Source organism: Ziziphus jujuba, chromosome 3 (genome assembly GCF_031755915.1).
Source record: "Ziziphus jujuba cultivar Dongzao chromosome 3, ASM3175591v1".
Taxonomy (NCBI): Eukaryota; Viridiplantae; Streptophyta; class Magnoliopsida; order Rosales; family Rhamnaceae; genus Ziziphus; species Ziziphus jujuba.
Window position 1 is genome coordinate 30,204,597 of NC_083381.1, and position 122,904 is coordinate 30,327,500.

At 32.0% G+C, this 122,904-nt stretch overlaps 1 protein-coding gene, 1 long non-coding RNA gene and 2 pseudogenes across 6 annotated transcripts; 1 reads left to right on the plus strand and 3 right to left on the minus strand.

Moving 5' to 3' along the window:
- Window positions 1-30,409: 30,409 nt before the first annotated feature.
- LOC132799166 (protein ZINC INDUCED FACILITATOR 1-like) lies at window positions 30,410-95,586 on the minus strand (annotated as a pseudogene).
- LOC132803295 (alpha-L-arabinofuranosidase 1-like) lies at window positions 51,146-57,898 on the minus strand (annotated as a pseudogene).
- Window positions 95,587-100,648: 5,062 nt separating the features above from the next.
- LOC107423479 (uncharacterized) lies at window positions 100,649-105,106 on the minus strand. Of its 5 annotated transcripts, XR_009638216.1 has the most exons (8): window positions 104,439-105,106; window positions 104,153-104,210; window positions 103,499-103,823; window positions 103,347-103,404; window positions 103,084-103,265; window positions 102,467-102,546; window positions 102,257-102,318; window positions 101,201-101,322 (listed from the first exon to the last, which is right to left on the minus strand). It is a non-coding gene; the product is annotated as an uncharacterized LOC107423479 (long non-coding RNA). The 5 variants fall into 5 exon arrangements; XR_009638217.1 differs by lacking the exon at window positions 101,201-101,322 and adding an exon at window positions 100,649-101,162 and having other exon boundaries at window positions 103,084-103,404; XR_009638215.1 differs by having other exon boundaries at window positions 101,193-101,322; window positions 103,084-103,404.
- A 10,507-nt stretch (window positions 105,107-115,613) lies between these two features.
- On the plus strand, window positions 115,614-118,446 carry LOC112492406 (putative 1-phosphatidylinositol-3-phosphate 5-kinase FAB1D). The gene is made up of 5 exons (XM_060815997.1): window positions 115,614-115,933; window positions 116,028-116,154; window positions 116,260-117,442; window positions 117,556-117,840; window positions 117,989-118,446. Exons 3-4 carry the CDS (start codon window positions 116,702-116,704, stop codon window positions 117,664-117,666), a joined length of 852 nt encoding a protein of 283 aa, XP_060671980.1. The 5' UTR covers window positions 115,614-115,933; window positions 116,028-116,154; window positions 116,260-116,701; the 3' UTR covers window positions 117,667-117,840; window positions 117,989-118,446.
- The last annotated feature ends 4,458 nt before the right edge of the window (window positions 118,447-122,904 follow it).

The following is a 122,904-nucleotide window of genomic DNA, read 5'->3' on the forward strand; positions in this document are numbered from 1 at the left end:
TGTAGCAAGAATGTAAGGTATTAAAAAGAATCACAGGAGTAAAAACCTATATACTAATCTTCAAAATGCATTGGATCTCAACGATAGAGAATAGAATGAAAAGTTATTTGATGATGAATCAATGTTGACCACAAGTAAGGGCTTTAGGAGAGGTTCAAACTCATCATGCCACACACTAGCTGCACCACAAAGTGCAGCAAAGTCAACTTGATGTAGAAAATGATGCAAACCCGCCTGAGCTCGCACCATCGACAACTCACTGGGGTACTGATCCGATACGGATGAAGACTGGACCGATCACTAGGGCTCAAGCTAAGAGGTTTAAGGACAACCTTGCTGCCTTTATCCAGAAAATAATTCATTCTCAAAAGGGCTTGTCCATACCTGAAGATACAAGACCTGTTTTAAGTATCCAAGTGGTGGAGGCTGATACATCGGATACCCATACATCGGACATTTTATATCGGACACCCTTGCCTCAGACATCGGAGCCTTGCCTCGGACATCTAATCTCGGACTTCGGACATCGGATGTAACTTAGCTCGGACAGACATCAGTTAGCTTAGCCAGACACAAGTTAGCTCAGACAGACATAAGCTAGCTTGGACATCAGGCAGACATAAATTAGCTTGGACATCAGATATAAGTCAGCTTAGTGGTCAAACTAGTCAACTCGTTTCCTAATTTGCATTTGACTTTTCTTTTTGGGTTTTTATTTATTTATTTTCTGGACAAATAACTTTAGGAAAGTTTTTATTTTATTCTTTCCATTGTAAATTAATTAATTCCTAATTTAATCTAAAGGAATTAATTAATCAAACTTAGATTAGGAAAGGAAGTATAGTTTCGGCCAACTAGGTTTCTTTATGTGTGGTGGCCGGTTTTCTTTATGTTCTAGGGTTTTATTTCATGGCTTTGTAGCCTATTTAAAGGCTTATTTTTCAATACGAAAACAACTTTGATTTGATTGAGAAAATACTTGTGAGATTAATTATCTCTTTGTTCTTTAAGAACACTTAAAACACCAGTAGAGAATTGGTTGTTTTAGCTTGACTTATCAATAGGTTTTCTATCCCCTATTGTGGCGTCTACATTATACCAAGGTTTCTAACCACAGGTTGGTTAGGGGTTGAGGTCAATTCCATTAGAACTTGAACTTTATTAAGATCCAGACTAATATAATATGGGTTTAGGAGCAAGTCATCCTAGGTTCATATCATTTGGTATCAGAGCTAAATTTTGTTCAGGTTTGGTCTATCTTTATTTGTTTTATTTGTTTTTGTGTTATTCTACAATTTTAGCATTAGCCTAAGGTTGCATCCATCCCATACACGTCCTACATCTTAAAAAAAAAAAAAAAAAATTTCATTCCTAGTTGAATTAGGATTTCCTAGTTTTATCGTATTTTTGTTTCCTAGTTTGTTGGTTGTTTTTTTCATCATTGTTCTTGTTAATTTTGGTTTTTGTTGATTTTCTTTGCTGTTTTAGTCTTAAATATTTGCATTCATCTATTAAAAAAAAAAGAGTTTGCAGCAACATTTAAAAAAAAAAAAAAAACTGCACATTTGTGTTTATTTGGAGGTCACGGGTTTGGTGTTTGTTTTGGAGTTGGAATTACAATTTTGGTAATTATTCTTGCTACTGCAGTTGCTTATGTTCTGTGAGTGAAAAAAAGAAAAAAAAAGAGGTAAAGCCGAATAAAAAAATAAAATAAAAAGAAAAATATTTCGGTTTGTTGGAGTTTGATTTGTTTGCTGGAAATTTGTTGGAGCTGCTGGTTTTTTGATTACTTATTCAATATTTGAGTTGCTGGAAAATTATTTTTGCTGCTGGATATTTGAATTTTGGGTGCTTAAATTATTTGGATTAAAATTAGTTAAAGGAATTGATACAAAACTTGAATTACAAGAACAACAACCAACACTTTTCTATATTTTTGTTGTCTTTGATTCTTGTTTATATTTGAATTTCTTTTTCTAGAATTTTATTCTTGAACTCATAATATATTACCGTCTGGTCCAGTTCTTCAAAATTCCAAAGTTTCTCATTAATTTATTTTATTTTGTCTAGAAAAAAACCGAAAATAGGTATTTTCATTCCGTTCGGTATTTGTTTATTTTTGCTTTCTGTTTTGTTGATAAGTTTAATTAAAACATACTAGTGATCTAATTGCTGTTTTTTGGGTTTTTTAATTAGAACTTTGGGATAATTCATTGAGTGGAAAAAGGCAAGAGTGTGTGAGCTTAAAAGAGGGTAAAAGCCGAAACTAGTGTGCAAACACGAGTGTCGAGTCCTCATTTGAGTGAAACATGTAAGGGAGTGAAATTGTAAGGTCCTATTTTATTTCTATTGCATTATTATACTAACATGACAGAACCAAGAATGAGGAGAGGAGATCCACCCTTGAGGATCAATGAGGAGGATTCCGTAGCATTCCATGGCGATGCCCAAGCTACCGGGAGTGGAGACCACGTGGACATGAGAGCTGTTTTGGAGTCAATACAGTGGGTTAGTGCTCAAGTTGAGCATATGAATCAAAGAATGGGAAGGCTAGAAGCCTCACAAGGAATGCCGAATACAAGAAATAGGCAAGAATTCCATGGAGGGCGAGGCCGAGGACGAGGAGGGCGTGAGAGACCGAGAGAGGAATTTGATGAGGAGCCGTTCGATGGAGACTTTGAGGAAGGTATGGATGAAACTTTTGCATTCCAAGATAGAGCTGGCCGTGGAAGATATAGGAGGGAAGATACAGATGATGATTTGGGAAATATCACGATCAACATCCCACCATTCATGGGAAAAAGTGATCCCGAGGCGTATTCGGAGTGGGAAGAAAAGACGGAAATGATATTCGACTGCCATAATTATTCGGAGGGTAAGAAGGTGAAGTTGGCAGCAATGGAGTTTGGACATTATGCTTTCCAATGGTGGACCAATGAGCAAAATGCCCGAAGGAGAGTTGATGATGATTTAATCTTGACATGGCGACAAGTGAAAGGAACCATGAGAAAGCGGTTTGTGCCATCCCATTACCATAGATTGCTGCATCAAAGGCTTCAATCTTTATCTCAAGGAACTAGGTCCGTGGAGGATTATTACAAAGAGATGGAGATGTTAATGATGAGGCTGAATATGAATGAAGATATGGAGGCAACCATGGCAAGATTTCTTGGAGGGTTAAACCGTGACATTGCCAACCAACTTAAGTTACAACAATACTTGGAATTGGAGGAGATGTTGCATGTAGCAATTAAGCTTGAGAACCAATTCAAGAGGAGGGGTGTTAGTACATGGTTTGGAGGAGTTTCTAGCAGTGGAAGGACAAGTTCAAGTGGCTGGAAAAACAATTCTACTTATGAAAGCAAGCTGAAGCCGAAGCTTGGTGAAGAAGCTACTAACCAGCCAAGAAGGGAACTTAAAGCCGAATCTGTCCAAGCCATTAAAGGTGAGGTAAAATCTGAACCTAAACCTCAAAAGTCAAGAGAAATTATTTGTTTCAAGTGCCAAGGAAGAGGACATATAGCCAGCCAATGCCTAAATAGAAAGATAATGGTAATTAGGGGTAATGGAGAGGTGGAATCTGAAAGTGAGGCTAGTGAGGCTGAAATCGAACAAGAAGATGAAGGACTTGATGATGAGGATGAACCATTAAACACATCAAATGTTGAGCTAAATTTGGACTCAAGGAGAGTACTTGCTGTTTACAAGGATGAAGAACAAATTCAACGAGAGAACATCTTCCACACTCGCTGTGAAATACAAGGTAAAATTTGTAGCATGATTATAGATAGTAGGAGTTGTACTAATGTAATAAGTAACCTTGTCGTTGATAAATTGGGCTTAAAAACAATAAAACATCCTGAACCATATAGATTACAATGGCTTAATGATAGTGGTGAGATGAAAGTAAACAAACAAGCCAAAGTAAAATTTAATATAGGTAGATATGAGTATGTAGTTTTATGTGATATTGTACCCATGATTGCTGGTAGACCATGGCAATTTGATAAAGATGCTACTCATTTTGGTCGAGAAAATAGTATTGTTTTTAGGTTCAAAGGGAAGAAGGTCAAGCTGGAACCATTATCTCCTAAAGAGGTTTACGAAGACCAATTACGAATGCAACAAAGGAGAGAAGCCGAAAAGCTCAAGGAAAAAGCAAGTATGGCACCAACGGCTTCACCATCCTTTCAAGAAGGTAAGAATGAGGTTGCTGGTCAAGGTAAGGTTTCTAAGGCTCATATTGAGTGGAAAGATCAAGGAAAAGCCGAAAGAGAGGGGAAAGAAAGTGGCAAACCCAAGAGCTTGGAGAAGGAAGAGAAATCTAAAGGTTTGCACCAATCCAAGGGAAAAAAAGAAAAAGAAAGAAAAGAAAGGTTAAGTAGCAACTTTTATTTGAGTTTAGGGGATATTAATAAGGTTATTGAGTGTAAGAAACCTTTGCTGGTCATGATTTATAAAGAAAATTATTTTAATGATCAAACTAACTTTGAAGAACTTGAATTGCCAAGTTCAATGATTTCTCTTTTGAAGGAATTTGGAGATGTCTTCCCAAATGAAATTCCAAGTGGACTACCACCTATTCGAGGGATAGAACATCAAATTGACATTGTTCCAGGGGCTTCCATACCAAATAGACCAGCTTATCGGAGCAATCCCAAAGAAACAAAGGAGCTGCAAAAACAGATAAGTGATTTGCTTGATAAAGGATACATTCGTGAGAGTTTAAGTCCATGTGCTGTTCCTGTTTTGTTGGTACCTAAAAAGGATGGTTCTTGGAGAATGTGTGTTGATTGTAGGGCTATAAATAACATTACCATCAAATATAGGCATCCCATTCCTAGATTAGATGATATGCTTGATGAGTTGCATGGTGCTTGCATGTTTACAAAAATTGATCTTAGGAGTGGTTATCATCAAATTAGGATGAAAGAAGGTGATGAATGGAAAACCGCATTCAAAACTAAATATGGGCTGTATGAATGGTTGGTTATGCCTTTTGGATTATCCAATGCACCTAGTACTTTTACGAGGCTTATGAATCATGTAATGCGTCCGTTTAGTGGTAAATTTATGGTTGTTCATTTTGATGACATTCTAATATATAGCCGAAATTTGGATGACCGTGTGGATCAACTTAGGCAAGTTTTGCAAGTTCTTAGAAAGGAAAGATTGTTTGCTAACATTAAAAAATGTGAATTTTGCAAAGATGAGCTTGTGTTTCTAGGATTTGTAGTAAATGCTGCAGGAATCAAAGTTGACCAAGCTAAGGTGAAGGCAATTCAAGAGTGGCCGATTCCTACTTCTATCACCTAAGTGAGGAGCTTTCATGGCTTGGCAAGCTTTTATAGAAGATTTGTCAAGGATTTTAGTACCATAGCAGCACCATTGAATGAAGTTGTCAAGAAGAATGTCGGCTTCAAATGGGGGGAAGTACAAGAAAAGTCTTTTAATTTGTTGAAAGAAAAATTGTGTAATGCACCTTTGTTAGTTTTGCCAAATTTTTCTCAGACTTTTGAAATTGAGTGTGATGCTTTGGGTGTAGGTATTGGAGCTGTCTTAATGCAAGAAGGAAGACCCATAGCCTACTTTAGTGAAAAATTAAATGGAGCTGCCCTAAACTACCCGACTTATGACAAGGAGATGTATGCTTTGGTGAGGGCTTTGGAGACGTGGCAGCATTATCTCATGCCAAAGGAATTTGTGATTCATATGGATCATGAGTCTTTGAAGCATATCAAGGGTCAAGGAAAGCTCAACCGAAGGCATGCCAAGTGGATTGAATTTATTGAAACCTTTCCATATGTGATCCGCTACAAAAAGGGTAAGGAAAATATGATTGCCGATGCATTATCCCCAAGGTATGTACTCTTTTCTACCTTAGATGCTAGATTGCTTGGATTTGAACAATTGAAAGAACTTTATGAGCATGATAGTGACTTTGGAGAAATTTTTAGAACCTGTTTGAAACATGAATTTAATAAATTTTACATATTTGAGGGATATTTGTTTAAGGAGAACAAACTTTGTGTGCCTAATTGTAGTATTATGAAATTATTGGTTCGGGAAGGACATGGAGGTGGTTTAATGGGTCATTTTGGTGTTTTAAAAACTTTATCCTTGCTGCAAAAACATTTTTATTGGCCTAACATGAGGAAAGATGTTGAGAGAATTTGTGAAAGATGTTTGAAGTGCCGAAAAACAAAATCAACATTGAAGCCGCATGGATTGTACAAGCCTTTGCCGATTCCTACCTATCCTTGGGTAGATTTGTCAATGGATTTTATTCTTGGGTTGCCTAGGTCAAGGACAGGTAAGGATTCAATATTTGTTGTAGTAGATAGGTTTTCTAAGATGACACATTTTATTGCATGTAACAAAACTGATGATGCATCCAATATTGCTAATTTATTTTTCAAGGAAATTGTGAGATTGCATGGAATGCCAAGAACTATTGTTTCGGATAGGGATGCTAAGTTCTTAAGCTATTTTTGGTAAACTTTGTGGGCTAAATTAGGTACTAAGCTTTTATTTTCAACTACTTGTCATCCACAAACTGATGGACAAACCGAAGTAGTAAATAGAACCTTGTCTGCATTGTTGAGAGCATTAATTAGTAGAAATTTAAGAACTTGGGAAGAATGTTTGCCACATGTTGAATTTGCATATAATAGGTCTTTACATTCAGTAACTAAATTTACTCCATTTGAAATTGTTTATGGTTTTAATCTTTTGACTCCATTAGATTTAACACCTTTACCTTTAAGTGAGTGTGCTAATCTAGATGGAAAACAAAAAGCTGAATTTGTAAAGCAGATTCATGAGAAGACACAAGCAAATATTGAGAGGAGGACCGAGCAATATGCAAAGGTGTCTAATCAAGGCCGAAAATCAATGGTGTTTGAACCTGGAGATTGGGTGTGGCTACATTTAAGGAAAGAAAGGTTTCCTGAACAAAGGAAATCCAAACTCATGTCAAGGGGCGATGGACCTTTTCAAGTTTTGGAGAGGATAAACGACAATGCCTACAAATTTGATTTACCGAGTGAGTATAGTGTTAGTGCCACCTTTAATGTTGCTAATTTATCTCCTTTTGCTGCAGGTGATGACTTCGATTTGAGGACAAATCCTTTTCAAGAGGAGGGGAATGACGCAAACCCGCCTGAGCTCGCACCATCGACAACTCACTGGGGTACTAATCCGATACGGATGAAGACTGGACCGATCACTAGGGCTCAAGCTAAGAGGTTTAAGGACAACCTTGCTGCCTTTATCCAGAAAATAATTCATTCTCAAAAGGGCTTGTCCATACCTGAAGATACAAGACATGTTTTAAGTATCCAAGTGGTGGAGGCTGATACATCGGATACCCATACATCGGACATTTTATATCGGACACCCTTGCCTCAGACATCGGAGCCTTGCCTCGGACTTCGGACATCGGATGTAACTTAGCTCGGATAGACATCAGTTAGTTCGGCTAGACACAAGTTAGATCGGACAGATATAACCTAGCTCGGACATCAGGCAGACATAAGTTAGCTCAGACATCAGATATAAGTCAGCTTAGTTATCAAACTAGTCAACTCGTTTCCTAATTTACATTTGCCTTTTCTGTTTGGGTTTTTATTTATTTATTTTTTGGACAAATAACTTTAGGAAGGTTTTTATTTTATTCTTCCCATTGTAAATTAATTAATTCCTAATTTAATATAAAGGAATTAATTAATCAAACTTAGATTAGGAAAGGAAGTATAGTTTCGGCCAACTAGGTTTCTTTATGTGTGGTGGTCGGTTTTCTTTATGTTCTAAGGTTTTATTTGGCTTTGTAGCCTATTTAAAGGCTTATTTTTCAATAAGAAAACAACTTTGATTTGATTGAGAAAATACTTGTGAGATTAATTATCTCTTTGTTCTTTAAGAACACTTAAAACACCATTAGAGATTTGGTTGTTTTAGCTTGACTTATCAATAGGTTTTCCATCTCCTATTGTGGCGCTTACATTATACCAAGGTTTCTAACCACAGGTTGGTTAGGGGTTGAGGTCAATTTCATTAGAACTTGAACTTAATTAAGATCCGGGCTAATATAATATGGGTTTAGGAGCAGATCGTCTTAGGTTCGTATCAGAAAACCTAATATGACGACCTTAATCTACAAGTTATGGTCTGCAGTCTTCAAGAACAAATAGTAGAATAGTGAGTCTAGGTTTAATTTTGAAGACACATTTCGAAATTCTTGACTTGTGTATATAGGAAGCACCAAAAAGAAGGATCTTTTTCTCCCATCACTTTCAATGCACTAGTATAGCTCTATTTAATAGTGAACATATGTTTCACACATGAAAATTATTAAAAAAAAAAAAAAAAAAAAAGGGCACCCATTAAGTAAGCATGTAACTAAGAAAGAGAAAATGTTTGCCAAGAAATATTCAAAAGATCAAAACAATTCACATAATAACTTCTAGATTAATTCTGTAGCAGAAAAATACTTGAAATGGTAATAACTTACATTAACAAAAAGAGTTACCAAATACTTTTTTCCTGTCTATCAAAAAGAAACATATACATATATGTTAGCGAAGCATAGCCAACACTAACAAAAATTATGGAAACTTACCATAAAAGGACTAACATGTAATGGTTTTGCTACTAAATCTTGGTGGGGATTAAAAACAAATGTCACTCATTCCACCCATAAGTGTTAGGTAATTTAGTAAGAAAAAAGCACCTTATTGCCAAAGATATATGAAATTTCAAATGTCTGCAACAAAAACTGACACCCCCCATTGAAGCAAAACCAAAGATGGCATACTCAATTAGAATGCATTTGAGATAGGTAGAGAAGTGTGGCAACTCATCTTTTCACCCTTCTTTCTCTTTCTGATCATGAGGCCTCCAGCAAACTATTCCAAACTAAGAGAAATATAAATAGTTGCAGTCTCAAAGTTGTGGACATTTTTTAATTTTCAGTTTGTCTCCATTTACAAATTTTGTAGTCCTGAGTAAGTGAAGCAAATGGCAATTATAGTGTTTTAAAGTAAAGCAATAAAGACTATAAACCATTCTAACAACTTTAAAAAGAAACAGGAGATAGTGATACTTATTATGGTGTCTTTACAGATATGAGATATTAAATTTAATAGAATACTAGTTACAACTCTACTTGACTTGTCAAAAATCAAAATTCTTAATATTTCTCTTTCTACATCATCCAAGCTTTGTACATTTGTGTCTTTGTAACACTTAGAATTCCATATTTTGAACAAAGTATGCAACAAATGCTTTGCCCTTTGTTAGTTGACACCCTTCATCATGGCTTAGCAAGTTAGCATACTTTAAAATAAATTCCAAGTCCTCCTGATTTTTCTCTTTCCTTTGACCATAGACTTTCTATATACAATGCTTTATTAAGGATCGTCCAATACCTCCTTCTTGAACTGAAAAAAAAAATTAGGGACTAAAGGATCATGTTCGCTTGCTTTCTCAAAGCATTCTCTGGCTTCTATCAAACATAAAAATGCTACCTTACTGAACTTGTATTGAAAATTTTGTTATTTGTATGATTATAAAAAAATTAAAAGGAAAAAAAACATAAAAATAACACATAATAAAATAAAATCTTACTTTGTAAAACGAAAAGCACAATTCAAAATAATTACATCAATATAAAAAAATATACCTCCATTGCTGGTGTTTCCAAGTATCTTTGCTTGGAAACAAAAACTGTGTCAGTGTGAAAAACATATTGAAATATTACAATTTCTATTGAGATTATCAATATCTAGAAAATAATACATGAAACCTTATCCAACTGGATGTTAGTAAGCGGTACATTTATAACTGCTAACCTTATTCCACCTTGGGTTTTATAATATCTAGGACCCAATTAATAGACAATTTTTTCTATCTTAATAACCAATTAAATGGACATTGTCATATAATAAGCTAGTTCGGGGATACTAGGATCCATTGCTAATTAAAGCTCTTGCTCAACGAATTAGTTTGCTCCAAGAGCATAAATCCATCAATATCTCCGTTCTCCCAAAGTAATAAATCTGATTTATCCACTATCTTTTACATTTTTTTCCTGTGGATTATCATTAAACATTTAAGTCAAAAACTTTGATTTAATTTAGTTTAAGGATCCTATGATCCATTGCTAATTAAGGCTCTTGCCTAATTAATTAGCTTGCTTAAAGAGCATAAATCCACCAATATCTCCGTTCTCATAAAGTAAGAAATTTGATTTATCCATTATCTTTTGCTTTTTTTTTTTTTTTTACTTTGGATTATCATAAAACATTTAAGTCAAAAACTTTTATTTAATGAGCTAGTTTAGGGATCCTACGATCCATTGCTAATTAAGACTCTTACTCAATGGATTAGTTGGCTCCAAGAGCATAAATCTATCGATATCTCCCTTCTCCAAAGTCAAAAATCTGATTTATCCATTATCTTTGGCTTTCTTTTTTTTTTTTTTTCCTTGGATTATCATAAAGCATTTAAGTCAAAAACTTTGATTTAATGAGCTAGTTTGGGGATCCCATCATCCATTGCTAATTAAGGCTCTTACTCAATGAATTAGCTTGCTCCAAGAGTATAAATCCATCAATATCTCCGTTCTCCCAAAGTTGGAAATTTATCCATTATCTTTTGCTTCTTCTTTTTTTCCTTGGATTATCATAAAGCATTTAAGTCAAAATCCTTTTCCACCGTAAACTAATTTTCTTCCTTCAAAATCTGGGTTGAAGCAAGTTAAAACCTGGGTCTTCAAAAGTTGAAGCAAATCAGCAGCTGTCTTTGAATTTCTTCTTTGGATTTCTCCTTGAATTTCTCTTCGAATTTCTCATTGTTTTTTTTTAATTTTTTTTGTGGCTGGTACTGGTGACTAATCTGCTGGATGTTTGTTGACAATGTTGTTGCCGTTCTGCAGGTTGGTGTTGTTTTTTTTTTTTTTTCTTTTTTTGCCTTTATACATCTTTCTGTTATTCTCTTTCTATCTGTTCTTCACTTTTTTCTCTCTATATCACTCTATCTTTCTTTCATATTTGTTTTCTTAGGGTTTGTTCCTTAATTTTACCTATTTTTATTTATTTTTATTTCATAAAGAGTGATTTGATTTGGTTTTGTCTGAGACATCTAGTGGTTGTTTGGATGTTAGATACTAGAAGCAGGAAAATTTACAAACCAAAGCTCACCCAAAACGGACACCAAATAGGTAATAATTATAAAGATTGATAAAGATGCAATTCATTCCTTAGTATATTAGTCATGATGTCTTCATAGAATAATTTAAAATATTCTTCAACTTTAGAGATTTATGGAAGTCTGCAAGTTCCCATCTACAACGCTGAGCTCCTATAACACACACAGGCTTCCTGGTAAAGATAAATCAAATTTTTGTTAGAAGGAAAAAAAAAATTAAAACAAGAAAGGGGGGAAAATCATCTTAAGAGAAGTCCAGAATACAATAGTTAAACACTTCAGTACTAGCCAACCACTAGTTTTGTGCTAGCAAAAAACTTCAAAGAAAAATTATATAACACAAATGTTGCAAGAATATATGCTATTAAAAAGAGCCACAAGAGTAAACACCTATATACTAATCTTCAAAATGCATTGAATCTCAAAGACAGAGAATAGAATGAAAAGTTACTTGATGGTGAATCAATTTTGACCACAAGTAAGGGCTTTGGGAGAGGTGCAAACTCATCATGCCACACACTAGCTGCACCACAAAGTGCAGCAAAGTCAACTTGATGCAGAAAACCTAATATGAGGACCTTAATTTACAAGTTGTTAGAACGGTCTACAGTCTTCAAGAACAGATAGTAGAATAATGAGTCTAGGTTAAAGTTTGAAGACACATTTCAAAATTCTTGACTTGTGTATATAGGAAGCACAAAAAAGAAGGATCCTTTTCTCCCATCACTTTCAGTGCACTAGTATAGCTCTATTTAATAGTGAACATATGTTTCATACGTGAAAATTATTATTTAAAAAAAAAAAAAAAAGGCACCCATTATATCAGCATGTATCTAAGAAAAAGAAAATCTTTGCCAATAAATATTCAAAAGATCAAAACAATGCTCATAATAACTTTTAGATTAATTATGTAGTAGAAAAATACTTGAAATGGTAATAGCCTACATTAATAATAAGAATTATCAAATAGTTTTTTTTTCGATCTATAAAAAAGAAACATGTACAAATATGTTAACATAAATTATGAAAACTTACCATAAAAGGACTAACATGTAATGGTTTTGCCACTAAATCTTTGTGGGGATTAAAAACAGATTACACTCGTTCCACCCATAAGTTTTAGGTAATTTAGTAAGCAAAAGACACCTCATTGCCAAAGATATATGAAATTTCAAATGTCTGCAACAAAAACTGACGCCCCACATTAAAGTAAAATGAAAGATGATGTACTTAATTAGAAGGCATTTGAGACAGGTAGAGAAGTTTGGCAAGTCATGTTTTCACCCTACTTTATCTTTCTAATCATGAGGCCTCCAGTAAACTATTCCAAACTAAGAGAAATCTAAATAGTTGCAGTCTTAAAGTTGTGGGCATTTTTTAATTTTCAGTTTTTTTCCATTTACAAATTCTGTAGTCTTGAGTTAGTGAAGCAAACGGTGTTTACAATAAAGCTATAAAGACTGTAGACCATCCTAACAACTTTAACACGAAACAAAAGATATTGATAGTTGTTATGGTGTCTTTATCGATAGCTAATATTAAATTTAATAGAATACTTGTTACTACTCAACTTGACTTATCATAAATAAAAATTCTTAATATTTCTCTTTCTGATCATCCGAACTTTGTACATTTGTGTCATTGTAGCACTTAGAATTCCATATTTTGAACAATGCGTGCAACAAATGCTTAGCTCTTTGTTAGTTGGCACCCTTCATCATGGCTTAGCAAGCTAGCATACTTTAAAATAAATACCAAGTCCTTCCGATTTTTCTCCTTCCTTTGACCATAGACTTTCTGTATACAGTGCTTTATTAAAGATCATCAAATACCTCCTTCATGAACTGACACAAAAAAGGAGATGTTCGAGGACTAAAGGATCATGTTTGCTTTCTTTCTTAGAGAAGTCTCTAGCTTCTATCAAGCATAAAAATGCTACCATACTGAACTTGTATTGAAAATTTTGTTATTTGTATGATTATTAAAAAATTAGAAGGAAAAAAAAATATAGATAATAACACATAACAAAATAAAATATTTCTTTGTAATACGAAAAGAACAATTAAAAATAATTATATCAATGTAAAAAAGTACACCTCCATTAGTGGTGTTGCCAAGCAAAGATGCTTGGTAACAACAACTGTGTTAGTATGAAAAACACATAGAAATATTTCAGTTTCTATTTTTCACTTGAGGTGTTTGATTTTCTGTTGAGATTATAAATATCTAAAAAATAATACGTAAAACTTTATCCAATTTGAGGTTAGTAAGCAGAACATTTATAAACTGCTAGCCTTATTCCACCTTCGGTTTTATAATACCATGGACCCAATTAATAGACTATTTCTTGTATCTTAATAACCAAATAAATGGACATTGTTATTTAATAAGTTAGTTTAGGGATACTATGATCCATTGCTAATTAAGTCTCTTGATAAATATATTAGCTTGCTCCATGAGCATAAATCCATCAATATCTATGTTCTCCCAGAGTAAGAAATTTGATTTATTCATTATCTTTTGCTTTTTCTTTTTTTCCCCTGATTATCATAAAAAATTTAAGCCAAAAACTTTGATTTAATGAGCTAGTTTTGGGATCCTACGATCGCTTGCTAATTAAGGCTCTTTCTCAATGAATTAGCTTGCTCAAAAAGCATAAATCCATCAATATATCCGTTCTCCCAAAGTAAGAAATATGATTTATCCATTATTTTTCACTTCTTTTTTTTTCCCTGGACTATCATAAAACATTTAAGTCAAAAACATAGATTTAATGAGCTAGTTTAGGGATCCTACGATCCATTCCTAATTCAGGCTCGTGCTTAATGAATCAGCTTGCTCCAAGATCATAAATCCATCAATATCTCCGTTCTCCCAAAGTAAGAAATCCGATTTATCCATTATCTTTTGTTTTGTTTTTTCCTTGGATCATCATAAAATATTTAAGTCAAAAACTTTAATTTAATGAGCTAGTTTGAGGATCCAACAATCCATTGCTAATTGCGGCTCTTGCTAAATGAATTAGTTTGCTCCAAGAGCATAAATCCATCGATAAATCCGTTCTCCCAGAGTAAGAAATACGATTTATTCATTATCTTTTGTTCCTTTTTTCCGCCCTAGATTATCATAAAACATTTAAGTCAAAAACTTTGATTAATGAGCTAGTTTGGGATCCTACAATTGCTTGCTAATTAAGGCTCTTGCTCAATGAATTAGCTTGCTCCAAAGCATAAATCCATCAATATATCTGTTCTCCAAAAGTAAGAAATCTGATTTATGCCTTATCTTTTGCTTTCTTTTTTTTTTTTTTTTTTTTACCTAGATTATCATAAAACATTTAAGTCAAAAATTTTAGTTTAATGAGTTAGTTTGGGGATCTTACAATCCATTACCAATTAAAGCTCTTGCTTAATGTATTAGCTTGCTTTAAGAGCATAAATCTACCAATATCTCCGTTCTCCCAAAGTAAGATATATGATTTATCCTTTATTTTTTGTTTTGTTTTTTCCTTCGATCATCATAAAACATTTAAGTCAAAAACTTTGATTTAATGAGCTAGTTTGGGGATCCTACAATCCATTACTAATTAAGGCTCTTGCTCAATGAATTAGCTTGCTCCAAGAGCATAAATCCATTGATATATCTGCTCTCCCAAAGTAAGAAATCTGATTTATCCATTATCTTTTGCTCTTTTTTTTTTTCCTTTGTTTATCATAAAATATTTAAGTGAAAAACTTTGATTTAATGAGCTAGTTTGGAGATCCTACGATCCATTGCTAATTAAGGCTCTTGCTAAATGAATTAGCTTGCTCCAAGAGCATAAATCCATCAATATCTCCGTTCTCCCAGAGTAAGAAATACGATTTATTCATTATCTTTTGTTCCTTTTTTCCCCCCTAGATTATCATAAAACATTTAAGTCAAAAACTTTGATTAATGAGCTAGTTTGGGATCCTACAATTGCTTGCTAATTAAGGCTCTTGCTCAATGAATTAGCTTGCTCCAAAGCATAAATCCATCAATATATCTGTTCTCCAAAAGTAAGAAATCTGATTTATGCCTTATCTTTTGCTTTCTTTTTTTTTTTTTTTTTTTTTTACCTAGATTATCATAAAACATTTAAGTCAAAAATTTTAGTTTAATGAGTTAGTTTGGGGATCTTACAATCCATTACTAATTAAAGCTCTTGCTTAATGTATTAGCTTGCTTTAAGAGCATAAATCTACCAATATCTCCGTTCTCCCAAAGTAAGATATATGATTTATCCTTTATTTTTTGTTTTGTTTTTTCCTTCGATCATCATAAAACATTTAAGTCAAAAACTTTGATTTAATGAGCTAGTTTGGGGATCCTACAATCCATTACTAATTAAGGCTCTTGCTCAATGAATTAGCTTGCTCCAAGAGCATAAATCCATTGATATATCTGCTCTCCCAAAGTAAGAAATCTGATTTATCCATTATCTTTTGCTCTTTTTTTTTTTCCCTTTGTTTATCATAAAATATTTAAGTGAAAAACTTTGATTTAATGAGCTAGTTTGGAGATCCTACGATCCATTGCTAATTAAGGCTCTTGCTAAATGAATTAGCTTGCTCCAAGAGCATAAATCCATCAATATCTCCGTTCTCCCAGAGTAAGAAATACGATTTATTCATTATCTTTTGTTCCTTTTTTCCCCCCTAGATTATCATAAAACATTTAAGTCAAAAACTTTGATTAATGAGCTAGTTTGGGATCCTACAATTGCTTGCTAATTAAGGCTCTTGCTCAATGAATTAGCTTGCTCCAAAGCATAAATCCATCAATATATCTGTTCTCCAAAAGTAAGAAATCTGATTTATGCCTTATCTTTTGCTTTCTTTTTTTTTTTTTTTTTTTACCTAGATTATCATAAAACATTTAAGTCAAAAATTTTAGTTTAATGAGTTAGTTTGGGGATCTTACAATCCATTACTAATTAAAGCTCTTGCTTAATGTATTAGCTTGCTTTAAGAGCATAAATCTACCAATATCTCCGTTCTCCCAAAGTAAGATATATGATTTATCCTTTATTTTTTGTTTTGTTTTTTCCTTCGATCATCATAAAACATTTAAGTCAAAAACTTTGATTTAATGAGCTAGTTTGGGGATCCTACAATCCATTACTAATTAAGGCTCTTGCTCAATGAATTAGCTTGCTCCAAGAGCATAAATCCATTCATATATCTGCTCTCCCAAAGTAAGAAATCTGATTTATCCATTATCTTTTGCTCTTTTTTTTTTTTCCTTTGTTTATCATAAAATATTTAAGTGAAAAACTTTGATTTAATGAGCTAGTTTGGAGATCCTACGATCCATTGCTAATTAAGGCTCTTGCTAAATGAATTAGCTTGCTCCAAGAGCATAAATCCATCAATATCTCCGTTCTCCCAGAGTAAGAAATACGATTTATTCATTATCTTTTGTTCCTTTTTTCCCCCCTAGATTATCATAAAACATTTAAGTCAAAAACTTTGATTAATGAGCTAGTTTGGGATCCTACAATTGCTTGCTAATTAAGGCTCTTGCTCAATGAATTAGCTTGCTCCAAAGCATAAATCCATCAATATATCTGTTCTCCAAAAGTAAGAAATCTGATTTATGCCTTATCTTTTGCTTTCTTTTTTTTTTTTTTTTTTTTTTACCTAGATTATCATAAAACATTTAAGTCAAAAATTTTAGTTTAATGAGTTAGTTTGGGGATCTTACAATCCATTACTAATTAAAGCTCTTGCTTAATGTATTAGCTTGCTTTAAGAGCATAAATCTACCAATATCTCCGTTCTCCCAAAGTAAGATATATGATTTATCCTTTATTTTTTGTTTTGTTTTTTCCTTCGATCATCATAAAACATTTAAGTCAAAAACTTTGATTTAATGAGCTAGTTTGGGGATCCTACAATCCATTACTAATTAAGGCTCTTGCTCAATGAATTAGCTTGCTCCAAGAGCATAAATCCATTGATATATCTGCTCTCCCAAAGTAAGAAATCTGATTTATCCATTATCTTTTGCTCTTTTTTTTTTTTCCTTTGTTTATCATAAAATATTTAAGTGAAAAACTTTGATTTAATGAGCTAGTTTGGAGATCCTACGATCCATTGCTAATTAAGGCTCTTGCTAAATGAATTAGCTTGCTCCAAGAGCATAAATCCATCAATATCTCCGTTCTTCCAAAATAAAAAAATCTGATCTATCCATTATCTTTTGTTTTTTCTTTTTTTCCCCATGGATTGTCATAAAACATTTAAGTCAAAAACTTTGATTAATGAGCTAGTTTGGGTATCCTTCGATCGCTTACTAATTAAGGCTCTTACTCTATGAATTAGCTTGCTCCAAGAGAATAAATCCATCAATATCTCTGTTCTCCCAAAGTAAGAAATCTAATTTGTCCATTCTCTTTTGCTTTTTTTTTTCCATGGATTATCATAAAACATTTAAGTCAAAAACTTTGATTTAATCAGCTAGTTTGGGGATCTTAAGATCCATTGGTAATTAAGGCTCTTGCTCACTGAATTAGTTTGCTCCAACAGTATAAATCCATCAATATGTCCGTTCTCCCAAAATTAGGAATCTGATTTATCCATTTTTTTTTCTTCTTTTAAAGTCCTTTTCCACCGCAAACCCATTTTCTTCTTTCAAAAATTGGGATGAAGCAAGTCAAAACCTGAGTCTTCATAGGTTGAAGCAAATAGGCAATTTTTCTTTGAATTTCTTCTTAATCTTCTTTTTGAATTTCTAGTTATTTTTTGTTTTTTTTTTTTTCATAGGTGCTAGTTGCCAATCTTTCGGACGTTTGTCACCATTCTAAAGACTGTAGACCATTCTAACAATTTTAACAAGAAATAGAAGATATTGATATCTATTGTGGTGTCTTTACAGATAGGAAATATTAAATTTAATGGAATACTAGTTACTACTCTACTTGACTTGTCATAAATCAAAATTTTTAATATTTCTTTTTATACATCATACGAACTTTGTACATTTGTGTCATTGTAGCACTTAGAATTCCATATTTTGAACAAAGCGGGCAACAAATGCTTTCCTTTCTATTAGTTGGCACCCTTCATCATGGCTTAGCAAGTTAGTATACTTTAAAATAAATTCCAACTCCTTCCAATTTTTCTCCTTCCTTTGACCATAGACTTTCTGTGTACAATGCTTTATTAAGGATCGTCCAGTACCTCCTTCTTGAACTGACACAAAAAAGGAGATCTTCGGGGACTAAAAGATAATGTTCACTTGTGATGTGAACCCGCCCGAGTTTACACCACCGACAACTCGCTGGGGTACTGATCCAATACGGATGAAGACTGGACCGATCACTAGGGCTCAAGCTAAAAGGTTTAAGGACAACCTTGCTGCCTTTATTCAGAAAGTAATTCATTCTCAGAAGGGCTTGTCCATACCTGAAGATAAAAGATCTGTTTTAAGTATTCAAGTGGTGGAGGTTGATACATTGGACACCCATACATCGGATATTTTATATCGGACACCCATGTCTCGGACATCTGATCTCGGACTTCGGATATCGGAGCCTTACCTCGGACATCTGATCTCGGATGACTCTTGCCTCGGACATCTGATCTCGGACTTCAGACATCGAATGTAACTTAGCTCAGCCAGACACAACTTAGCTCGGACAGACATCCGTTAGCTCGGCCAGAAACAACTTAGTTCGGATAGGCCATAAGTTAGCTCGGACATCAGGCAGACATAAGTTAGCTCAGTTGAAGACATAATTCAGCCTAGATGTCAAAGTCAACTCGTTACCTAATTTGCGATTGACTTTAATTCTTTTTGGGTTTTTATTTATTTATTTTCTTGACAAATAACTTTAGGAAGGTTTTTATTTTATTGTAAATTAATTAATTCCTAATTTAATATAAAGGAATTAATTAATCAAACTTAGATTAGGAAAGGAAGTATAGTTTCGGCCAACTAGGTTTCTTTATGTGTGTGGCCGGTTTTTCCTAGGATTTTTAGGGCTTATTTTGTTTCTTTCAAAGCCTATTTAAAGGCTTATTTTTCAATAAGAATACAACCTTGATTTGAATAAGAAAATACTTATGAGATTAATTATTTCTTTGTTCTTTGAGAACACCTAAAACACCATTTAGCTTGACTTATCAATAGGTTTTCCATCCCCTATTGTGGCGTCTACATTATACCAAGGTTTCTAACCACAGGTTGGTTAGGGGTTGAGGTCAATTCCATTAGAACTTGAACTTAATTAAGATCCGGGCTAATATAATACGGGTTTAGGAGCAGGTCGTCCTAGGTTCGTATCAACTTGCTTCTTAGAGAATTCTCCGGCTTCTATCAAACATGAAAATGCTACCTTACTGAACTTGTATTGAAAATTTTGTTATTTGTATGATTATTAAAAAATTAAAGGGTAAAAAAACATAGATAATAACACATCATAAAATAAAATCTTTCTCTACAAAACGAAAAGTACAATTAAAAATAATTACATAAATATACAAAAATATGCCTCCATTGGTGGTGTTGCCAAGCAAAGATGCCTGGTAACAACAACTGTGTTAGTGTGCAAAACACATTGAAATATTTCAGTTTCTATTTTTCTCTTGAGGTGTTTGATTTTCTATTGAGATTATCAATATCTAGAAAATAATATGTAAAACGTTATCCGATTGTAGGTTAGTAAGCAGTATATTTATAAACTGCTAACCTTATTCCACCTTGGGTTTTATAATATCTTGGACCCAGTTAATAGACTATTTCTTATATCTTAATAACCAATTAAATGGACATTGTCATTTAATAAGCTATTTTGGGGATCCTATGATGCATTGCTAATTAAGGCTCTTGTTCAATGAATTAGCTTGCTGCAAGAGTATAAATCCATCAATATCTCCAGTATCCCAAAGTAAGAAATCTTATTTATCCACTATCTTTTGTTTTTTTTTTTTCCTTGAATTATCATAAGATATTTAAGTAACAAACTTTGATTTCATGAGTAGGTTTGGGGATCTTGCTATCCATTGCTAATTAAGGTTCTTGCTCAATGAATTAGCTTGCTCCAAATGCATAAATCCATTAATATCTCCCTTCTTCAAAAGTTAAGAATCTGATTTATCCATTTTTTTTTTCCTTCTATCAAAATCCTTTTCCACCGCAAACCTATTTTCTTCTATCATAACCTGGGTCGAAGCAAGTCAAAACTTGGGCCTTCAAAGGTTGAAACAAATCAGTAGCTGTCTTTGAGTTTCTTCTTTGAATTTCTCCTTGAATTTCTAATTGTTTTTTTTTTTTTGGGAAGTGCTGGTCACCAATTTGCTAGACGTTTCTTACCATTTTTGTTGCCTTTCTGCCGCTTGGTGTTATTCTGTTTTTTGTCATTCTTTTTTTTTTTTTTTTTTTGCCTTTATAAATCTTTCTATTATTCTCTCCCTGTATGTCTTTCTCTTGTTTCCTTCTCTTTTTTCTCTCTAGATCACTCTATCTTTCTTTCATATTTGTTTTCTTAGGGTTTGTTCCTTAATTTTTTTTTACCTATTTTTAATTTTTTTTATTTTATAAAGAGTTATTTGGTTCAGTTTTCCCTGAGACATCTAATGGTTATTTGGATGTTAGATATTAGAAGAAAGAAAATTTACAAACCAAAAACTCATCTTAAAGAGACACCAAACATGTAATAAATATAAAGATTGATGAAGATGAAGTTCATTTATTAGTATATTAGTCATGATGAAGAAACTCATACTGAAGTAAACTAGTTATCTTGTAATAAGATAGAGAAATGGAAGTATTTTCATAGAATAATTTAAAATGTAAGTATCTTAATAACCAATTAAATGGACATTGTCATTTAATGAGCTAATTTTGGAATCCTTGATTCATTGCTAATTAAGGCTCTTGCTCAATAAATTGGCTTGCTCCAAAATCATAAACCCATCAATATCTCCGTTCTTCCAAAGTAAGAAATCTAATTTATCCATTATCTTTTGTTGTTTCTTTTTTTTTCCCCTCGATTATCATAAAGTATTTAAGTCAAAAACTTTGATTAATGAGATAGTTTGGGGATCCTACGATCACTTGCTAATTAAGGCTCTGGCTCAATGAACTAGCTTGCTCCAAGAACATAAATCCATCAATATATTCGTTCTTCCAAAGTAAGAAATTTGATTTATCCATTATCTTTTGCTTTTTTTTTTTTTTAACCTTGGATTATCCTAAAATATTTCAGTCAAGAACTTAGATTTAATGATTTAGTTTGGGGATCCTAAGATCCATTACTAATTAAGGCTCATGCTCAATGAATTAGCTTGCTCTAAGAGCATAAATCCATCAATAGTTTATTTATGTTCTTCTGAAGTAAGAAATCTGATTTATACATTATCTTTTGTTTTTTTCTTCTTTGGTTTATCATAAGACATTTAAGTCAAAAACTTTAATTTAATGAACTGGTTTAAGGATGCTACGATCCATTGCTAATTAAGGTTATTACTCAATGAATTAGCTTCCTCCAAGAGCATAAATCCATCAATATCTTCGTTCGTCCAAAGTAAGAAATATTATTTATCCATTATCTTTTGTTTTGTTTTTTTCCTTGGATCATCATAAAACATTTAAGTCAAAAACTTTGATTTAATGAGCTGGTTTAGGGATCCTTTGATCTATTGCTAATTAAGGCTCTTACTCAATAAATTAGCTTGCTCTAAGAACATAAATCCATCAATAGTTTATTTATGTTCTTCCAAAGTAAAAAATCTTATTTATCCATTATCTTTTGTTTTTTTTTTTTTTGTTGGTTTATCATAAGACATTTAAGTTAAAAACTTTGATTTAATGAACTGGTTTAGGGATGCTACGATCCATTGCTAATTAAGGCTCTTGTTCAATGAATTAGCTTGCTCCAAGAACACAAATCCATCAATATCTCCGTCCTCCCAAAGTAAGAAATCAGAGTTATCCATTCGCTTTTGCTTTTTTTTTTTCCATGGATTGTCATAAGACATTTAAGCTAAAAACTTTGATTTAATGAGCTAGTTTGAGGATCCTACGATCCATTGCTAATGAAGGCTCTTGCTCAATGAATTAGCTTGTTCCACGAGCATAAATCCATCAATTTCTTCGTTCTCCCAAAGTAAGAAATCAGAGTTATCCATTCGCTTTTGCTTTTTTTTTTTTCTATGGATTATCAAAAAACATTTAAGTCAAAAACTTTAATGTAATGAGCTAGTTTGGGGATCTTATGATCCATTGCTAATTAAGGCTCTTACTTAGTGAATTAGCTTGCTCCAAGAGCATAAATCCATAAATCCATCAATATCTCTGTTCTCCCAAAGTTAGGAATATGATTTATCCATTTTCTTTTTTCTTCTGTCAAAATCTTTTTCCACCGCAAACCCATTTTCTTCTTTCAAAATCTGGGTCGAAGCAAGTCAAAACCTAGTTCTTCAAAGGTTGAAGCAAATCAACAATTGTCTTTGAATTTCTTCTTTGAATTTCTCCTTGAATTTCTCTTTGAATTTCTCATTGTTTTTTGTTTTCTTTTTTTTTTTTTTTTTCTGCAAGTGTTGGTCGCCGATCTGGTAGACATTGGTTTCCATTATTGGTGTTGTTCTGTTGGTTTGTGTTGTTCTATTTTTTCGCCTTTCTTTTTTTTTTTTTTTTTTTTGCCCTTATACATCTTTTTATTATTCTCTCTCTGTCTATCTTTCTCTTGTGTCCTTCTCGTTTTTCTATCCATATCACTCTATCTGTCTTTTATATCAGTTTTCTTAGGGTTTGTTCCGTAATTTTAACTATTTTTATTTATTTTTATTTTATAAAGAGTGATTTGATTTGGTTTTCCCTAAGACATCTAATGGTTGTTTGGATTAGATATTAGAAGTAGGAAAACTTACAAACTAAAAACTCATGCAAAAGAGACACCAAATAGGTAATAAATATAAAGATTCATAAAGATGAAGCTCATGTATTAGTATATTAGTCATAACAAAGAAACTCATGCTGAAGTAAACTAGTTATCTTGTAATAACACAGAGAAATGGAAATATATCATAGAATAATTTTAAATATTATTATCTTAATAACCAATTAAATGGACATTGTCATTTAATGAGCAAGTTTTGTGACCCTACGATCTATTGCTAATTAAGGTTCTTGTTCAATGAATTAGCTTGCTCCAAGAGCATAAATCCATTCATATATCCGTTCTCCCAAAGTAAGAAATCTGATTTATCCATTATCTTTTGCTTTTTGTTTTTTTTTTTTTACCTTGGATTATCATAAAATATTTAAGTCAAAAACTTTAATTTAACGAGCTAGTTTGGGGATCTTATGATCCATTACTAATTAAAGCTCTTGCTCAATGAATTAGCTTGCTTAAAAAATATAAAGCCATCAATTGTTTATTTATGTTCTTCCAAAGTAAGAAATCTGATTTATCTATTATCTTTTGTTTTTTTTTTCCTTGGTTTATCATATGACATTTAAGTCAAAAACGTTGATTTAATGAGTTGGTTTAGAGATCCTACGATTCATTGCTAATTAAGGCTCTTGCTCAATGAATTTGCTTGCTCCAAAAGCATATATCCATCAATATCTCCATTTTCCTAAAGTAAGAAGTCTGATTTATCCATTCTCTTTTGCTTTTTTTTTTTTTTTCCATGGATTATCATAAAACATTTAAGTCAAAAATTTTGATTTAATGATCTAGTTTGGGGATCCTACAATCCATTGCTAATTAAGGCTCTTGCTTAATGATTAGCTTGCTCTAAAAGTATAAATCCATCAATATCTCCATTCTCCGAAAGTTAGGAATCTGATTTATCCATTTTTTTTTCTTCTATCAAAATCCTTTTCCATTGCAAACCCATTTTCTTCTTTCAAAATCTGGGTCGAACCAAAGTCAAAACCTAGGTCTTTAAAGGTTGAAGCAATTCTGCAGTTGTCTTTGAATTTCATTTTTGAATTTCTCCTTGAATTTCCCTTTGAATTTCTCAATTTTTTTTTTTTTTTTGCAAGTGCTGGTTGCCTATCTACTGGATGTTTGTTGCCATTGTTGTTGCCATTTTGCGGTTTCGTGTTGTTCTATTTTTTAGTCTTTTTTTTTTTTTCCCTTTACACATCTCTCTATTATTCTCTCTCTTTCTGTCTTTCTCTTGTGTGCTTCTCTTTTTTTCTATCTGTACCACTCTATCTTTCTTTCATATCTATTTTACCTTATTTTTAGGGATATTGGCAGCTAAGCACCCTGAACTTTATCGGGGTTGACACAGTACATCCTAAATTTTTTTTTTCTGATATTGTGCACTCTAAACTTCCTTTTCGCTTGCACCATTGGTACTTCTATTGAAAATGCTTAACGGAATGATCATGTGCTGTGCACATACTAATTAAGCTAGGATAGATCAAGTAAGTTCGCATATTCTTTTTCTTCTTCTTCTTCTCCTTCATCTTTTTCTTTTTCTTCTTTCTTGCAAAACTTATTCCCCATTGCACACAAACTCCAAATTCAAACTCTAGATCTCTTTTTCTTCTTTTACACTTACACAAACACAAACAAAAAAAGAGAAAAATGCCACTTTCCCAGTATTTTTTTCACTTTCTCTTTCCTTTCCTTAATGCTACCAAAACGTCCGTATCGAGTCAAATTTTTTTTTTTCTTTATAATTTATATTTTGTGATTATTAAAAGAATTTTGTTCTTTTATTTTTTGGTTGTATTCTATGCCTCCCCAAGTGGGAAACTCCTATGGGTACGAGAAACTATAGAGAGAGAGAGAGAGAGAGAGAGATAGCATCGAGGTTTACTTTGAAAGTGGAAATCCCTATGTGATTGAGTGTTTTCATGGGCAGAAAGCAAAATAATAAAGGATGAAAAATATGATTAATTGCAGTGATGAACAAAAAGATCAATTTTATGATACCCGTGAGGACCTCTCTTCTATATCATATTGCGGTTTAGATTTGGTGGTGCTTGTGAAGAAGAAGAAGAAGAAAAAGAGAATGTGAAATTACCTTATCTACCCTCGTCTGACCATTTCGTTAAGCATTTTTAACAGAAGGACCAATGGTGTATGCGAAAAAGAAGTTTGGGGTGCATAATGTCAGGAAAAAAAAAAGTATGGTGTACTGTGTCAACCCCAATAAAGTTTAGAATGCTTAGTTGTCAATATCCTTTATTTTTATTTATTTTTATGTTATAAAGAGTGATTTGATTTGGTTTTCTCTGAGACATCTAGTGGTCGTTTGGATGTTAGAGATTAAAAGTAGGAAAATTTACAAACCAAAAACTCATCCAAAAGGGACACCAAATAGGAAATAACTATAAAGATTGATAAAGATGAAGTTCATTTATTAGTATATTAGTCATAATGAAGAAACTCATACTGAAGTAAACTAGTAATCTTATAATAAGATAGAGAAATAGAAATGTCTTCATAGAATAATTTAAAATATTATTATCTTGATAACCAATTAAAAGGGCATTGTCATTTAATGAGCTAGTTTTGGGATCCTATGATCTATTGCTAATTAAAGCTCTTACTCAATGAATTAGCTTGCTCCAAGAGCATAAATCCATCAATATCTTCGTTCGTAAGAAATCTGATTTATCCATTATCTTTTGTTTTTTTTTTTTTTAACCCCTTGATTATCATAAACATTTAAGTCAAAAAGTTTGATTAATAAGCTAGTTTGGGGATCCTACGATCGCTTGCTAATTAAGGCTCTTACTCAATGAATTACCTTGCTCCAAAAGCATAAATTCATCGATATATCTGTTCTCCCAAAGTAAGAAATCTAATTTATCCATTATCTTTTGCTTTTTTATTTTATTTTAGCTTGGATTATCATAAAACATTTAAGTAAAAAATTTTGATTTAATGAGCTAGTTTGGGGTTAAGGCTCTTGCTTAATAAATTAGTTTGCTCCAACACTATAAATCCATCAATATCTCCGTTCTCCCAAAGTAAGAAATCTAATTTATCCCTTATCTTTTGCTCTTTATTTTTTTTCCCCCTGGATTATCATAAAACATTTAAGTCAAAAAGTTTGATTAATGAGCTAGTTTGGGGATCCTATGATCGCTTGCTAATTAAGGCTCTTGCTCACTGAATTACCTTGCTCCAGGAGCATAAATCCATCAATATATTCGTTCTCCCAAAGTAAGAAATCTGATTTATCCATTATCTTTTACTTTTTTATTTTATTTTACCTTGGATTATCATAAAACATTTAGGTAAAAAATTTTGATTTAATGAGCTAGTTTGCGGTTAAGGCTCTTGCTTAATGAATTAGTTTGCTCCAAGACTATAAATCCATCAATATTTCCATTCTCCTAAAGTAATAAATCTAATTTATCCCTTATCTTTTGCTTCTTCTTCTTTTTTTTTTTTTTGGATTATCATATATTATTTAAGTCAAAAACTTTTATTAATGAGCTAGTTTGAGGATCCTATGATCGCTTGCTAATTATGACTCTTATTTAATGAATTAACTTGCTCCAAGAGCGTAAATCCATCAATATATCCGTTCTCCCAAAGTAAGAAATCTAATTTATCCATTATCTTTTGCTTTTTTTTTTTTTTTTACCTTGGATTATCAAAAAATATTTAGGTCAAAAACTTTGATTTAATAAACTAGTTTGGAGATCCTACGATCCATTGCTAATTAAGGCTCTTACTCAATAAATTAGTTTACTCTAATAGTATAAATCCATCAATAGTTATTTATGTTCTTCCAAAGTAAAAAATCTGATTTATCCATTATCTTTTTTTTTTTTCTCTTAGATTATCATAAAACATTAAAGTCAAAAACTTTTATTTATGTTCCTCAATTGTTGGTTTAATTTAGGTCAAATATTGACCTTATGTAGTTTTAACTTCCCCCGCTCTTTGATATCTCTTGTGATTCACTTTTTTAATAGTTTTGAGACCTACAATGTATTTAATATAACATAATAGCATAAGGACCATTGTATAATTTTGTAGTTGTGAATTATTTAAATTTGCTAAAAATTAAACTCAAAGATAGCTTAAAAATTTAATTGCATTTGAAAATGAAGTTTAGGATGAAAGTGTCAAAATATATACATATAGGGCAATTCGAGGGTGCGGACCGTCCGCATGTGGACCGCATCCAAAATCGACGCTTTTTGGATAAAAGCGTCACCTTTGCTATGTATATGCAAAGCAAAATCGACGTTTTTGTTCAAAAAATATCGGCTTTGGGTGCAATCCGCATGCAGAGATCCGCACCGTAGGACGACTCTATATATATATATATATTTAAACACCAAAATACAACTGTAAGCATAATTTGGAATCTTATTTCTTTAACAAGAACTTGTACTTATACACGCTTTGTCATTAACCACATTCTACACACTCATAGCGAAACAATCTTATTTTTGTTTTATACTCCAATATAATTTATTTATTTTAGTCTAAAAGGAAAATTGATAAGAAGATGAATTCGGTATACGTTCGAAACCTGAAATACAATCTTTCAATCAAGATTTTATCCGCTGGATTCGTTATAAGCATCATATTTTTGTATACCTAAACCCAAAATAAAATAAAATAAAATAAAATAAAAAATCCAAATTTAATTCACCAAATTCATAATAAATATCCTGTTTTTACCAATAGCTCCTTCGAATTAATATGGCACCCTTTACAAATTGCTAGTACCAAAGTTTGGTTGATTTTTCGGTTTTAATTCCTCCATGATAATTTCCTTCATGATAATATATATATATATATATATATATAAAGTAATTGTCTCATTCAGACATTTTGAAAAAAATTTTGCTCGCGATAGTACATATCCCTAAAGGATACACATATCAATATAGATATATATATATATATATATAAATTATTCTTTTAAAGACACGACAACCCGAAAAAATAATATTTGACCAAGAATTTTGCCCACGAGATAAATCATATATATATATATATATATATAGACAAACACACACACACACACACACACACACACACACACACACACACACACACACACACACATCTATGTGCAGGATTTTGACATAATAGAACTTGGGAATATAGTTTCCTTATAATATATCGATATAACACGTAACAAGTCTCACTCTAGCAATTGATTGGTTTCTCTTAAAGTTCGGTTGAATTTTAATTTTTTTTTTTTATTTTTTTTAAGGTCCCAGTCGACATAAACAAATTCGCTGAATAAGATACCTATACCGCATAAAATTACACACCATTTAGAAATGGAACTCATGAATTGCTACCATAATTTATAAAATGCACGAACAATATTTTTATAAAAAAAAAAATTTCATGGACCCCAGAGATTTGATAAAACTTCACTTACCCCCCAAGGTTTTCAAATTCATCACCCACCCCCAATTTATTGGTTGGCTTTAGAAGCTGGAGCTGAAGCAACCACTCTGCATGCTGTATGAAAGAGTCAATCGAGTATACACGTCGGCTGGTGGAGGTTCTGGCCTTGGTCTCTGTGAAAGGTCCCACTGCTTATATAGGGCTTTATAAACTCAACAAACTTTGACAATTTTGATATTTATATTTATATTATTAATTATGAACACAAAATGAAGCATCATATATAAAATATTCAGTAAAAAATGCAAAGCAATTTAAAAAATGAATGCAACCAAAAAGTACAATTTTTTTTATGTCAAATATATATAAATTTAACAAATTGATCCTCTACCGTCAAATTAAACGGAGGGAGTTAACAGTTTAGGTGATAGATGATGAATTTGAAAACTTTAAGGGGATGGATAATATTTTGTCAAATTTGAGGACCTATGAAATTTTTCCCTTTGTATAAATAAATCCAACAAAATGTCAATTTTTACAACGCCTTCAGAGCATAAATCCCAACACCTGCAATAAAGTGCACCAAATCAGTAGAAGCTTATCATGTAGGACCTGACCCAAATCAGCATCTCTAAGCTTAGTGCAAAAAATCCTTACATTTGTTGTATGTGTTCAAAAGTAAAAGAGAATCTCTGAAGCTTCTACAACTGAGCTACTGAACGTTGTCATCAGGTAGAGCTAGAAAAGGTTTGAAGGTCATCAGTAGTCCAAGAGCCTCAATAACATTGAGGATGAAGAAAACCATATGATCACCTACAATCCAACCAACAAAATATGCTCATTCAAGATTCTGATTTTAGTAAGACTGTCTTCTTCTTTTTATTTATTTATTTATTTATTTTTATGAAAAGAGTAACACTGTCTAATTTACAAGGGACTAAGTACGAGGGTATCAATGTAAATGTACATACCAAGTAAATCATATAAGATGAGATGAAACATTACTTGATCTAAGTTGGTAACATCTAACACAACTTCACAAGCTTTTTGGTGTTTCTTGGGACTTGTTAGTAATTTATACCTTCTAAATAACTGGAAGATTATCAAATACTAGACAATTTCTCTAAGAAAGAGAACAATCATTTTCCTTTGTTTCCCCGAGAAAGGTAAACCACTTCTTTGTCCAAATTAGAGTATGCATTATTAGGGCATTTATCCAAAATTAGTAGCTAAACTCTTAAAAATGGTCCCATCTTTCCAAACAAAGCTGAAGCTGGGTTCTCTTTTCAGAAACAGACACATTCGTTTGTGTTGGTTTCTACTTGTTCTGGTTTGCTTTCACTTGAATTTCTATGGGTTTTTTTAACAGTCTTTGCCACAACCACAACCACGGCCTGCCAGTAAGAGTTCTTCTAGAATAAGTAACTATTTGGATTTAATATTTTGATTTGCGCCTGTTTGTTATCAAAGATTAGCCTTCTAATTATCATGTAGCGTTATTTTTATTATTATTATCTTTTTAGTGTTAACTTTTTAAAAAAGCTGTTTTTGGAAACAGAAACAACAGTTTTGAGTTACTTGGCCAAACAAGGACTAATGTTTTATTTGTTTGGAATTGTGGTAAGTTTGTTTGGTACAGGAAAGAAAATGCTGCTTGAAGGGTGTTTCTTTCGTCTGGTTTAGTTCATATTATAGATTATTTAAATTGAGTACTAGCATACTATCATCACAAAATTATAAAATGCTAATATGATAAACATGTTAACAGGTTCATATGTGGAGAATGGCATTTCAGTTGAGTACCAAGAAGAAAAGATTCATTTTGACGCTTTTGTGCCCAAGAAAATCTGCAAATACCAAAATGATAAACAAATCTTAGCCTTAAGAATATCATCAAACTAGAGTTATAAAGGATACTGCATGATTGAGAATCTGAGATACAAATGAATGCGCTCTAGTTGCTGTTTGGCGCACTCGTTGCTGTTTGGTTTAAAGTTAGGAAAGAAGACAAGAGAGAAGAACAAGAAACTGTAGAACGAGTATAGGTTGAGTTATGTTTCTCTCCTACACAAATAATGCAGTCGTATAATTGAATTTTCGATAATTCTATTGAAGTGGGAATGGATTACTTGCAAGACACGACAACGGGATTTATCAATCTACAACCAAACTTTAGATGCGGCAACAACAGCAACAGTAGCTAAAACAATGGTTCACTAAATAGCTTACGAGTCAAAAGAAAAAGGGGAAAAAAAAAAAAATTCATTCAAGTAATGACGTACGTAAACTGAACCTCCAGCAGCTGGACCAACTGCTTTGAATAAAGACATGGAAGTCATCGATATGCCATTTGCAGCTCCTCTTTTCTCTTGGGTCTTCAATTGATTTTAGACGAGCATTTGAAGACAGTTACTAACTTCAAAATGTTATAAAGAACAGAAAAATCTGATTATGCAGCAAAGGTTACAGAAAAATTACCACAGCCCTGTTTTCTAGGAAAAGCAACCCTGTAGTGATAGTTGCCTGTTAATGTAGAATCAATTAAATATAAGTTTATTAGAGTACAAAATGCATTTGTGGCTCACCTCATACAAGCTTGATACTTAAGGAATACATCGATACATGCATCTAAAGTATGTGTGCTGATGCACTTAATAGTGGAAGCATGCGTTAATTTATTTGATCTGATTCCTTGACAATCTGTTTAAACTGTAACAGAGCTAAAAGTCTACGATAACCATTCCCATTACAGATGAAGAAAGAAGAACTTCACAGTTTGGGAATGCACTTACAGAGAGCAAGTTCTTCAGGAGAGATGCACAGTTAATCAATAGTGCGAGGGTGAGGCCAGATAGCATAGCTATGAAAGGGTAACTTGACAGCAATGGGATGGTCAAGACCTTTGCATGAAACCAAGTAATCATCAATTTAAATGCAAAAGCATATAACAATATACAATTTACCAACAAAAAAATATATATATGCATATATAACAATATGCAACGAAAAATGTGTCAGATGGAGGAATCCACATACGGCTCCAATTCGAGATACAATTACTGGTCCAAAAGTCCTCTCCACCATGGGATATAAAAGTAGCTGAAAGACGAGCAGACTAAATCCTCGTAATTTATGAAAAAAATATACAAAGTAAGAAAGGTAACTTGAGTAATATTATCATAATTATGCTTAAAAACTTATGTTTTAATAGGGTAATTTTGATAACTAATCAGAAGACAACAAAAAAGGTGTTTACCTGACAAACCCAAATGCATAGCAAAAAATAGGAAAAGAACAAAACGAAAAGGACTCGCATGATGGATCTATTAGGAATGGCAATCAGGTCGGGTTTACCGCCAGCCAACCAGATAACAAACAACCCCTATGATATCCGAAGTTTTATTGTTAACAAGGTTTTGCCCCAACCAAACCATTGGGTTCCTCGGCCCGACCCGACCCAATAGATTTTGTTGAGAAAAATTAAAAATTTATTACATTTTGCCCAAAAACCCGAACCTGACCCAGCCCAACCCCGAAATGGATACAAAATCGAAAACCCAACCCAACCCGAAAACCTGTTTATAGTTTCCCATACCCACCCCAATCGGTTTGGGTCTTCCAAAAACCCGACCCTAACCCGATTGCCATTCACTATAACAATTTACCTGAAATTGCAAGAACTTCACCAACCTCTGCACTTGAGTAGCTCAATCCTCCATGCCTCCTAGGACTAATAGCCCATAATGAAAAAAATCTGAAAAGCATGAGGTTCAGAAGAAGGCAAAAACAAAGAAGCATATAACATATTAAAACTTATGGAAGTTAAAATAAAGAAAATTGTATTACCTCAGTATAGGCCATGTCATGAAGGTGGAGAACACAATATGTAATAATAGATGATATTAAGGGCCAATTTTTAAGAAGCCTTTGTTGGGAATCTCGACTTTTTTCCTCATATCTTTGCAAACTTCCTCTCATATCAACTGCATAAGTGCTGGCCACCGGTGCATTACATGAATCCTCACTCTCTTCATCACTTCTAGTATGAAAGTGAAGTGTTTCCTGAAACCATCTCAAAGCCATGAGCCTCCAAGTTTTATGATTGGAAGCTTTAATATTACAACATGAAGGTGTCAGGATAGCATATAAAATCCTTAATCCAACAATGGGGCAACATATGTAGGGCTATCAAAGAAAGGCAAGAAAAAGGTGAGAATGAAGATGATAAAAAGCAGGACAACGCTTGTTTATATTAGTTAATTAAGAAAACAACTACATTGTTTTGTCACTCTTTTCGCTGTTATAGTGTTTTTTAGGATTTTATACAAAATAGACAATTGATTGAAGGTTTGAATGGTCTTTATTGTGTTGGAAGTCACCTTCTGAACTGTTCCAGTTTTCATGTTGTTGCTCTGTCCTCTCAAGTTTTGCACTCCCAGTAATATTGTCATATTATGTTATCTAATTGGTGTTTTTCAGACAACCAAGTAATGTTGTAATTTGGAATGCATATCATACAACTTAGGGTAACATAATCAAATAATATATGCAGACAAAATTATTAAAGGAATTAAAAGTTGATAAAATAATATACCGGGACCCAAAAGCAAACAGCAGTTGCAGCCAATGCCAAGATTGATACCAAAAGACAAGGTAACAAGTAAGGAAACCTGCCATTTCACTTGATCATAAGCATAAATGGGATGAAAAATGCTTAAAGAAGCCAAAAAACAATAATTATGGATTTAAAATTAAAATAAAAAAAAAAAAAAACCAAAAAACAACAACAACAACAACAACAACATGGTTACCTCCCGAAAAGAGATTCTTTTGAAAATGAGGTTGGAAACTTCTCTGCAGGCTATGATATCAGCTTATCCATAAAGCAACAGTCATGTGTTACTTCTGTACTAGCTATTAAAAAAAAATAATAATAAGTACAAAAGTAAAAGAGAAAAGTACCTGTGCAAGAAAACCTCCAAGAGATGGACCAATGACTAATCCAATTCCCCATGAAGTGTTAACCTACAACAATTACATCTCATTAAATATCATCCTGCTGGAAGAATTTATAAAGCACAATGAAAAGAGTTTCTTACCATTGACATTCCCATAGATTGATATTCTTTACGACAAACTTCTGAAGCATACACCTGAAAAAGTACAACTGATCAATCTATTTACTTGCAAGCCGCATTTCATTGACAAAACTTGCATCGAAACAAAAACATTGCCAAAAAAAAAAAAAAAATCAAAATTGATGATTGTTCACACATTTGAAATTTGAAAAGTCACAGAAAAAAAAGAGGCAATAGGTCATAGGAGGCTCATTCATGGAATTATTTACTGTATAGAATCGAGCAAAGGTGAGGCAACACCTCATAAGAGACTCAACACACACACACACACATATATATATATATATACATATATATGACTCTAGGATTAAAACATAAAATTACATTAATGCACGTAAACATATACACTTAATTTGAATAAACACTTAACAATGTGGAATGAAAGAAAGATATCCCACAAACACACAAACATATACATAATAACTTCGGGTTTAATATAAAAAACTACACTGATACCTTCAAGCTTATATCCTAAATGATTATATAAATATAAACTTAACAATATAGAAGGAAATTTTATCAACACCAGTCCCATCAAGATGCAAATTGTTTTAAAAGCTGTTATAGTTTGAATGAGAAAAAGAGCTTTCATTAACGAAATATTCGGATTCCAAAAAATAAATATCAGCTTCAACTACAGCAAGAATCTGATTTAAGCAACATTGATCTAGTGGTCTACTATAACATAGTAAGGGCAATAATATAAATATGATTTTCAACTGATTCATAAAGCAATAACAACCATGACCACAATATTTTTGCAGTATATGGATATGCACAAATTAATAAAGATCATCAAAACTAGAAGTAATTCCATTACATGCAAATCTGGTCATAATATGCTTCAACTTTAGAAAAGTCCAGCTAGGCCTAAACTCAAAGATCTATTCAGGCTAAATTCATGTCGTGTTATCTCTCCTTCTCAAGCTATTCTTTCCCAACTCTTTACTAGGTAAAATAGGGAAGTATGTAATAAAGTAATTACATATATTTTATTACATCTCATCTTGTCGGCTTCTGAAAATGACACAATTTCTAGGGTAAAACCCAGAAGGAAATGCGCGTTAATTCAGTGTTTTAACACTTTCAAGATTGCAGATAAATCCCATGCTATGGAGACCCATAACAATACCTATTTAACTTGTTTTACTAGCTAAGGATGTCATGGAAACTTGTGGTGTTAATGTATCATGGAATTGAGTTATTCATACCTTGCAATTTTAAAACAAAAACCAAAGCATAATCACAAACACAAACTTTAAATTTTAACTTTGCATCAGATATATAATATAAGGTGTACCCGAATTGGTCAAAGTATGCCACACAAACTTCCACGGAGAAACTTCGTAGAGACTGCCATCCAAAAGCTTCTACTGATCCAAAAAGTGTGTTGAAAATAGCCCTGAAACTTATAGTCATTATCGTCAAAAAAAAGGAGATGGATATTTGGATGCACATGATCAATGAGCAACTTGTCCTTTAACTAGTGAAAACTTGATCAATGGGTGACATTGAAACATGGGAAAATCAGCTTTACTAACACTGCCAAATATCATGACAGGTCTTCGACCATATCGATCAGCTATTATCCCCCAGATTACAGAAGTTAAAGCTCGCCCAACATACATGCAGAGCCTTCAAGAAAGATATTGCAAGGAGTAAAACCATTAATGGAACTTTAAATTAAAAAGTCAAACATCATAGGTTATGTTTGAACCACAATCTCACCCACAAAACCAGCATAGAAACCAATATCCTCCTCCCTTTTTGCTATTTGGAAATCCTCTATCTGCAGAAATTTATAATGCACCAACTCCACATCAATAACATCCATAAAGATTTTAATAACAAATGAAATTGATCAAAGCCATCTATCATAGCATTTAAACTATAATCAATTGGAATTCAAAAGGACCCACTTAAATTTAGCACTTGGTTGAGAAATTATAAACACTAACCTTGGATTTTCTAAATGTATTTAGAAAAGAAAATTGGAAATAAACGCTATTCTTTGGTCAATATCATGGGTGATGTAGCACAGTAACACTACTTGCAAGTTTCCAAGTTAATTTTATCAGATTTTATTTTTTAGTGCATGTAAGAAAAGTGAAGGCAACACAACTTTTATCGGTCAGATCCTAAGCTAGGACACTTTTAGCTGCTTCTTCAACTACCACAAGCCTTTAAACAAGTTTCTACATCCCAAAATACTCTCCACATAAATACACATTAAAGTCTGTTAAATTATAGGAGTTGGGCATACACAAGTTAAACCATTAACGTGATTCCTAGTAATCCACTTTTTAAATTAGAGGCGCTTCCTACGAAATTATTCCCAAATGAACCCTTACAATTTTTACGCCTAATACAATGCCCACTTCATAGTCAATTTGTGTGAATGCGCTATGATTGTTAACCTTCTTCTTGAACCTTCAATATGTCAGCATTTTTTTTATTATTTTTTTTTTTTTTGTGGTTAAATTGAAAATTACACTATTCTGAAACTTCATGTTATTCAGAATAGTAATTAAATAATAAACGAACAGAAACTATTTTTGCGATTGGCTTTGGATAATATCAGCCATAGAATATATAGAAGTTTAACCGAGTAGTATACTTACCATGAAATATAGGAAAGGAAAAAGCACTGAAATTGGCAAAGCTGCATACATATGAACCACAAAGGAGGCACACCAAGTCTGAAATATTTGGAGTTAAAATAAATGACAGATATTAGGGAAAACCATAGAAGAATTTTAAAATGAAGAGGGCCATATAAAAATTAATGATTTCTTTTGAAAAGCTCAGAAACACATAACCATTAAGCTTAACATACCTTGCATTTTTTAAGTTTTTAAAAAACCATAACAGACTATGACAGTAACAGAAGATTTTTACTTGGTAAGCTGAATCCATCAGTTAAACTGAGAGCATGTCCAACTTTTATTACTGTTGAGATAGTGTCTACTATTTAGCATTTTCCATTGAAAAAATGTCTATTCATAAACACTATTGGAAATAATTTCATTGATTTTTTTAACAATTCTATTTTGTTTGTTTGTCGGGGTGTAAGAATATAAGCTTTATAGCTATTTGACAATTTGGAATTTTCCATGATAAACCCCTTTTTCCAGTTTTCTGACGAATATGATACATCAATATCAATACCCACAAAGCACAACTTATGGATGTGCCAATAAAAAAATAAAATAAAATAAAAAAGACAAAGGAAGAGAGATAAGAACAAATTGGTGTGGATGGAGCACAATAACAAAAACATAGAACAAGTGCTTCAAAGGTAGACCAGGATTAGATTCCTTGAGCTTATCAGTGTTACAACCTGGGCAACTTTCATCATGGTAAAACCTCTCCTCCTGCTTCAGGAGAGCTTCTCTGTTCTCAGACATCCTCTTCCTATTCCCGTAATTTCCACCACCCATTAATTTATTTAAAAACAAATAAAATGATCACCGACACGAAAAAAAAAAAAAACGAATGAAGTGACATAATCAATGTAGCCTTAGAAGGTGTTACACCTTGTGATCCCGGTTGCACAGACGAGGCATTAATTGTTTTCTACTGTTGAAAATACACAGTGGGTTAAGTTTGGTTGGTCCAAAAAAAAAAAAGAAAAAAATCGCAAAAATAAATAAATTACCACATAAGCCGGTACGAATTCCAAGTTTTTGATATGATTGATTTAGGAAACTTAATTTTTATTTTTTTTATATAATGAAATTATTTATCATCAATCGTACGTATATTATACATGAACTTTCTTGACCCCGATATTTTGTCCAAGTGAAAAAGGATATGATCTTAAAAGGTTAAGTTTAAGTGCCGTAGCCGTCTTGCTCGCACAGGCAAATTTAGGCAAATTTAAATGGGTTCAAATCATGAAATTTGCCTTTAGAAACCATGAAAAAAAGTTGGGACTATTATTTATCCAAAAATAAATAAATAAATAAAAGAGACTGGGAGCTGTAACAAAAATAAGACCAAAAACAGTCTTTTTTTTTTTTTTTTTTTTGGTTCCCTTTTTTTGGTGAATTACCCATAACAGGGTTTGACCACTCTGACTCAGTGGACCCGTCTCACTGAAACAGATAATGTCACTTGACATATTAGATTCAAATATTGAGAATAAAAACTAAATATATAAATTAATTTTTACCTATTAATAGCATATGGAAAAATAATTATGAATAAATATAGATTGATTAAATATTTTTTTATCAAAATTTTAATATTTATTATTTGATAATTTTTAAATATTTTATTTATATATATATAAAACAATATCAATTTAATATTATTAAAAAATTACTATATAATTAATTATCAAAATTTAATATTTGTAGTATTGCTCAATAATTATTAATAATTATAATAAATAATAAAAATTTAAATAATAGGAAAATATACACATAAAAGTAGCAAAAAACTCCATGGCAAAGTTAGTTGGTTGGTTTGCATCAAATCAGGTTAGATCAATTATCAAGCATTCATGTCTAGAGTTTAGAAGTAATAAATTTGAAATAATAGAAAAAAATTATTATATATGATAAAAAAATATATCGCTATTTTTTTTAAATAAAAAATAAAAAAATTCTACAATTGAGATATGCAGACAGCCTTTCAAAAAAAAATTAAATAAATAAGATAAAATAAAATAAAATTATGGAGATAGATTTTTAATGAAATTAATTTTGTGGGTCACCGTCGTCATCGTCGTTGTTGTTGTTGTTGTTGTTGTTGTTGTTGTTGCTACTGCTGCTACTGCTGCAATAAGGTCACCATTATTTGAATTTGCTATCATGGTCTAAAAGATTTGAAATTTTAAATAGAAATGGATAAAATTTTTATAATATTCATTAAAATTTCTAAAATATGACCAAAATATTCATATAAATTTTAGTAAAAAAATTCACATCAAATCCTTAACAATTTGGTTAAAAAATGTATAATTTTCATGGAAATTTCCATTAAAATTTCAAAAATATCCATAAATTTTTTTTAAAAAAATTCATAAATATTATTGATATTTAATAAAAAATTTAACTTCATTGATAATTTTTTACCCTTTAATTATTTTTTAAATATTTAGTGATATAAGCAAAGTAGAATAAATTGAATTGAATAATATTAACAAGTTTTACTTATTGAATATCGATAAAATAAAAATACCAAGATTGTGGATTATATTTTTGAATCTTGAAAATCTTATTGTCGGGAATATCTATTTTACAAATGTGGATAAATAGATGATGAAGCATATACATGGAGATATCACAATAATAAGAGGATTCGATTTCTATGAATTTTGGATCAACGTTAGTTGGAAATCATTTTCATAACCCTTGTTTAATGGATATTTGTAAAATATCATCAAATAGTAACTCATGGATACCATCTCAAACTCAACCATCAGAAAGTGATAATTACGCATATAGTCAACTAATAATGCAGGATCCATATGGTTAGCATATTAATAATTATATAAAAAAATTATCAAGGAAATACATTTTCATAGCTACTTCTCACATTTCACATTTTAAAATCAAAATGAGAAAAAAACTGATGATTTTCAACCACCCAGAAGTTCTATGTGGTATTAAGATGATATTTATGAATTATAATGTAATTGTAATAATCGTTTTGTATATTTTAGTTAATAAATAATTTTATCATATATGTATTTTTGATAATATTTTTATTAATAATAATTTATCTATGGTCATTAGTACTTATTATAAATAAATTCACCAAAAAGAATATAATACTCATTCAATATTTTAGCAAGTTTTATAATCAATTTAATAACTGATGGATTAAATAAATTAATTCTAAAGTTCTAATAAAAATTTTTAATTTTTTAAAATAAATTTCTATCATATTTTATAATTTTTTATCGATATTCGATATTTTTTTATATTTTTATATTTTAAACTGTTGATATTTCTATCGATATCGATATTTTGAACCTTGTTTACTATCACATCCCAACAAACTCAAATTATATTAAAAACCAAAAGAAAAATAAATAAATAATCTTAAAAAATTGCTGTTTGCATTCTACAGAATACTTTATAAGCTTCATTTTAATTTTAATTATTTTAATAATATATATTACATTTATATATATATATATATATTTTTGGCAGTGGTTCAGATAAAATAGTAGAATGAGTTATTAGTTTTCTCTGTTAGTTTTTTTTTTTTTTTTTTTTTTTTTTTTGATGTATAGTTATCACTGAATTATTATTTAATTAAATTCAAACCCGAATTAAAATCGGTGGAAATCATTGACATCATACATTTTTCTTCAAAATTTATCAAGTCATATGCGATAAAATTCTGTTAAAAAAAAGACCCCTTTCCTCTTCTTCTTATTTATTTATTTTTTTTTTAATTTTGATGCAGACATTTTATTTCAAAAATAATGTTCTCTATTTTTCTTTTATTTTTAAGTTCTTCACTCTTCCCACAAAAAATAAATAAAATCAAGGCCTCCATAAGCAGTTTGATACATTTGTTATATTTAACAAATCTAAAGAATTCGATTCGCATCAAAAGGCTTATACAGTGTCCTCTAAAATTATGCCAACGGCTCATTGATTTTTTTGGAGTATATATTTTTAAAGTATTTAATGATAATCACTTAAATCATATATACATATATGTCTATCAAATGATGCCAATATCATCATGCCTGCCTAATAAATTTGCCATACTATTCCTATCATAAAAGTCAACCATTTCTTATTTAAAACTATCTATCATTGTCATAATTTTTTTTCTCCCTTTTTTTAAAAAAAATAAATTTTGGATACTAAAAAAGATTTTTTCGAAAAATAGCCATCCCGTAAATGGTTTTTTGAAGAATAGCAAATTTTTTTTCTTAAAAAAAAAATAGCCACCTTTTAGAACATCTGGACTAAAATATCATTTATTACTTTTTTTTTTTTAATCTTTTCTCCCTACCAAAACACTTATTTTCTCTACTTTCTCTTTCTCTTTTTTTTTTTGAAACACAGCAAGGCCTTCGAACATACTAGGGCTTTACCTTTCCCGTTCGAAACACATCATTCAAACACAGCTAAGGCTTTCCTTTCCCTTTTGAAATAGACCATTTGACTCTACTCACAATTCCTTTCCTCCTATCCATTATTGAGGTTGAAGAAGCAACCTCTACTTTCACAAATCCAAACTATGAAGCTGAGGACCCAAAAATCTGCCTCCTTTTCCATTGATGATGCTGCACAGTCCAACTTCTTCAAAAGTTAGTTTCGCTCCCTTTTTCTTTTAGCCTTTCCCTTTCGAAACACACCATTTGACTCTACTCACAGTTCTTTTCTTCCTATTTGTTATTGAGGTTGAAGAAGCAACCTCTGCTTTCACAAGTCCAAACTAGGAAGCTCAAGACCCAGAAATCTTCCTCCTTTCCCGTTGTTTATGTTGTACAGTCCAACTTCCTCAAAGGTTAGTTTCGCTCTCTTATTATTATTATTTTTTTTTTACCTTCACTTTAACATCTCCACCTATTCCCTGTAAAAACTTTCAATTTGATTCCGCTTCTCAGCTGGGTTTTTGTTTTCCTTATTATTCTCTCTTCATTTTTATACATTATGTACCAAAAAAGTGTTTTTTTTTTTTGTTGATTTTTTTTTTTTTTTTTTTTTTGGGTTTTACAAGTTTGATAAGGAAAAAAGTTTTCTACATATAATAGATAAATAGACGTTGATGTCTATGTCTGATAAGGAGATCTCCAACATCGGCATTAGTGGTGGTGGTGGTGAAGGTGGTGGTGAAGGTGGTGGTGGGTGTGGAGGTGATGAAGACGACGATGAGAGTGGTTGTGTTTGTGTTTGATATGGTTCTGAGGGCATTTTGTTTTGGATAACATGCCTAAATATTTGATGTTGACTATTTCATTTTATTATGTAAGTTGGTGCCAATTACTCTCTCTAGTCTAGCCCACATGGTGATCATTTGAGAAAGGGAATTCATCAGTGCTACACATATATATCTAGGAAGTAGTGTGAAATTGAAATGGTTAGGCTGTTCTATAAGCATTTGACATGTTCTTCTCCAAATACCTGAATAAGTTTTTAGATGTGCAACTTATCATTTATAGTTGAAGCATATAGGTGAAAACATCATTCTTTTACTCTCTACAAGCCCTTAGCAGATACCATAACTTGATTTTAAAAGCTTGATATGCATAATATTATTCTTGGTCCATGGATTTCTTTATTTCTAGTTCCAAGAAACCTTTTCTTGATTTTTGTGGGAGACAAAGCAAACATCTGTAGCTATTAATGAGATATTTTCTTGAGAATGAGAAGATAAATCACCATAAGAGTATCTTATAGAAAATTATTTCTGCTTGCTTAAGCATGTAAACTTTCTGGTTTAACAATGCAAGGAAGATCTAGTTGTTTACTAATTTTTTGAATAGCCTCTTGCTGTGTACCTGCAATTATAATATGCATGTCTTTTATAAACTTAAGAGGCTGTGCAAACAGGATGTCGTTTAGAAATTAACCTCTTTATGTTTCTGTGGCTTAAATTCAGATGCAGTTTAAAAATACATGTATAGAAAAAAGAGGTTACATAAGTTGCAAATATGGTTTTTGCTCTTAGAAAACTGTTTGCATATGGGATTGTTGATCCTGTAATTCTAATTGGTTTTTCTGAATTAGTAACCTGTTCTAATTCAATTCGTGAATTGTAGGTGTATTATATCATTGAAATTACTTGTCATTGTTGTGGTCAATACCTCTGGGGTCTAGCCTACACATTTCCTTCTCTACTTTTCTGGGATTGCTTGTCATTGAGCATACGTTGAAAAACATATAACTTGTTGGATTTCATTTTCACATATGCATTTTTTCAACTGGAAATATGTATGAATTGTGTATTACATTTATTTTTCTACCCCTGTTGATCTTATATAGAGGTTGTTGTAATTTGTCTTCAGGTGCTAGAATTTCCCTTTCATCTTTAGTAGTTGTCGAAGGAAAGATTTGTTGGGATCCTTACTAATATTGATTTCTACATTTTTCAGCATTGAAGGAGCAAATGATGGAATGAGTAGAAAATTGAAGCATAAAAGTTGCTACCGTTAAAGTTACAAGTGTTTGCTGGGAAAATTACACACACACTTACAGAGATAGAGAAAGAGAGAGAGAGAGATATATATATATATATAAATAGATAGAGAAGCATTGGTGGAAGTTTGCCTCCCATTAATGTAAGTTGCTTCTCTGAACAAAACAGAAAAATGTTGTAAACTAATTTTGCTTTAATGTAACAAACTAATCTGAGAACTTTATTTGTGCTGTATTGAATGGTTTTTCAGAATTGTTAATAATTTCCATGATGGATTATTTTAGAGATGATAAGTCATCTCTTTATAAATTGCTCAATTTTGAACCTTTGTCATTATGAGCTATGCTTATAATATTATGTTATCTGGTGTGACGGAAATGTTTGTGCTGCATGGTTAGAATGTGAAATGTGAAATTAAAACTATTATGAAGTTGTGTTTTTGTTTGAATTTAATGGGAGGTTTGAATGTGAAACCATAATATATGTGTTAGAACTATTGGTTATCCTTAGGAAGCAATGTCACATGCCCATGGTTGGTTTGTTTCCTAATGTATAATGTACACTAATATATAGAAGATATTGTAGCTTTTAAATCCACATATGCGCTGATTCGAAAAGATTCTTTAGCCATTTTCATTATATTTTTGCACAAATCCCATTAAGTGAATGTCTTTTAGGTTCTAGAAAATTTTCCGCTTGGCGAAAAAAATTTCCTCTAGGCAGAAAAATTTTTTCCTCCAGGTGGAAAAATTTTCCTCCAAGCTTTCCTCGTGTCGGAAAAAATGTTTCCTCCATATGTTAAGCTTTGTTTTATAATCTTTGAGATAAATGGATTCAGATTACCGACGAAGGTTTTGAGACTCGGAGACATTGAGGGCAAAGGTTAATTGTAGATCGAACTTCTGGAAAGCCGTGTTGGATATTAAGTTCAAGCTTACTCAGCCCAAATAAAAAAGTTCGAGGATAGCTGTTTTGGCCACTTTTTGAAGGCCAACGAGATACAATTTAGTGGCCACATCGTCAACAGCATGTTATATAGGCAATGTGTTTGCGACGACAAGGATCCTATGGTATTCAATTTTGGAGGGCGTGATGCTATATTTACGCAGAGAGACTTCACCATAATTACAGGTCTACGATTTGGTTACGAACCCAATAGGCGAGTTAACATCTCTACTCGTATTAGTGATACGTATTTTGGCGGAAAACGAAAGGTCATTAACTCGGAGATAACCGAAGCTTTCATGACTGCATAGTGTCAAGACGATGATGAAGCCGATGATGATAGATTGAAGTTGGCTTTATTATATTTCCTAGAGACGGTTCTTCTAGGCAAAGAAAGCATAGCCACCGCACCCCATAATCACTTGGAGATGGTAGACAATTTAGAGTACTTCAATAACTATCCATGGGATACTTTATCATATACCACCACCATTAGATCGTTGAAAAGTGCTTTGAGCATAGATAGTCCATGGCTTTAAACAAGTCAAAGAGTTATAGTCTTTGTGGGTTTTCCTTTGGCTTTCATGGTAAGTTTATTATACTATTATTTAAAGTTTGTTACACTTGTATTTATGGTGTGTATTTCTTTACTTCTTCATTACTAATTAATTGTTTGGAAAATTTGGGGTTTTGAGACAATTCCTTCGTTAGGTCAAGCATTTGGAAAGAAGTTGTCAGACATGGCATTCCCTCGAATTCTTAATTGGCATATTTCATAAGTGCCAAGATTTGAGAAGGCCACTGAACTCTTCGATCATCGTGATGTAAGTATATGAGTTCTTCCACTTATATGTACAAATAGATATACAAATATACATTCCAACATAGTAATATTATTTATAGACTTTTGCAATATTTGTAGTAATATTAGTATTACTTAATAATCACTTGATGATAATACCTTTTATCTTTTGCAGTATCCTGTTCATGGCTTAATGAATGCAACTGAATTTGAGCGTGCATATATTTGCAAAATTGCATGGGATGTACATCATGACACTACTCCATACAGTGTTGCACCTGCTATCCGAGACAAGCTATCATAGGGAAGTCATGGTGAAAAAGATGAAGGTGTTCCACTTACAAGTAGTGGAAGAAGTAAGAAATGAAAACAAGCGTCTATGGAAAGTAAGGGTAAAGGAGGGAGGCGGCGAATGGGAGATAAGCCGACGGACCAGCCTTCATCATCAACTGCAGGAGTTGCTGCTTATGTTCGTGTTAAACCATCGACTCCATCCCAACCTCCAATGACTCCATCCCATGATGATATTTGAATAAATTGTATGAATGTTTATCTTTTTTATTATTACAAGTACTAATCATTATTGTTTCTTTTAGGTACCTTTGAGAGAGAGAGATTAACTATCCTTGAAAGTGAAGTGGCTAATGTACGACAAAACGTTAAGGATTTAAGAATCACCATGCTTTGAGAGTTTGCAAGTTTGGAGACCAAGCTTGATAAGTTAATGAAGCACCAAGGAGTGGGAGTTGGTGCTGACGGATTGGGAGATGGGATGGAAGCGGACATTGAAGAGGATGAAAATAAAGAAGACTTTGGTCCCGATGCAACCCCCATTGATAGACAGTCACGTCCATCCGTTGTAAACGATGCAGGACCAAGTGTTACGATTATTGAGAAAGTGTCTTCATCAAAGTTTCCAGCCGGGAGACGTGCAAGAAAAGTAGCAGCTGCTAAGCAAAGTATAGATATTGGGAGGCGAGATAGAAAGGCAGCAGCAGCTATTACAACTTCTTACAGTGTTGAAGGCTTGCGGAAAAAAACTACAACGCACTTTACCCGGTGCGTCTTCTACTTTGAAGTTCAACCCATACAAACTAGTACACACGCGACTTGTAAAAATTTTTGACCAATTTATAAAGTCCGGTTGGGCAGCAAAGGTTGATGTGGACATTTTGTCTGCGGGTAAAGACTTTTTCCAATTGCTTATAACCAGTGAGAAGTGGCTGAATTACAATGTAAGTATTTTTCGATCAAGATTTTTGTTTTATAATTTGATAAATTCCATAAATAGTTGTTCAACTGCATGGATGTAATTTAAAATTAACTCGTCTTTCAATGCAGCATATGGAAGTTCTGCCTTACTTATTTCGTGTACGTGCCAATCGATTCCCTGATATTTTTTATCATAGTTTTGAGGTGATAGATGGAGGATTTTGGGTAAGTAAAGACGTATTAGAGGCCAGGTGTCCTATATGTGGCTATTGTGATTTTGGGTAACTAATAATTTATTTTATTGTAGGTATACATTGAACAGTGTTATGGAAAGTTCCTCGCCAATCCATCTAAATTCCAATTCTCATATGCAATGCAAGAATATGTATTAGGGATTCGAATGAAGGAGTCGAAGCCATGGAAATGCGTAAATCATGTACAACATACATGTCCAAATTGTATAATGTTAACTATTCATTTATTCATGTGCCTTCCTTTATTTGTTGTGCTAACTGAAATCTTGTAATGTATTAACAGTTGTTGATTCCACTAAACAAGTGCAACATACATTGGCTGGTAGGGCACGTGGACTTGAAAGAGCATCGTATAACTGTATATGACTCAGATAAAGCTGGCAACCAAAACAGGGGAGAAATTTATTTCCAGAAATTATGCATTATGTTACCTTATTTATTGCGGTCTGCATCCTTTTATGAGCAGCGGACGGATCTTGTAGACTCCGTTGATGAGTTTACATGTGAATTGGCACAAAATTTTCCTCAGCAAAGTAACGGGTAAAGCCCCGTAATACGTACATGTTTGTTGAATAAATATTAACTATTGAATATGGTTCTAATAATACTAATATATGTTATAATAATTGTTTTCTTGTAGTGGTGACTATGGCATATTTACACTCAAGACCATTAAGTTTTTACATCCTAGATTACCAATGATATTCAGACAAGATGACATGGAGTTCTTTAGGAGGAAGTATACATATGAGGCTTACAACAAAGAACCAAGCATATGAGCTGGGTGGTGATGCATTTTTCTGTCCTTTTGTCATGTTTATAGATGCATATTCTTTATTATATTAGACTTTTAATTGTAAAGATAATGGTGGCTTATAATGTTCATTTAACAAAGATAACGATATGTTATTGATGTAAGGATAACTAATTGACCTTATAGAAAATGTGCCATGTTTATTTATTAGAATTCCATTATGCACAAACGTCTTACGAGCTCAATTGCAAATTCTAAAAAATTTTCCGCTTGTCGGAAAATATTTTCTCTAGGCGGAAAACTTTTCCTCCTGGAGGAAAATTTTTCCTCCAGTAAAAAATCCCATATGGAGATCAATTGAAGACTCTGGATAATTTTCCCCCAGGCGGGAAATTTTTCCTCCAAGCGAAAATCGTTTTCCTCTTGTTGGAAAAAATTTCCTCCAAGCGGAAATCGTTGAATAATTTTTACTCCTATCAGAAACTATTTTCCTCCACTTCAAAAATCAATTTCTAATAGGTTATTTAAGTTAATAGCGGGGTAAAAAAATTGAGAATGCAGACAAATATTATATAAGATGAAGATGGATTTAACAAAAAATGTATTGACATTTAAAATTAATAACCATTTTAAAGAAAAAAAATGATATATATTTGTTTTTTTTTCAAAATCATTTGGACATTTCATAAAATGAGATGTAAACTAAAGATTTAGAATCAACTCTAGAAAGCCTCTTTTCATTTGAGATGAAATTCAAAAAAAAAAAAAAGATTGCTAATAAATCTTCCACCATGGAGTAGAAAATATAATATCCAAGATATGAAATAATTATCAAAACATATTAAACCATAACACTTAATTAAAACTTTCTAATTCGAAGCATAAGATAATGGATTCGTACATCTCTGCCTATAATGTCCAACACCACCGCATCGGCTACATCTACATTCAATGACATCTTCACCTTCAGATGGTATGCGTTGCATCCTCGGCTTTTTGGCTTGCCTACATGTCCATCTTGGTGGAAGAACAATACGACTTACCACGTCATCCAGAGCATGCCACTATTTTTCATCTAACACAGGGTAAATGGACTCAGCATAAGCTACATGATATGTATCCGCGGTGTAGTAATGAGAACACATGCCATAAGGAGCAATTTTGCAGTCTCTGCAAGCGGCAATACATTGATCACAAGGATATTGATCAAGATCGAAGACTTTGCATGAGCATGTTTTTTATTGGAGATTAACTATACCCTTCAAACTCCCACCTTCCACAAGAAATTCATGCATACTGATGGCTTTCACACGTAGTCCGATGGACTCCAAATTTCGTAGTTTTAGTTGCTCTTCCATATGGTCAGTCACAGGCTTCGTCAATTTTGCATCTGCAATACGTCGCTCATAAAACCACCTTTGCAGTAAATCCTGTATGTGCTCAATTAATGCTACTATTGGCATCTCTTTAGCATTTAGCAAAATACCATTCAAGCTTTCTGTAATATTGGTGGTCATGATAGTGTACCTTCTACATGGAGAAAGAGAACGTGCCCACCTTGTAGGGTCACATGGTCGAACGTACTGGGTAGCCCTACTATTTTTTGCCTCAATTTGCCCCATATAAAACTCAAAATCTTCAACCAAATATGCACTAGCTGTGAGCATGAAATATTGTATTATTGTTTCATCTTTCGCATATCCATTTGCTTTAATATTCTGCTTATATGGTACGTGCACAACGAATGGTATGCATTGGGAAAAACTTTGCGTAATGCCCTTTCAATAGCGGGGTGTCTATCACTCACAAACACCAAATTCGGAAAATCTCCGATAGCATCCTTGAGGTTTTGGAAATATCATGTATATGCTTGCTTGTTCTCTCCATCTTCAATGCCGAAAGCCAAAGGATATATTTGCTTATTGCCATCCATGCCTGATGCAATATACATGTACCCTTTGTATTTTTCTTTCAATGTAGTTGCATCAACAGCCAACACAAGTCTTATGTGGGATTTAAATCCCCTAATGCTTGCTCTAATCACCATAAAGAAACATATAAAATTGTTATTATCGTCTGTTTTGATATGTGTAAAAGTCCCATGGTTCTTCGACACTAACTCATAACAGTAGGCAGGCAACTTAGCAAAATTCTCCTATGGAGATCCCCTAACACTATTAAGTGCATAGTCTTTACATCTCCATCCTTTGTTATAACTTATATTCACCCCATATTTCTGCAAAAAATCATGTTGAATTTATTTGGGTTTGTAAACACGTGCAATACCTTCATATTTAGATTTGAGACATTGCCCGATAACCCAGCTACTAGCCTGCTTATGTTCTCGATGCACGATATCTAATGAGCAACTGTGTACATTATCAAAAATTCTCACAACAAATATTTCTCCATTTTTAAATGTGGTTGTACGTAGTCGCCATTTACAAGTATTTTCTAAGCATACAACCTCATACTGTTGTGTAGTTGACCATGTCACCTTGAACTCCTTATTTTTTCGCATGCAATAGATACTCAGTTTATTCTGTAAGTCACGTTTGTTGCGAAATAATTATCCAACTACTATGCTCTCACAGCCAGTGAACTTTGACGAAAATATTGCCATAGAACCACTTCTGTTGCTCGATGATATGTGGTCACTTGTAGCACGATGAACCCTAACATCATCAACTCCTTCATTGTTCATTTCAAGATGCATATCATTATCACTGTCCGGCAACTCATGATCAAAATCTACATCATTATGATCAACATCATCCCCTGCTGCATTGTAATTCTCATTATGATCAACATCATCCCCTGCTGTATTGTAATTCTCATCATGATCAATATTATGCAACTACTCATACTTCTCATTGTTAGGAAATCGTTCAGTATAGTCACCTCCAACATCAACTCCTTCGTGGATGTTAAATGATGTCCAGACCCCACGAACATCAACGTGATCTCTAAATTGAGTTTCTTGAACCATAATTTCCTGTGATGTAGCCTGAATAGGTTCAGTATCGGAAACTTGTGGTAGACGAACACCAATTGGAGGACAAGAAAAAGAATGAAGATTACTCCCACTATCCGAAGTAAAGGCTGTTTGATGAACATTTCTAGATACATGTTTAACTTTCGAAATCACCTCAACATACATTGGAGGCCGCATCATTGTCATGCCTCCATTCCTCACTTTTTGAAGAAAGCATTTCACATCCCTATCCCAGCGTATTTCTGTAGGATCCAACTTTTCTACACATCGTCCATAGATCCATTTTAGCTTTAGCAAATACTCATTTCAATCTATCTCAATAGAATTGAAAATCTCATCTTCTAACTCTGATTTGGTGCATCTCTTGCCGATGAAAACCATTATATTTTTACCATTTTGATATTCCCAATTACCACCATCATTTTGTACCGATGTTCCATTGTATAAAACTGCAATTACAATATCATCATCTTCCATTTTACTACAAAATTAAATGAATAACGTTAAACTAAATCAATAAATATATAAAAATTTGAATAATACTAAACAAACATATTAACTGTATTAAAAAAGTTGATTCTGTTTTTTTTTTCTGTCAAATATAGCTTTTTCCTACTGGTGGAAAACTAGCGGAAAACTGGCGGAAAATTGACCAAAAATTAGCGGAAAACTTACGAAAACTGACAAACTGGAGGAAAATGGCAGAAGTTCATCTTTTCGCCAAATTTTCTCCATTTTTACTGTTTTTTGCAATTTTTCAGTTTTACACAAATTTTTTCCCATTTTCAAATCATATGCCACCTAAATATCTTTAAACTCACATATAACAGCTCATAAATTAATTTCTTGCATACCCATATTAAATAAAAAGCTTAAAAATTCCAAAACTAACAAAAAATACAAGAAAAAAGAGAAAAAAGAGAAAAAAAACACATATTTCCTTAGTTTCATCTAATAAGAAAAAGATAAAATTTTTACCTAAGTTTAGTTTCAGATATGAGAAAATACAAGAAAATGAGAGTGAGAGGAGATGAGATGCAAAGAGTGTTTGTGGCCTGTTAGAAAAATTCTTGCACAAAACATGAACGGCTGTGTAGAGGAAGAAGGAAAGGGTAAAAAAAACCTATTGCGTAATTTTCAATTTTATCAAGGGTATTTTGTCCCAATATGGCTAGTTTTTTGAAAAACAAATATATATATATATGTTATTCTTCAAAAATCCATTTACGGGATGGCTATTTTTCGAAAAAACCCTACTAAAAACTTCAACATTATGTGGGCTAACCAATTATCAAGTTCATTATGTGGGCCAACCAAGGCTCTGCTGAACATGCTTTGCAATGGTAAAAATACCAGTATCTTTTTTTATTTTTTCGTTAAAGGCAAAAACACCAGTATCATGAACTACAATTTTATTCTTTCTGATAAAGGCCAAATTAGCAATTTACATACAGCTTTACAAAGCAGCAAAGTGGAAAACCCAGTAATGATACCCCTTAAGAAATGTTACATTAGCAAGCTATAACAGTTTTGCCAAGCAAGACAAAAGTTATTCCATGTGTATTTATATATTTATATATGTTATTCCATTTCATATTTGATCAGTAGTTTGTTTAAATAGATGATCTGGAGAAAGAGTCAGCTCCAGTAATCCTGATGTAACTTGGTCCTTTTAACAAATCAAATGAAGTTAAAGAATGTGGAGGCAGCACAACATCCATTTCCGCGGCAGCATTTTCAAGCGGACTTTGCTGCGGCACCACCTGCAATATTCGACGAACAACACAAATCATTCATGGTTGTGTTTCAGTTAAAAAAACAATTGTTATTCTTTTGTAAAATATGTAATATATTATGCAAATCCATATTGAAAGTAACAAAACCATATTGTAGACCATGTTCGATAAAGTTAAAAGTACGGAGAAACTTGAATAAGATTGAAAATATATACAATTAAGGAGAAAAAAAAGGGTGCATGAGATATGAAAAGATGTACCAAAATTTGAGGAAATATACAAACATGAAGGGATAATGACTGCTAAATTACCTTGTCTGATTTACTGAAAGAGTTCTCTTCCAACAGATTGGTAGAAATGAGTACGGTCTTGTTTGAGCCAGAGGCTTGTATGGAGTTCTCCAATCCATCCACAGAAATCTTGAGATTCAGGGTGTTGCTTCCATAGTTCACAACCTGCCAACTCACAAAATTAGAAAATGAAGAATAAAAGAAAAGCTCAAAAGTCTAATGTAATTTTTATTATTTACTATTATTATTTTTTAAAATGATACCTTTATTCTAATGTAATCTTTGTCATTTTCTGAATTCTTCCAAGAAATTGCAGATGCAACAAGCGAAGAAGAGAAATTTGTTTGAAGTACTGATTTAAGAAGTGTTGCTCCGCTTGATTCCGTGAAGAAACGTAGCACCCAGTAGCTAGGAGTTCCATATAGGCTGGATGAGTTAAAGACGATTGCATCCAGATTTCCATCTTTCTTACTAATGAAACAAAAACAGTTTTTTCTTTTTTTCTTTTTTTTTTAAATGAGGTTATAGCTAAAAATTAAAAATTCACGATCCTAAAACCCTATTATCAAAGGAACAAATATGGAGGTTGGTAATGCAACTAAGGTCAATTCTCAAAAACCTAAGGTACAACTGTTCCTTTCAAGGCCGATAAGAAATCCAGCTTCAGCCAGTGCTGCCAGAAAACTTCCTCGGCCAGCATCTCTTTTGTCATTGACAGCATATTCACTTACAAAAGCCTGGAGTGTGCTCAAAGCTGAGACGATTAGTCAAATCAGTTTGAATGGAAAGTACTAAAAATGTATAAACAGGCACATGGAAATCACCTTAGGACCCTTGCGTGGTACATTATCAAACCTATGATTTTTAGAGAAAATGTCGTTTGCAGTTGTATAAATCTGACCATGAAGTAAGACAACCATCATTCGATGTTGAAAAAGCAGACATTCATACATGGTACTAAAAAAAACTATCAATAGAAATGTAGTACAAGTACAGATGCTACGAGATTTACATGAAAATCATACAAATCTGCAGGGTGATCCAATGGTTTATTAGAACCATCACAGTTTGATATTATTTTGATATCTGGATAGTCATGTTTTATAGCAGCATAGAACTTGAGGTAGTTTCCTGGTTAAACAAGACAGTTCAGAAAATATTATCTCATGTCAATGGAATTATAAGAATATGTATTGCAATATTGTAATTAGAAATTAAGCAATTATCTAGTTTCTTTCTAAGCCGAGATTGAAATGAAATCCTCTGGACAGCTGAAAGATGAGAGAAACTGAATTTGTACTATAAATCAACACCTTTTTCATCGAAAGAAAATGAATCAAACAAAAAAGAACAGAGTTGTGCGAACCTCGGTAGTTCTTTGTACTGCAGTCCTCATTCCCAATAGCAACATATCTCAAGTCAAAAGGTTCTGGGTGTCCCATAGAAGCACGGAGAGAACCCCACTTCAAATCCGGAGGACCTCTAGCAAATTCAATACCATCAAGGGCTTCCTGCAATCATCAGTACAAAATTAGCTAGCAAACTGAATGAATAATTATATCACCGGGAAAAAAAATTTAAGATTTATAAACAAAACATGCAGTTCTACAAAGTATGGTCAACATCAGCTCTCATTTTCACATTACAAAAGCTCAATGCACAATTTTTGTCACGAGCTGACAAAGCCCATTAACACTGAGGTTCTATATAGCTCTCTTATCAAGGTTTCAAGATTTTCTCTTATTACTACAAGAATTTGTCCTGGCTCTAGCTGTATGTCTACTTTATGCCCAACCAATCCCCACATAGCAGCTGAAGAGACTAAAAATTCCATTGGTGCATATTCTCAGCTGATTTGTATCTAAGTTTAGCTAAATAGCACCTAAAATAAAACTTGATGTTCGATGGAACAAACAGATTCCCTTGCAACAAATTCATATTCAATCCATTAAACTAGTATTTGAAATACAATCATTTCCACATTTAACTAAGCATGTAAGGTTATACAGGATCAGAGTTCTATCGACAATATCAATTATTAGATAATCATTAAAAAAATTCTACTGCTTCACGAGTAGAACTGATAGCTTATGAGAAGTGGTTTGATGAGGAGAAAGCAGAATGCTAGCAACTATACCTGGACAAAGGGCTTAACAACAGAACTATCAACTTCATCATGGTGACTGACACCTGAGAAATTAAGGAAATAAAAGAGAATAAGGAAAAAAAAAAAAAAAAAAAAGAAGGATTGAAAATAGATGTAATTTAAGTATGAATTGAATGTGAAATACCGTTATTGAAAACCCATACTGGCAAAGCACCAAGGTCTTCCGACAGCTGTAGAAAATAGAAAGGAAGTGCTTTAAAAAATCTTCACCTTCTTATGTTCTTGTAGTGTAAATCTTAACAAGTTATGAAAAATTTATTATTCCTACACTTGCAGTTTAAGAGATACCCACCTGGAGAAACTCATATAACCAAGTGCATCATCAGTCCAGTACAACCAAACATCACTGAAATGACCAGGTCTCTCTTCCCATGGTCCAACCGTATCTTTCCAACGAAATGCATCTCTTAGCCAGTCACCTTCAACAAAATAGCCACCTAATGCAACATGAAGTCTGTGTTAGCCACGTCACAATTTTTGAGAATTCAACAAAACTGCACCGAAGATAAGGCTAACTGATAGAGATCATAAGTAGTAGCATATCAGGTTTCATTGCCAACATGGGTTTTTCTAATTACCTAGTGCTTGACTTAACTGTATTGGGCATTTATGCTATTGCTAAGGTTTGTAGTCTCATTCACTAGACTTGAATCCTGGCTACTACAGATAACTGAAATCCTAGCTGCCTTTTCTGTAGAAAACAATATATTTCAGAAAGATGATATAGCCACAGTTCAATTTAAAAGGACAATGAAACCATCAATTTGATGCAAAGATATCAAGCCTGGAAACATCCTTATGTATATTGCAAATATTCCACAAGAAAGCTACATGTTTAAAAAAAATCCCAACCTGAGTTCAGGATTATCAAGTATCAAAACAAGTAAATTCATGTTTTCCTGGAAATCTGAGAAATCTAGGTTTTAAATCTGCCAGCATTTGGAAGATATGTTTTTGGAAACCATGTCCCTATGACAAAACAGCAGATTCAAAAATATTAATATTACACTTGATTATTCCTGTAATAGTAACAATTTTACAAAAGTAAAGGTTCAACGCTGGAAATCAATGCTTCAAGTTTTCTTTTCTAAATATTGGTGACGCAATCTCCTAGGACACATGAATGAAACAGGAGGAAGTAAAGTACCTTATATGTGTCCAAGGGCCTGAGCGAGACTTGATCAAACCATATCACCCCTTTTCTGGTTGTTGTCAATTGAAATCTCGTGTTATGACTAGTCCCTAAGGCTACCAAGGGAATCTCCACTTTTTTCCAGTCTGATACTTCAGAAGCAGAGGCTCTACAGATGCAAAAGAAGGTACTCTCAAACTATTCAAGGATTTAAAGATAATTCTAACAAAGACCTGTAAATTTCAAAAATTATCTTTTAAATGGAGATTATGCAAAATGGTGCCTCACATAATATCGGCAGCTGCCTGTTTCTGCCTACTTGAGTCTGTCAACAACACAGCAACGTCGATTGATCCTAATGACCGAACATACAGAACAAGTTTTAGGTCTTTCCTTGTTCAATATTCTGGAGAAAAAGAAAGAAAGAAACACAAAGAGTAGACAGCAACCAGTTGTAGTGAGTTACAACAAAAAACCGTTGCTAAATAAATACAATGGAAATGAATTTAATTTATGGTTTTCCTAGCTCGAAAAACACATAATAAAAGAAAGGAGAACAGTACATATAGCGAAAATATGTATTCATTTTAGTATAGGTGTTAGTCGGTTCTCACCATTCCCCAGTATCCAGGGTTATAAACACCAACACCTCCAGCTGGGCAGGCATTGGGACCCTTGCTGTCACAGAGCACATCCAGACGGAGTGCTATCTTATTACGTTCAAATAACATCCCCAATAATAGCCCAAGGATCAATGTTTGAAGGAACATTAGGGCCTCCAGCTTCAAAACCTGGGAAAAGAAGTTGTTAAGGAACTCAATTTCAATATATCAAGATGAATATAAATAACTTGGATGCCTAAAAATAATTTTATATATACCTAGAAAATATATTGACCCCCTTACCAAGCCCATAAAACATTCATTCAATTCTTATAAGCTAATTCTGCATTATGTACTACAACCTGTTCAAACTTGGATCCTCATTTGACTTGAAAATCAGACTCATTTCTAAACCCTTCATAATCTTTTACTGCTAAAGCCAAGGCCATTATAACCAACTTATAATTGACAAAAGCAGGATAAAATAAACAAATTGAGGTTTAAAACTTGTATTTTCTTGGGAGTGAATTTGGAGCTAACCTCTGTTACTTACAAGCTCAGCCCACAACCCACCAGCACCTGCATGGTTAATCTCCTGCATTGAAAGGATTTGAAAGAATGAGCATCTTCCCTAATCAAAAACAAGTAAAACAGTAAATAACAATTACAATAGCAAAGAACAAATACTACAACAATAATCATCTACGAGCATCTTAAACAAATTTGAAATGGTTGAGTCTTAAGAGACAATCCATTTTATATTGAAGTCAAACAGCACTTATAAGTTCCAAATAAATCAAGAAACATTCCACACACTTCCATACGTAAATATAAATGAAAAAGCAGGAATATAATAGATGAATAAATGTGAAAATAGAATAAATGGATAAATATGTAACAAACAATAAGCAATAACAGAAAACGATCCCTTGCCTCTATTGATATGGGTGAAATTGAACTCTGCTTTTGCCTATATGTACAAATGAATGTATAAATACAAGCCTAAATTGATATGCAGCATTTAATGTGAACTTGATACAGATAAATCAGAAAGCACATGGATCACAATCAAGAAGGTTAGAGAAACTGCACGTTATTTCTAACACATTACATATTCCAGAAGAAACAGAAACCCGCTCCAACAGAAGAAAGCGCCATATAGAAAATGAATGTACTTATACCTCAAAGAATATCCCAAACAGTGTATCGGGTATTGGTCGTCCTGATGCTTCAGAAGCTTCCACAAGCAGATCTGAGTTGTCTGCATCAACTCCAATAGCAAAGCATTGACAAGCAAAGGAAAGAAAGAGATAGACCAGGCGAACACAGTGAGGGGCTTTGCAAGAAGCCATTGCTCACTCAACACATCCAATGTTACCACAGCCTGTAAAATATATAAAGGACCCAAGAAGGGGGTAAATTCAGTTACATTCTCATCTTATTAAACAGAAAAAAAGGAGATGAAAACAATATCATTATGGTCTGTCAGGCAAATAAGTTATGCCTAAATATAGAAACCGATAGTAACCTTTTTGGTCATGACCTTTTAGTGACTATAACATTCCCTGTTAAAGCCATCAACAGAAAGGTCCAAATTGCATGTGGATGAGGCAAACAAAGTATAACTGATCAAAAGGTTAATTGCTGAGTTTGAAACAGATTTTTTTTTTTTTTTTTCTTAATGCTTATTACTGCATATGAATGCAAGAGAAAGAGCGAGTAATTTGTGGACCATGCCCAGATAAAATAAGAACCAAGAACCAAGCAGAAACAAAGATTTGTAATATGTGATAATTATCATTGAAAAAACTGCAATCTGGAACTAACCCGTTGAAAGAGAGCAACCATTGAAGTGAAACAGATATCGATTACAACATTTACTGATAATAAATAAAAGTAACACCTTTGGAAAACAAACATACTAATAAAAAACAATACCCAGAAAGATTACAGTATTAGCAAAGGAAACCAGAGAGAGAGAGTGAAAAAAGGTAGATATTAAAAGCACAAAAATGTTGGAACAAAAGGGATATGATGAGAGAGTGATAAAAGGCAAGGGGGTGTTATGGGCGTTTTGACTCGGTTTGTTTTCTTCTCCTAATTATCTGAATGATCAGGGCCCGATTTTGATGACTTTGTGCAACTGACACTCACTCTCTCTCTATACATATAGAGAGAGAGACAAAGCGAAGACCCAGAAATCCATTTCTTCATAATTTCTTTTTGGCTGATTAATCAAATTTATAAAACTACAAATTTTCCTATTCCCAATTTTTAGTTTAATATTATCTTTTTCATTTTGTGGACCCCATCTTGGACCCCAACTTTCACTGCCCTGTTTTCTGATATCCTGATGTTTTGGTTTGTACTTGTTTCCCCGCGACGGCTCAGAGTTGAGTAAATGGGGTATATCAGTAATTTTAGTTTTTTCTTGAGAGTTGAGTAAATGGGGTATATCAATAGTTTTTTTTTTTTTTTTTTTTCCTTGGTAGTTTTTGTTGTATAATTTCTTACTCAACAAGACAATAAAATTGAAAATTTTATTGTATAAAATTTCTTAGAAGGAACAGGTCCTCAATAAATTACAGAAACCTATAGCTTGTAATTTTGATTCGATCATATCCCCTTCACTTAAAAGGGAAAAAAATAATAATAAAGTTATCTATCTATCTATAGGAAATATTTCTGGTACTCTCAGAGCATGCGTTCCCCTCTTTTTTGTTTTTTTTTTTGGTGAAAGCATACTAATTGACATTGAGACAAACATAATCAATAAAAGCAGTTTTCATTTCTCAAAAATATAGTTTTTATCTTTGGTTATTGATCTGGCAAGTACTAAAGGCTGTTAATTGTCCAATTTAAATTATTAATTAACATAACACTTTCAATATTTAACAAATAAGCATATTCCTATCTTATGTAAAAAAATATGTTCCTAACACCAAAATATCATTCTCGATGAAAAAAATGTTAGTTGACACAAAACAAATAAAAAAAGGTCAATAAAATATAAATTAAATTTGATTAAAAGTTTTACCACCTTTATTTTTCTTCTCAATAACAAAGTTGTACTACCGTTAAATTGTATAAATTAAAGTTTGCAGTTAATTTTTTTCAAAAATTTGCAATTAACTCTAAAAGAAATATGATGCTTTTACAACACACAATATAAGAATTCTCCTATTTAAAAAGTTATAGTATATATCACGAAGGGATGGCAGTAAGCCTCATGTTGCATGTAAATTCGAAGGTACATTTTACATGCATGAATCTTATAACTATCACAAAAATTCGAATTTGACCATCAATTAATGGAGTGAAAGAATTAAATTTAAGACGATTTTAAACTAGATATGATAATTATAAAAATTAGTAAGTTCATAGAACTTATGGAGCACGAAAAAAAAAAAAAAAAAAACAACTTGTCGACTCGATTGGACTATTCTAACATAAAATAATAAAAAATTAATGGAGTATATATATTAGGAGACAAAATACATATTAAGTAATAGTTTAATTAGAGAATAAATTACACTGTCTTTTAAAAAAAAAAAATACTCATTGTCTTGCTAAATATGTAACGAATTAAAGTGTTTTATTTTTTTATTTTGTATTTTTTTTAAAGTTAATATATGTACTCCAAATGTATCCAACTTAAATATATATATATATATATATCTCATCATAAATTTTATACATAAATACATAAACAATTAAATTATGATAGAGGAGGAGCTATATATATATATATGTATATATATATATACATACTTATATGTCACAATATATATATATATATATATACATACTTATATGTCACAAATTAATAAACATAGTTGTGTCAAGTAGGAAAAGTACATTGTATGGTTTGTACCCGAACTAACTGCCATGTCGAAAAATATTGTTAACTCATGAAGCTTTTCACTTTTTTTTTTTTTTTTTTTTTTGGGTAATTCGTCCCTTCGGCCATTATTGAACCTGGACAGGGAGGCGTGGATGAAGCTTTTCACTAGTAATAATGGTATAGGTAATAAAATTTTTAACAAGGGTAAAATATTATTGTTGATATATTTATATAGTTTAATAAAAAAAAAATAAATATTTTGATACATAAAATATTATTATCAGTATACTATAATATTAAAATTATCAAAATATTTACTAATAATATAAGGGATGGTATAATTGTATTTAATTGATTTATTTTTTTAATTTATTTATTTATTTAAAAATTTATTTTTTTAATTTAAATTATATAAATATATTCACCAATAATATTAAAAAATATTTTTAACTCATCAAATTTTTAAGCTAACAGGTATTATAAATATCAAATTATTTATTAAATTTATTTACAAAATAATATATCATGCCCATATATTGTTTAGTAAATGAATTTGTTAAATATTTTAATAATTCTAACAGTATTGTTTTACTATATTTTTTTTTTGTTAATTAAAATTAAATAATCCTTCTATATTTCGAAAGCAATGCCACCAATTTAATTTGTAAACGTTTAATGTATTTCTTGATTCGCTTTGTTGTCATCAAGGACGAAAATGTCGAAGAAATCACCGCCGACAATATCGGGTATCATCGACCATCGACACCAATAGAGGGGGGAAGAAATTTCCATTAGTGGTGTCGTGGAAACGTCGACGGTGTCGTGTAATGCCACCGTTATCAGAAGAAGTCTGTTGAAATTTCGGAAAATCAGTGGAAATCCAGTGAAATCTGATCTGCAAACAGTTACGGTGAGTGAAATCGGCGAGTACAATGGTGGGAGGTTAAAGGGAAAAAGGAAACTGAGATATGGTGAAAAGGAAGGGTGTGAGAGGTTGAGAGAGAAAGGAAGAAGAAGAGGGGAAAAACACAAAAAAAAAAAAAAAAAAAAAAAAAAAATCTGGGAAGAAAAGAAAGAACGAAGAAGGAGACGAAGGAGAGGGGGGGGTGGGAAGGGTTGCGGCCTGCAACAACTTTTCTTTGATAAAACAAAATAATTATTAATAATATATTTAATTTAATTTATATTTTTATAATATATTATTTTACTGATATAATATATTTTAAAACTGTTCAACACAGATGAATAGTTTTGTTAAATTTTTTAGTCGTACTCAATTACTTTTTTATTATATTTCAGTTAAATTTAATGAAAATTAATCAAAAATAACGGATATTTTTAATTGTTTCACATTAAATGATATTTTTTAAAATATAGATAAAATATAAAAATCTATATAATATTATTTTTTTAATATACTAATATATTTTATTTAAAATTTTAAACAAAATTAATTAAAAAAATTTTAAATAAATATTATTCATTAATAAATATTATATTATTCAAACATCAACAGTTTCTATATCCTTTTTCCCTTAAACTTCAATATGCGAAAACTTTAAATATGCTTTGACTGATGATAAAAAAAATATTTGAATATGGATATAAGAAATTAAAAGGTTTTTGAAAAAGTAAATATCTATGTAATTTTTTTCCCTTTATTTTTTCACCCATTTTTTAATCTAGTTTTTGTTGTAAAAAAAAGCAGAGAATATGTTCTAATATAATTGAAAAATATATATTTTTTGTTTTAATTAAAAAAGATACATTTGTTGTTGGATAATCCAATTAGCACAATTAAGATAAAGTGTTTGTATAGTTGGTATTTATTGTCTATATTTGAATTTATCAAAGAATTTTTCTATATGTTGGTATTAACATATTTTCTTTACTTATAATAATTTTTAATATCTATGGATTATTTTATTATCATTGTATTCTAATTATTACATTTTAATATTATTTGCTATATTAATTATTTCATATATAAAAATCTGTATTCTAAATAAAATATTTATAATTTCTATAATTTTATCGATATTTTTATAAAATTATATTATCGACATTTCCATCGATATTAAGTAAACAAACAGTCATGTGCTCTCTGAAAAAACAATAATAATAATAATATTATTATTATTATGGTATTTAGCTCACTTTTGGACAAATCTTTACTCCCATCAAAAATTATAAACTTAACCTTATTAATGCCGTCTAGCTAAGATATATATATATATATATATATATACAGCTGTACTATATGTATATTTGGTATGTGACATAAAAGAATTTTATATAGTATATATATATAATTTTGTTAGGGAGATGATATATCCTTTTGGTATTTTGCATATCTCATAGTGGATAACATAGGTTTTCCGCAACATGTTTGATTTGAGTTCGCACATTATAAAAATGACCAGATCATCTCTATAGGAGAATTATACATACACAGATGTGCATACATATATATATATATATATATACATATCAAGAATACCACTGTTTATTTTGTAATTGATGATATAATTATGGTGAACATGTAAACTACAATGATCATTACCACTAATAATAGCAAATAACATTATTTTTATATCAAGATGTTAAAAATTAAAAGTAGGAGAGCTATAAATGTGATTTTTTTTCTTCCTATTTTGGTTAGTAAAAACATATAAGTATAGGACTGTTTAATAAGTCTTTAAAGCTATGGGGAAAAAAAAAAAAAAAAAAAAAGGACGCCACTAAATTTATCTCATTAATCATCATATATGATATGCTTTCCTACCATCAGCATATAAATTTTCTAAAAATCATTCATGATGTTTGTTCATAATTAATCACATAATATTTTTCTCTGGAGAGACGTTCACATGATTAACATTACTAATTTAGGATATCAACAATTTAATGCGTACCTCTATGGTTTGGCATGACATATTCTCCAATTATTCTCACCCACTTTTCTCCATTGGTCTCTTTTTTTCTGGAAGCTTTGTTGAATATGGCCAAAAAAAACACAATTAATGCATGTTCTTGTTGAAACTATGTACCACGCAACCTCAAAGACTACATTAAAATAGCAGCGAAAGCCATTTTCCATGATTAATTATCGTAGTTTGTGCCTGTTTAAAGAACAAGTGTCCAAACTTTGCTAAAAGATTATAAGACATGCACATAAAAGGCATCAGATAGCGTGTAATGGTATTTGATGATGCATTGCGTCCACTCCAAGTAAACAAAACTAAAATGAATCTAAATAAAATTTGGTAAAATTTTTGTGACATGTTGTGCAACTTGACATGTCGTGCTTGTAATTGTGCCTTCAAAGTTTCAACCAAACCAAGTTGACATCAACAAATAGGGCTTCTCAATTTGAGCTGTACACTTCTAAAATTAGTGCTAGAAAGACTAAGCGTGCCTCTCAATTCAGTCAAAAAGAAAAAGTAGTGCCTTCCATGATTTGATTTTTATGATATGTTAATTTGGACAAGGAAGATTTTTATAGATTACATGTTTCTTTCTCGTAGCTCAATACTATATGAATAAATATCATATATTGCCATTGTTATTTAAACTGTTGATGGGAGATCATAAGAATTTATTTGTGTATAATCGCCAAAATTGATCAATTTGATCCTTAACTCATGCATGATCAATCATCTATAGTCATCGTTCAAATTACTATTTTGCTATTTTTGTTAGTTTCTTTTGCCCAAAAAAATAAATAAAATTGTGTTCTAGTATTTTGATTTAAGAAAACTGAAAAATAATTGATTATTTTATTGTTATTTTTTCTTGGTAATTTTTATTATTAGGCCAAACCTAAATAAAAGAATGTGAAGTGTTCTAAAAGGCATCAAAAGGTGCCACCTACGTGTAATACGTTTTAGATGAAGTCTCTATGGTGCCAAAGTCTATAAGAAATAGCTGTGTTAACCGTTTAATGTGTGCTTAGGTGCCAAAAGATGTGAGCATTATATTTCAATTTTTATTTTTTTATTTTTTTAAGATTATTTTGTTCAAAATAAAAAATAAAAAACAGTGTTAAAAGTGGGGTAAAAAGAAAAAAAACTTATTTTAAGATTATGATTTTTAAAAAAAAAAATAGTAAAAATGTAATATATGAAGAAGAGGATCTTGGACTTAGAAAATAGTTAGCTAAATTATGACGATACTTAAAATATATATTAATTTAGAAATTATTAAATAATTGAAGACCTATAATATATGATTGAAAGTAATTTTTTGTTGAAGATTAAAAAAGCATAAATTTCTATAATTTTATCATGATTAAGTACTTACTAACTATTTTTCCCAAAAAAAAAAAATACTTACTAACTAATTTATGTTTATTGCTTATATAATGGTAATATAAATTTATATAAATTTCGATATTAAACATATGAATTATTTTGTTTATTTAATAATCTTATAATAACTAAAATAATAATATAATAGAAAAATATATTTTTACATCTAGATTCATAAAAGCATGCTTAGCCTCGTCGTAACGCTTGCGGTTTCTAACTCGCCGGCTAGCGAAGCCTATGCCTTTTGAAACCCTGGTTAAAAGTTGGGACATAAACGGTGTAGACCTGGTCAATGGGTTGTAGAATTGGATCAGACTGGAGACATGTTTGGTCTTGTGACCCACAAAACTTCGGCCGAGAATAAAAGAATCCAAATCCAATTTATTAACCAGGGCCCAGTAAAAAGATCCAATATAATTATAGAACATTATTTACCATCAGCCTTCAACTTTGCTTTCCCTTTTTTTTTTTTTTTTTTTGTGAATAATTTGTTTCATTACTAAAGTACTGAGTAATAGAATATTTTTAATGGAATGTCCAAGGGTTGTATATCTAAAAAAAATTTTGCCATATTAGATAAATAGATAATTTTTTTAAAAAAATATTTTTTAATTTTTGCTTTGCAAGATGTTTATTAATATGACATAACAACAAAAAAACAAAAATATAAAAGCTGTCTAATAGATCTTTTATGTGTATTCTCTTTCCTCTCTCTTTATTAATTCATAACTTTTTCTCTCTACTCTCTCTTCTCATCTTCTATTTCAATATGCTAACTTATTCTATTTTAATTTTAAATAGGATTTATTGAAGAAGAAATTTGAATAAATATTATTTATTAATAGATACAATACCATTTAAGCTTCAACACCTTTCAAATTTTTTGGTACATAAACTCCAATGGAAAGCCATTAAAAATATTCTTAGTGTCATTTGTATAAATTACATATGAATTTCGTAGTCTTAACACAATGCATTGGCATATATTATGCTTTTAGACAAGATGTTGAATCCATCATTAATATAAATTATATTAAATATTCTATTACCAACTAATTCTAGCAAATTTTTTTTCTCTTTTTTTTTTAATTAAAAAAAAAGGAAGCTTTATTTATAGCTCTAACAGCCTAAAAATGAAGAGTTGCATGTCAAAGAAAGATATGGCTTTATCAATCATTAGTTGATGAACAATGCATCAAACAATACATCAGGGGTGCTAAATTTAATTAAGATAATTGCATAACACAGAAAAAAAAGAAAAAAATTGCAAGAGAAATAACAGAGGAAGAAATGAGAATCACTTAATTAAACTAGCCAATTTTCTTTTCACTCTTGCTACACACATGCATATTTAAAAGTGGAAAAAATTTCTAATACTTCCATTGCACTGAGCAGCAAATACTCCTTCACATGATTTCATTACACGTAGACATTTTCATGACCAAACAACTATGAAACGGCAAAAACATTTAGAACCACTCTTGGCATATTTAAATTCCTATTCTACATATAATCTAGAACAATCATCCAAAATATTCTACATGCATGGCTAATAAAGCATGAAATATTACATTTTCTCATCCAAGTAAATTACATTTCAAAAAGAAATCCTCATAATCACAAATTGATTTTGGAAAGTTAACCAAAAAGAAAAAAAAAAAATCTTCATGATTACAAGTCCAATTAAATGATTTCAAATGTTCAACATAAGAGACTAAAGATTAAAATAATAATAATAATAATTATAATAAAAAGAAATGAAAAGTTAAAGTTCTTACTCGGTCAATTCTTAACCACTTTGACACCATAATATCACGGAACCCCAACCCAAGTATCATGAACGCAGAGTGCTGATTGTTACAACCGTGATGTTGTCTTGTAACATAAAAACAGAAATCTGTGAAGCGACGTAAATATCTTGTTATCAAGGATGAAGTTTGGAACCTAGTCACTTTACACCTAGTGGGAAGAAAAATTGCCTTCTAGCCCCTCTTTGCCATAACAGGAACAACAACAGAGAAGGGGGAACTCTTTCTAAAATGTGCTATTTGTGCATTACATACTAAAATATCACACTATAAAACTTACTAGGTATACTACTTTTTAATGATTTTTTTATTTAAAAAATATCCATCGATAAAAGGTCAAAAATATTAAACAGTTAAACAAATATTGTCTAAGTTATATATAGCGAAAATTAATATTATTTAAGGTATGTATACTGAGCTCTTAACAACAAATGAAAATAAGACTGGTTATATAAAATGGAAGCATGTATGCACTCTAATATATATATATATATCGAACAGACTAATATTATCCAAGTTACATGCACTGCATTCTTTTATAAAAATAGATGAAAATATAAGCTATCAAGCAGAAAAATGTATGCATTTCAATATATATATATATATATATATATATATGCGCCGTGTACAACATACATATACCGCTCTTTTAAAGATAAAATTAACGTATTTTATTAGTAAAAATAAAATTTAATATGAATATGTATAAAATATAGTGTATTTAATAGTTTTTGCAGTGTGAATAAAATTTTGCCTATAAAATGAAAGGATATTGATCTTCTATCCCCAAAATTCTGTCTCCAATCATGTTTCATCAATAAAAAAATACACTTTTCATTTAAAATGCCAACTAATATATTATCACACACTCTCTCTTTCACTCTTCCACATCCCTAACTTTCACTTTTTGTTAACTATACTATCGGGGCCAAGCTTTCCATATGAATGCAAAACACCAACTGGTCCTCACTTTATTACAATCTTACAAGAAACCTATACCATTCTTTTTCTTTATTTATTTATTTATTGTGCAATTCCCTTCCCGTCCTTCTTTCCTACAACCACAACTTTAATTTTTTTTAATTATTATTTTTTTTTTTTACTATGTGGCACTGCAGTAACCATTAAAGCTTCTTTCTCTATTTTTCTTTCAACTGTATGGCACTGTAGCAACTTCTTTCTTTGTTTTTCTTTCTACTATGTGATACTGTAGCAACCATCTAAGCATCTTTGTAATCATGTGTTTAGTCAAGTCTCTAAAATCCTGCCTATTATCCAAAAAACAAGAAAAATGGTGCCTTCTATGTTTATTATAACTTGGATACTTCGTCAGTAGTTTTTGATTTCAAATGATTATTACTCTCTTCATCATTCTTGACCACTTGTGGTGACTATATTTATGTAATTATTATATTAATATTGATTTCAATTTTATTTATATAATATTCAATATCAGCAGTAGAAGTATACCTTTTCATTTATATGCTTTATTTCTATTAATAGAGGGTTTAAAATATGATATTGCATTCTTGCTATATTCTAATAGTTTATAATAAGTTAAAATATTCAAGCGTTCAAAATATTATTCTTTTTCTATTTTGCTTTGGTATTATATTTTCTTTTAATATGATTAAGCTTGTCATATAAAAATATATATATATATATATATATGCAGTTATCTTTAATTTTTATGATTTTCATTTTCTCTTTATAATATTTAATTATAGTACTGAAGGTCATGGGATCATGGATAATGGTAGTTGTGTGGTTAAAGATATTAATATGTCATTGGAAGATGGAGATAAAAAAAAAAAAATGAAGGAAACATAACTGGTAAATAAAAAATAAAAACGGCTCATCCTAAAATTTTGGATGAAATGATACCAAAAGTTGAAATGGAATTTGAAAGTGAAGATGAAGCTTATAACTTTTATAATGCTTATGCTTACAAGGTTGGTTTTGGCATTCAAAGGAGTAAGAGACAAAAAGATCAAAGTGGAAAGATGAAAAATAGAACTTTGTGTTGTTGTTGTGAAGGCTTTCAAGGAAAGGATAGATAAAATATTAATATTAAGTCTCATCGTTGTGAAACAAAATTTGGTTGTTTAGCTGGAATGAAAATAAATTTGGATCAGACTGGTAAGTACCGTATTACTGATTTCATTGCCCAACATACACAAGTGACACAACTCCTTGTAAAAGTCATTTGCATAGGTCTAAGAGGAAGTTAACTTTTGTCCAAGTAGCTTAAAGAGATATAGCTGATAGTTCAAGAATTGCTCCTAAAGCAAGTTTAGAGTTAATGGCTAAGCGAGTAGGTGGATATGAAAATCTTGGATTTATTCATGATGATTAGAAGAATTACTTGAAAACTGAAAGAACAATTCAAATTAAGGTAGTAGAGACATGTGGCGTTTTGGAATATTTACAATCTATGCAATTGAAAGATCTTAATTTTTTTTTTTATGCAATATAAGTGGATCAAGATGATTTGGTAAGAAATATTTTCTGGGCAGATGCAAAAATGATAATTGCATACTCTCCTTTTAGTGATGTAGTTAGCTTTAATATAACTTATAGAAAAAATCAAAGTAGTTGACCTTTTGCTATGTTTCTAAAGGTGAACCACCATAAGCAAACTACTATATTTGGAGCTGCGTTATTATATGATGAAAGTGCTGAGACATTTATCTGGTTGTTTGACACTTTTGTAAAAGCAATGTCAAGTAAAAAACCAAAAACTATTCTTACTGACTAAGATCTAGCAATGGCAAAAGTATTAACTTCTCAATGGCCGGAAACATGTCACCGGTTGTGTATATGACACTTGTATCAAAATGCACCAAAACATCTTAGTGGAGTTTTTGTGAAATTTTGAGAGTTTGCCAAAGATTCTAGTAGCTGCATATATGATTATGAAGAAGAACAAGAATTTTTTCTAGGTTGGAATGCAATGCTTGAGAAATATGATCTTAAATATAATGATTGGCTTATACGAATGTTTGATTTGAGAAAGAAATGGGCATTGGTTTATGGCAGAGAGACTTTTTGTGCAGATATGACTACTACTCAATGGATTGGCAATATGAATAATGTGATTAAATAATTTGATTAAAAACTATGTCAGCTATCAAGATAATTTGTTAAGGTTCTTTGAGCATTTTCAGAGGTTAATTGAAGATCGACGTTATGAACAATTAAAGGCTGATTTCAAAGCGACTCAAAGTACTCCATCATTATCATTTCTAGTTGAAATTCTAAAAGATGTAGCAAGTATTTACACCCTAATAGTATTCAAGGTGTTCTAAGATGAGTTATGTAAGGCTTATGATTGTGCTATGCAAATTTTTGGTGAGATTGGGATAGCGACGGATTACAAACTTACCAATCATAAAAAATAATTTCAACATAGTGTTAAATATAATTTTTCTAAAGTTCATGAATTTGTAATCTACAAAGTTCATGTACAATATATATTGAATAATGGACAAAATCTGCAAAGTTAGGAAATTCTGAATTTGTATATAAGAATACCATAAATGAAGACCCTAACGTAAGTTTGCAAGACGTTATAAGGATCTATGTAGATTGCAAACTCAAGTAACAAATAAGGTAGCAGAAACAAAAGAAACATATAATATTGCAAGGACTGCTCTTGCTAAGATTTTAGAAGATGTGGATGCATATTTAAAAGACAATTATATTGGGAAATCTATTTCTAATATCATAGAAGTTACAACCGTACCAAGTACTAGTGAGAAAATGAAATATTTGTCTGCATTAATTATATTAATATTTAATATATTCGCATATATTTTCACTTGCATATTTCATCCAATTTTAAGAGACAAGATCTATTAAACTTGCCATTCAATATTGCACTTGGATATCATGGTGCTAATGTAATACTATATTTTTTTATTTATATTTCATCTTTGTGATTCATACTTTATTTTTCTTTAATAGTAAAAATAATTAATATTATTTTATTTTCTTGCCATATGTTTTTATTTTTTTTATATATATATTAAAAATTATATATATTAGGTTTGTGGTCATGATGCTTCAGCAAATTTGATTCAGAATACAAGTACGTTGAATTTATTAGAACAGGTATTGTAAAATATTATTAAATGTATATTTTTTTACTTTTTACTTTAAAGTTTGCATTATTTTTTTATAGGAAATGACATGTATTTGTGTGTCTTTTATAGATGTATGCAATCCCCCAAGAATATCAAGGATTTGGATTCAATGGCAATTATATCATTAATAACAACAAGAATATATAGAAGTTTGACAGAGGGGTATAGAAAAATTGAGAAGAAGTTTTATATTATTTTGTTTTTACTATTTAATGTACTTTAGAAACATCTATTGTGTTTCTTTAGAGATAAAAAAAACAAGTATTCTTTTATATTTGGTGATAGATGTGTTTTGTTGAAATTATAAATTAATGTTTTATTATATATTATATACTACACTATTCTTAACAAACCATAAAAGTTTGTGTGATGCATTTCTCTGTACATAAACAAAGCCTTAAAAGGATTGCCTATAGGAGAATGTTTTTGCAGTGCCGCACAGTAGAAAGAAAAATAGAGAAAGAAGTTGCTGCAGTGCTGTACAATAGAAAGTAAAATAGAGAAAAAAGCTTCAATGGTGTAGTGCCGCACAGTAGAAAAAAATAATAATTAAGAAAATATAAAAGTTATGGGTTGTAGGAGAGAAGAACGGCAAGGGAATTGCACAAGAAATTAAAAAAAAATTAAAAAAGGGAGAACAGTATAGGATTTTTTTTTAATTTTAATGAGGTGAGGCCCGGTTGGTGTTTTGCATTCACATTGAGAGCTTGGCCGATTAGTATAATGGAAAGTGAAAGTTACGGACATGAACGCATGAAAATTGTGTGAAATATATTAGTTGGCATTTTAAATGAGGTATTTATATCTTATTGATAGGATAGGATTGGGAACAAGATTTTGGGAATAGGAGATCCGTATCCAAAGAATAGTGGATATTTTTCCTTTTTACCGAGAAAGAAATCGGTTCAAAACAATTGGGCTTCAATTGAGATTTATATATATATTTCTTGAAAGGCCAAGGCCCATGGTTCACTACCGAAAGTACTCCATAAAATATATACCAAAAAAAAAAAAAAAGTTTGACCTGGAAAATAAAAAGGTCTGGATTTGATTCAAGGTTTGAAATGTCTTCAATTGTTTTACTTTTTGTCTAGATATGCTTTTTTTTTTTTGAATATCAGGAAAATTGCCAAGATAATTCCAAAAAAGAATGCACAAAAAAAAAAAATTATATGAAACAGTTATTCCACCTTGACACACTTGTTTTTTTTTTTATTTGCTTAAATATGGTGTCAAGTTTCATTCATTTTTTGCCATGCTTTCATAGTTAAGAAGTAGAGGTTCTTAGCATGGTATTGAAGCTGAACAAGTTGGGCTTAGATTGATCATTAAACTAAAGATGATAAAGAAACTAGTCACAAAGGAGTGGAACATCAATGCAGCTACTATTGCAGATAGAAGGTTTTGACATTTTTGTTTCTTGAGCAACATTATAGGCAATTTGTCATATTCCATGAACATTTTCTTTTCTATTTCTTTGAACAAATTATGTGCAAGTCTTCCATAAATCTATCTCCATACATTTTTTTTCTTATTATTAGCTGTCCAATTGAGTTGATTTTTTTTTTAAATGCTTTGCAGGTGGCACATGGTAACAATGACAATTAATGTTGATATAGGGGAGGCAACTTGCTATCTTGATGGTGGTTTTGATCATTTTAAAACAATTAATGTTCTATCTAATCTAGATTTCCCTCATTTTCTTGTTTGTATATACATTTTATCCTGTTAAAATTAATTATTCTTTAATTATCACATATCTGTTGGAATCAAAAGCAAAAGTTAGAAATTGTACAATTGAATAAAGTATGTGATAGATATATTTTCATTATCTATAATTAACTTGTATTAGTGTAGAAAATATCTTCTTGAATTTACAAGACCTTCCAAACTATTTTGTAAGGGACAGATCTGTGTGTGGATGCACTTGATCACAAAAAAGAAGGTAAATATGAAAAACATATTGAAACATTACCGTTTCAGTTTTTTTTCTCAAGATTTTTGATTTCCTACTAAGATTATCAAGTTCTAGAAAATAATATGCAAAACTTTATATGATTGAAGGTTAGTAAGTAGTATATTTATAAATTGCTAACCCTAATTTTTCTAGGATTTTAGAACACCTTAGACCCAATTAATGGACTCCTTCTTGTATTTTAATAACCAATTAAATAGACAATGTCATTTAATCTAGATTGGGGATAGCCTATTATGAATTAAGGCTCTTGATCAATGGTTTAGTTTGCTCCAAGAGCATAAATCCAACAATATCTCCATTCCCCCAAAGTAACAAATCCAATTTATCCATTATCTTTTTCATCTTTTTCCTTAGGACTCTCACAAAACATTTATTAAATCAAAAACTTTGATTTATGTTGACCAATTGTTAGTTTAATTTAGGTGAAATGTCAACCTTATAGAGTTTTACCATCCTTGTTCTTCGATATCTCTTATTTCTCCCTAACGTCATTAAGTATAATAAAAACATGATTTTAGCAGCTAAGTAACGACACTTATACATTGTTCATGAGTTGAGTTAGTACACCGGATATATCTTATAAATAGTTTATATATACAAAAATAAAAATAAGAAAGTCTTAATTACCAAAATATAAATAAAACAAAACCAAAAACAAAAAGCAAAATAAAAAACAACAAAGTCTAACCTTGGATGTCAGGTTATATCCATTACATTGGATTTGAAATTTCTTTAACTACATTTTGAACAAAGCGTGCTACAAATGCTTTGTTCTCTATAAGTTGGCACCCTTCATGACGGCTTAGTATGTCAGCATACCTTAAAATAAATTCCTACTCCTTCCAGTTTTTCTCCTTTCTTTGACTATCAACTGCCTATCTATAGTGCTTTATCAAGAATCGTCCAATAGATACTTCTCAAATTTACATAAAAAGGAGATCTTTGGGGACTAAAGGATCATGTTTGCTTGCTCTCCTAGAGAATTCTTCGACTTTTAACAACCATGAAAATGCTACCAGATTGAACTTGTATAGAAACTTTTGTTATTTGTATGATTATAAAAAAAATTAAAAGGAAAAAAACACGAATAATAACATGTAATAAATCAAAATCTTTCTTTGTAAAACAAAAAGCACAATTAAAAATAATAGCATAAATATAAAAAATACACCTCCATTGGTGGTGTTGCCATACAAGGATGCTTAGCATTTTTTGCATTTTTTTTTCTTTGGGAATATCGTAAAACATTCATGTTGACTAATTGTGGATTTAATGTAGGTGAAATGTGAACCATATATAGTTATATGGTCTTCTGCTCTTTGAAATTTTTTTTCCCCCCTGACATCATTTAGTATAATATACACATGATTTTGGAAGTCAAGTAATGACATATACACATTGAGTTGAGTCGGTACACCAAACATATTTTCTAAATAGTTTATATATATAAAAATAAAAATAACAAGGTCTAAATTACCCAAAAAAAAAAAAAAAGTCTAATATTGGATGTCAGGTTATATCCATTAAATTGGATTTTCAATTTTTTCAAATATATTTTGAACAAAGCATGCAACAAATGCTTTGCTCTCTATTAGTTGGCACCCTTCATCATGGCTTAGCAAGTTAGCATACTTTAAAATATATTCCAAATCCTTCCGATTTTTCACCTTTTTTTGACCATAGACTTTTTGCATACAATTCTTTATTAAGGATTGTCCAATACCTCCTTCTTGAACTGACACAAAAAAAGGAGATCTTCAGGGACAAAAGGATCATGTTCGCTTGCTTTCTTAGAGAACTTTTCGGCTTCTATCAAACATAAAAATGCTACCTTATTGAACTTATATTGAAAATTTTGTTATTTGTATGATTATTAAAAAATTGAAAGGAAAAAAAAACATAGATAATGACACATAATAAAATAAAATCTTTCTTTGTAAAACGAAATCCACAATTAAAAATAATTACATAAATATAAAAAAATATACCTCCATTGGTGGTGTTGCCAAGCAAAGATGCTTGGTAACAACAACTATGTTAGTATGAAAAACACATTGAAATATTACAATTTCTATTTTTCTCTTAAAGTGTTTAATTTTCTATTGAGATTATTAATATCCAGAAAATAATACATAAAACCTTATCTGATTAGAGGTTAGTAAGCGGTACATTTATAAACTGCTAACCATATTCCACCTTGGGTTTTATAATACCTTGGACCCGATTAATAGACTATTTCTTGTATCTTAATAACCAATTAAATGGACATTATAATTTAATAAGCTAGTTTAGGGATCATATGATCCATTTCTAATTAAGGCTCTTGCTTAATGAATTAGCTTGCTCTAAAAGCATAAATCCATCAATATCTACATTCTCCCAAAGTAAGAAATATGATTTATCCATTATTTTTTGGTTTTTTTTTCCTTGGATTGTTATAAAACATTTAAGTCAAAAATTTTGATTTGATGAGCTAGTTTGGGGTTCCTATGATCCATTGCTAATTAAGGCTCTTACTCAATGAATTAGCTTGCTCCAAGAGCATAAATTCATCAATATCTCCATTCTCCCAAAGTAAAAAATCTGATTTATCCATTATTCTTTGTTTTTTTTTCCTTGGATTATCATAAAATATTTAAGTCAAAAACTTTGATTTAATGAGCTAGTTTGGAGATCCTACAATCCATTACTAATTAAAGCTCTTGCTCAGTAAATTAGCTTGCTCTAAGAACATAAATTCGTCAATATCTCTGTTCTCCCAAAATAAGAAATCTTATTTATCCATTATCTTTTGCTTTTTTTTTTCCTTGGATTATCATAAAAATTTAAGTCAAAAACTTTGATTTATTGTCATTTAATGAGATAGTTTGGGGATCATACGATCCATTGCTAATTAAAGCTCTTACTCAATGAATTAGCTTGCTTGAAGAGCATAAATCCATTAATATCTCTATCCTCCCAAAGTAAGAAATATGATTTATCCATTATCTTTTGCTTTTTGTTTTTTTTTTTCCTTGGATTATCATAAAAAATTTAAGTCAAAAACTTTTATTTAATGAGCTAGTTTGGGAACCCTACTATACATTGCTAATTAAGGCTTTTGCTCAATCAATTAGCTTACTCCAAAAGCATAAATCCATTAATATCTCCGTTCTCCCAAAGTAAGAAATTCGATTTATCCATTATCTTTTGCTTTTTTTTCCTTAGATTATCATAAATCTTTTAAGTCAAAAATTTTGATTTATGTTCATCAATTTTTGGTTTAATTTAGGTGAAATGTTGACCTTATGTAGTTTTAACGTCCCCTATTCTTTGACATCTATTAGTTTTCCCTAACATCATTTAGTATAATAAACACTTGATTTTGGTAGTCAAGTAGTGACACATACACATTATTCATGAGTTTAGTTGGTATACCAGATATATTTTATAAATAGCTTATATTTGTAAAAATAAAAATAACAAAGTCTAAATTACCAAAATAAATAAATAAAAAACTAAAAACAAACAAAAGCAAAAATAAAAAACAACAAAGTCTAACATTGGATGCCAGGTTGTGTCCATTACATTGGATTTTCAATTTCTTTAAATGAACAAATCATGCAACAGATACTTTGCTCTCTTTAAGTTGGCACCCTTTAGAACGGCTTAGCAAGTCAGCATACTTTAAAATAAATTCCAAGTCTTTTCGATTTTTCTCCTTTCTTTGACCATAGACTTTTTGTATATGGTGGTTTATGAAGGATCATCCAATACCTCCTTCTTAAGTTAAGAAAAAAAGGAGATTTTCAGGGATTAAAGGATCTTGATTGTTTGCTTTGCCGAGAATTTACTTCTATCAACCATAAAAATGCTACTTTATTGAACTTGGATCGAAAATTTTGTTATTTGTATGATTATAAAAAGATTAAAAGAGACAAAAGTACATATAATAACACATAATAAATTAAATTTTTTCTTTGTAAAACAAAAAGCATAATTACAAATAATAAAATAAATATAAAAAATATACCTCGATTGCTGGTGTTGCCATGCAAGAATGCCTTGCAACAACAGAAGTGTTAATATGAAAATCATACTGAAACATCACAGTTTCTATTTTTCTCTCAAGGTGCTTGATTTGCCACTGATATTATCAATCTTTAGAAAATAATACGTAAAACCTTACATGACTGAAGGTTAGTAGGCGGTATATTTATAAACTACTAACCTTAGTCCTCCTAGGATTTTATAACACCTTAAACTCAATTAATGGATTCCTTCTTGTATATTACTAACTAGTTAAATCGACGTTATCATTTAAAGAGTTAGTTTGAGAATTCTATGATCCATTATTAATTAAGGCTGTTGATCAATAGATTAACTTGATCTACGAGTATAAATCCAACAATATCTTCATTCTCCTAAGTTAAGAAATCTGATTTATCCATTATCTTTTGCATTTTTTTCCTTGGGACTATCGTAAAACATTTATTAAGTTAAAAACTTTAATTTATGTTGATCAGTTGTTTGATTAATTTAGATGAAATGTTGACCTTATATAGTTTTACCTTCCCCCATTCTTTGATATCTCTTAGTTCTCCCTGACATCACTAAGTATGAAAAATACATGATTTTGGTAGTTAAATAATGACACATACACAATGTTCATGAATTGAGTTGGTACATTGAGTGATCAATTGAATTCAAGAAAAAGAAAGAAAAGAAAAGAAAAAGACTTTTACCCCCAACGACTAACATTGAAGCAGTGTGATCAATCAATATTGTTGTATTTGGCCATTTGATGAACAAAATGAATGGTCTAACTAAATGAAAATATCTCTTACCCAAGCAATGAATCATAAAATTAAATAGATCTAATTTCCCTTGCAAGTTGAAACCATTCCAACATTGAGTTTGATACAATCAAGGTGTTAAACAATTAAAATTAACCAACTAAAATTGATAAATAAAGAGCAAATGATAAGTTTCTAAAAATATGATATTTAAATGTAATTGAAACAAAACTGAAAATGTCTGAATCAAACTTTTACGTTTTTAAGATAAAATTGTTTAAAATCAATATGATCTTATCTTGCTTAAAGGATATATCTGTGTTTTAAAGGCTTCTTCCCTACTTCCATCTCTCTCTCTCTCTCATTCTCTATCTCTATCTCTCTCATCCACCTCCTCTTCTTCTTTGATATCCATTTCTCACTCTCAATGTTCTCCACTTTGAAGTGTTTATGATGTCTTTTCCATCCAGTATCGCCTTTTGCCTTTCATCGTTGCCAGCGACAACAACACTATCATTATCATTAAGTGAGTCTTTTTTTTTTCTTTTTTAAATATTGAATTTTGTTTCAATTTCTTATGTATCGCCTTCAAAAACTATTCCTCAACAAGATTGAATCTTTATGCTTCCAAAATGGGAATTAAGTATGCTGCAACAAAACGGTCGTTTTCAATTTTTCATTGTTTAATCTTTATTTGTGGATTATGGCATCCACTAACTTCATCTTTATTTAGCATTGTTTTTATTTTTTTTCGTTTTTTTTTTTTTTTTTAAATTTCAATGGTATCTGTGAAAGAAACTCTTAATTATTGTTTGGTGGACAAATTTCTAGCTTTGGAATTATCACATTCTTTTTTTCTTTTCTTTTTTTTTTCTTTTTTTTTTTTCCTGAGATGCACATTTGAATAATGAACAGTTTGGGTGCATGGAAAGGAACATTTATGCTTTCAAAGTGAAGAGCTTTGAATGCCTTCAAAATGTTAGTTAATTTGGAGTAGTTATAATTGATGACTTTGAAAATATTACATATGAAACCATCGCTTGTGAGCTTAAAACAATTGGCAACTCTTAAAAAAACTAGATTTGGATCAGCTGCTATGGTGATGGTAATGTTGAAGGATAGCTTTAATTTGGTTATGTCTAAGAATCTCATGGTGTAGTGAAGAGAGAACTTTAAACAAAAGCATTTACATGAATGAAAGTGTTAAATTTTATTGAAGAGAATTGGAATTTAAGCGACAATGAAGTTTACTAACTTTTTTAGCTTAAAGCATGGCTTAAAACCGTGGATAGAACATGTTTCTTTAGCATTACCATCACATCGCTTTTAAAATTTTTACCCTTACCTTGTCATGTTCTTTAGCATTACCATCACATGACTTCTACTTTATGAAATTTATTTATAGACATGATTGTCAAGTTGCTGGTGACCAAACTACTAGTAGAGTGATTAGCACTCTCAATGAGGATTCAAGGAATTTCTACAAGCCTCTTCAGAATGATGAATGGGGGTCAAAATAGGTAGCATTCTATAAAAACTTTTATTTTAAATACTAAAATTCCGTATTAGATTTGTATATTTTTCCCTATCTATCATGGCACTCAGCTAATAGAGGTATCTGATGGCTTGCAACCTCACCTTGTATTGGAAGATATTTTCTATAGAAACCCCAATCCATCTATCATTGATATTTAGATTAGCTCTAGAACATGGTATCCAAAAGCTTCTAAAGACTACATCTTAAAATGTCTCAAGAAAGATAAAGAAACAACAAGCCTAAAATAACAAGAATGGAATCAAACTCTATATGATTTGAACCTACGACATCAGATTTTGAAGACCCACATTCTACCAAACTAAACTGACAGTGCTTTAATAGCAAAAAAAATTATTTTGTGGCCTATAGTGTCATTGTAGAGAATCTTTGTCTCGTTTTCCACATTTTTATTTCTTCCATTGATATACATAAAATATCTTGCCATTTCTTGTTGCTGGTCTCTCTCATATATATATATATAATATAACATATAATAATAAAAGACTTATATTATATACATATTAATTTAAAGATGAAATGCATCGTAAAGTTTAAAAAAAAAAAAAAACACAAATGTTGTTAGGGAATTCTCAATTAGAAGTAAAAAGGGACTTATTTTGTTGTTTTAAGAAAAGGAATATTGACTATATGTTATATAGATTACCATACTAAATCATTGTACAATTCAAGTCAAGTTGTACATTTCAATTCGAATTTGAGATTCTATGAACTAATATAAATGGTCAATTGTTAACTACATGCACACATCGGGTCATATATGTATTATCATTATGTACTACATTTTAGATGCTGAACAACAAAATTTGATTTTGGAAAAACACATCATTATGGGAATGTCCATATAGTAAAAAATTTATGACAATCTATTGAGATATAGTACGCTACAAGTGACTATTTGCGACACGTAATGAATTGTAATTTTAGGATGATTGACCATTTTAATCCAGTCCATATAATGTCCTTTTTAGGTGCTAGAAGAGATGCATCTCAAGAACACCAATTAGTAGGTATGACAGGGCTAATGTTGGATCCATAAAAACAAATGATTGATTTACCTATTCAAAGCAATTTACGTGAATGTTTGTCTTTAACAAAATATATCACTTCTTGTTATGGACCCCATAAAGGAGTTGTGGATATTGCCATACAAACATCAGATGTTGGATATCTAACATGTAAAGTTGTTGAAAGAGTTCAACAAAGTGTTGTATGTAAAACAAATTTTTGCACCACCTAAGGTATTTTTGTAAGTCCTCGCAATGGGATGATATTGAAAAAATTTTTTATCCAAACATTGATTGGTCGTGTATTAATAGATGATATGTATATATAGGCCTTTGATGTATTGCCATCCAAAATCAAGATATTAGGATTGAACTTGTCAATCAATTCATAACCTTTCAAACACAACCAATATCTATCCCAACTTTCTTTACTTGTAAAAGCACATCTTCAATTTGCCAATTATGTTATGGTTGGATACCTACTCATGGCAACCTGGTTGAATTGGGAGAAGCTATAGGTATTATTGCGAGTTAATCTATTGGGGAACTAAGCACTCAACAAACGTTAAGAACTTTTCATACCGGTGTGGTATTCATAGGAGGTACTCTAGAGCATGTATAAGCCCTTTCTAACGGAGAGATGAAATTCATTGGGGATTTGGTTCATCCTATATGTACATATCACAGCCATCTCACTTTTCTATGTTACATAGACATGTATGTAACTATTGAGAGTGAAGATATTATATATAACATGACTATTCTATAAAAAAAAATTTTTTTGTTCAAAATGATCAATATGTAAAATCTGTACAAGTTATTGCTGAGATCTATGCAGGAACATACACTTTATACTTTAAAGAAAAGGTTTGGAAACATATTTATTCTAACTTAGAGGGAGAAATACATTGGAGTATCGATGTATAGCATGCACCGACATTTACATATGGTAATGTACATCTCTTACCAAAGAAGTCATTATGGATATTATCGGGAGCTTTGTACCGATCTAGTGTAATCTTTCTTTCACTCCACAAAGATCAAAGATCAAAGGAATGTTCATTTTCTTTCTGTCAAAGATATTTTTTTTCTAGCCTTTCAAGAAATCCAGTAAGTAATGATCGAATAAAAATTCTTTAGTTTGGGCTTTTCCGCTAAAAAGAGAAAGCATCATTTTTGACTATTCATAATTTAATCAAATTATATATAAATGTCATTATAATTTTATATTTCCTTCTATTCTACATGAGAATTCTTAGTGATTTTTATTGTCCAAGCGACGATGAAATAGATTCATCATTCCATTCCAATGGATTCAAAAATGAAAGAAAGAACTAATGCCTCATCCTATTATCTCAATTGAAATCCCAATAAATGGTATTTTTTGTAGAAATATTATTTTTGCTTATTTTTATGATCCTTAATACAAAAGAAAAAGTTCAGGAATTACTAAATATGGGATGATAGGGTTGTATTCAATCCTTAAAAAAGAGGATTTGCTTGTGTATCAAAGAGTCAAAGAATTTAAGCCAAAATACCAAATGTAAGTAGATTGATTTTTTCCATTCTCGAGGAAGTATGTATTTTGCTTGAATATTCTTCCATAATTGTATGGAACAATAATATTATTGGAGTAGATACACAAATCACTTTAAATATAAGAAGTCACGCAGGTGGATTGGTACAAATGGAGAGGGAAAAAAAATATTGAACTTAAAATCTTTTCTAGAGATATCCATTTTCCTATAGAGATGGATAAAATATTTTGACACAGTGACATCTTGATACCTCCAAGAATGGTAAAGGAAAAAAAATTTAAGGAGTCATAAAAAATTTAAAAATTGGATCTATGTCCAATGGATAACACCTACCTAGAGAAAATATTTTGTTTTGGTTCCCCCCATAATCATATATGACATAGCGGATGGTTTAGAAACACTTTTCCACCAGGACGTATTCGAAGAAACTGATAATCTAGAAGTTATAGTTGTAAATTATATTCTTTATTGAAATGGCAAATCAATTCGAGGAATTTCTGGCACAAGGATTCAATTAGATCAAACTTGTTTAGTGTTGAATTGGGACAAAGACCAAAAAAAAAAAACAAAAAAAAAAAAAAAACCTTCTTTTGTCAATGAGGCCCACGCTTCCTTTGTTGAAGTACAAATGGTCTGATTCAAGAATTGCTAAGACTCAACTTAGTGAAATTCCATATTCTATATATTAAAAAAAGGAATGATCAGTTAGGTTTAGGATTGATTTCTGATAATAGGTCAAACCATACCATTCCATTTTATTCTATTTATTCTAAGGAAAAGATTCAAAAATCACTTAGCCAAAATCAAAAAACTATTCATATATTGTCAAATAGAAGTAAGGAATCTCAATCTTGATTATTTTTTCATCATCTAATTGTTTTCAAATGAGTTCATTCAATGATGTAAAATATTACAATGTAATAGAAGAATCAATTAAAAGAGATCCTCCAGTTAGGAATTCATTAGGCCCTTTAGGAACAACCGCTCATATTGATAATCACCTTTTAAAAACTCATAATCATATCTCCGTAACTAAATATTTACAACTTGACAAATATCACAATTTCCTTGCTAAAATTTCATAATTATCATAAATAAACATATATATATATACACACCTTTACCAAAACTTTATACAGATAAATAATCTCAAAATATAATTTAAAAATTTACCACCCACCTAAAAATATAAACTACTCCATTTCCTATATGGGATCTATTGCACGATTTACATGGTCATCGAATATAACATCAACAATGCAATGTATATTAAAATACTAATTTTTATTGCGTAGTTTACATACAGCTAACTTTGGAGGCCAAACACAAAATAGTTTTCCCTCACTATATCATAGATTCAGTGACAATGTTCATATTATCATATAATTGTTGTCACTGCTGCCTTGAAAATTTCTTGGCTTCAAATTTTACCCCAAAATATTTGAATCCAATTGTGACAAAGGTTTACAAACTATCACTGAAAAGGTCCATGTTGACTAATCAATTACCAATAGTGACAATAAAGAGTTGCAACTATTTTGTTTAGTCCAAAACGATATCTTTTTGTATAATCTCATCTATCAAAATTCCTAAATTTTTTTTTCTAAGTCCAATGTCCCAAAAAAAAAGAGTAAGTGCTCCAATCCAAAAATAATATAAAAAGAGGGCCCAAATGCCTTTAAGATAGTAAAAGCCAATTTTCTTTTACAAAAAAGCCCTAAATTATTCAAAATTTTCAATCTCTTAGATGGCCTTTCCCTTTCCCTCTCGACGGTGTTTTATATAAGGGGAATTTGGTCCAATACCCCTATTGGAAGACCCTTAAGGAAATTTACCCACACGGTTCTCAATATTTTTCTTTTGCCCTCTCATTTTTCAATATTCATAAAGTATCCTTTTCAAATATCAAAAGAAAAATAGAAGGAAAATGGTCCATTTTTCCCTTGAACTAGAATGAACTATGAAGAAAAGAGGAAGACAAAACAGCTCTAAGATCTCTTCTCTCTCTCTCTCTCTCTCTCTGTGGGTGCGATCCCGTCTCTCCCTCTCTCAATCATTGGTAAGTTTATCTTGTTGAAATTTTTGGGTTTTAGTTCAAGGGTTAGGTTTATTCGAGATTATTTGTTGGGTTTGTTCATGTTCTTCATTTTTCATTTATCACAAACTTTGATCCTTCTCCTAGTAATCCTTCTCTATTTTTAATTCTTCTTTTGGTAATCATTTCTCTATTTCTCTTTTCAAACCCACCTATTGTTTGTTTGTATGCATCTGTCAAAATTAGATTTGAAGTTCTTACTTGGTTTCTTTTTTTTAGTGAAATCCTTTGGTGAGTACATAGAAAGAGGAATTAAGGCAAATAACCTTGAAGAATTGCACAAGATAATTCATACTATCGTCTATGCTGATCTCACAGTGAAGAAATCTGATAAGGAACCACCCCAGGACACCATAAACATTTATGGTACACCTCCCTGCACTTTTTTGATAAAAAATTCAAAACCCACCACTTATTGGTCGAACATTTTCTCAAGGCTTTACAATTTTTATTTCAATCATTTATTGCTATTTCATTTTTTGATTGTAGACCCCATTTTAGGTCATTCCCCCCCCCCCCCCCCCCCTTTTTTTTTTTTTGGTGAGCAAAGACTAAAAGAACCATAATAATGGTAGTGAACAGAGAAATGATAAAAATAAACAATAAGCATCCCATTTACTATTTCATTCTTGCTAAAACGTATATGTTTTCTTAAAGTTTAAATTTTTGTGAGGTTGATAATTATTGAATGTTATCTGGTCTTGTGTTTGAATGTCTTAACATTATATAATAATGTCTAGCAGAGAAGATATTTAGTTTAAATCCTAAGCAAATACCTACATATTTAATTTTACCTAACATATATGTTGGGAGTGGAATGAGAAGATGGAAGTGAGGAAGAGACTAAGAGACTTAGAAGTGAAAAAGGGTTCTGGGCACAGTTGGATCGAACTTAACAATAGAGTTCGTGGAATTTCTGTTGGACATAAACTCATCCTCATTGTACCATGATAGATGCAATTTTGGATTCCCATGGAGATTCCCCCCTGGTCTTATTCCATGCTTTATGATGAAAGGGGAGTCGGTGTGGTGTAAAGTGAAGATTGAGGGAAGTAGAGCAAAATTCCCTTTGGGGTATTCTATAGCTACGGTTTCACTAGCTTTAGTATTCACTGGCTTTCAAGGAATGAAATATTATCAGGCACCCTTCACTATTTCGGATAGTATTTATGGTTCTACCTTTTTCTTAGCAACTAGCTTTCATGGTTTTTCATGTGATTATAGGTACTCTTTTCTTGATCGTATGTGGTATTCACCAATATCTTGCTCAACTGTGAACTAGTGAGTCAAAATTACTTGTGTTTGTTAAGTTACCATGTAGCTGCATTGTCAAAGTTTTTTAGATCGATCTTTGTTCTCTTTTTGCGGAAAGAATAATATATAGATATGGCAGGATGTAAACCTCACTAGATGCATATGGGACATGAGAAACTCTTGTATGGTCAAACTTTCTCACTCCACATCCTTACATATCTTTTAAATATCAATGTATAGATATATGTAGGAGTAAATGTGTTTACATTACAATTGTGCTTGTTCAATGCATCTTGCTTTCCGTAAAGAGCTTCATCTCTCAGCTAAAATATATTGTTATGTTTGGCTAGGACAAGCTATGATTTTTTTTTCCCCTCTCAAACCTTGGCAAAACAAAACATGTACATATTACCTTGTTTTTGTTCTATCCATGTGAGTTGGTTCAACTTTACATTTTCTTACATTAGATTACCATATCATATGCATATATATATCTATACACACACTTGAAGTAGCTAGGCATATATGTATATATTAACTCTATTGTCCAATATGATTATGTTTCTATGCCAATAATGGATACTCATTCTAATATTATCTTATCATAATCTCTTTAACCATGTTTTAATCATAATCTCATTAACTACGTTTTATTAGTTGTGTATCTATATTTGATGTGCTTGGAAATTTACTGTTATTTAGATGCTAGCAGAGTTAATATATCTGTCATGTTTATAAGGCATGGTTAAAGTTCTCTACGACTTAAAAGGCTTACCTTCAAACGCCTTATAGTCAAATCCTAGATATTCTTATTTTTATCTGTCATGTTTATTTATACATATATATATGTATGTATACATAGGAGACAATATGTATTTCTTGATCAAAGAAATGGAATTGTCTCCTTTGAAAGTCGAATTCTTATTGAACATGGGCATGGAAGGCCATTGGAGAATGCCATGCATGTTTTTTTGTTACTGGTGAAGTTCAAGATCAATATTAGATTTGTTACATGTGTTGATGGTGTGATGAATGATTATGGGGGTCTAATCCCCCTCATTTTATTCTTCTTTCTTTAGTATAGAAACAATGAGCTCCAACTTACTTTTTTGTGCCAATATCCATGAACTTGCAATAAATACAATGTCTTTAATAAATGCATTTTGTGTATAACTTAACATGCAGATAACGAGCATGTTAAAGAGAATTTGGTTATATATGCTAAATGCTGAGTTATACTGATAATATGCAATTGTGGTTATATATACTATGTATATTATAACTATTCTCTTTTGTTCTAATTTAAGATTAAACTACCTTTAGTTTCTCTTTGTAGCTAGGTTTGATCATATAACGTTAGAAAAAAAAAAGTTAGTTACTTGGTTACATGAATGACTTTCTTTGTTTGTTTTTCCTTTTATAAATGAAGAATCTGACGATAGTTGCTCTCTTTCTTTGTTTGACAGGTTCAACTTAAAGAAGCTCACATATGAAGAAAGGAAGAACTAGTTAATTGAAGGATTGACTAAATTTGGGCAGTGGCATAAATTTTCAAAGGTACATAGCCAAAATTTTTCTCCCTAATTTTGTGTTTATTTTTGATGAACTATGGAAGAATGTGAATTTTTTATGCTGAGGAATGTGGATTTTGTATGCTGGAATAATTATATGTTATGTGCTTTTTTGTATGCTAGAAGTATGGAGATTGAAGATTGAATTGTGGAAAATAGAAATTGAAGTTTTGGAAAAATTGTATGTTTTGTTTGGTTTCATAATTGTATATTCTATTTAACTTGAAGTTTTATTTTGTTTATTTGCATTACAAGGTCATATGAATGGTGACATTGACATATTGTCCATCAACTAGCTAAAGCAAAATTCTAAGTGAATTAGCTCATAATGTATATCACGTGTGCAATATCTTTGCCCCCAAAATTCATATTTATGTAGACTCACATATAATGTGCATCATAGTTTTGTTCACATGTTTTTTAATATATTATGTAAGTTGTTTCATATATTCAAAGTCTAAATACACTACTATATCTTGGTTGTTTACTTTTTTTTTTTAAAAACAATGTTAAAGCATTTTATCCTCCTAATGCGGCTTTCTTATGTTAACAATGATTTGGAGGAAATGGATTTTATTATGTCCACGAGAGAAAATAACTTGATGACCTTTTGCTTTATTCTTTTATATGACCTTCTCTAAATTATTACCATGTAGTTTTGTATGTTATTGGTGTTTGATTCTTTACCTAAAAAGCTTTTCTTTTATGTTGTCTAACCTTTTACAAAAAAAACTTTTATGTTTGATTTGATTTGTTTACAAAAAACCAAAACTTGCCGTGGAAAAAACAAAGGAAGCTTTATCTCAACACCCTTAAAAAATACAAAGAAAAAATAAAGAAACAAAACTTCATCTCATCTCAGCACCCTTGAGCGGGCTATATCTCAGCACCCTTAAAAAATACAAAGAAAAACAAAAAAATAAAACTTCATCTCATCCCAGCACCCTTGAACGGCTATCTCTGAGGTAATTGTTTTAATATTTTTAATATTAATACTCTGTGGAACCCTTGATAACACATGACAATAAGTGGAGATTTGTCTTGAGGTCTATGTGAACTATACTCTTCTATAAAACTTTGTAGGTTTTCCTCATTTTCCACAACGTATGGCTCACATGACAAACACACATGGTATATAAACTTGAAGATTAATTGATGTTGTGTAGAATCTAAGTTGAAAGCGCTGTAGAAAACATCTTCAAATTCTGTCAACGTACAATTAATCTTTGTTCTTTGACGTTGGTATCTCCAAGTACCTTCAGAACATACACTCCATCTTCCATCATAGAATAGTAGAACTGAAATTTCTGACTTTGAGCACAAAGGGTTTACCAATTCAAAATATAATAAGTATGTCCTTGTCACAAGCTTGTGGTAATTCGTGAGGTCGTATGACTAAAAATAATTGCAGTCGTAGAATCTTTGCTGGAAGGTTTAACTATAATCCTAAAGCAAAAGTAATGAAAAAATACAAATGCATTTTCAGTAAACAAGTACAGAAAATAAGCCAAACAATTATGTTTAAATGTTGCATATTAACGCCTAGTAGAATAGCTACTCCTGACAGACATAGTGAATCAAGTAGATTAAGATGTCTAGTTTGTGGCACATGTGCTAAATCATAACATGATGTTAGCTTGAATGGATGCAATGTTGACAATGTGGTGTTCGGTGGATTATTTTGCTCAACATCATAAATATAGTTACATTTACAATGTCATTCGTATACAATAACATTATCAAAGTGGACAAATTCGATTGTCCAATCAGTTTGCTTTCAGAAAATGGAAAATTAAATATTCCGATTGAACAGCCTTTAAATTTTCCAACAAACAAGTGTTTCGTAATTACCAATGGAACGTATGTAACGAACAGAGGTTGTAATTTTCTAATGGAATTTTCCAAACCATTTGTGGATTGTTTTACATAAAATAGCACCAACATAGAACTTGCACTTATATATCATGTCAAAACGTGACATACAATGAATCCAATATAAGGGAAAAATATATACATATCTGTACATATATTTATATATATATATATACACATACCAAAAAATCTTTAACCCTGATCCACACAAACGTACACTTTAATTACACCCTTTTGAAGTCTATGGGCTCCATAATGAAGATTTTTAGTCTTGTTGTTATCACAAAAAGTTGGGGGTATGCAGGGAGAGTGAACTGAACTGTAGGTGGTATTGTGTTCTCTGCAATGGTTGGTTAGTGCGAAGAAAGGCTGAAAGGTATGTAACCAACAAAAGAGAAAGAGAGAGGGAGACACACAGGATTCATTGAATGCGGTAGAAGGGAGAGTAAGAGAGAGGGATAGAAGTTAATGAGGGTATATGAGAAATGGGAGATGGTAAAAAAATTTGTTTAAATATTTTCCACTTTATTTGACAGTTAATGAGAAATGAGGGTGGATGAGAAATGGGAGACTGTTACATTTATTATGCACTTTCATATCCATTTATTTAAATATTTTTCACAAGTGCACAATTAATTCCCTCCTGACAACTCTCGTTTGGACATACTACCATGGAGTCGTATTTTAAAAGTGATTGGAAGAAGCTTGCAAGCTGGGAATAGTCTACAATCTAAAACTAACTACATTTCAATGCATACCATTCAAACAAGTTCAAATGGTCAGAAACTAGAGAGCCAATATTTAAGAACTCAATTACCATCCATTTAAATTCTCATCCTTCTTATTTATTGCTTTTCCACATCTCAAATAATATGGAGAATTTAATAATGAAATTGGGTCCTTACACATCATCTAGACACGAGAATCATGTACAAAAACTAAAATCTAAATTTGAATTAGCAAGAGAAAATTGTACAAGTGTTTTATGAATAACAACTAGAGAATATTATAGCTCCTACAAAAGGCTCTGTTGGTATCAATCCCGAATTGACCCAATGTTCTCCATCAATGTCAAAATCTCGAACACCAATTGGCACCACAATTGGTATAATGCACTTTAATGGCAGCATTAAAAGCATACGAGACACCTTCACTAAAACGAAAACCAATTTGATACCTGGATGAAATCAAACGAAATATCTGCAGTTGGTTACAATATTTACCATACAAGTTTCAAAGAAAATAATTAAATACCTAGAGTATCCATAAAATGAAGTATAAAGGTTCAAATCTAACAATTGAGGCAATAGCTCATACCCAATAATATCCCTTCCTCTCTATGAATTGTATAGAACCAAAATCCAATCTCATAGACTGATTTCCTAAACGATGCCCAAATCTCCAAAACATCAAAAAAATACCAATTTCAATCAATACATTGAGTAGATGGCCAACCTTTAACAAATATTAATCCAGACTGCTAGAAAAATATAAATATTAAAAAAAGACACTCAAGTCATTTTTAATTTTTTTAAAGGATAAAATAGGTATAAGAGGGTAGATAAAAAAAAAAATTTGGAAGGGAGAAGGTACATTTCATTAACATATATGCATATCAACACAAGGGGGGGTATTTTTCATTAAAGCTTTCAAAATAGGGGCATTCACCCAAATTCGTTTCAAAAAATAATATCTAATTTCATACATCTTTAGGAACTAAAAGAGTCAGAAAAATATGCTAAAAGGATGTCCGCAAGTACATTCTATGAATTTCCTAAAGGCAAGACAAATAACATAAGATATAATTAAAAGTAACACAGGAAACATTTCTATGTCAAGTAACACCTTCAAACTTATAAACATGTCAAATTCAAATAACAGTGAAAAAATTCCATCAATGGCATGGAAAATGCTATAAATGTTGGAAGCTATCTACAAATGAGTATAATGAAGGATAAAACACTCATAAATTACGACTGAAAAGGCTTAGCTTCAAATGCCTTACAGTCAAATCCTAGATATTCTTATTTTTATCTGTCATGTTTATTTATATATATATATATATGTACAAATAAGAGACAATATGTATTTCTTGATCAAAGAAATGGAATTGTCTCCTTTGAAATTTGAATTCTTATTGAACATTGGCATGGAAGGCCATTGGAGAATGCCATGCATGTTTTTTTGTTACTGGTGAAGTTCAAGATCAATATTAGATTTGTTACATGTGTTGATGGTGTGATGAATGATTATGGGGGTCTAATCCCCCTCATTTTATTCTTCTTTCTTTAGTATAGAAACAATGAGCTCCAACTTACTTTTTTGTGCCAATATCTGTGAACTTGCAATCAATACAATGTCTTTAATAAATGCATTTTGTGTATAACTTAACATGCAGATAACGAGCATGTTAAAGAGAATTTGGTTATATATGCTAAATGCTGAGTTATACTGATAATATGCAATTGTGGTTATATATACTATGTATATTATAACTATTCTCTTTTGTTCTAATTTAAGATTAAACTACCTTTAGTTTCTCTTTGTAGCTAGGTTTGATCATATAACGTTAGAAAAAAAAAAGTTAGTTACTTGGTTACATGAATGACTTTCTTTGTTTGTTTTTCCTTTTATAAATGAAGAATCTGATGATAGTTGCTCTCTTTCTTTATTTGACAGGTTCAACTTAAAGAAGCTCACATATGAAGAAAGGAAGAACTAGTTAATTGAAGGATTGACTAAATTTGGGCAGTGGCATAAATTTTCAAAGGTACATAGCCTAAATTTTTCTCCCTAATTTTGTGTTTATGTTTGATGAACTATGGAAGAATGTGAATTTTTTATGCTGAGGAATGTGGATTTTGTATGCTGGAATAATTATATGTTATGTGTTTTTTTGTATGCTAGAAGTATGGAAATTGAAGATTGAATTGTGGAAAATAGAAATTGAAGTTTTGGAAAAATTGTATGTTTTGTTTGGTTTCATAATTGTATATTCTATTTAACTTGAAGTTTTATTTTGTTTATTTGCATTACAAGGTCATATGAATGGTGACATTGACATATTGTCCATCAACTAGCTAAAGCAAAATTCTAAGTGAATTAGCTCATAATGTATATCACGTGTGCAATATCTTTGCCCCCAAAATTCATAATTATGTAGACTCACATATAATGTGCATCATAGTTTTGTTCACATATTGTTTAATATATTATGTAAGTTGTTTCATATATTCAAAGTCTAAATACACTACTATATCTTGGTTTACTTTTTAAAAAAAAATAAAAAAATTTAAAGCATTTTATCCTCCTAATGCAGCTTTTTTATGTTAACTCTGATTTGGAGGAAATGGATTTTATTATGTCCATGAGAGAAAATAACTTGATGACCTTTTGCTTTATTCTTTCATATGATCTTCTCTAAATTATTACCATGTAGTTTTGTATGTTATTGGTGTTTGATTTGTTTACCTAAAAAGCTTTTCTTTTATGTTGTCTAACCTTTTACAAAAATTTTTTTTATGTTTGATTTGATTTGTTTACTAAAAACCAAAACTTGCCATGGAGAAAATAAAGGAAGCTTTATCTCAGCACCCTTAAAAAATACAAAGAAAAAACAAAAAAATAAAACTTCATCTCAGCACCCTTGAACGGCTATCTCTGAGGTAATTGTTTTAATATTTTTAATATTAATACTCTGTGGAACCCTTGATAACACATCACATTAAGTGGAGATCTGTCTTGAGATCTGTGTGAACTATACTCTTCTATAAAACTTTGTAGGTTTTCCTCATTTTCCACAACCTACGACTCACATGACAAACACACATGGTATATAAACTTGAAGATTAGTTGGTGTTGTGTAGAATCTAAGTTGAGAGCGTTATAGACAACATCTTCAAGTTTTGCCAACGTACAATTAATCTTTGTTCTTTGACGTTGGTATCTCCACGTACCTTTAGAACATACACTCCATGTTCCATCATAGAATAGTAGAACTGAAATTTACGACATTGAGGACAAAGGGTTTACCAATTCAAAACATAATAAGTATGTCCTTGTCACAAGCTTGTGGTAATTCGTGAGGTCGTACGACTAAAAATAATTGCAGTCGTAGAATTTTTACTGGAAGGTTTAACTATAATCCTAAAGCAAAAGTAATGAAAAAATACAAATGCATTTTCAGTAAACGAGTACAGAAAATAAGCCAAACAATTATGTTTAAATGTTGCATATTAACGCCTAGTAGAATAGCTACTCCTGACAGACATAGTGAATCAAGTAGATTAAGATGTCTAGTTTGTGGCACATGTGCTAAATCATAACGTGACGTTAGCTTGAATGGGTGCAATGTTGACAATGTGGTGTTCGGTGGATTATTTTGTTCAACATCATAAATATAGTTACATTTACAATGTCATTCGTATACAATAACATTATCAAAGTGGACAAATTCGATTGTCCAATCAGTTTGCTTTCAGAAAATGGAAAATTAAATATTTCGATTGAACAGCCGTTAAATTTTCCAACAAACAAGTGTTTCGTAATTACCAATGGAACATATGTAACGAACAGAGGTTGTAATTTTCAAATGGAATTTTCCAAACCATTTGTGGATTGTTTTACATAAAATAGCACCAACATAGAACTTGCACTTATATATCATGTCAAAACGTGCATACAATGAATCCAATATAAGGGAAAAATATATACATATCTGTACATATATTTATATATATATATATACACATACTAAAAAATCTTTAACCCTGTTCCACATAAACGTACACTTTAATTACACCCTTTTGAAGTCTATGAGCTCCATTATGAAGATTTTCAGTCTTGTTATTGTCACAAAAGGTTAGGGGTATGTAGGGAGACTGAATTGAACTGAACTAAAAGAGTCAGAAAAATATGCTAAAAGGATGTCCGCAAATACATTCTATGAATTTCCTAAAGGCAAGACAAATAATATAAAATATAATTAAAAGTAACACAGGAAACATTTCCATGTCAGGTAACACCTTCAAACTTATAAACATGTCAAATTCAAATAACAGTGAAAAAATTCCATCAATGGTATGGAAAATGCTATAAATGTTGGAAGCTATCTATGAATGACTATAATGAAGGAAAAAACACTCACAAATAAAATACACACTTACCATGGAATAAAGGAATGGAAACAGAGATGCTATTGGAAGCACTGCAAACAAATTGAGAAAGACAGTCAGTCATAAACAACTACTATGCTGAGAAAATCATATAGATCATACATCATACAAGTGGTCCTGGACATGTGTGATTCAAGCAGGAAATGAAGAAGAGATCATTTCTTAAACAAATTCTATAAAAACATGGTATAAATAAGATTGATCCAAGTAAAAAGTACCAAATGACGAAAAATATCAGTGTGATGGACAACTAAATTCTATTTGAAAAGGAAAGCAAAAGGCAACAATAAATGTCTAATCTATTTATAGATAAAATAAAATAACTTGAAAAAAAAAAAAGAAGGATGAAGAAGAGGAAGAAGAAACAAGGCTATAAGTCGGACTTAAAAAAGGTTAACAAAACTGAATTAAAGTTAAAGATGTTTGTTGGATCTTCATTCAATCCTACTTCAAAGCATGTCTATCAAAAACAAAGTGTCAAGAAGAAGGAAGAATGTGAAAATGTTTTCCATCAAATTCTTTTGCTACTTCCTTGTCAACCTCTGCCAACCTTCCAAACTGCAGCATCAAATTCATCCACCAGTAATCTAAAAAGTACAGAACATATAGCAGAGAACAAATTACACATCACAGATGCAACAAATCAAACAAAACATCAACATGATCAACATTCAACAATGCTTTGAAATGCCAAAAACCAAAAATTAATAAAAATAAATAAATAACAAACAGTAGAATAATAAGAAAAAGCATACCATTACACAACACAACAATCCAAATAAAAAGAAGGCCTCGAATTGGTAAACCACATTGTATCTCTTTATACTGTTCCACCTTACAACCTGGGCAACTCTCATAGTAAACCACATTCTTTAGCAGCCTCTCTCTACTCTCTTCCGCCAACCTTTTTTTTTTTTTTTTAACTTACTTCTTCGGCTTTCAATACTCTCATAGATTTCTCATTTATATTGAGAGATTGAGATGAATGAAACTCTATTATTGCTTCACCATTAAATGGATTTTAGTAAAGCACCGACTAAGCATAGCCAATGAAGCATGGCAGACAAACATAGAGACACCTTGCTCGTCCTTTATTAAGTCCCAACTTATATGGTGAAACTATAACAAATAACGTGTGGTTCTAACTCCTAACAATGTATATAAACTTATTTGTCTTTATTTTTTATTTTTTTTTCTCCCATCTTTGTCTATTCCAGAAAGTCATATCTAGTAAAAAAAAAAAAATTATATATATATATATATATACCAATAATAATAATACATATTAAACACATTTTTCATTTCCTCTTTAACTATCATCATTCAATGTGTCAACCAATCATAATTTATACAGAACCGATGGCAGATAAGCAGTGGCACAAGGCATCTAAGTAAAGCAAAGACATACATTAAATAAGTATCACATGCAAAATTGCCACTACAGTATGCATCATATTTGCAATACCAAATGCAAATTATCAAACACGCAGAAACCTTAAGGGCAACAGATTTTGCATCATAATTAGATGCATAACCATAAGCAACTAACCATCATTACTTAATCAATTTTTCATACCAACCACAAATTTCCAATAAATGGACAAAATTATTCTAAATTTCATAAAATGTTTTAGAGCCTTTAGCATATATGTTGAAACATTCCTTACATAATTGCCAATGAAGAGTTCACGTTAATATTCAATTTCATTTCTGGCTTGTCATTTTCCAAATAGACCTTTCAACAAAATAACAAACAAATTTTGGGTTCTTATTCAACACATATTCCGCTCGTTAGCCTAAAGCCACTTAAAAAAATGATTAGATAACCTCCTGCACCTTGATGTCAATGGAATAGGGTAAGCCATAAGTCTCAATAGCTCCAGAATTGTCCATGACCCTCCAAATAGAAGTTTGAAACATCCATATTTTAGACTAACTATTCAAAGGGAAATCTTTTCTTTTTTGGAATGGGGGAACCGTATTACAAACCCCCAACTTTAACTAGTTCAGCAATCAAGCTCAATAGGAAAAACAAACTCTTGTCCTAATAAAGTTAAAATTACTTTTACATATTTATATATAATGAACAACAAACAACAAACAACAAAAACCAAATGCAACCCCTAAATCATCATAGGAGATGCTTTTGATGAGTGAGAAATAAGAGATACAAGAATCTAAACCTTTTGGTCGTTGTCTTCTCTCCTGAGATAGATGAAGAACTTCGTGTAAAGTGAATAGTATACCCAATTCCAAAAACTCCAACGGTTTCATTCACATAAAGTGATTTACAATCAGAATTTTTTGTTTCCTTCGACACAAAAGCAGAGGGAAAACCTCGCAAGACTCTGACTGACAGGCAAACCAATCCAAAGCTTTCGCATTGGAAGGCATAGCGACCTTTAGAAATCTTCACAGAATCACATATGAAATTAAAACCAAACAAACCGACATAGTATCAAAACAGCAAAGTCTTACGGAATTTTCCAGTACCTGAAACCGAAAGAACCCATTGGAGGTAGAAGGACGATTCAGCTTCAACTTCCCCATAGCATCTTTGATACTCTCTAATCCCTTCTCAAGCATCAATGCTGGGGGTAGAGTACGTGTAATGCAAGTCTCCACCACAAAATCCCCATCCTCCATTCTCGAATCCTTGCTGATTTCCATTATCGGATCATCAAATCGCAACCGAACACTATCTAAAACAATAATTACAAAAGCATAAGGAAAAAAATTACAGAAATAGCCAAAAAAAAAAAAAAACATAACCCTAATTTTGATTCCAACTAATCCCAAAAGCAATCACAAAAAAAAAAAAAAAACACACCCCACAAATGTTTTAAAAAAACCCTAGAAACCACTCAAATTGAAAAGTCAAAGGAAAAATGAAGCAAACAGACCAGGCATTTTATCAGAGAGGCCAAGTGAAACAGCAAGCTTGGGCATCTGCTTCCGCCATGTAGTACCACCCTTGAGCTTCATATACAAATCCACGTCCTCCTTCTTCACAATATCCTAATTTCGAATTCCAAACCATCAATTTCTTTGTATGGAATTTTGGTAATCTGAGAGACGAAACGAGGCTATTTGGCAAAAGGACAACTAAGTGAAGAAAGCTTGATGAATGAGAAGAGATGAGCCAGCTTTGGGAAAGGATGATGAAAGAAAAGAGAACAGTTGGGTGAAAAAAAGAAAAAAATAACATAAATAAAAAAAAATAAAAATATTTAATTTGGATATAAAAATATTTTGAATTTATTAAAAATTAAAAGGATAGAAAAAAAATACCAAATGAATAAGTAAAAATCATGAAGCTCATCCCTATGGGGCATTAGCCAAATTCCTCTCTTAATTATTCTAATTTTTCAATCTCTTAGCTGGCTGGCCTCTCCTTTTCCCTCTTGGTCCCCCTTTCTCTCTACAGTTAGCCGTAAAGTTCAAACTTTTCAAAGCCCAAGTTGCTCAAATCCCTCTCTTCCTGCATCCTCAAATCCTCTACTCTCCTACTAGCCACTTCCCTCACAGTTGCCCCTGCATCGTTGGCCGAGGAATTCGAGAAAGATGCTCTGTCTGATTTTGATCTCATATTGCCCGTAATAACCAGAGTTCCTGATCCAGATGGTGGCCTTAGACAATATTTACTACTCTCCGTTAGGGCTGGACGATAGGGATACAAAGATTAAAAAGAAGCTTAACAGCTTGAAGGACACCTCGGAGAAGTTGAATCAGCAGGGCTCTGAACGCCCTGAAGAAGGAGACCCATTTGGAGGTGGAGCATAAACTGGCCGAGGCAAGGAAGAAGGTGGAGAACGCTATGTTTCTGACCCCTGCAATCCTCAGCTCGAACCCACCACAATGGCCCTGTCGTCGGAGAACTATAAAAGGCTCGTCTTCTACGATCTGAGGTTTGTTTCTAAACAAATTGGTCTATGAGTTGTTGTTTTTCTATGAGATTCAATAGAACCCGGTATTCAAGATCCAATTTTGCAAGTCGGGCTTTGATTTCTGCTTTTAGTTAGTTTTGTTTATTTTATTTGAATTTTTTGGTTTTTGAATTTGTTGGAATAGCTTCCCTGGAAAAAATTAAGCTGTTGGTGTGAGAGTTGAGGAAAAAATGCCCTTCTAACAAAGCAAGTTTTCCTTGAATTCTTTTGATTTATTTCATTTATTAAGCTGATTTGCTTCTTCAGTGGTAATTGATTCAAATGCATTTCAATATTTCCATCTATGCAGTAATGGGTTTCCATTCAATGGAATCCGCTAGACTAAGAAAGTTTAGTTTTTTTTGAAATTTTCTTATGCGAATTTTTTTCTTTTCAATCAAATGCAGGATGATGCAGTAATTAGAATAATGGTTTAGTTGTATCATATGTGTATTGTACAATTTAGACTTAACTGGAAGGAGGTTTTAGATATCATTGTCTTATCATTCTATAGAACTTATATTCTTTTAAGAATTCTTATTTCCCTGTTTCTTCAACTTATATTTACTTGGGGCTTAGTGGTCTTGAGGAACCAAGTGGAGCCGATCGATGAGGGGATCACCAGAGAAGCTTCATTCATCTAAATTTATATCTAAATGAAAGGTATAATTACCATGAAAATGCATATCCAATTGTTTTCTTGGTCAATTCTTTTGTACATTGCATTTGTGATGCAAATCTATAGATCATTCGTTTTGCATTTGTGATGTAATTGTAATTAAAATGTGATGCTTAATGGGTCCTATACTATGCTTTCTAATACTTTTTCCAGATTAATACATGTCTTCTTATGGATCATAATCTGGAAATCTATTACCATGTTGACGTCGCTAGTAATATACATTTGACATGTGATACTTTTGTGTAACACAAAAGATTTTCTGTATTTGTTTATTCTTGTCAGTCTCTAGCTTCATTGATCCTTGCTAGATTACTTTTGTTTTACTGTGATTGCTTTATTGGGATCCTTATGTAGTCCAACCACCAAGGATGACAGAGTACATTGTTAATGAGCGCTATGTTGATGTGGAGCCTCCAATCCTTAACAGAGTGAAGGTCAGTTTGTTGTGAAGGTTAGGTTATTGGAGCACATGTTTTATATATATATATATATATATATATTCCCTTACTTCGGGTTAAATTGTACACCTATTTAATTTTAGGGGAATTTGGCCCAATACCCTCATAGGACCGAGGTTAATGATTTTTGCCCCCTCACATGATATCTTTTTTGTTCTACTCCTCAATATCCATTATAACCTTCAAACAAAAAAAAATTACTTACATATCCTATTATATTTTAAACCAAACAAAAATCAACTTTTTCTAAACGTCTTTACACGAACACACAAATACAAAAAACCAAACAAACAGCTTTACACGAACACACAAATACACGAAAATCCCAAAATTTCATAAAAGTGTCTCAAATTTTGCAAAAAACTTGGATGACTGTTCACCCTCGGTAACTCCCAAGGAAATCATCGCTAACCAACAAATACCCTCTGGAAAAATTATCGACGGTTTCGTCGGTAATTCCCGAGGGTTTACAGTCCATAACATTTTACCAATTTTTTGGACCCCACAAGTCCCATAACGTGTGTTGAATGCAAAAACATGGCAAATAGGGATTCTAAAATTATGCTAAGTAGAGAAAATCCCAAAATTTCATAAAAGTGTATCAAATTTTGCAAACAATTTGGATGACTGTTCACCCTCGGTAATTCCCGAGGAAATCGTCGGTAACCAACACATACCTTCTGGAAAAATCACCGACGGTTTCGTCGGTAATTCCCGAGGCTGTACATTCCATAACATTTTACCAATTTTTTGGGCCCCACAAGTCCCATAACATGTGTTGAATGCAAAAACATGCAAAATAGGGATTCTAAAATTATACTAAGGAGAGAAAATCCCAAAATTTCATAAAAGTGTCTCAAATTTTGCAAAAAAATTGGATGACTGTTCACCCTCGGTAATTCCCGAGGAAATCGTCGGTAACCAACAAATACCCTCTGGAAAAATTACCGACGGTTTCGTCGGTAATTCCCGAGGGTGTACAGTCCATAACATTTTATCAATTTTTTGGGCCCCACAAGTCCCATAACGTGTGTTGAATGCAAAAACATGGCAAATAGGGATTCTAAAATTATGCTAAGTAGAGAAAATCCCAAAATTTCATAAAAGTGTATCAAATTTTGCAAAAAATTTGGATGACTGTTCACCCTCGGTAATTCCCGAGGAAATCGTCGGTAACCAACGCATACCTTCTGGAAAAATCACCGACAATTTCGTCAGTAATTCCCGAGGGTGTACATTCCATAACATTTTACCAATTTTTTGGGCCCCACAAGTCCCATAACATGTGTTGAATGCAAAAACATGCAAAATAGGGATTCTAAAATTATACTAAGGAGATAAAATCCTAAAATTTCATAAAAGTGTCTCAAATTTTGCAGAAAAATTGGATGACTGTTCACCCTCGGTAATTCCCGAGGAAATCGTCGGTAACCAACAAATACCCTCGGAAAAATTACCGACGGTTTCGTCGGTAATTCCCGAGGGTGTACAGTCCATAACATTTTACCAATTTTTTGGGCCCCACAAGTCCCATAACGTGTGTTGAATGTAAAAACATGGCAAATAGGGATTCTAAAATTATACTAAGTAGAGAAAATCCCAAAATTTCATAAAAGTGTATCAAATTTTGCAAAACAATTGGATGACTGTTCACCCTCGGTAATTCCCGAGGAAATCGTCGGTAACCAACACATACCCTCTGGAAAAATTACCGACGGTTTCGTCGGTAATTACCGAGGGTGTACAGTCCATCACATTTTACAAGTTTTTTGGGCCCCACAAGTCCTATAACGTGTGTTGAATGCAAAAACATCCAAAATAGGGATTCTAAAATTATGCTAAGGAGAGAAAATCCCAAAATTTCCTAAACGTGTCTCAAATTTTGCAAAAAAATATGATGACTGTTCACCCTCGGTAAATACCGACGAAACCGTCGGTAATTTTTCCAGAGGGTATGTGGTTGGTTACCGACGGTTTCCTCGGGAATTACTGAGGGGGTACAGTCATCCAATTTTTTTGTAAAATTTGAGACACGTTTATGAAATTTTGGGATTTTCTCTCTTTAGCATAATTTTAGAATCCCTATTTTGCATGTTTTTGCATTCAACACACGTTATGGGACTTGTGGGGCCCAAGAAACTTGTAAAATGTGATGGACTGTACACCCTCGGTAAGTACCGACGAAACCGTCGATAATTGTTCCAGAGGGTATGTGTTGGTTACCGACGATTTCCTCGAGAATTACCGAGGGTGAACAGTCATCCATTTTTTTGCAAAATTTGATATACTTTTATGAAATTTTGGGATTTTCTCTACTTAGTATAATTTTAGAATCCCTATTTGCCATGTTTTTACATTCAACACACGTTATGGGACTTGTGGGGCCCAACAAATTGGTAAAAGGTTATGGACTGTACACCCTCGGGAATTACCGACGAAACCGTTGGTAATGTTTCCAGAGGTATTTGTTGGTTACCGACGATTTCCTCGAGAATTACCGAGGGTGAACAGTCATCCTATTTTTTTAGAAAATTTGAGATACTTTTATGAAATTTTGGGATTTTCTCTCCTTAGGATAATTTTAGAATCCATTTTTTTTATTTTTTTGCATTCAACACACCTTAGGGGACTTGTGGGGCCCAAAAAATTGGTAAAATGTGATTGCCATAGGGTTTCGGTAATTGCTGACGAAACCTTCGGTAATTTTTGAATCAAAAACAAATTGAACATTTTCATTTTTTAATGCCGTTTGATCACTTACTTTGCCAGAATTTATCATTAATAATGCTACATTTAGCATGTTATTGGTTGGAACACACATGATTGAAGTTGCCGGATGGAATTGTTGTGAGTCTTTTACGACGGTGTACAAATGTCAATTACCGATGATGCATTGGTCATTACCATTGGGCAGTAATATCATCCATGCAATAGTAAGAAACATACAAACAACTGAACCAAAAACTGAAGACGGAATGATATGTTATCAAATCAATACGACAGATGAATTTGACAATAAAAGAACACATAAAGCCAACGTCTATTACGCCAAAACACACGTTACGCGGTTGACCAACTAATTGCATTCCTGACTACATTTCATACACACGCATACCACATAACATGGCCTCATTGTCTGAATATAGCATCATGCCATTTATGGGCGTTCGTTTCAGTGGTGCTGTTGGTTGTTAGTGCTATCAAGAGATACGGCGGCGGAGCATGATCGGCTGCTGTGACCAACCTGTTTGCACCTCCCGCATCTATATTGATGACGCTCCTCTCCTTGAGATTGAATCCTCTTCTTTCTCGGTCTTCCTGACTGTTTGCCAATTTGAGGTGGAAGTACAACCTGGTTTATGACATCATCTGGAGCATGCCACTGACTTTTATCTCCAAGTGGATATATGGTTTCCGAATATGCATCACGGAGTGAGTAAACTGAGTAATGCGCCGAGCAAAGGAAATATAGAGAGATATGTCGATGCTTACATGCTGCAATTGCATGGACACAAGAAATCCATCAATGTCAAATTCCTTACATGAGCACGTCTTATTTTCTAACAACTCCAACGAACATGCCATGGCCAACAACTTGAAACTCATATAAGTTCATTGGCATAACACGTAAGCCTCTGCCATTATTTAAGCGGTCCTGCATGATTTTTTCCAACCAATTAGTAACAGGAGTTTGCATTGCAGTAGCGTTAGTTTGACGTTCATACCACCACCTTTGCAAGACATCACGAATATGATCTAGTAATGGCAAAACAAGTTTATCCCTAGCATCAATAAGCATAGAGTTCATGCTCTCTGCAATGTTAGTTGTCATTATGTTGTATCTATTGCTCGGAAAATGTGATCTAGCCCAATATAATATCAACCAATATAATATTAAACACAGTAATCACATAATAAAAGCATTAAAAGTTAACTAAAGACTATAACTGTGGATATTTAGATATCATAAAACATCAACAATAAGTAGACTTCTCATATAAAACATTTAATATGTCCCAAGAAGATAATAATCATCAAATGCGGCTCCTACCATGGACCTACCAATAATCCAAACCACAACAGCTGTGGTCCTTATGGTCCTTAAAATTTTGAATAGAAACCTAAAGTGAAAGAGCTTCATGATATCATAATATGCTGACAACACAAATACAATTGAGTGAATAATCTTCCACCAGTTCCTTTCACCCTAAAGAGAAAAAAGTTCATCCCACATAACAAATAGCAGGGAGGATTGAGCATTTCTTAAAAATTAACAATGTTTCAGAACATGTGACAAATAAATTACTTAATTTTTAAAATCCTAAAAACTAGTTAGTAAGTGCACAGGAGAAAAAAGGTTCTTTGGAGAAAAGCAGAGCATTGCATGCAAACACATAGAAATATACACAAGCTGTGTACTGACAAATTGTCTGATACGGTTTATGTCCTTTTACATTCCTCTTTCAGGAAATATTTAGGCCACAATACATCTCAACTGGTATCTCAATCAAATGTTAGATGTTGCATAACAACCTAAAAAAACCAAAAAAAAAAAAAACAAAAAAATGAAAAACAAAAAATGAACTTACAATTGCTTTTTCTTAGTCACTTCGTCTCCCTCCAAGAAGTAACCAGGAACCCCATATATCTCCTACATCCGTATATGCACTAAAAGCTTAGACATCTTTTTTATTTTTTATTTTTTAGTTTTATTGTTTTCATAAAAAGCTTTTCCTCAAAAAAGGGTATATTGACTACTTGTCCAAGAAATAAACAGATGCACAAGTTTCACGGATTACCTGCTTATCCAACCAGACAAGATATTGCACCACTGCAACGCCATCTCGAATGTGTGCTTTTTTCAAACCTTCCAACTCCACTGGGTTCCAAGTTTTTAAATTATCAGTTGTAAATAAGATAAGGAAAAATGAGAAGTCAAACTAAATAAATTGATTGCAAAAAATTTATTCATTCTAAGATATCAAATTGCAAACAGAAAATTAAACGTGACATGTTTTTACTGGAAAATGAACAAAAGTCAAATCTTTGGATAAAATCACAGGTTTAATTATATCAAATTTTTAAATATTTTAAATTTCCTCGTTATAAAGGGTTGTCCGACTATTTGAGGGCTATCTCTAATTTGCATTGCCACCTTGTCTTTTAAAAGGTAAGGTATAAAGTTCAATAAAGCATCTAGGATAAGAAGTAACCATCCCTTGAAAAGAACAAACTTGTAAGAACTGCCAAATTTAAAAATAACTTCTTGTCTTCTACATATTGTCTCAAAAATATGAAATGGACATTTTACATATTACATATTGACATATGTCCAACTGTACACACCAATCAAAATATGTATCTTAAATATGAACAGAAATCCATGACAAGAAATGCACGGTCAAGTTTAACATACCTATCAAACATGCTCTGTAGTATGCACCAATTTAAGGTCCACTCAAGGGTTTTAGTCAGTATCAAACGATGGCACTTTCCCTTTGAACCAGATTTGACAGTTGGACCAGCACCAGGGACCCATTTTGAGATTGGAAATGCAAGTACTCCCTTGTTAAGCATTCCGATCAAGTAGTTTTCCTTCTGCATCAATTGCATCACCACATCATGAGCAGAAAGATCCTTAACCACACAAAGCTATTGCAAACTTTGTAGCTGGACAACCTTTTCAAGAATCGCTGCCCATGGCATGGTTTGAATTTTATTATCTGTAATATCAAGACTGCAAGAAAAAATCTTGGTCATTGTCCTAAAAAAATGATACATTCAGTATAATCACCACCAAATATTGCTGCATATCAAATTTTGAGTCATACCTATTGTAATAGAAATGACGGATTCCAAGAGTTACTCTTCCTATTAATCATTTTAGAAATTGATTCCTAAATATATATATTCCTTTTTCCAAAAAGAATGTTTATACAAAGAAAAAAGGGAGCACAGGACAAGACAAGCTCGCTTAGTTCAACATTTGATAACCCAAACCCACAGAAGGCATCTGCAATACTTTTTTGTGAAGCTTCCCAAATGCAGGCAAACATATCAAAACTCTCAGATTTTCACCAGCTATTTGACAGTACCACAGGGAAGAACCCACCCAACCAAATGCAAATCTTGTTGTTGATGCCTTGTCTGGCAAGCCTGCATCATCCATTAACACATTCGAAAGAGTCAGTACAAAGAGTAATAACACCTTGGCCTGAAACTCAAAATATTTAAAATTATGTATATAGCATCTAAGAAATTATTCAAAAAATCTAGAGTGATTTCCTAACACAAACAGAGGTCCTTCATTATGACCAAAGATGAACACAAAATTTGGACAAAGGTATTGAGAAATTAATTATAATTATTATTGTTCAGAAGTTTGTTCTTTCTTCTCTAAACTTTTTTTTTTTTTAACCCCTTCATGTCATTACTGTTTAAGAACCTTCTAATGCATTTTACCAATATCTACTCGGCATGGTTACCTTTCTAGGGGGATATATTCGGGTTCTCCAACAAAGGGCTTCTGATTCCTCCCTCAGTCTGCAATATTGAAGACAGATTTTCTGATGAGTAATTAAAGAAAGCAATAGAACAAGATAAATTTCCTTGCTTATGGAATTTATTAATCTGGCACTAATTATAGTTGCATACAGACTTGATACTACATCATAATTACTGCAACAATTGAAAGTCTGCATATACTAACAAATTTTCTACCCAAAAAATGACGGAAAGCGACAAAATGAAAGGAGGTTCAGGACCACTCACTCATTCTCATCTCTGGTGCTGCTAGTGCAGGTGTTAGAGCAGCTGCAGAGAACACTTCAATTGTTGGCACTTAAAAATTTTCCAGAATATGACTTCCTTGGTTGAGACATTGTGAGACCGTTTTGTAGTTGGCTGCAGCAAATCATCTGAGAGGTCTCTGACATACACAGCTTCTTCTGAAGCCTTAACAATCTAGAAAAATAGTTTGGCTGATTCTTTGGTTCGCGGAAACATAAAACAAAGGTTGAAGAAACACCAAAGGAACAAAAAGAAATAACAACGAGAAGGTTGAAAAAGGATATTAAATTAAATTTTTGAGTAATGTAATGTTTTTTTTTCTTAAAAAAACAAAAGGCAGAGGAAACGAAAAGACGATGGAGAGGGGTTTGGGCTATTGGGTATTGGATTGCGTGGAAGAAAAAGGAATTTTTTGTAACGAGGTGGCAACGCAATACCCTAATTCTTTTAAAATTCTCTTTCTTCACAATACCCTAATTCCGAATTCTGAACTATCAAATTGAACAGGTATGTATGGAATTTTAGTGACCTGATAGATAAAACCAGGTTGTTTGGCAAAAAGGCAACTAAGTGAAGAAATCTTCATGAATGAGAAGAGGTGAGCCAGCTTTGGGAGAAAGGTGATGAAGGAGAAGAAAAAGGCTGGTGAAGAAAAAAAAATGAAAAAAAAACAGGTAAAAATATTTAATTTTGATATAAGGGTATTTTAGGATTATTGAAAAATAGAAGGGTAAAATAAAAAAAAATAAAAGAAGAGGAGGTATATTCAGTTAAAGCCCTGCTCGTGAGGGCAAAGGGCCAAATTCCCCTTAATTTTATGCAAAATTACCTAGAATCAGTATGAAAGGTGGACTTCTGCCACTGGGTTATTCCCTTAAGCCCGTGACAAATAATTTTCTTAAAATAAAATAAAAAAACAAAAACGAAACCAAGGCTAGGTTATTCCCTTAAGCCCATGACAAATAACTTTCTTAAAAAAAAAATAAGATAAAAAAAAACAAAAACAAAACCAAGGCCGTGTAAAATGCCAGACTAGATTATTAAGCATAACTCTATGTTCGATAATAAATAGTGTAGTAATTTTAGAATTACTATCTCCTCCAACAGGCCTTTTTTTTTCACATTTAATCCACCATTGACAATGAAATTACCAAAAAAAAATAAAAATAAAAATAAATAAATAAATAAATCCGCCATTGACAATTTCATCCTCAGAAATGCTTGTGGAGCGCATCAGTGTGACATACGTTCACATCCAAGGGTTTGATTGAGTGCTAGAGCTGAGCTGGTGTATTTTAAAATCGAGGTAATTCCTGAAATTCATAAACGTCATCAATGAAACACAAAGAAACAACAATAAAAAAATTAACATAACTAACAAATGTTCATTAGAGTGGGGAAGGCAGAAAATATTATTCTTTAAATGGAGACCTATTCTAGAAGAGAGAATTAGGAATCCAAGAATGCCGATTGGGAAACCATACTAGATCTTGAAGTCACATAAAGACTTTTTTACCGTGATCATCAAGTATATCCCAAGGCTACAAAAAAAAAAATGTTTATAAGAGCATTTATGAATATGATTTCTTCTGTATGATATAGAAAATGACATTATTTAAATATAGATAGCATAGTAATAAGTACAAAATCAATTTCTAACATTTTTTCCCTTTTTTATCTAATAACAAAAATAGTACAAAATTTGTTGCTTTTTTTTTTTTTTTTTGCATATATAACAATTAAAAATTTTAAAGAATTAAATAGCACTATTACATTTTTGTCCAAAACCTAGTTTTATGTAAATTACACTAAGAAAGTGTGAAGAGATGATGAAACTAATTTGAATTATTACATAAATTAAGTAGGCAATTTTGATGAATAATAGGACCTAATGTTGGATAACATTACTAACCAGGGCTCTATGGTTGACCGATATAGCACACCATCATTTAGTTATTGCAATTCTTTTCTTAATAGCAGGTCACATGTATAGGACCAACTGGGGCATTGTTCATGGAATAAAAGATATTTTAAAAGCCTTGTGTAGCTTCTTCGATTTCCCGATAAAAAGAAATATGACCAGAAGTTATCCTTTACATAATAACACATCATTCATGCCATATCATTTGGTAAACCATTGACACCACTTATGTCATATTGGTCTTTTTCATAGATTTAATGTTTTTGTTAAAATTAGACAAAATTGATCATACATATTATTGAAATAAATTAGCAACATTTAGGATAAATTTGTTTAATTTCACTTTTTTTTCTTATATAAAATGGTTTTGATTAGGCCTGGTAAAATCTCACACAACACGATAACAGCGATACGAACTCACACGATAATTTGCAGATTGGGATTGATAATATTGTGTCGGATCCGTATCAATGTTACCCAATAAAATCCAATAAATTAACGGATTTTAACGAATGAAATACGATAATATACAATAAACCCATTAGATCTATTAAACAAGGATATTTTTGTAATTATACAAATTTTATAATATTGAAATTATTTAATTCATTATTAAACATATATTAATTTTTTCTTTTTTAGTTTAGTTTTTAAAAAATCTAAAAATAAACAAGTCTTTTTATAAGATTTTTTTAGAAAAATATTATTTTATTATTTGAAAGCTACGTCAAATTTAAATTTTTAAATTTGTATATATTTTTAATGGGTTAATGGATCCGATGACCGATTACACGATTATTTAATAAATGGATTCGGATTTATCTATTTTCATATAAAAATTTAACGGATCGTATTTGGATTATTTATATTTCATACGAGCACGACACAACACAACACAACATGTTACTAGGTCTAATTTTGATTTAAATAACTATTATTTATATATACTATCATACAAAATACTCAACCTATATATGTCTTATTTTTAGGTGAAATTGCCATTTTTTTTTATTATTTTTGAAATTTCAAATAGATACTATCAATTTGAATACTAGGCTATCAAAATAACATGTGACAAAATATTAAATCTAACATTATGTCTTAATTTTAGGTGAAATCGTTTTTTTTTTTCAAATATATACACTATCTATTTGAATACTAGGTCAATAAAATAACATGAGAAATACTAATCTAACATTATGTTTTATTTTTAGGTTAAATTGTTTTTGCTTGGATAATTACACTTTAATATTCTTTAAAATAACTTAATTTTATTTTGGATCTTCAAAATCAATTTCATCACATTGATAGCCTTTATTTTAAAACTCCTTATAAATTGGTCCAATTCAGTTAAAATTGATAAAAACCGTTAAACAAGGATCATGTGCCATACATGTGACCCCAAATCTAATTTTTCAATATATATATATATTTTTTAAGATTTGCCTCCCATTTTCCCATTTAAAATTTCACCAAAAAAAAAAATTTTGAGAGCTTGAAAAAAATTCCTGAGAGCAAAATAAAATAGAAAATGGTAAAAAAAGAATTTTGGCAGCCAAAAAAAAATACCAAATGATTAAAAAAAAATTTGAGTGGCAAAAAAAAAAAAATTATTTAAAAAAGTTTTCAAGAGCCCAAAAACATACCAAATGTTTAAAAATCCAAGAGTCCCAAAAAAATATAAGATAGTAAAAAAAAATTCAAAAGCATGATAAAAATACCATATGGTAAAAAAATTTTAAGTGTTTGAAAAAAAATTACTAGATAGTTAAAAAAAGTCTAGAGCGCCTGAAAAAACTCCTAGATGTTCAAAACAATTTCTGAAATTTAAAAAAAAAAAAAATGTGATATGGTTAAAAAAAATTTCAAGCGCCTGAAAATGCTATCAAATGTTAAAAAAAAAAAAAATTAAAATAAAATAAAATAAAAAATAGATGTTAAAATAAATTTGAGAACTCTAAAAAAATATCATATGGGAAAAAGATTATGAGAGCATAATAAAAATATCAAATGATAAAAAAAAAATTTTGAGAGCACGAAAAAATAGCACATGTCAAACAAAAAAAAGAAAGAATCCAAAAAAGTTTCAAATCATAAAAAAGAATTTTGATCTGAGAAAAAATAATATATATTCAAAAAAAATTCAAGAACTGGTAAAAGTAAGAAATGTTCAAATAATTCTAAAAGCCTAAAAAATACAGATGGTTACAAAAATTCCAAATGCCCAAAAGAATATTAGATATTCAAAAAAAATTTGAGAATCCCAAAAAATACTAGATGGTAAGAAAAAAAATTCTGAGAGCATGATAAATATACCATATGTTCAAAAACAATTCTAAGAGCCCAAAAAATATCAAATATTCAAAAAACAATTGAGAGCAGAAAAAAAATACTGCATGATAATAAAAATTTGAAGAGCACTGTAAAAATACCATATGGAAAAAAAATTCTGATAGTGTAAAAGGAGATTAGATAGTTAAAAAAAATTCTGAGTACTTAAAAAAATAGTAAATAGTGAAAAAATTCCGAGACTTGATAAAAACACATGTTTTTTGGGCTCTCAATTTTGTTTTTTCTTTGAAAATCTGGTAATTTTTTAGCTCTCATAATTTTTTTACCATTTGGTATTTTTTTTTTTTTTTTTGCACTCAAAATGTTTTTAACCATCTTTTGTTAGGCTCTTAGATTTTTTTTTTTTTTAAACGTCAGATTTTTTTAGCTCAAATTCTTTTTTTTTTTTTTTTTATCATATGATATTTTTTCACGCATTCTAAATTGTTTTAGCATCTAGTTATTTTTACAAGTTTTCAGAATTTCTTTGATTTTTTTTTTTTTTTTGCTATCTTTTGAGCTTTAAAATTTTTTTTTTCACCATATGGTAATTTTCTAGGCACTTAGAATTTTTTTAATCATCTAATATTTTTTCAATTTTTTTAATCATCTAATATTTTTTCTTTTGAGCTCTTGGAAATTTTTTTGAATATTTGGTTTTTTTATGATTTCTAATTTTTTTAGTGTTTGGTATTTTTTGTGGTCTACTTTTTTTTTTAACATTTGTTATTTCTTTTGGCTCAAAAATGTTTTTTGAATGTTTGATATTTTTTCAAGCTCTAAATTTTTTTTTAAACATTTGGTATTTTTTTGGGGCTCAATTTTTTTAAAAAAATTGAGGTACATGTGCAGCACGTCACTCCTATTCGATAGAAACAATCAATTTAACCGAATTGGAACAATTTATAAATATTTTGAAAATAAGAGATATCAGTATTATGAAATTAATTTTACAGCTCAAAATGAAATTAAGTGATTGTAAAGATATTAAAGTGTAATTATTGATTTTTTAAAAAATATATATATACTATCAATTTGAATATATGCTAGCTTTCAAAATATCCCTGTACAATCAATGTAAGATTACATCTTATTTTTAGCTGAAATTGCTGCCTCTTTTTTTTTTTTTTTTGGGGTTATTATTTTTAAATTTTTTTTAAAATAATATATACTATCAATTTGAATACTAGGCTATCAAAATAACATGATTACGAAACATTATGTCTTATTTTCAACAGAAATGATTTTTCTTTTTGTTTAATATATGCACCATCAATTTGAATATTAGGCTATCAAAATAACATGCATGAAAAATTACCAACCTATCATCATGTCTTCTTTTCAGATAATTTGTTTTAAGAAAAATATATACTATCTATTTGAATATATACTAGACTATCAAAATAAATTGACTCAATCTAATGTTATGTCTTATTTATAGATGAAATTGCTCCTTTTCTTTCTTTCCTTTTTTTTTCTTATTTTTAGGAAAAAGGGAAAATTTATTAATCCACCCTCAATTTTCACACTTATGTTTCAATATCCCTTTTAACCTTTATTTATTTATTTTTTATGCAATTACTGCTCAAACTATTGCATAAGGTCAAATTGCCCTATATTTAGAATTTTTGTTCGTTAAAAAATTTGACAAAATTAGCCAATATAAAATGAAAACGAAAATGGAAAATGTGACAGTTTGATTTTATGCAAACTTTAGCGACGAGATTATTTCAAAAATGAATTTGAAGGCAAATTAAAATACTAGTGAAATTAAGTTGAAGTGAGTAAATTATAATTTCCAAAAAAAAAAAAAAGAAAACGCTTACAGTATACTTATGTATGAAATGCGAATTATTAGAAAAAAATTGTTTTTATTTTATTTAAATATGAGTATATTACATAAATACCCATGCAGCCATGATCACCCTCTCACTCTGCTCGCGCGCACTCTTGACGGTACACTGTTACATTGCTTGCTCTGCTATTCAGTCACTACTCCCTAGTTTCACAAACCTCAAAAGCTAAATATCCAAAGAGTATAATGTGGCCGCAAAAAGCTCCGTATGCCCAAAATCGAGGTTTCTGAAAGAGAGCCCTCACATTGTTCACCGAAGAACGTACAAGCAAGCAAGCAAGCAAACCCATAACCACAGGTAAACCCAATTAATCTCTTCATTTTAGATTTAGGGTTTCATTCTGTTTCTTTCAGAATCTAAGATGTTAGCCAAATAGATTATAGGTTTGAGACATTGCTGTTAAAATGGAAAAATGGGTTATTAGGAAGTGATTGGTGGTAGGAATGGAGAAGGATTTGTGATTCTCCAAATCCTTTGAACACTTAGTTGGTGTGGAAGAGTGTGGGAGCAAGAGAGAGTTCGGAAAAAAAGCTTGATCCTAAAATTTTATCTTTGATAGATGAGAAGATATCAATTAGTATTTTGTACCTTAGATGGCAGAAGATCGACAATTAATTATAAATTATTCAAATATAAAGGGTACTTTTGAGAACAAATTATAAAAGATCGGTAAAACATTTCTGTATGAAGACGAGCTATAAATTTTAATTTTTTGGAGAAAAAAAAAGCCCCTAACCTCAACTGTAAATGATTTCTCAGCTGATGCACTCTGGTAGTTACTATCATATCTAACATCATTAGCATCATCCACAAAGTTCCCTTTGTCAAATAGCGGTGAAAGAATTAATATTTCCACTTGATGTAGGTGTCACTATCTTTGCGTTGCTAGTTTTCAGCATTCTAATTAAATTCATCTCAAGCATAATACTTTTTCCAAATTCTGCAATGCCATTTTCATGCCCCCTTTCATTTTCATCTCCTCTGTCCAATTTCTGAAGTCTCTGTAACAGTTTCATTCACCTTGTAATCATAGTCACTTTCTTTCACCTGTAGCAAAAGTTTATTCAGACACCTTTCTCATCAAACTTCCAAAATTTACCTGACCATGATATTAGCAATATGCAAAACTCAAAAGACCAATAAATATACATACAACGCTATATTGGAAATCTAAAAAGCTGTCTGCTATTGAGACTATTAGTTAATTGTGAAAACTCCACCATATTTGGAAAAATTTGTACTAATCTGACTTCATCTCATTGGTTCATTCATTTATACTACTGTATTTCCAGGAAAGTACTTCAACTAATTTTTCTTAAAGCAAGTTACAAGAAACATTATTTCATAATTTGTATTTTGTTAGCTTAAAAAGTTAGATTTGTTAGCTTTCAGAGTTTCTGGTCTGTGAAATTATCACTAAATTTACAAACTGGTTCTTAGCTCTTTATGTAGCATTGTGGTGTCTGTATATCTTGTTAGTATGGCTATACCTTACCAGCTACAAATTCAAAATACATTTAATTTTCTGCTTATATTTTACTAATTATATAGCCTCGGCGGCTGGTGCTAGGTATGGAACATTGTGTTCGAAGATGATATATGAATGCTGGAATTTAGTCATAAACTGAAGATTTTGTTTTACTAAAAGATTGGATTGCATGAAAAGTCTGCACATTTCTATTCTCCTTATTTATACTATATAAGCTGAATCCATGTATATTATAAAAATAAAGCAAGACTTAATAGTTTCTCCTCCTTTCTCTTATTGGTTAACTTGGTTGCCCATAATTTTGAGGAGGGAAATGTCCAGAATGCACAGATTCAACCGTCTTTTGGGTCTGACAATTCTTCTATTGCCAAATTTGTTTTCATCATCATTTTTGAGTAGTTTGGATGTTATGTCATGTATGCAAGCAATAAGATATATGAGGTTTATATGGTCAAAAACAGATTTTAAGTAATCAAGCCATACAGAGTGTTTATATTCTAATCAAGAGATTTACTTCGTGCTGGATTTCTAAATTGATTTAAGTGTATAGAGGTGATTGACTCATTGATTTGTTTGACTTTTTTTCTTTAAGACAGGAATCGTATTAAAGTATTAATGATGTCATTTACATTGAAAAGACTAAAATATCCATCATATATTTGAATTTACAAATTATCCCAATTTGACCTTTGAACACCATAAAATCGGAGGATAATTAAGTGAATTTAAAATTAATCTGACCAACCTAGCTTCTTCCTCTTTCAGGATGTCCATCTCTCCCCATCTTCCCTCTCTGGATTTATCTCTCTTTCCCTATCCATACACTCCAATGTTGAACAACCCCAGTTCCAGATTCAAATTCAGATTCTTCTTCTGACTTTACCATCTTTCATATTCCTCTTAAGCATATTTTTTTCTTAAATTTAGATTGTCATTTGTGATCAGTGGAGAAGGATTTGGGATTCTCCAAATCTCTTTGAACACTCGGTGTAGAAGAGTGTGGGAGCAAGAGAAGAGTTTGGGAAAAAAAGCTTGATCCTAAAATTTTATCTGTGATAGATGAGAAGATATCAATTAGGATTTTGTGTTTTAGATAGCAGGATGGACAATTAATTGTAACCATTCAAACATAAAAGGGTATTTTTGAGAACAAATTATAAAAGATTGGTATAGCATTTTTAACTTTTTCTATTAAGATAAAAGCCCCTAAATTTCAACTGTCAATGATTTCTCATCAGATGCACTTTGGTACTAACTATCATATCCAACATCTTTAGCATCATCTACAGAGTTCCCTTTGTCAAATATTCCTTACAGTTGTCTTTCTGGTCCCAATCATAACAAGAACTTGTGGCGAAAGAATTAACATTTCCACTTGTAGGCTACCCTCCGCCAGGGGAAGAATTTTGATTAAACTCTTTGATTAAATCTATTTTTCTCACTATCATCGCGTTGCTAGTTTTCAGCATTCTAGTTAATTCCATTTTTTGTGTAATGCTCTTTCAACATTTGCAATGCCACTGTCATGCCCTCTTTTATTATATACATGTCCTCTGTCCAATTTCTGAAGCCTTTGCAGTGAATGATAAAAGTTTCATTCACCTTGTAATCATGATCACCTTCTTTCAGCTGCAGCAAAAAGATAATTCAGACACCTTTCTTATCAAACATACCAAAATTAACAATCCAATAAATATTCATACAACGCTATATCCGAAATCCAAAAAGTTGTCTGCCATTGAGATTATTTGTTAATTGTGAAAACTCCACCATATTTGGAAAAATATGTACTAATTTTTGACATCATCCAAGAAACTACTTCAACTCATTGTATCTAAAGCAAATTACAAGAAACATTATTTCATAATTTGTATTTTATCAGCTTGTAAAATTAAATTTGTTAGCTTCCAGAGTTTCTGGTATGTGAAATTATCACTAGATTTACAAATTGGTTCTTAGCTCTTTATGTAGCATTGTGGTGTCTATATCTTGTTAGAATGGCTATTCCTTACCAGCAACAAATTCAAACTATATTTAATTTTCTGCTTATGCTTTACCAATTATATAGCCATGGCGGCTGTTGCTAGGTATGGAACATTGTGTTCAAAGATGATATATGAATAATGCAATTTATCGTAAACTGAGGGTTTTGTTTTACTTAATGATTGGATTGCATGAAAAATCTGTGTATTTCTATTTTCCTTATTTATACTACTTAAGGCTGAATCCATGTATGTTATAAAAATAAAGCAAGACTTAATAGTTTCTCCTCCTTCTCTTATTGGTTTACTTGGTTGCTCATAATTTTGAGGAGGGAAATGTCCAGAATGCAAAGATCCAACAATCTTTCGGGCTGGACATTCTTCTATTGCAAAATTTGTTTTCATCATCTTTTAGTGTACTTTGGATGTTTTGTTATGTACGTAAGCATTAAGATATTTGAGGTTTTTTGTTGATGTCAATAAGTCATTCTTGCAAAGCTTTAATCTGTTTGTCATGTCGCATCCTGTTTCCAGTGATTTATTGCCAGAAGATGTCATGCTTCTACACTCAGTTGTGTGTAATTAATTCTACATATTGAAGAATGTGTTTGTTTTAATTACCATTTGATATCTCTTTATCTATTAATCCATTCTTAATGGTCTATATGTTTTATATTTGTTTCAGACCCCAAGGATTGAGCTGTTAAGTGATACGAACCTAGGACGACCTGCTCCTAAACCCGTATTATATTAGCCCGGATCTTAATTAAGTTCAAGTTCTAATGGAATGGACCTCAACCCCTAACCAACCTGTGGTTAGAAACCTTGGTATAATGTAGACGCCACAATAGGGGATGGAAAACCTATTGATAAGTCAAGCTAAAACAACCAATTCTCTAATGGTGTTTTAGGTGTTCTCAAAGAACAAAAAGATAATTAATCTCACAAGTATTTTCTCAATCAAATCAAAGTTGTATTCATATTGAAAAATAAGCCTTTAAATAGGCTTTGAAAGAAACAAAGTAAACCCTAAAAACCCTAGGTAAAACAGGCCACACAATAAAGAGTTATATGGTGGCCGAAATTCTCACTACTTTCCTAATCTAATTTGGATTAATTAATTCCTTTATTTTGAATTAGGAATTAATTAATTTACAATGAAAATAATAAAATAATAACTTTCCTAAACTTATTTTTCCAGAAAATAAATAAATAAAAACTAAAAAGTAATGGTAATTTCCTAAAACAAAAAGTAGAATCAAATTAGGAAACTATAATACTAGCTTTTTGACTAAGTTGACTTTGACCAATCTTTGACCAAATTGAGCTCCAAATCAGCTTCTAGATGCTTTGTAGGATGCCAAATAAACTGAATATGAAGGCCCACACGTTGCCCATGCTTGGAAAAATAAGAAAAGGCTAATACAGTAAAATACAGTAAAGCCAGCAAGCAATACAGCAAATTCGGCCAAATTGTTGAAGCTGTCCGTACAAGCCCTTTTTGATTGCATTTGAGGCTACTTTAACTTTATTCCATGACCTCTTAGGCATATGTATTGAACCCATAAAGCATTGGAACCATTTCATGCTTCTCGGACTCCAAAAATGTACCAAAACAGTCACCCGGGTCCGTATCGGCTTCCACCACTTGGATGCTTAGAATAGGCTTTGTATCTTCAAGTATGGACAAGCTCTGTTGAGATTGATTACCCCCTGTATAAATACTTCCAGGTTGTCCTTAAATCTCTTAATTTGAGCTCTTGTGATTGGCCTAGTCTTCATCCGTGTCGAGTCAGCACCCCAGCGGGTTATCGGTTGAGCGGGCTCGGGCGGAATCACATCATTAAGGATTGAGCTGTTAAAATAGCCAACATTATTCACCATCATCATTAGACAAAGTAAGTACTTGGCATCTCTTGATGTTTATAAAGATTTTCATTTCTTAAATGATTGACTTTTTTTAGAAATTTAATTTACTTATTTACTTTGCAGGCATCCTATCTGAGCTTGGCTGATACTGCTTTTGTAGACCATTTCTTAGACCCGACCCATGGCTGAGATTTATACTATATCTATGCCTACTGGGATGATTCAGTTCAGCAATGTAGAACATTGCAATGTAAGCATCTTTTCTTTACTAATATCTTGATGGATTTTTTTTTATGCCAACAAGTGATATTACACCCATTTTCAGTTTTTTATACATTAATTTTGAATTGTCCAGGCACAATGGAAAAAGTTGTTAATGAAAGGCATGTCATTGTTGATGGAAGTTTGGGAGGCCTTGCAGAAGCTTAAACCTAGATTTGAAGGCACTTTGACTATAAGAGGCTCTGAAACAGCATTCTCGTACATTGAAGAGATGCTACAAGAAGAGCAACGAGATTTACAGGCTTGTCTTATATTATCTGACTCCTTTATTCAGTTTAACTATTTTAGTTTGAATATAAATTACATATAACAAACTCTCTGCGATATCCTTTCAGCTAGTTCTTGACTCAGATCAGGCCATTCATGAAGTTTTCAGTGTAAATAAATTGTTGTGGGAGCTTCTACTTGAAAGCTGTGTTTGGGAATGACGCATAAGTTCGTTGTTATCTCTAAATCCTGCCTTAGATGCAGAGGGATGGTTTTGGGCACCCTTTGCCGAAATTAAAGGGAGAAACATGAAGGATTTCAAGAAATTTGGAGATATCAGGAGCCACAGTGCAGAATATCTCCCAACAAACATTGAGTTCATCACCAGAGAATTAAAAAGGGTTCGTGTTTCCTTTACCAGTGGAGAAGAGAGGCATATTGCTGCTGTTTTCAAGGATGAGCTGACGAGCATTGTTGCATGTGCATTGGCATTTCTGAAGGATCGTCCTCTTGAAGATAACCCTCTTGGAGTTAACATTGCGGATGATAACGTGGCTGTGCAATCTGAGGCGTGTTTTGGCAATTTCAGTCTACCACTTCAGTTATTCTCAGATCGATCTTCAGGTTCTGATTCAGAACCCCTTATTACAGGTACTATAGTAGAAGATTGTTTGGATGGGTTAAGTTCATTGAGATCTAGTGTTACAACTGGAACCCAACACCCACGTATACGCCTTGCATTTGGAGAAAAAGAAGAATATACCGTTAGATGCCCCTATGCCAAGCAGTTTAGAGAGCTTCGAAGTCGGTGCTGCTCTTCAGAAGTTGATTTCATAGCCTCATTAAGTCACTGTACTGAATGGGATGCTGAAGGTGGCAAAAGCAAAGCTTTTTTTGCAAAAACACTTGATGAGAGGTTGATTTTGAAAGGAATTCATAGGAATGAATATAATTCATTCCTTAACTTCGCAAATGCTTATTTTGATTATATGACGAATGTGAACGAGGAAAATCAGAGCTGCCTAGCTAGAGTTCTAGGCATTTATCAGGTCAGGCCTTTTACTTTTCTAATTTGAACCACTTTAAAAGAAACTTTTTCTTTTTCTTATCTTTGAATTTGGCTAAAGTTTTAAAGATTTTTGAATTCAAAATTCCTTTGCAGGTGATTGATAATGTGAAAAATTTGAGCCACCTTCTGATCGTAATGGAGAATTTGAGCTGGCATCGGAATTTTTCTGAGCAATATGATCTGAAGGGTATTGATATTAAATAGTGGTATGTTGACGTTAAAAAGCGGCACATCGAATCTGAAGCAGGCATTGTTTCAGGCATTGTTCTTTTGGACAAAAACTTTGTTGAAAGGATGACTGAACGTCCAAAATTTCTAAGCAATGATTTGAGGGAAGCTTTGGTTAGAGCTCTCGAAAATGACACAACCTTCCTCCGTGTGGGTTTTGCTATAACCACTGTTTATTAATTTCCGGTTATTTCCTAATGATCAGATTTATTGATTCATGTATGGAGTTCTACTCTATTTTTCTAGGCAGCCAATAAGCCAAATGACTAATAAGATTGTTTTATTCTGATATTTGCAGACGGTCGAGGTTATGGACTAGTTGCTCATGGGAGTGGACGATCAGCGGCGAGAGTTTGTTTGTGGCATCATTGATTTTTTTGGACCGTACACACAGTTCAAATTCCTAGAGTCATGGTGCAAGTCTTGTTTTCGAGTGCCAACCATTTTGCACCCACAGCAGTACAGCCAAAGATTCTTCAAGTTCATGAGACAGCATTTCTTGGCCATGCCTACTTCTTAGATCACCCTGGTGCCCGAAGAAAACCTCACAATGGAAAGTTGAAGTTTGTTGGCAGTAACAAAATAGTTAATTAGGAAAGCAAAAGCGTTTAGGAGGGGCATTGAATGTAAATAGAACTGATATTTCATGAAAATGTATAGAATGACAACATGGTGAAATTGGTACACCTCGTGGTTTTTGGATTTGATCTGTTGCGGTGTTGAATGTTTCTTTCTGCTGGGCAATGAGTAATTTTTATGGGCTCTGTTCTTACTTTGAGTCATTGTTACATGTTTTTCATGGTTATGGAGCATATTGTCACGGGTCTAACTTTTACAACACTCCCGTGCGGCACTTAGCACCTCCCTTGCTAAGTAAGCCTTGTTTGCAAGCTATCAAAATACGGAAGCTAAGAGTAAGAGAGTAGGAAGTAGGAGAGTTTGAGAGAATGTGGAGAATACTTGTATTGCTAGAATTCTTGGATATGTTACAAATGAGAGTCCAACCCTTTATATAGAGGGCTTGGCATGTATGAAGGTTCTAGATATGTACACATATCACCTATCTAGTTAGGGTTCTAGATTATTCTAGTGTTATGTACAAGATATTTACATGGAGTATTCTAGAGAGATTCCCATCTACATTAGTCTAGGTTTTTCTTGAATCTTCTAGAATATTTCGGGCCTCTCTTGAATCTTCATGGAGAGTGTAAAGTCTTTCAGTTAAACCTCAAGGGTTCTTCTCCTTTTGCACGGGACGTGACACTCTCCCCCACCTAAACTCGCGACGCCCTCTTCGCGCCTTCTTCCTTGCTCGCCGAATGTGACCTTTGAGTTGTCGTTGTGTATCTTCGTGCTCCCTACTTACTTCACCATCCGGCAGGTTCTTCCCTTTCACCAAGTATTTGGTGTAGTTAGGCACGCCTCTATGTTGACCGACTCGATCCGCAAGTGTGGCTTTCACATTCTTGTCGGGTGAAGTCGCTATCTCCATGGGTGCCCTTCTTGACTTACCTTCCTTTGGGGCTTCCTTGTCCCCTTTCCCTACAATGGGAAGTGACCTCCTATAGGGTCCTATCACCCCCTCATGTACCTTGTGTGGTTGAGGTAGTGGTTTGACTAGGTTCCCTTCCTTAGCCTCCACATGCTCTCTCTTGTTGTCTCCACAACTTGAGGTCAATACACACAAGCTCCCTTGGTCCAACTCCTTTGGCACATCTTGTACCTTAGGAGATGTCTTGGCATGGCTTGGGGCATCCTTGCTAGGCCCTCGGACAGCAATTAAGTTGATTTGCTCCTCCTTCTCAACTTGCAGTGCCGACAAAACCTTGGTCTCCCGCTTGCTAGCTTGTTCCGTAGGCACCATGCACGTTGTTCCCCCATCCATGATGCATAACTTGTTTGCAAATGGGAGTGGGAAAGCCTCTACTTGGTTGAAGAATTCCATGCCAAGGACAACCTTGTAGTCATCCATGGACACAACCGTTAGGTTCAATTGGCCATCCCAGTCTCCGATGGTGGTTTTCACGCCTCTAGCAACTCCTTGGAGCAGCTTTGCGTCCGAATTCATCGCCTTTACGGAGCACCTTTCTTTGGTTGCCTCGATCCCAAGCCTTTGTGCCTCCTCCACCGAAAGGAAATTATGTGAGGCACCCGTGTCCACCAACGCCTTGGTGGGCACTCCATTGAGTTTTGCCTCCACGAACATTAGGCCACTCTTCTTTGTCTCCTTAGGAGCAGCCTTGATAGCATTCAACAATTGTAAGGAACCTATACTAGTTCCTTCCTCTTGCTTCTCCTCGTATTGGGTAGTCATGGCATTCAAAGCCTTCCTCTTCGGATAATCCCTAACCCAATGCGGTCCATCACATAAGAAACAAGAGTTTTTAGGTTTGGAAGCATCCTTACCTTCTCTAGGCGGCTTCCACCTTGAGTTTTTTGGCTTATGTGCACTTTCTTCCCTTTCATCCTCTTTGGACCTGCTAGGTTCTCCCCCACCTTTTCCATGGTTGTCTTTCCATTCCTTTGGCTTTGGAGAGTCTCTTTGGTTGGAGTAGTCAATGAAGCCTTCGGCATATGCAATGGCACTAGCCAAATCTTGTACTCCACGCCTTTTCAACTCCGTCTTGGCCCAAGGTTGTAGACCATCCATGAAGTAGAAAAGGGAGTCTTTGTCTGATAAGTCTGGGATCTCCAACACCAAGTTGGTGAACTCCTTGATGTATTCCTGGATATGGCCTACTTGCTTGAGTCGTCGAAGGCGACTCCTTGCCTCATCTTCGGCATTCTCCGGATAGAATTGCCTTTTTAGATCCTTTTTAAAGTCATCAAAGGTATGGAAAGTGCACGTACCTCGCTCTATGTCGCTATGCCTCATCTCCACCATAACATTGCCGTGTCGCTAAGGTAGAGAGTAGCAGTCCTAATCTTTGAAGCATCATCCACAATGCCCATTACTTCAAAGTATTGCTCCAAGCCCCAAAGGAAATTCTCGAACTCCCTCGCATTCCTTGACCCGGAGTAGGACTTGGGCTTTGGAATATCGATTCATGACCTCTCGCGTATGGTGGTTGTCCCCGACGCTACCGCCCTCTTGCAAAGATCCCAATCGCCCCGCATATCCTCCATTTGGGTGCGGATAGCATCCAATTCTCTCTCCAACATTGCACTAAGGTCCGCTACCTCCCCCATGCATTGGTCACGTGTCAAGCGGAGCTCCCTCCTTAAGGCATCATCTAGCCCATTGAGTAACCCTCTCACGGCTTGATTGATGGCAATGTCCTCCGACTCTAACCCATCTAGGCGACCCTCCAGCGCCTCAAACCGTTCCTGTACTCGAGCAGCATGCTCCTCCAAGCATAACTCTACGCCAGTCATCACATCCTTGGACTTGGACTTATGCCTCTGCTTCCTTGCATTGGGATTGCGTTGCTCTTCACGACCTCGCACCTCGGTAGCTCCCTCCACATTGATGGTAACCTCCGAGCTAGCCATCTTGCCTACTTCCACGTTACACCAACGATATGCTTGAGCAGCAATTGGCTCTGATACCAACTGTCACGGGCCTAACTTTTACAACACTCCCGTGCGACACTTAGCACCTCCCTTGCTAAGTAAGCCTTGCTTGCAAGCTATCAAAATGCGGAAGCTAAGAGTAAGAGAGTAGGAAGTAGGAGAGTTTGAGAGAATGTGGAGAATACTTGTATTGCTAGAATTCTTGGATATGTTACAAATGAGAGTCCAACCCCTTATATAGAGGGCTTAGCATGTATGAAGGTTCTAGATATGTACACATATCACCTATCTAGTTAGGGTTCTAGATTATTCTAGTGTTATGTACAAGATATTTACATGGAGTATTCTAGAGAGATTCCCATCTACATTAGTCTAGGTTTCTCTTGAATCTTGTAGAATATTTCGGGCCTCTCTTGAATCTTCATGGAGAGTGTAAAGTCTTTCAGTTAAACCACAAGGGTTCTTCTCCTTTTGCACGGGACGTGACAATATGATTCAGTTTGTTCTCATGATGGTTGAATTTTTTACTTTTTCAATTTGTTCCTTCTTTAAATTTGCAAAACCCAAAAAAAAAAAATGTGATGAATTGGTGCATCATTGGATTTTCTCTGTTGCTATGTAGTGGTTAATTTTGGAGGAGGATGATGAGATTATGTTTTGGGTTTTCCAGCTCATGACTGAATATGTTTTCAAAATTGAATTTTCTCTGTTTTCATTTTTTAATTAATTACCTTTTTGGTATAAAAGACCAGGGATCAATCAGTGGATGCAGAATGTGACTTTAATTTAATTTTGTGAAAAACTGTTTTCCAAGCCTAGCATATAAGAATTTTGTTCAAAGGTGTTCTTTTTATTTCCCACTCATATAAGAATTTTTTTAGTTTCCTAATTGTACTAGGGATTCACAACTAATTACTAAACTTCGTTTTCTTTTGTTTTATTTTTTGGCTCTGATATACTTACATTATTTCTCATTACTCTATTGATTGCTCAACTATCTATATGTATATATTCATCCTTCAAAGCAGAAACTTAAAACAGCTTGCTTTCGACAATGGTGGAATACAACAGCACCATTGTATATTAACTTCTCCAATGCTCATACTTCCTTGTGACCGAAAAGAAGAATATGATTATCGCTGCTTCTTCATTCTTGCTGCAGATTAGTTTTACAAGATTAAGGTGTTTGATGGGTTTGAAGATGCTTGGTGTGTCTTCATCTGGACAAGTGCCACAGAAACTGAGAATTTAGAGGGTATGGTCTTAAGTGCTTCTCTATTGATTCATCTGTTTTATTATTGATTGCTCTCTCTTTCTCTTGCGGCATTTGGGAAGCCTGCTTCCAATATAACACCTGCCCCATCAAGCAGCAACTCCAATTTCTTATGTAGCTACGCCTCCTTCTTAATAGGAAAATTCAACAATATAATAAGTAACCATAATCCTAAAGTAAAACAATTTTCTACCGATTGTGATAATCCTTATTTAATATGAGTGTGTATGGTACTTAGAGTATCCTTTTAAATATCAAATTAAGATGAATTATGTCTCTTATCATGTGCATTAAACTTAGTAACCTGACAATTAATCCAGATACTAAATCATAAACTTTTAAGCATGCAACAAAGGCTCGTAGCGTAGATCTGAAAATGCTTGGTAGTTTTAGTTATTGAAAATAAATGGCCTCTCCAACTGAGTGTG

Coding starts and splice junctions, on each gene's coding strand:
- LOC112492406 (XM_060815997.1), top strand. CDS start 116,702: ATGAAGGATTTCAAGAAATTTGGAGATATCAGGAGCCACAGTGCAGAA. Junction 117,443..117,555: donor GAGTTCTAGGCATTTATCAG/GTCAGGCCTTTT, acceptor ATTCCTTTGCAG/GTGATTGATAATGTGAAAAA.